This window comes from Rattus norvegicus, chromosome 16 (assembly GCF_036323735.1).
Source record: "Rattus norvegicus strain BN/NHsdMcwi chromosome 16, GRCr8, whole genome shotgun sequence".
In the NCBI taxonomy this organism is placed as follows: domain Eukaryota; kingdom Metazoa; phylum Chordata; class Mammalia; order Rodentia; family Muridae; genus Rattus; species Rattus norvegicus.
This window is the reverse complement of record NC_086034.1, coordinates 77046811-77169938: the sequence shown is the minus strand read 5'-3', so window position 1 is coordinate 77169938 and position 123128 is coordinate 77046811. Positions and strand designations below refer to the sequence as shown.

The window sequence follows — 123128 nt, the reverse complement described above, 5'->3', positions numbered from 1 at the left end:
CACTGGTGTGAGGTGAAATCTCAGGGTTGTTTTGATTTGCATTTCCCTTATGACTAAAGATGTTGAACATTTCTTTAGGTGTTTCTCAGCCATTTGGCATTCCTCAGCTGTGAATTCTTTGTTTAGCTCTGAACCCCATTTTTTAATAGGGTTATTTGTTTCCCTGCGGTCTAACTTCTTGAGTTCTTTGTATATTTTGGATATAAGGCCTCTATCTGTTGTAGGATTGGTAAAGATCTTTTCCCAATCTGTTGGTTGCCGTTTTGTCCTAACCACAGTGTCCTTTGCCTTACAGAAGCTTTGAAGTTTTATGAGATCCCATTTGTCGATTCTTGATCTTAGAGCATAAGCCATTGGTGTTTTGTTCAGGAAATTTTTTCCAGTGCCCATGTGTTCCAGATGCTTCCCTAGTTTTTCTTCTATTAGTTTGAGTGTGTCTGGTTTGATGTGGAGGTCCCTGATCCACTTGGACTTAAGCTTTGTACAGGGTGATAAGCATGGATCGATCTGCATTCTTCTACATGTTGACCTCCAGTTGAACCAGCACCATTTGCTGAAAATGCTATCTTTTTTCCATTTGATGGTTTTGGCTCCTTTGTCAAAAATCAAGTGACCATAGGTGTGTGGGTTCATTTCTGGGTCTTCAATTCTATTCCATTGGTCTATCTGTCTGTCTCTGTACCAATACCATGCAGTTTTTATCACTATTGCTCTGTAATACTGCTTGAGTTCAGGGATAGTGATTCCCCCTGAAGTCCTTTTATTGTTGAGGATAGCTTTAGCTACCCTGGGTTTTTTGTTATTCCAGATGAATTTGCAAATTTTTCTGTCTAACTCTTTGAAGAATTGGATTGGTATTTTGATGGGGATTGCATTGAATCTGTAGATTGCTTTTGGTAAAATGGCCATTTTTACTATATTAATCCTGCCAATCCATGAGCATGGGAGATCTTTCCATCTTCTGAGGTCTTCTTCAATTTCTTTCCTCAGTGTCTTGAAGTTCTTATTGTACAGATCTTTTACTTGCTTGGTTAAAGTCACACCGAGGTACTTTATATTATTTGGGTCTATTATGAAGGGTGTCGTTTCCCTAATTTCTTTCTCGGCTTGTTTCTCTTTTGTATAGAGGAAGGCAACTGATTTATTTGAGTTAATTTTATACCCAGCCACTTTGCTGAAGTTGTTTATCAGCTTTAGTAGTTCTCTGGTGGAACTTTTGGGATCACTTAAATATACTATCATGTCATCTGCAAATAGTGATATTTTGACCTCTTCTTTTCCGATCTGTATCCCCTTGATCTCCTTTTGTTGTCTGATTGCTCTGGCTAGAACTTCAAGAACTATACTGAATAAGTAGGGAGAGAGTGGGCAGCCTTGTCTAGTCCCTGATTTTAGTGGGATTGCTTCAAGTTTCTCTCCATTTAGTTTAATGTTAGCAACTGGTTTGCTGTATATGGCTTTTACTATGTTTAGGTATGGGCCTTGAATTCCTATTCTTTCCAGGACTTTTATCATGAAGGGGTGTTGAATTTTGTCAAATGCTTTCTCAGCATCTAATGAAATGATCATGTGGTTCTGTTCTTTCAGTTTGTTTATATAATGGATCACGTTGATGGTTTTCCGTATATTAAACCATCCCTGCATGCCTGGGATGAAGCCTACTTGATCATGGTGGATGATTGTTTTGATGTGCTCTTGAATTCGGTTTGCCAGAATTTTATTGAGTATTTTTGCGTCGATATTCATAAGGGAAATTGGTCTGAAGTTCTCTTTCTTTGTTGTGTCTTTGTGTGGTTTAGGTATAAGAGTAATTGTGGCTTCGTAGAAGGAATTCGGTAGGGCTCCATCTGTTTCAATTTTGTGGAATAGTTTGGATAATATTGGTATGAGGTCTTCTATGAAGGTTTGATAGAATTCTGCACTAAACCCGTCTGGACCTGGGCTCTTTTTGGTTGGGAGACCTTTAATGACTGCTTCTATTTCCTTAGGAGTTAAGGGGTTGTTTAACTGGTTTATCTGTTCCTGATTTAACTTCGATACCTGTATCTGTCTAGGAAATTGTCCATTTCCTGAAGATTTTCAAATTTTGTTGAATATAGGTTTTTATAGTAAGATCTGATGATTTTTTGAATTTCCTCTGAATCTGTAGTTATGTCTCCCTTTTCATTTCTGATTTTGTTAATTTGGACGCACTCTCTGTGTCCTCTCGTTAGTCTGGCTAAGGGTTTATCTATCTTGTTGATTTTCTCAAAGAACCAACTTTTGGTTCTGTTGATTCTTTCTATGGTCCTTTTTGTTTCTGCTTGGTTGATTTCAGCTCTGAGTTTGATTATTTCCTGCCTTCTACTCCTCCTGGGTGTATTTGCTTCTTTTTGTTCTAGAGCTTTTAGGTGTGCTGTCAAGCTGCTGACATATGCTCTTTCCTGTTTCTTTCTGCAGGCACTCAGCGCTATGAGTTTTCCTCTTAGCACAGCTTTCATTGTGTCCCATAAGTTTGAGTATGTTGTATCTTCATTTTCATTAAATTCTAAAAAGTTTTTAATTTCTTTCTTTATTTCTTCCTTGACCAGGTTATCATTGAGTAGAGCATTGTTCAATTTCCACGAATATGTGGGCATTCTTCCCTTATTGTTATTGAAGACCAGTTTTAGGCCGTGGTGGTCCGATAGCACGCATGGGATTATTTCTATCTTTCTGTACCTGTTGAGGCCCGTTTTTTGACCAATTATATGGTCAATTTTGGAGAAAGTACCATGAGGAGCTGAGAAGAAGGTATATCCTTTTGCTTTAGGATAGAATGTTCTATAAATATCCGTTAAGTCCATTTGGCTCATGACTTCTCTTAGTCTGTCGACATCACTGTTTAATTTCTGTTTCCATGATCTGTACATTGATGAGAGTGGGGTGTTGAAATCTCCCACTATTATTGTGTGAGGTGCAATGTGTGTTTTGAGCTTTAGTAAGGTTTCTTGTACGTATGTAGGTGCCCTTGTATTTGGGGCATAGATATTTAGGATTGAGAGTTCATCTTGGTGGATTTTTCCTTTGATGAATATGTAGTGTCCTTCCTTATCTTTTTTGATGACTTTTAGTTGGAAATTGATTTTATTTGATATTAGAATGGCTACTCCAGCTTGCTTCTTCTGACCATTTGCTTGGAAAGTTGTTTTCCAGCCTTTCACTCTGAGGTAGTGTCTGTCTTTGTCTCTGAGGTGTGTTTCCTGTAGGCAGCAGAATGCAGGGTCCTCGTTGCGTATCCAGTTTGTTAATCTATGTCTTTTTATTGGGGAGTTGAGGCCATTGATATTCAGAGATATTAAGGAATAGTGATTATTGCTTCCCTTTATATTCATATTTGGATGTGAGGTTATGTTTGTGTGCTTTCATTCTCTTTGTTTTGTTGCCAAGACGATTAGTTTCTTGCTTCTTCTAGGCTATAGCTTGCCTCCTTATGTTGGGCTTTACCATTTATTATCCTTTGTAGTGCTGGATTTGTAGAAAGATATTGTGTAAATTTGGTTTTGTCATGGAATATCTTGGTTTCTCCATCAATGTTAATTGAGAGTTTTGCTGGATACAGTAACCTGGGCTGGCATTTGTGTTCTCTTAGGGTCTGTATAACATCAGTCCAGGATCTTCTGGCCTTCATAGTTTCTGGCGAGAAGTCTGGTGTGATTCTGATAGGTCTGCCTTTATATGTTACTTGACCTTTTTCCCTTACTGCTTTTAATATTCTTTCTTTATTTTGTGCGTTTTGTGTTTTGACAATTATGTGACGGGAGGTGTTTCTTTTCTGGTCCAATCTATTTGGAGTTCTGTAGGCTTCTTGTATGCCTATGGGTATCTCTTTTTTTAGGTTAGGGAAGTTTTCTTCTATGATTTTGTTGAAGATATTTACTGGTCCTTTGAGCTGGGAGTCTTCACTCTCTTCTATACCTATTATCCTTAGGTTTGATCTTCTCATTGAGTCCTGGATTTCCTGTATGTTTTGGACCAGTAGCTTTTTCCGCTTTACATTATCTTTGACAGTTGAGTCAATGATTTCTATGGAATCTTCTGCTCCTGAGATTCTCTCTTCCATCTCTTGTATTCTGTTGGTGAAGCTTGTATCTACAGCTCCTTGTCTCTTCTTTTGGTTTTCTATATCCAGGGTTGTTTCCATGTGTTCTTTCTTGATTGCTTCTATTTCCATTTTTAATTCCTTCAACTGTTTGATTGTGTTTTCCTGGAATTCTTTCAGGGATTTTTGTGTCTCCTCTCTATGGGCTTCTACTTGTTTATTTATGTTTTCCTGGAATTCTTTCAGGGATTTTTGCGATTCTTTCAGGCATTTTTGCGATTCCTCTCTGTAGACTTCTACTTGTTCTCTAAGGGAGTTCTTCATGTCTTTCTTGAAGTCCTCCAGCATCATGATCAAATATGATTTTGAAACTAGATCTTGCTTTTCTGGTGTGTTTGGATATTCCATGTTTGTTTTGATGGGAGAATTGGGCTCGGATGGTGCCATGTAGTCTTGGTTTCTGTTGCTTGGGTTCCTGCGCTTGCCTCTCGCCATCAGATTATCTCTAGTGTTACTTTGTTCTGCTATTTCTGACAGTGGCTAGACTGTCCTATAAGCCTGTGTGTCAGGAGTGCTGTAGACCTGTTTTCCTCTCTTTCAGTCAGTTATGGGGACAGAGTGTTCTGCTTTCGGGCGTGTAGTTTTTCCTCTCTACAGGTCTTCAGCTGTTCCTGTGGGCCTGTGTCTTGAGTTCACCAGGCAGCTTTCTTGCAGCAGAAAATTTGGTCTTACCTGTGGTCCTGAGGCTCAAGTTCGCTCGTGGGGTGCTGCCCAGGGGCTCTCTGCAGCGGCAGCAACCAGGAAGACCTGTGCCGCCCCTTCCGGGAGCTTCAGTGCACCAGGGTTCCAGATGGTCTTTGGCTTTTTCCTCTGGCGTCCGAGATGTGTGTGCAGGGAGCAGTCTCTTCTGGTTTCCCAGGCTTGTCTGCCTCTCTGAAGGTTCAGTTAGCTCTCCCTCCCACGGGATTTGGGTGCAGAGAACTGTTTATCCGGTCTGTTTCTTTCAGGTTTTGCGGTGTCTCAGGCAGGGGTCCTGCCGCTCCTGGGCCCTCCCCCACGGGAGCCCAGAGGCCTTATACAGTTTCCTCTTGGGCCAGGGATGTGGGCAGGGGTGAGCAGAGTTGGTGGTCTCTTCCGCTCTGCAGCCTCAGGAGTGCCCACCTGACCAGGCGGTTGGGTCTCTCTCTCACCGGGTCTGGGAGCAGAGAGCTGCTGCGGGCCGGGATCCGCGGGTGTGATCTATGTCTTTTTATTGGGGAGTTGAGGCCATTGATATTGAGAGATATTAAGGAATAGTGATTATTGTTTCCCTTTATATTCATATTTGGATGTGAGGTTATGTTTGTGTGCTTTCATTCTCTTTGTTTTGTTGCCAAGACGATTCGTTTCTTGCTTCTTCTAGGGTATAGCTTGCCTCCTTATTATTATCCTTTGTAGTGCTGGATTTGTGGAAAGATATTGTGTAAATTTGGTTTTGTCATGGAATATCTTGGTTTCTCCATCAATGTTAATTGAGAGTTTTGCTGGATACAGTAACCTGGGCTGGCAGTTGTGTTCTCTTAGGGTCTGTATAACATCAGTCCAGATCTTCTGGCCTTCATAGTTTCTGGCGAGAAGTCTGGTGTGATTCTGATAGGTCTGCCTTTATATGTTACTTGACCTTTTTCCCTTACTGCTTTTAATATTCTTTCTTTATTTTGTGCGTTTTGTGTTTTGACAATTATGTGACGGGAGGTGTTTCTTTTCTGGTCCAATCTATTTGGAGTTCTGTAGGCTTCTTGTATGCCTATGGGTATCTCTTTTTTTAGGTTAGGGAAGTTTTCTTCTATGATTTTGTTGAAGATATTTACTGGTCCTTTGAGCTGGGAGTCTTCACTCTCTTCTATACCTATTATCCTTAGGTTTGATCTTCTCATTGAGTCCTGGATTTCCTGTATGTTTTGGACCAGTAGCTTTTTCCGCTTTACATTATCTTTGACAGTTGAGTCAATGATTTCTATGGAATCTTCTGCTCCTGAGATTCTCTCTTCCATCTCTTGTATTCTGTTGGTGAAGCTTGTATCTACAGCTCCTTGTCTCTTCTTTTGGTTTTCTATATCCAGGGTTGTTTCCATGTGTTCTTTCTTGATTGCTTCTATTTCCATTTTTAATTCCTTCAACTGTTTGATTGTGTTTTCCTGGAATTCTTTCAGGGATTTTTGTGTCTCCTCTCTATGGGCTTCTACTTGTTTATTTATGTTTTCCTGGAATTCTTTCAGGGATTTTTGCGATTCTTTCAGGCATTTTTGCGATTCCTCTCTGTAGACTTCTACTTGTTCTCTAAGGGAGTTCTTCATGTCTTTCTTGAAGTCCTCCAGCATCATGATCAAATATGATTTTGAAACTAGATCTTGCTTTTCTGGTGTGTTTGGATATTCCATGTTTGCTTTGGTGGGAGAATTGGGCTCCGATGATGCCATGTAGTCTTGGTTTCTGTTGCTTGTGTTCCTGCGCTTGCCTCTCGCCATCAGATTATCTCTAGTGTTACTTTGTTCTGCTATTTCTGACAGTGGCTAGACTGTCCTATAAGCCTGTGTGTCAGGAGTGCTGTAGACCTGTTTTCCTCTCTTTCAGTCAGTTATGGGGACAGAGTGTTCTGCTTTCGGGCGTGTAGTTTTTCCTCTCTACAGGTCTTCAGCTGTTCCTGTGGGCCTGTGTCTTTAGTTCACCAGGCAGCTTTCTTGCAGCAGAAAATTTGGTCTTACCTGTGGTCCTGAGGCTCAAGTTCGCTCGTGGGGTGCTGCCCATGGGCTCTCTGCAGCGGCAGCAACCAGGAAGACCTGTGCCGCCCCTTCCGGGAGCTTCAGTGCACCAGGGTTCCAGATGGTCTTTGGCTTTTTCCTCTGGCGTCCGAGATGTGTGTGCAGGGAGCAGTCTCTTCTGGTTTCCCAGGCTTGTCTGCCTCTCTGAAGGTTTAGCTCTCCCTCCCACGGGATTTGGGTGCAGAGAACTGTTTATCCGGTCTGTTTCTTTCAGGTTCCTGCGCTGTCTCAGGCAGGGGTCCTGTCGCTCCTGGGCCCTCCCCCACGGGAGCCCAGAGGCCTTATACAGTTTCCTCTTGGGCCAGGGATGTGGGCAGGGGTGAGCAGTGTTGGTGGTCTCTTCCGCTCTGCAGCCTCAGGAGTGCCCACCTGACCAGGCGGTTGGGTCTCATTGTTCCAGAATCTTAATGTGCATTAAATCGAGCCAAAAACCACAGTTCCAAAGTAGGTCAACAAGAAAGGAAGACCCTAACTAGAATGCCTGGAAAAAGAAACAAAATAGCCATTAAAGGAAGAGGGATGGAGTGAACTGGGTAGTAGAGGGAAGGAAATGGACCATGCTGGGTGGGGGGAGCGCAGGATCAGGTGTGTGAAGGATAAGATAGAGGCCTAGAGGGTCAGGAGAATTAATGAAAATCTACAAATGCTAGAGGTTCAGGGCAGGGGATTGGGGGTGGTCTCTAGGAAGTCCCAGAGAACTGAGATAGGTGAGTCTCCCAGGACTTGGGGTGATCTTAGCCAAGATGCCTAACAGTGGGGACACGGAATCAGAAGAGGTTACCTCCTATAGTCAAGCAAACCTGTCTACCCAAAAATTATCCTGTTTAAAAGAAATGCAGGGACAAAAATGGAGCAGAAACTGAAGGCATGGCCAAACAATAACCAACCGAACTTGAAACCCATCTCATGGGCAAGAACCAGTCCCTAAAACTATTAATCACATTCTGTTTTGTTTGCAGACAGGAGCCTAATTTAACTGTCCTCTGAGCGGTTCTACCAAGCACCTGACTGAAACATATTCAGATATTCACAGGCAAACATTGGATGGAGGTCAGGAACCCAAAAGGAAGAGTTTGGGGAAGGATGGAAAGCCCCGAAGGGGATGGAAACCTAACAGGAGGACAAAGAGAGTCAACTGATCTAGCCCCTGGGAGATCTCAGAGATTCAGCCACCAACCCAAGAGTGAATAATGGCTGAGCCATGGCCCTGGGCACATCTGTGGTAGACATACAGCTCAATCTCTTTGTGTTGTGGTAAAAATCAAAAAGGAACATTTTTCTAGCAGTTCCCAGAAGTTGCATCTACTCACTGTGGCTACTACTCTACCATGTAGTCCACAAAATGACCTCCCTTGACTGTCTCCCTTTTAGCCTCCTTGATGATCCTCAAGGCAGTAGTTACCAGGTATGGCAGGCAGACACACGCACACACAGAAACATCTTGTTCTGCAGGCCATCTTGTGTTCTCCCTCTAAGCAACAAAAGAACAAGATCAGCAAGCTCCAACTGCTTCTCAGCCTTTTTTTTGCCCACACTGTCCTCTTTAGCCTGGTAGAATCAAAGGCCCCAAAACTAAAACTTTAGCATTAGATTTACATGTTAAATTCTCAGTCCACAATTCCTCCACACAAAAAATTCACTGCCAATTGATACCGATATAAATCACCTACCTAGACAAGATAAAATCGATCTAGTTCACCTAAAACCAAACCATTCTCCTCCATAGACTCCATCTGGATCTCTCGATTCTCCTCCTCCTCCCTCCTTCCTAGACATTTGCTCTGCCTACCCTTCTTTCTCAACCAATGGTAAGCTTTGCCTTACCCTGGATGGAACTTGCTGCAAAATGACATAATCCTACATCCATGGCTGCCTTTTCTGGACTCAGTGGAAGATGATGTTCCTAATTCAGCTAAGATTTGATGCACCGGGTTTGGGGAATACTCATTTAAGTAGCCTGTGCTCTCAGAGGAGAATGGGAAGGTGAAGGACTCTGGGAGAAACAACCTGGAGTGGGAGAGCATGTGTGTGAAATGTTTGGGATGTAAATTAATTAATTAATGTTTAAGAAGCTTTGAAGGACACTTTAAGAAAGTCAGTGGAGTAATCTCAGCCACTGTGGTGTGCATGTCTGTTCCTGTGAGACAGGGTGTCAATAAATAGTTCTGTCTGATATGGCAAATGCTATTCTGTTGCTGGCTTCAGCCCAGGGCTGAAGTTACAGGCATATGCCACCAAGCCTGGCATGGGTCAATGAGACCTGTTTTGTGCCAGAAAACCCTGTGTCACATGGATTCAGGACAGAAGCTTCTTTTACACAGGCTCTAGAAGGTGTTTCTCAAAGGTATCAGCTTGAGTTCCAGCAGAGTGAAATCATTTTCCAACTCTGTAGCCATTCCTATAAATTACAGGGATGCATGTTAATGGAAGTGTGAGTTGTATTCTGAACATTTATGAATGTTCTAGGTGCATTATAAAAGCCACAGAATACACTGAGAGCAATCCACATGACTGTTGATAACTATTTAAGCAACTGGGGATCAAGGAAGCTTATTGTTTGCTTTTTCATTGCTTGTGAAATAGCTGTAGTCAGACAACAAATGGATGCAGCATTTGGTATAATCAGAAATCACAGATCAGAGAAACACCAGAGGATTCAGGAAGAATGAAAACACTAAAATCAAACTCTAATCCATAGAACTCATTTTCTTGTGTTCTACCGTTAAGTGACCATTAACAAACAAGAAAAGCATTTCTTCTGCTACCTACGAGAAGGCTCCTGCATGCCAGGGCCTTGAAGAAGACATTCAGTCCTGCGGGCCATGCTTCTCTTCACCCCATCTTTCCCCCCACAGTCCATCAAGTTTGATGGGTAAACACCTAGGAGCAGGCATTGAAATGCAATCTCCTGAAACCCCAGGTCTGTTTGTAAGTTTTTCTCAAAAGCTGTGGTGTTCTTCCATATTGAAAGTTCTATCTGCATGAACCTCTGTCCAAAAATCCAGAGTGTTCCAGAAAAGTTTCATGGAGAAGTGGACTGAGGTCCTGGCACTGATCATTATGTGTCTTGGCTGCTCTAAAGGTTCTTCTTTTCCCAGAGAGTCTTCAGAGGACACTCAGTGCAGGAGAGTTAGGCATCAAGCTCCAGTCTACTGCGCTCTAAAAATTACCACATTAACTCCAAAGCAGTCACTCCAAGAAAAGCAAAAGAGACCCTGTAAAAGAGGCTGGAATCTATAATGAAGGGATCTTCTGGGCATCAATGAGAATGTTTGTTCGCAAAAGCCAACACAGACCCTTGTTAGCACTTTTGGAATTTAGAAAGCTTGGAAATCTCCTTTTATTTTACTAGAGTTAAACTAGTATCTTAACGAGACTTAGCGGGGTGAGGGATAAATTCGGAAACATCCTCACATATGCCCCTTAAATTTGGTGGGTGTTTGCTAAGAACTGGGGGCTCAGGATCTTTCATTCCTTCTGCAGGCCACTAGGTTTGGTTCAGGCACCTGTTTCTTGTGTAGTGACTGAGATCAGTGTTCTCTGGGACCTGATCTGTCCTGCTGTAACTCTGTGTGTCACAGGGTATGCAGTCATTTAAAAGACAGTCACATTTTTCAACAGTTTAGCACCAATTGAGAAGTATAGATTAAGGTATCTTAAGATCATGAGATGCCTACACCTGGATATCTTAAGGCATAGATGAAACCCTGAGCACAAGCGCTCGCTCTCTCTCTCTCTCTCTCTCTCTCTCTCTCTCTCTCTCTCTCTCTCTCTGTCTCCCTCCCTCTCTCCCTTCCTCCCTCTCTCTGTTTCTGTTACTCTCTGTCTCTCTATCTCTCTGAATCCCTCTGTCTCTCTCTCTGTCTCTCTCTCTCTCTCTGTGTGTGTGTTTGTGTGTGTGTGTGTGTGTGTGTGTGTGTGTGTGTGTGTGTGTTTAAATGAAGGCCTACCTATATCAAATCCTGCTTCTCCACATATGCACAGATACTCTGGTGATGAGTATAACTGGCTGGAACTTCCTGCTTTCTTCTTGTCTTATAATTTCACTGCTGTGGACAGATACCATGACCAAAGCAAGTCTTATAAGGGCACCATTTGATTGGGTCTGGCTTACAGCTTCAGAGGTTCAGTCTGTTATCATCAAGGAAGGATCATGGCAATACCAAGGCAGGCATGGTACAGGATGAGATCAAGGCAGGCATGGTACAGGATGAGATCAGAGTTCTGCAGCTTCATTTGAAGGCTGCTAACAGAACTCTGACTTCCAGGCAGGTAGAATGTGGGTTCTTAAAGCCCACACCCACACTGACACACCTACTCCAACAAGGCCAAAACTCCTAAAAGTGCATGCCCTTGGCCGAGCATATGTAAACCATCACACTTCCTATTTAGTGCCTTTGCTGCTTACTGCTACTTGCAGTTGTGTTTGTAGAGCTGACACACACTCAGGGCTTCATGGGCACATACATGACCTTGGCTTGCCCTACTTGGCAAACCCTAACATTCAGAGTGAGAGATGGGTTTCATTGAAAAGTTAGGCCATTGTGACAATTTAAAAATGAAGATACCCATGCTGTCTACTTCCCACATGGCCAATGGCTTTGAGAGTGGCACTGATCTAAATGGGGTGGAGTTATGAGAGGAGAAATTAGGATGCCAACAACAGCATTGACCTTTCTTATTATCCATCAGAAGAATGTGTTAACCTGGACACTCCTATAGACCCATGCCGAGAATTTGTTTCTATCATTCTGGTACTTGTTTCTCAGTGTCTTGCTTGGAGACAATAATCAAGCACACAGACTGAGAACTTGTAAGAAATTTATTTGGATGTTATGGAAGAGAAAAAACTCAAGGACACAACATGGGACAAATAACAGTCTCTTTAAAAATCTATAGTTATATGACAAATACATTCTTCTTCTTCTTCGTGCTCAGCGGCAGCAGAGGGGGTAGGTGATGCCACCAGAATGACAGGACCCAGCGAGTCGTTCCCCAAATTAACAGCTGATTCTGCAATAGCAGGTCACACCTGACTTCACATCTGGGGAAATAGACATCATAGGAAGTACTTAGTGCCTCAGTCAGCAGGGCAGAAGAATCTTGGGCAATATATGTGCTGGGTGAAGTGTGATTGCTGCCTTGATTATTAGTGACAGCAGCATGAGCAATCATGATCAATATGAATAAATACACATGGTAAGCACAAAACTAAAGACCAATGCCCATTTGTCTTATGTTTGTTATCATTTTATATGCTCCTGACATTACCTAAATTTCTAAATATATAATAGACTCAATAAAATTGACAATGTCTAACCATTTAGATCTAGAAAAAACAACCAGTCACAAAGTCTTTATTTATAAAATCTTATGATATAAACAAATTTTCACAAAAAGAAATTGATCTATTTAGCTCTTGATGTTAAATGAGAAAAATTAAGAAGTAATAAAGTCTCCCAGAGACCGAATTTCAGAACTTATCTATCCCCCTTCTCTCCTCCAGGTCTCTAGTATGATGTCTCTCACTTGCATCATGAAGAGCAGTGCCTTTATCCCCTCCAAAGGATATGGAAATATCCTGGTCCTCCATGACCAGCTGCTTCTGGTCTGGAGCTTCCTTAGTGCTTCCTTGGGGAGATTCTGCCTGGGTGTGGAGGCCAGCAGGAGAAGGGCAGTGAGCAGAGTGAGCGTCCTCATGGCTGTGGGTTTCCTAAGGGATGAAAAAGACATCAGGAACGGTGTGTGTGTGTGTGTGTGTGTGTGTGTGTGTGTGTGTGTGTGTGTGTGTGTATGTCCTTGTTTGTGTGTTTGTGTGTGTGTCTTGTGTATGTGTCTGTATGTCTTGGTTTGTGACTTTTTGTGTGTGTTTTTTCCCTGTTTGTGTGTCTTTGTGTGTAGAGCTGTGTGTGTGTGGTCTATGTGTCTGTGTCTGTGTGTGTGACTTTTTGTGTCTCTGTGGTTTTTGCCTGTTTGTGTGTCTCTGTGTCTAGCTCTGTGTGTGTGTGTGTGTGTGTGTGTGTGTGTGTGTGTGTCTTTCTGTGTATATGGGGGTGTATGTTAAAGGAAATATTGGAGATTGGCCATGCAGGTAAAAAGAGTCTACACATTGATAAGGAAAGGTATTTGTCCTCAGTTTCTTCTTGATATTTTTGTTACCATAGCTTCGAGCCTGATAAGCCTTGGTTCATGTGTTTGTTGGCTGTCTTTGGTTTAAGCTGGCGAGGAAGAGAAAGACCCTGCTATTTTTTCCTGTTACTGCTTGGATTTTGTGTTTACACTAGAATGAGTATTTACTTTTTAATGTGAAAAAAAGAAGAAAAGAAACAGCATTTTCATACATTAAGTCTAAGGACCTCCATGTCTCTAAAGATGTATTTATTTATTTGTTATTTGCTATCTGAAGGTGTTGGCTCAGAGGTGACACCTGAATTCTGATGATGTAGAGAGTCAATGCTTGTTGACCACATTGACCTTATCAAACTTATCAAACTATGGACCAAATGAACTCCTGTGACTCTAGGCAAAGAATTGGTCTAAGGAGGACTACTATTCTTTCTACTCCTACACAAGTATGAATAGCAATTAAGACAGTAAGTACTGAAGCATACAGCACAACGTTTCATGCACAACTGGAACATACCTTGACTAAAATGGATTAAAGACCTGCACATGAGATGTAAAAGCATAAAACTACTAGAAGGAAACACAGAACTGGGTCTGGACAGTGACATATTGCATGACACCAAAGGTTCAGGGAAGAAGGCAGGTGGGAAAGTGGGGTTGTGGGACTGCATTGGCCCGTGCAGCTTCTGCTTAGGAGAAGAAATAAGCACTGGGGTGAGGTGACAAGAAAGAACATGGTGGAAAGGTTAGCAAAGCATACATCTGAAAAGAAACTAAAACCCAAAATATATAGACAACAAGTGAGATTCAGTAGCCAAAGCCAAGCAATACCAAGAGATATTTCTTTTTTTTTTTTTTTTGGTTCTTTTTTTTGGAGCTGGGGACCGAACCCAGGGCCTTGAGCTTCCTAGGCAAGCGCTCTACCACTGAGCTAAATCCCCAACCCCGAGATATTTCTTAAAATAGAAAGACAGTTTAAAGATCATATTCATATCCCTACTGGAATGACCAGGAAGACATTTGTGTTTTGGGAAAAGTTTAGGGAGTTTCCCCTTAACCAGTAATTATTATACTTCCCAGATACCAGAGGCCCAGACGGAAGAACCCAGGAAGGGGTTCTGATGATGTGGGCTCCTCCAGAGCAGTCTTGCCTTTAGGGAGTCCACTGCAGCTAAGCCTCAGTGACATATCCATACTTTGAAAATTGTTTTCATTACTTACAGATCCTTTGGGTATGTAGGGAGAGTAGAGCAGGAGAGACAGCACTCTTCTTTCCAGACTTGGGGATACAGGAGCAGCTTAAACATCTTGGGACAGACTTCCCCTATTTAAGGATCACTTGTGATGTCTTAATTTTGTGTGGTTAATTTCTATTGGATACCTCAAACACCTGTGGTGCAAGGGCAGTTAGGAAATTGGAAAAGCTGGGGCAAAACAGGGATTCACACAAGGACTTCTTATTTATCTTGTGTAGAACTGGATAACACCCATTTTTCCATCACTGCTCACTCCAAGGAGTTTGAGGCTTAATCACTGGTTTCAGAGAGTATGAAAGAGTACACAGGTAATGTGTGGCCTACAAATGAAGCTTATGCTTTGTGGAGAAGACTAGAATACACATTCAATGAACCTGTAAAGAAGCATTTGAAAACTAGTTCTTAGTGAACCTGCCTATGACCTAAGTTACAACTGTTGGAACTAGTTAAGCCACTCAGGAGAGTGCGAACATTTGCTGTATGGTGAGATTGTCCATTAGTTCTGCAGTGAGAATGGGCATTTTCTAATGGAGTCTCCAATGTTTTATATATATATACATATATACACACACACACACACATATATATATATATATATATATATATATATATATATATATATATATATATATATATATATATTCCCCCCAAAGTTTATCATTGACAATGCACTCTTCTGGCAGGGTATAGGGATCAAGGGCAGAGCCCCCAGGGATAGAGTAGTTCTTTTATAGAAGAGTCTAAGACAACCATTTTTTCCTTTTACCAGGTGCTGACATTTTCTGAAAATGTCCTTTATAAACCAGGAAATGGGTTATCACCAAAGAGTAAATCTTTTGACACTTTTATCTGAGACTTCATAGCTCCCCAAAACTGTAGGATTTGGTATCATCTGCTGTGTATAACATGATTATATGACTTGGTATGTGTTGTCCTGTTACACAAAACAAAATGGAGTAAGACACATAGGAAGCCATCTGACATACTTTCGGGGACTTTGAGTCTTTGGGGAACACTGAATCTTGTTGTGGAAAGCACATGGAAAAAAGGCCTCTTATAGTGGTAGAACAGAACTATTTATGTGCAGCTTCTTTGGGAAAATGTTTTGGTTTATAGTATTTACAAATATCCATAGTCAAAACCCACTCTGCTTCAGAAAGGTGGATGACAATGCTTCCCTCTGAACCAGGATGGGTGGTTGTACTCTGCACACCTGGTCTCAGTGCTCAGCCCATCATGAAAGACCCCCTCCCAGAAAGGGAATTGTACAAGCCCAAGGCCCTCAACTATAGAAGTAAAAAAGTAAGTTTTTAGATATGTGGGACAAGCTGACCCATCATTTAGACGAAACAGACCATAAAAGAAAACAAAATGCAGAAACCAGACTAAATTATGGGCACTGCTCCATGGGCCACCTGGCAGAAAAAAAGAAAAAGTCCCTGACCCCCCGGAAGCCCTGACCACCATGTACTTTTTTGCTAACTCACTGTTATGATTATAGCCAAAATAGGTAACATACACGTATGCCTCATTTACTCCACCAATCACATCCCTGTAACCATGCATCTGCTTCTGTAAGCCTGCTTCTGCTCCCAATACACTATAAAAACCCGTCCCTGGTTCTGCTAGGCGCGCCAGTCTTCCGAATTGACTGGGACGCCCACAGATACCTGTGTATCCTGATCAATAAAAATCCTCTTGCAGATTGCAGCCGGTGGACTCGGACTGGTCATTGGGGCTTGAGGATCTCCCTCCTGAGGGAAGATTCTCTCTGAGAGTCTTACATATGGGGGCTCGTCGGGATCGGAGATCTTCTGCCTAGAGACCACCGACCACCCACCGGGAGGTAAGCTGGCCAGCATTTGTCTTGTCCTGTCTTGTCTTGCTTTGTGACTTGTTCTGTAAATGCTTAGTTACTTGGCTTGGGTCTAGACTGTTTGTATTTGGGTGGGCCAGAGAAGGAGCTGACGATCTCGGACTTATCCCCCGCAGCCCTGGAAGACGTTCCAAGGGTGTTTGGAGCCCGGTTTTTCGGGGCTCAGCCTGTATCGGAAGGATATGTGGTTTTGGGTTGGAGGAGAGAGGAGAGAGCCAGATCCACTGAAGGATCCGGACCCTTGTCGCCTCTGAATTTTTGGTTTCAGTTTGACACCAAAGCCGCGCGGTGCGTCTGTCTGTCTGACTGTCGAAATTGTTTGTCTTCTTTGTGTCCTAAATTTCTTTGAACATCTGTGGAAATTGGTTATAGGATTCTTTGTCTTGGCCTTGTTTGTCTGGTTTGTTTTCTGTGGTATTGTCGAGTGTCTTTTTGACTTTTGTTTCATTTTTGGACTTTGGATAGACGACACTGTTTGAAATCATGAAACTGTTTGCTTTGTTTGTCAAGGAGTTTTACTTGGTCCTCTTGGTGCTTAACTTGGAAATAATTTGCTTGAGAAAAATTGTTTTATCTTTCTCTCTTAGTCTCCTCCCCAAGGAGAGATGCCACTCCTTTTGCTCCCCTTGTCCAATCTAGCTGCTGTTAACAGTTGTGTATGAAGAACTCCAGGTTAGTGAGTGACCCTGTCTGAAGCAGGTATTAACAAGAGCCTGAAAGCTTTACCTTAGATCCTGAAGAAAAATTCTCCCTGTTGCTTAAACATTCACAGCTTCTAAGGAAGGGACAACACAGAGTAGGAAAATGTAGGGGCTGAGGGTGACAAGCATACAGGCCTGCTAGCAAGCTGCAGGCTGCTCGTGGGCAGTGGCGCAGCTCAGGCCAAGTCAGCGTAAGAGGAATTTCAAGGTGATGAGGCCGGCCGGCTTTGACAACAAAAAGATAGCGTAGAGTTAGTGGTTGTTTTATGAGACTTTTGGCCCTGAAAAAAAAATAATTCCAGTTGCTGCCTTCAGTGACCAGACCTTCAACACTTGCTCACAGAAGGAGAGTGTTCATTAAGAGAAGTTCTTTAAGGGAGCCTGCCATATCTGCTGGCCCTATTCCAAGAGAGGAGTTGATCTCCAACATTAAGTAACCTTCCCTGTTAGTCATCATTGACATGGAGAGTGCCTTTGATCTTATCCCCACAGCAGCCAGTTCCTGCCCCTGTGGTCAAAATGCCCCAGGTTGGGGGACAGAGAAGCCCCTGAGATAGTTTCGGAGGGAATCTGCAACAAACTGTGAAGAACTTTGTTTTGCCAGTCAAAATTTAGAATTCAGGCTTTGGCTGTGGCCAAGGTCAGGATTAATGTTTTCTTTTCCATGGGCCTTTAGCCCACTGAGACAGTTTGGTAAAGGGCTGCTACTGAGGTCCTGAAAGTCCCAGGTGAATAGGTGTACAATTCTTTGTCAGCCACTTGGCATCTAGCACCCAGGTCCTAACCATCTCTCCATCCTTTTGTTATTAGTTCTTAAGTCCAGAGAGATAGTCGGTAACAGATCAGCTCCCTCTCTGCTTGCCATTCTGTTTCACAGACACAAAGCTTGTGCTTATTTTTACAATGGCCTTTTTGTCCCCAAAAGTCCTCCGGGCTTAGCTGTGTGACTAAATGCTATTTGTCCTCTTCAGTGGACCTCTATTCTCAAGATTCTCTTGTTTTCTCACCATCCCATTTGAGATGCTTGTTAGTAACTGTTACAGGTCTTCTTTACCACCGAGGAAAGACGGAATCCTACTGGAGGCCAGAAAGAATGTTCCAGACATGGATAGAAGACCCTCACTCCTGACTGTTGAATTTTAAAAGAGACCCTGACCAAATTGACCATGGAGACTGGCACAGACTGGGTGACACTCCTTCCCTCTTGTTCTCTTCAAAGCAAGAAATACCCCTTCCAGATTCAGCTTTACCCCCTTTGAGATCTTATATGGGGCCTCGGCTCCCCTGACTGTATTAGATGATGTTACTGAACCAACATGTCATAGTAATAATGATTTGTATGCCAGGCTAAAAGACCTACAGGTGATACAGAAAGAAATCTGCTCACAGCTGACAGCAGCCTATGCCCCGGAGACCCCTGAGACATGTCATCAGTTCCAGGTTAGAGACTACAGCTACACTGAGCCCAGACACTCGAGCCTCACTGGAAAGGACCGTACCTGGTGCTGCTGACCACCCTGACAGCCATCAAGTCTCAGCCCTCACCAGCAGCGTACTAGCTGTTGGGGCTGAGAGCTGGGACCTAGAGGGACACTCAGATCTTCAAAAAGCTCCCTAGACTTAAGTGATTGGGAGGTTGCTATAATGCTCACTTGAGGAGTGTGTTTTAGAAACAAGAATTTCATGTTTGCCTGTTTGCCCTGGGTTCCCTCGGAATAGGTGTAAGGATAGGCTTGATTTTTATTGCAAATGATGTAATATTACATATGTTAGTACTCCTAACACTTCTTGGGACTGTGCCTCAGGGATCACAATCTGTATAAGTTTAGAAGTTCTAAAAGACCTTGGTGTATAGGTTCAGATAGTGTCCAGATTAGAATCCTGATGCTAAAGACTTAATAAGACACAAAAGAGAGTTGAGAATTATTTAAGGCTATCTAGGTGCTACAAGGGCAGCACAAGGATATCTGCTGTTGCCCTATAATGCAAGGCTTATAGAGAATTCAGAACTGCCATTGACTCAGATATAAAAAGAGTAAAACAGACTTTTTAGCTGACCTCCAAGAACACCTAACCTCCCTCTCAGAGGTAGTCCTTCAAAATAGAAGATTAGACCTGATATTCCTTAAAGAAGGAGTCTGTGTGCTACACTAAAAGAAGAATGTTGTTTCTATGCAGATCAGACAGGAATAGTAAGAGATACAGACTTTCAGTCATTCAAACTTTTGTGCTGAGACAACAGTATCAGATGGTGAAACAATAAAAAACAGAGGTACCTTAACCAAGTTGAGTGGAAGATTCCACTCAAGGACAAAAAAAGAAAATGGGGGAATGAAAGACCCCCTCCCAGAAAGGGAATTGTACAAGCCCAAGGCCCTCAACTATAGAAGTAAAAAAGTAAGTTTTTAGATATGTGGGACAAGCTGACCCATCATTTAGACGAAACAGACCATAAAAGAAAACAAAATGCAGAAACCAGACTAAATTATGGGCACTGCTCCATGGGCCACCTGGCAGAAAAAAAGAAAAAGTCCCTGACCCCCCGGAAGCCCTGACCACCATGTACTTTTTTGCTAACTCACTGTTATGATTATAGCCAAAATAGGTAACATACACGTATGCCTCATTTACTCCACCAATCACATCCCTGTAACCATGCATCTGCTTCTGTAAGCCTGCTTCTGCTCCCAATACACTATAAAAACCCGTCCCTGGTTCTGCTAGGTGCGCCAGTCTTCCGAATTGACTGGGACGCCCACAGATACCTGTGTATCCTGATCAATAAAAATCCTCTTGCAGATTGCAGCCGGTGGACTCGGACTGGTCATTGGGGCTTGAGGATCTCCCTCCTGAGGGAAGATTCTCTCTGAGAGTCTTACAATCACAATCTCCCTCCTGACACCAGCACCAACTTGCTAACTATGCTGGAGAGTTTGTTTGCACTAATGTCTTCAAATCCCAGAGAGCCACTTAATTCTCTGCCCATAGCACTAACAAATGTTCAAATATAAATATGAGTTAGAACCCATGTGCATGTGTGTGTTGTTTGAAATCCATTTCTACTTGACCCGGAAAACACATCCTAAAAAAGAGATATAAAGTCCTGTTCTATTTTGGATACGTTGATGAACAACTTATTTTTAATTATTTATTAAGATTTCTGCAATGGGAATGTAGGATTAGTGTGCAACCCACGTAGGGTTCAGGTCTCTGTCCTTGGAGTGCTAGAACATGAGAAAAACTAGCAAGTGCTTTTTTCTAGGATTTCAAACTCTGAAACCTTTCTAGATTCCTTAGTTGAGAATTCTTTTTAACTCTGTACCCAATTTTAATAGGGTTATTTGATTCTCTGGTGTCTAACTTGTTGAGATATCTGTATATATTGGATATTAGCCCTCTATTGGATGTAGGATTAGGAAATACATTTCCCAATCTGTTGGTTGCCATTTTGACCTAGTAACAGTGTCTTTACCTTACAGAAGCTTTGCAGTTTTATGAGGTCTCATTTTTCGATTCTTGATATGAGAGTATAAGACATTGGTGTTTTGTGCAAGAAATTTTCCCCAGTGCCCATTTGATTAAGAATCTTCTTCTTCGATATCCGCACCTCCCCCTACCTGAAAGCCTTAAAAGCTGTAACATTCACCCCAAAAAAAGGAGACCTTGACAACAGAACTTTGCTTGGTCTCCTTCTTCTCTTCACCCCCATTTTGAACCACAGGTAGAAAGCCTCTTCGGGACCCTGAATAACTGGGTCCCCGCTAGCGGGGACAAGTGGCGCCCGAACACAGGGACCCCGAAGCAAGGCCGATTACAGGACGACGGAGATAAGAGAGCTGCAGCGGGAATCAAGGACTCTTCAGGCCGCATCGCTCGTGCGTCTCTGAGGAGGGAGCCAGCGCGTGAGGCCCTTGCAGGATCCCCGCCACAGAGAGAAACTGACTTTAAAAATTTTGGGGAAGTCCCACACCCGCAGATCCTGGCCCTCAGCAGCTCTCTGCTCCTAGACACCGTGGGAGAGAGACCCGACCGCCTGGTCAGGTGGGCACTCCTGAGGCTGCAGAGCGGAAGAGACCACCAACACTTCTCACCCCTGCCCACATCCCTGGCCCAAGAGGAAACTGTATAAGGCCTCTGGGCTCCCGTGGGGGAGGGCCCAGGAGTGGCAGGACCGCTGCCTCTGAGACACCTCCGGAACCTGAAGGAAACAGACCGGATAAACAGTTCTCTGCACCCAAATCCCATGGGAGGGAGAGCTAAACCCTCAGAGAGGCAGACACGCCTGGGAAACCAGAAGAGACTGCACTCTGCATACACATCTCGGACGCCAGAGGAAAACACCAAACGCCATCTGGAACCCTGGTGCACTGAAGCTCCCGGTGGCACAGATCTTCCTGGTTGCTGCTGCCGAGGAGAGCTCTTGGGCAGCACCCCGCGAGCAAACTTGAGCCTCGGAACCACAGGTAAGACCAACTTTTCTGCTGCAAGTGACCTGTCTGGTGAACTCAAGACACAGGCCCACAGGAACTGCTGAACACCTGTAGAGAGGGAAAACTACACGCCCGAAAGCAGAACACTCTGTCGCCATAACAGGCTGAAAGAAAACAGGAAAACAGGTCTACAGCACTCCTGACACACAGGCTTATAGGACAGTCTAGCCACTGTCGAAATAGCAGAACAAAGTAACACTAGAGATAATCTGATGGCGAGAGGCAAGCGCAGGAACACAAGCAACAGAAACCAAGACTACATGGCACCATCGGAGCCCAATTCTCCCACCAAAACAAACATGGAATATCCAAACACACCAGAAAAGCAAGATCTAGTTTCAAAATCATATTTGATCATGATGCTGGAGGACTTCAAGAAAGACGTGAAGAACTCCCTTAGAGAACAAGTAGAAGCCTACAGAGAGGAATCACAAAAATGCCTGAAAGAATTCCAGGAAAACATAATTAAACAAGTAGAAGCCCATAGAGAGGAGTCACAAAAATCCCTGAAAGAATTCCAGGAAATCATAAATAAACAAGTAGAAGCCCATAGAGAGGAGTCACAAAAATCCCTGAAAGAATTCCAGGAAAACACAATCAAACAGTTGAAGGAATTAAAAATGGAAATAGAAGCAATCAAGAAAGAACACATGGAAACAACCCTGGATATAGAAAACCAAAAGAAGAGACAAGGAGCTGTAGATACAAGCTTCACCAACAGAATACAGGAGATGGAAGAGAGAATCTCAGGAGCAGAAGATTCCATAGAAATCATTGACTCAACTGTCAAAGATAATGTAAAGTGGAAAAAGCTACTGGTCCAAAACATACAGGAAATCCAGGACTCAATGAGAAGATCAAACCTAAGGATAATAGGTATAGAAGAGAGTGAAGACTCCCAGCTCAAAGGACCAGTAAATATCTTCAACAAAATCATAGAAGAAAACTTCCCTAACCTAAAAAAAGAGATACCCATAGGCATACAAGAAGCCTACAGAACTCCAAATAGATTGGACCAGAAAAGAAACACCTCCCGTCACATAATAGTCAAAACACCAAACACACAAAATAAAGAAAGAATATTAAAAGCAGTAAGGGAAAAAGGTCAAGTAACATATAAAGGCAGACTTATCAGAATCACACCAGACTTTTTGCCAGAAACTATGAAGGCCAGAAGATCCTGGACAGATGTCATACAGACCCTAAGAGAACACAAATGCCAGCCCAGGTTACTGTATCCTGCAAAACTCTCAATTAACATAGATGGAGAAACCAAGATATTCCATGACAAAAACAAATTTACACAATATCTTTCTACAAATCCAGCACTACAAAGGATAATAAATGGTAAAGCCCAACATAAGGAGGCAAGCTATACCCTAGAAGAAGCAAGAAACTAATCGTCTTGGCAACAAAACAAAGAGAAGAAAAGCACACAAACATAACCTCACATCCAAATATGAATACGACAGGAAGCAATAATCACTATCCCTTAATATCTCTCAACATCAATGGCCTCAACTCCCCAATAAAGAGACATAGATTAACAAACTGGATACGCAACGAGGACCCTGCATTCTGCTGCCTACAGGAAACACACCTCAGAGACAAAGACAGACACTACCTCAGAGTGAAAGGCTGGAAAACAACTTTCCAAGCAAATGGTCGGAAGAAGCAAGCTGGAGTTGCCATTCTAATATCAGATAAAATCAATTTTCAACTGAAAGTCATCAAAAAAGATAAGGAAGGACACTTCATATTCATCAAAGGAAAAATCCACCAAGATGAACTCTCAATTCTAAATATCTATGCCCCAAATACAAGGGCACCTACATACGTAAAAGAAACCTTACTAAAGCTCAAAACACACATTGTACCTCATACAATAATAGTGGGAGATTTCAACACCCCACTCTCATCAATGGACAGATCATGGAAACAGAAATTGAAATGAGACGTAGACAGACTAAGAGAAGTCATGAGCCAAATGGACTTAACGGATATTTATAGAACATTCTATCCTAAAGCAAAAGGATATACCTTCTTTTCAACTCCTCATGGTACTTTCTCCAAAATTGACCATATAATTGGTCAAAAAACGGGCCTCAACAGGTACAGAAAGATAGAAATAATCCCATGCGTGCTATCGGACCACCACGGCCTAAAACTGGTCTTCAATAACAATAAGGGAAGAATGCCCACATATTCGTGGAAATTGAACAATGCTCTACTCAATGATAACCTGGTCAAGGAAGAAATAAAGAAAGAAATTAAAGACTTTTTAGAATTTAATGAAAATGAAGGTACAACATACCCAAACTTATGGGACACAATGAAAGCTGTGCTAAGAGGAAAATTCATAGTGCTGAGTGCCTGCAGAAAGAAACAGGAAAGAGCATATGTCAGCAGCTTGACAGCACACCTAAAAGCTCTAGAACAAAAAGAAGCAAATACACTCAGGAGGAGTAGAAGGCAGGAAATAATCAAACTCAGGGCTGAAATCAACCAAGTAGAAACAAAAAGGACCATAGAAAGAATCAACAGAACCAAAAGTTGGTTCTTTGAGAAAATCAACAAGATAGATAAACCCTTAGCCAGACTAATGAGAGGACACAGAGAGTGTGTCCAAATTAATAAAATCAGAAATGAAAAGGGAAGAGACCTCACCGCCTGATCAGGTGGGCACTCCTGAGGCTGCAGAGCGGAGGAGACCACCAACACTGCCCACCCCTGCCCACATCCCTGGCCCAAGAGGCAACTGTATAAGGCCTCTGGGTTCCCGTAGGGGAGGGCCCGGGAGCGGCAGGACCCCTGCGCCTGAGACACCGCCGGAACCTGAAGGAAACAGACCGGATAAACAGTTCTCTGCACCCAAATCCCGTGGGAGGGAGAGCTAAACCTTCAGAGAGGCAGACACGCCTGGGAAACCAGAAGAGACTGCACTCTGTGCACATCCAGACGCCAGGGGAAAACACCAAACGCCATCTGGAACCCTGGTGCACGGAGGCTCCCGGAAAGAGCGGCGCAGATCTTCCCGGTTGCTGCCGCCGCGGAGAGGACTTAGGCAGTACCCCACGAGCAAACTTGAGCCTTGGAACCGCAGGTAGGACCAACTTTTCCCCTGCAAGAAACCTGCCTGGTGAACTCAGGACACACAGAGGCAAAATTGCTCTAGGACCGGGCACTTCCTGTGTTTACCGGAAGTCCCACACCCGCGGATCCCGGCCTGCAGCAGCTCTCTGCTCCCAAACCCCGTGGGAGAGAGACCTCACCGCCTAATCAGGTGGGCACTCCAGAGGCTGCAGAGCGGAGGAGACCACCAACACTGCCCACCCCTGCCCACATCCCTGGCCCAAGAGGCAACTGTATAAGACCTCTGGGTTCCCGTAGGGGAGGGCCCAGGGGCGGCAGGACCCCTGCGCCTGAGACACCGCCGGAACCTGAAGGAAACAGACCGGATAAACAGTTCTCTGCACCCAAATCCCGTGGGAGGGAGAGCTAAACCTTCAGAGAGGCAGACACGCCTGGGAAACCAGAAGAGACTGCACTCTGTGCACATCCAGACGCCAGAGGAAAACACCAAACGTCATCTGGAACCCTGGTGCACGGAGGCTCCCGGAAAGAGCAGCGCAGATCTTCCCGGTTGCTGCCGCCGCGGAGAGGACTTAGGCAGTACCCCACAAGCAAACTTGAGCCTTGGAACCACAGGTAGGACCAACTTTTCCCCTGCAAGAAACCTGCCTGGTGAACTCAAGACACAGGCCCACAGGAACAGCTGAAGACCTGTAGAGAGGAAAAACTACACGCCCGAAAACAGAACACTCTGTCCCCATAACTGGCTGAAAGAAAACAGGAAAACAGGTCTACAGCACTCCTGACACACAGGCTTATAGGACAGTCTAGCCACTATCAGAAATAGCAGAACAAAGTAACACTAGAGATAATCTGATGGCGAGAGGCAAGCGCAGGAACACAAGCAACAGAAACCAAGACTACATGGCATCATCGGAGCCCAATTTTCCCACCAAAGCAAACACTGAATATCCAAACACACCAGAAAAGCAAGATCTAGTTTCAAAATCATATCTGATCATGATGCTGGAGGACTTCAAGAAAGACATAAAGAACTCCCTTAGAGAACAAGTAGAAGCCTACAGAGAGGAATCGCAAAAATCCCTGAAAGAATTCCAGGAAAACACAATCAAACATTCGAAGGAATTAAAAATGGAAATAGAAGCAATCAAGAAAGAACACATGGAAACAACCCTGGACATAGAAAATCAAAAGAAAAGACAAGGAGCTGTAGATACAAGCTTCACCAACAGAATACAAGAGATGGAAGAGAGAATCTCGGGAGCAGAAGATTCCATAGAAATCATTGACTCAACTGTCAAAGATAATGTAAAGTGGAAAAAGCTACTGGTCCAAAACATACAGGAAATCCAGGACTCAATGAGAAGATCAAACCTAAGGATAATAGGTATAGAAGAGAGTGAAGACTCCCAGCTCAAAGGACCAGTAAATATCTTCAACAAAATCATAGAAGAAAACTTCCCTAACCTAAAAAAAGAGATACCCATAGGCATACAAGAAGCCTACAGAACTCCAAATAGATTGGACCAGAAAAGAAACACCTCCCGTCACATAATAGTCAAAACACCAAACGCACAAAATAAAGAAAGAATATTAAAAGCAGTAAGGGAAAAAGGTCAAGTAACATATAAAGGCAGACCTATCAGAATCACACCAGACTTTTCGCCAGAAACTATGAAGGCCAGAAGATCCTGGACAGATGTCATACAGACCCTAAGAGAACACAAATGCCAGCCCAGGTTACTGTATCCTGCAAAACTCTCAATTAATATAGATGGAGAAACCAAGAAATTCCATGAAAAAACCAAATTTACACAATATCTTTCTACAAATCCAGCACTACAAAGGATAATAAATGGTAAAGCCCAACATAAGGAGGCAAGCTATACCCTAGAAGAAGCAAGAAACTAATCGTCTTGGCAACAAAACAAAGAGAAGAAAAGCACACAAACATAACCTCACATCCAAATATGAATATAACAGGAAGCAATAATCACTATTCCTTAATATCTCTCAACATCAATGGCCTCAACTCCCCAATAAAAAGACATAGATTAACAAACTGGATACGCAATGAGGACCCTGCATTCTGCTGCCTACAGGAAACACACCTCAGAGACAAAGACAGACACTACCTCAGAGTGAAAGGCTGGAAAACAACTTTCCAAGCAAATGGTCAGAAGAAGCAAGCTGGAGTAGCCATTCTAATATCAAATAAAATCAATTTTCAATTAAAAGTCATCAAAAAAGATAAGGAAGGACACTTCATATTCATCAAAGGAAAAATCCACCAAGATGAACTCTCAATCCTCATCTTCGATTGGTTTATATACAAGTGTGCAATTTCTTGGCTTGAAAGTAAAATGATGCTATCTGGTGCTGGATAGAGGAGCCTTATTTTTTATTATGGCAGCTTGCTATTTTTGTAACATGGTGATTTGGTTGAACACAATAAAGTACAGTAGTAACTGATCTCCCCCTCTTCCTGGATGAATGAGGAGATGATTAAATGTTGATGTCAGCATCCATGAGCATATTCAGATGAGCTTCTGCTTCTGTTGAAAAGGATGCTGTGTTTGATTGTGGTCCGAAGCTTTGAAGCACTACTTGGCATCTCCTTCCTTGGAGGTCTCACTGTTTAAACATAACAGATTTGATAGCTTGTTGGTAAGGTGAGGTCCAGCTTGTCTCCACTAGGTCATCTTCATGTGAATCCGGTGGTTATACGGTTTTGTTCTAGGGATATTTCATTTTTTTAATAACGGTTTTAGCTGACATTCATGGAGAGAATGAATCCTTAGAAGTGTGCCACTAGTGAAAGGAAATCCTGTCTAGAGTATGTTTCTTTACAAAGCTGTGTCACACCATCCTTTGGGCCCTCTGCTGGAAAAGTAGAATCAAGTCTCAAATAATGCCTTTTAAATTGTATCCTCTAGTATTATAGATGTAGGACAGTACTGTATCATACCTCTGTGGATGTAAAATAGCTTGTACCTGCTTTATGATACGTAGTAGTGACTGTGCTTTATCAGAGCTGTTTTTAATGATGTTGCTCAGAATGTTTTCTTTCCAGATGATGATTGAGAAGCTAATTTAAAAAAAATGGTGCCAGGTACCACAAGAGTAACAGAACTGTGCTGTTTTCTCGGGTTTTGTTTTTTTACTTTTTTTTTTTTAATGGAGTGTGCTGGATGTCTCTACAATTTTGTTCAGATGACTGCAGAACCTGGAAAAGCTGTTGCTGCTGTTGATGCATAACACACTGCTATTATTGGTCTTTTTATATAAATATAAATATATATATATACAGATATATAATTTGAATTTTTTGAAACTTTACCTGTGCTGTCAACTTTCGAAAAAAGTATCCCCGTTTACTGTGCTGAGTTGGCACTGTACAGAAATTAACAGCCATATTGGTCTAGAAATGTTGAACTTAAGTTTTTTCCATTTGTACAGGGGTAATACACTGTATTAAATATGTAAGGTCTTATATACGTGGGTTTGATTACAAAAACTAATAAAGTATTCTCTAAATTAAAAAAAAAGAAATGAAAAGGGAGACATAACTACAGATTCAGAGGAAATTCAAAAAATCATCAGATCTTACTATAAAAGCCTATATTCAACAAAACTTGAAAATCTGCAGGAAATGGACAATTTCCTAGACAGATACCAGGTACCGAAGTTAAATCAGGAACAGATAAACCAGTTAAACAACCCCATAACTCCTAAGGAAATAGAAGCAGTCATTAAAGGTCTCCCAACCAAAAAGAGCCCAGGTCCAGACGGGTTTAGTGCAGAATTCTATCAGACCTTCATAGAAGACCTCATACCAATATTATCCAAACTATTCCACAAAATTGAAACAGATGGAGCACTACCGAATTTCTTCTATGAAGCCACAATTACTCTTATACCTAAACCACACAAAGACACAACAAAGAAAGAGAACTTCAGACCAATTTCCCTTATGAATATCGACGCAAAGATACTCAATAAAATTCTGGCAAACCGAATCGAAGAGCACATCAAAACAATCATCCACCATGACCAAGTAGGCTTCATCCCAGGCATGCAGGGATGGTTTAACATACGGAAAACCATTAACGTGATCCATTATATAAACAAACTGAAAGAACAAAACCACATGATCATTTCATTAGATGCTGAGAAAGCATTTCACAAAATTCAACACCCCTTCATGATAAAAGTCCTGGAAAGAATAGGAATTCAAGGCCCATACCTAAACATAGCAAAAGCCATATACAGCAAACCAGTTGCTAACATTAAACTAAATGGAGAGAAACTTGAAGCAATCCCACTAAAATCAGGGACTAGACAAGGCTGCCCACTCTCTCCCTACTTATTCAATATAGTTCTTGAAGTTCTAGCCAGAGCAATCAGACAACAAAAGGAGGTCAAGGGGATACAGATCGGAAAAGAAGAAGTCAAAATATCACTATTTGCAGATGATATGATAGTATATTTAAGTGATCCCAAAAGTTCCACCAGAGAACTACTAAAGCTGATAAACAACTTCAGCAAAGTGGCTGGGTATAAAATTAACTCGAATAAATCAGTAGCCTTCCTCTACACAAAAGAGAAACAAGCCGAGAAAGAAATTAGGGAAACGACACCCTTCATAATAGACCCAAATAAAATAAAGTACCTCGGTGTGACCTTAACCAAGCAAGTAAAAGATCTGTACAATAAGAACTTCAAGACACTGAAGAAAGAAATTGAAGAAGACCTTAGAAGATGGAAAGATCTCCCATGCTCATGGATTGGCAGGATCAATATAGTAAAAATCGCCATTTTACCAAAAGCGATCTACAGATTCAATGCAATCCCCATCAAAATACCAATCCAATTCTTCAAAGAGTTAGACAGAACAATTTGCAAATTCATCTGGAATAACAAAAAACCCAGGATAGCTAAAACTATCCTCAACAATAAAAGGACTTCAGGGGGAATCACTATCCCTGAACTCAAGCAGTATTACAGAGCAATAGTGATAAAAACTGCATGGTATTGGTACAGAGACAGACAGATAGACCAATGGAATAGAATTGAAGACCCAGAAATGAACCCACACGCCTATGGTCACTTGATTTTTGACAAAGGAGCCAAAACCATCCAATGGAAAAAAGATAGCATTTTCAGCAAATGGTGCTGGTTCAACTGGAGGTCAATATATAGAAGAATGCAGATCGATCCATGCTTATCACCCTGTACAAAGCTTAAGTCCAAGTGGATCAAGGACCTCCACATCAAACCAGACACACTCAAACTAATAGAAGAAAAACTAGGGAAGCATCTGGAACACATGGGCACTGGAAAAAATTTCCTGAACAAAACAGCAATGGCTTATGCTCTAAGATCATGAATCAACAAATGGGATCTCATAAAACTGCAAAGCTTCTGTAAGGCAAAGGACACTGTGGTTAGGACAAAACGGCAACCAACAGATTGGGAAAAGATCTTTACCAATCCTACAACAGATAGGTATCCAAAAATATACAAAGATTATATCCAAAATATACAAAGAACTCAAGAAGTTAGACCGCAGGGAGACAAATAACCCTATTAAAAATGGGGTTCAGAGCTAAACAAACAATTCACAGCTGAGGAATGCCGAATGGCTGAGAAACACCTAAAGAAATGTTCAACATCTTTAGTCATAAGGGAAATGCAAATCAAAACAACCCTGAGATTTCACCTCACACCAGTGAGAATGGCTAAGATCAAAAACTCAGGTGACAGCAGATGCTGGCGAGGATGTGGAGAAAGAGGAACACTCCTCCATTGTTGGTGGGATTGCAGACTGGTACAACCATTCTGGAAATCAGTCTGGAGGTTCCTCAGAAAATTGGACATTGAACTGCCTGAGGATCCAGCTATATCTCTTTTGGGCATATACCCAAAAGATGCCCCAACATATAAAAAAGACACATGCTCCACTATGTTCATCACAGCCTTATTTATAATAGCCAGAAGCTGGAAAGAACCCAGATGCCCTTCAACAGAGGAATGGATACAGAAAATGTGGTACATCTACACAATGGAATATTACTCAGCTATCAAAAACAACGACTTTATGAAATTCGTAGGCAAATGGTTGGAACTGGAAAATATCATCCTGAGTGAGCTAACCCAATCACAGAAAGACATACATGGTATGCACTCAGGGATAAGTGGCTATTAGCCCAAGGGCTTGAATTACCCTAGATGCCTAGAACAAATGAAACTCAAGACGGATGATCAAAATGTGAATGCTTCACTCCTTCTTTAAAAGGGGAACAAGAATACCCTTGGCAGGGAAGAGAGAGACAAAGATTAAAACAGAGACTGAAGGAACACCCATTCAGAGCCTGCCCCACATGTGGCCCATACATGTACAGCCACCCAATTAGACAAGATGGATGAAGCAAAGAAGTGCAGACCGACAGGAGCAGGATGTAGATCGCTCCTGAGAGACACAGCCAGAATACAGCAAATACAGAGGCGAATGCCAGCAGCAAACCACTGAACTGAGAATAGGACCCCCGTTGAAGGAATCAGGGAAAGAACTGGAAGAGCTTGAATGGGCTCGAGACCCCATATGTACAACAATGCCAAGCAACCAGAGCTTCTAGGGACTAAGCCACTACCCAAAGACTATACATGGACTGACCCTGGGCTCCAACTGCACAGGTAGCAATGAATATCCTAGTAAGAGCACCAGTGGAAGGGGAAGCCCTGGGTCCTGCTAAGACTGAACCCCCAGTGAACTAGACTGTTGGGGGGAGGGCGGCAATGGGGGGAGGGTTGGGAGGGGAACACCCATAGGAAGGGGAGGGGGGAGGGGAATGTTTGCCCGGAAACCAGGAAAGGGAATAACATTCGAAATGTATATAAGAAATACTCAAGTTAATAAAAAAAAGAAAAAAAAGAAAAAAAGAATCTTCCTCTTCTTCTTCTTCTTCTTCTTCTTCTTCTTCTTCTTCTTCTTCTTCTTCTTCTTCTTCTTCTTCTTCTTCTTCTTCTTCTTCTACTTCCTCTTCTAATGGTTTGAGTGTGTCTGCTTTGGTGTGGAGGTCCTTGAATCACTTGGACTTGAGCTTTGTACAGGGTGATAAGAATGGATCGATTTGCATTCTTCTACATGCTGACCTCCAATTAAGCCATTACCATTTGTTGAACATTGTATCTTTTCTCTACTGGATGGTTTTAGCTCCTTTGTCAAAGATCAAGTGACCATAGGTGTGTGGTCTACTTGCCTGTCTCTGTACCAATACCATACAAATTTTATCATGATTGCTCTGTAATACAGCTTGAGGTCAGGGATGGTGGTTCCCCCAGAAGTTATTTTACTGTTGCTGATAGTTTTCACAAACTTGGGTTTATTGTTATTCCAAATGAATTTGCAAATTGATCTTTCTAACTCTATGAAGAAGTGAGTTAAAATTTTGATCGGGATTGCATTGGATTTTTAGATTGCTTTTGGCAAGATGGCCATTTTTACATATTAATACTGCCAATGCATGAGCCTGGCAGTATTCCCACCTTCTGAGATATTCCTCAATTTCTTTCTTCAGAGACATGAAGTTCTTGTCCTACAGATCTTTCCCTTGCTTGGTTAGACTCACACTGAGGTATTTTATGTTATTTGTGACTATTGTGAAGGGTATCATTTTCCCAATTTCTTTCTCAGTCTGATTATCCTTTGAGTAGAGGTAGGCAACTGATTTGTTGGAGTTATTTTATGTTTAGCCACTTTGCTGAAGTTGTTTAGTACGAGTTCTTTGGTGGAACGTTTTTGGGGTCACTTATGTATATTATCACATCATCTACAAATAGTGATATTTTTACTTCTTCCTTTCCAAGTTGTTTCCCTTTGACCTCCTTTTGTTTTCTGATTGCTCTGGCTAGGATTTAGAGTACTCTATTGAGTAGATAGAGAGAGACTGGGCAGCCTTGTCTAATCCCTGATTTTACTGAGATTGCTTTAAGTTTCACTCCATTTAGTTTGATGCTGGTTACTGATTTGCTCCATATTGCTTTTACTATGTTTAAGTATGAGCCTTGAATTGCTGATCTTTCCAAGACTTTTAATATGAAGGGGTGTTGAATTTTGTCAAATGCTTTCTCAGAACCTATTGGGATGATCGTGTGGTGTTTTTCTTTGAGTTTGTTTATATAGTGGATTACATTGATGCATTCCCATACACTGAACAGACCCTGCATTTCTGGGATGAAGACTGCTTAATCATAATGAATGATCATTTTGATGCATTCTTGGATTTGGTTTGTGAGAATTTTATTGAGTATTTTTGTGTCAATATTCATAAGGGAAATTGATCTGAAGTTCTCTTTTTTGTTGGGTCTTTGTCGGGTTTACGTATAAGAGTAATTGTTGCTTCATAGAAGGAATTGGGTAGTGTACCTTCTGTTTCTTTTTTGTCCAATAGTTTGGATGGTATTGCAAATATATTTTCTATGAAGGTCTGATCTCACATAGTGGAGCATGTGTTCTAGTTATATGTTGTTAGAGGCAGAATGATGTTTGTGTGGCTTTTGTCTTTTGGGTTTGTTGCAAGGAGATTACTTTCTTGCTTTTTCTAGGATGTAGTTTATTGCCTCAGAGTTCATAATAGCTACAGGAGGGAAACAATGTAATCTCCTTCAACAGAAAAAATAGAACATGAAAATCTGGAACTAATTTTTGAGGGTGACTCTAATCTAAAGGACAGAAGACTTGATAGACACAGAAGCAGCTGGCGCAGACCATCTTGTCTCTTTGGATCTAACCTCCTGCTCATCCTTGATATGACTGCTGAAATGTGACCAAGACTTCTTTTACAAAGGATTCACTGAAGATTTTGCTACATGGCTCAGGAGAGTCCTGTCTAAGCCACATAGAAAGCATCAAAAAAACATAAACAGGTTATTTGTCTGCAAGGGGTTTATTGGAGAAGGAAAAGCAGTCGAGTTGAAGCCCAAGAATGACAGATTGTGAGGTCCCAGTTCACGTGGTTATGTCCTCCCTGGTGTCCATTGTTGTATGCAGCAGATTTTGCGTTTTATAAATAGACCTGGACGACAGGACCCCTCGGCCTTTTCATAAGGTCTGCAGAATTTTCGGCAATGGCACTGCTTTAATGGCCATCCTATCTCTGAGGAAACAAGAAAGCATCAGGCATGAAGTAAGGAGGCCAGTAGTGTGTAACAGTGAACTACCCCATGAAGATGTCCTGTGCATGGTAGAGAGTAGGTTTGCTGTGTGGGTGACATCACAGCCAGCACAGTGATCAACCCCAAACACATGGAGATAAGATGTTTAACAAGTGTTAATCACATATAGGAATTTTCATCTACACCATATTCTAACAGTTTTTTTGTGTTTTCTTGACCCAACACCTTCATACACTGGCATTTGGGTACCAATCTAATTTTTAAAGTAAAACGGATATTTCTTCCTGTAATAAAATTATCACTCAGGTTTAAAGAACTAATCAATATGTTTTATATTTTAAAGGTTTTTCACAGATAAATTGTTAGACCGAAATCTTAGAAGGAAAAAGTCAAGCCCAATGGCTTGTCTCTCACTGTTATTTCTATGAATAAGACAGGGAAGTTCTGAAAGGATCAGTAGACAGCTACCTGAACCAGACTGTCCTTGACAGGACTCCAGGGCTAATCTACAACCCTCCATCAGGAGACTCCAGGCCTCCATCATTCTGTGCACAAGCACGCACCTAAATTTTGAAGAGCAGAGGCTTCTGGGCCTTCAAAGGAGACAGACATATCCTGGTCCTCATCTGCTGGCTGCTCCTCAGTTTTAGTCTCTTCTTCTGCCTCTTGAATGTGATCAGCCTGGACCTGGAATGCCAGCAGGACAAGGGCAGAGAGGAGGACAAGAGTCTTCATGGCTGGAAGTCACCTGGAGGATTGGTGAGCTGGAGACCAGTGTGTGGAGAGAGGAGCCAGCCTGCATTTATAGGGCAAAGAACATGCCCCACACTTAGAGAAGGCACTCATTGATGGCAACTGCTCCCAGCTGTTGTCCTCAGGATCCCTTTGATGTTCCTCTGTCCTCAAGGCTTCCTTCCTGATGCTCTGTGTGTTCACTGACACCCCTCCCCTCACGCACACTCCCACTGATAATGATGAACAGGCTTTGCTGTCCTCCCCTGTTTCCCATCTGCTTGAGTATTTACCTCTCAGTGGTCAGGAAAGAAAATAGCTGAACACTGCCTAATTTTATGAGCTCATAGAACAAACAATTTTTGTGTTTTCAAGTTAGAGCCTGCTATTCTCAGAAACTGTGGATCCGGGACCAGTCCTTGACCAGGTGGACTGGACACTCAATTTTTTTTTGCAAGTTTTTGTGTATTAGCAATTGTCCTCATCAAGGCAAACTTTGTGAATCACCTCCTTTGGGGCCATTATAAGGTATGATGGCTTTATGGTGCCCTCTAGTGAATTGAGTTCAAGTTTCTAGGATTTGTCAGAGTGAAGCTGTAGTGGGTTGTTCTGAAGAAGCCAAAGTCATGGAACACATCTGCCAAGAGTGAGCTCCAGGTGGCTCTTCATGCTCAGGACCCTCAAGCCATGGGGTGTTTCCCAGGTCTGAGATGCTGCAATGCTTTTACTTTTAGACAATGAGACCTGACCTACAGGAAAGGACATCCACAATGTAGAGAGGCTCAGAAGCTGCTACCCGGTCTCGAGAAGTGCCGCCATGTCATTCAGGAACACTCTTCAGTCTGTGTTTATCCCATGTCTCTCACCACACACACAGCAAAAGGTCCAGAGCATCCTGTTGTTTACAGTCAGTGTATGGAGTCCCACTGTCACAAGTGCCAGCTCCTATTTACATGTTAATAAATACTATTCATTGGCTACAATGTTTTTACTTACAGCTCTGTGTAAAAGCTAGTGAAGCAGCAAGAATATTATTTACATACATATTGAACATACATACTGAACATACATATATCTTTATATATTTAACATATATATCATTGTTAAATGGGATATGACCACATGAATCTCTCTGTAGGCTTAGAACTATCAGTCAAGAAGCACACCTTACATTTCAGACACATTATTGACTTTTCTGATTATCACAGAGTTGGTCTCAGGAGCACTTACTAAAATTTGCATGCCCAAGATTCCATGCCCATGTGAAGGTTTTCTATTTCAGGGTTTTCTCTTTCTGTCCTTCCTAATAGTGTCCAGTACAGAACTGGTCATGAAAGTCCAAAGCATGCAGAACCAGCACAATATGTCCATCCAGAAGAAAGCTCTTCTGAGGACAGCAATCAACTTTTCTTTTACACCATCATTTTCATTTTCTTCCTGCTTTATGTTCTCTTCTTCCTCTCTTCACCAACCCTGGTGACATCAGCTGTCTCTCTTGGGGAAAGGCACCAAGTTGTGGACACCAGAGACGGTAGAGACCAGAGTCCTCTGTCTGTGAACTTGCACCCAGTCATTTAGAGACTTTTGTGTTTATTGGGCCTTGGGGGAAAAACTTCTTTTTTTTTTTTTGAACATCTACTTACTTAATCCATGCTTATGAATACACTGCAGATGTGTTCAGAGACCAGCAGAGGGCATTGGAACCCCATTACAGATGATTGTAAGTCAGCATATGGTTCCTGGTAATTGAACTCAGGACCTCTGTCCTTAACTCGTACTGTAATATTTTTCTTATAGTCCTAGTCCCAATCTGATAGGACAAATTGAGATTTCAGTATTAGTAGTACATTTTTCTCATAAGGTGCCAAAGAAGTGTACAAGTGGGCTATTTCCCCTGGTACTGGAGTTCCAGAATGCTATGAGCTGCTATGTGGGTTCTAGAACTGAATCTGGGTCCTCTGCAACACTATCAAGCCATCCCTTCAGCCCCTCATTTTCTTTAATTCATCTTTAGCTGCCATTCATAAGTCTCAGAAATATTCTATTTGTAGTAAATGTTACAAATTTCTATACATATTATTGTTTTTCTTTTCCAGTTTTATTTGTTCTTACAAACAACCTACTATTTAATTTCCTTCAATGATATTTCTGAGTTTTCTTCCTTTAATTTAAGTTTGTAAAACTCGAGCCTGTGTGTTTTAGTGGCAGTAGAAAAATTCCTACCACCTCCTGGGTTTGAGACAGAGTTATCTTTCTTACCCTCTCACTTCCACAACTGAGGAATTTCGACCTTTTCATGGAGGGTGTTAAGGATTTTCAGTAGTCCAACATATGATATCACATGTGAATGCACAACAAGACATTAGGAAGTAGGGCTGTGGATGGAACAGGTGGACAAGAGACACGAAAGTGATGTTGGAAAATGGAGTTCTTTGTAGTTCATTGCTAATTCTCCTATTACTAAATCTTGTCCAACCTTCATCATATATTCAATCATGATCTCCAAAGTATGGAATTGGCCCTGAAATGTCCTCTGAAACCTCCAGTCTTGCACAGGACCCACATGTGCACATGGGAGGGTCTAGCTGTCTTCCTTCCTCACTGGGATTAAAACTCTGCTGGGTTAGATGGGTCACAGCTTGTGAACTCGTTTCTTCTCACGACCTCCTGCACTGCAACCTGGACTCTAAGACAGGTTGGATGATCTCTTCTGTACTTGTTTTGAGTCACAAGCTTGCATGCAAAATCTCAACAGGACGCCGTTCTCCTTAATAATTGAATCTACTTCTTTTGCCCTGATATTACATGTGTGTTAGTTCTTGTGATATCTGCCAAAAATAAAACCCCATTTCTTAAGATTATCCACAGAATACAAGTTATTTATTGGTTGCCTCATATCGAATCACAGAGTTGGGAATTAGCATGGGTAGGGACTGAGGAGAGGTTGTAGAAAGACCGTCTGTCAACAGATGTCTTTCAACCTTGATCTCCTAACAGGTTCTAGCAAGGAAAACAACTAATCCCAATGAATGACAGGATGTATCATTAGAAACGCAGAAGGTAGGTTGGAAGGTGGTGTGGCGGTAAAAACAGGAGACTTGGCCACAGCCCTATTGCCTAACCTTTAGTGTCTCTGAGTAAAGCAATTAACCTCTTGCATGTTCCATTACAAACCCACAACACATTGGTCAATAGAGTGGCTACTTTATTGGGTTATTGTGAAAACCTCAGATAGGAGGAGAAAAAAGACCTTATCAATTAGTCAGTATAAGCTAATATAATGTGCTGTACATGTTATCTATGTGGAGAATGCTGCCTGGCTTATCATGTGTTTCAAATGTCATGGTTTCTATGAAGCTATGACACAAGGCTGCCCTGGCTCTACAATACATGAAAATTTACCATTCTTACTTTACATAAGAGGTTGTCAGGATCAATAGCATTCAAATGTTTTTTCCAATAGCAAATGCTTGTATATATTAAACTAATGGGGAATGTATCTCCTAGTTTCAAATACCTCAAGAACTTTATGGCCATGTTAAAGAGACATCCCATAAAATAGGCAGTTTCCCAAACTAGAGTAAAAGGCATTCAATGTAAGGATAAATGAGACTTGGGAGAGCTGAGAACTGATATAGCACCTTCCAGATATTAAAGATGATGGGAAGAAGAAAAATAGTAAATGTCTGACAGAGTAATGTTTGGGTATTTCTGACCAGAAGACTACAAAATAAAGGTGGTTGATGGGAAGTGGGCTTATTTTCATGTTGGACTGAGGAATGTCCTAATACCATGGAGACAAATCTCCTTGTTTTAAAGATGCATGTTTAGTCACTAGTGATGTCTGGTGTAATTCTTATTATGAAGTCAGTACATGTTTTTTGTTTCCAGTCCCAATGCACACCTTTTCTCTGTGTTTCCATGCTCTCCTGAGAGGGTCCAGGGTCACAGTCAGAAGCTGTAACATGGGTCTGTCTCAGAGTTGGCTGGAATGAGCCAGAAGTATGTGTTGTTCGTTTGATTTTTCTGTGGTCAGTGGAATAATTTGAAAGATCTTGGTCATCTACAGGTTATTTTTGTTTCATGCAATCATAGATTGTTTACCAAAATTTCATTGATGTTCTCTGTAGTGAAAAGTGATGGCCTCTAGCCCATGAGGTGGAGCATGTTGACAATACCATGGTGATGGAGAGGATGTGATTTCAATAGAGATGCCTTCTGAGCACCACAACCTACAGTGATTCTCAGCTATTATATGACCTGGTCATTCTTCAATGTTTGTCCAAGGCTGTGTAAAATGAACCTTTTGAGATTCTTTGGGATTAGGCTAAACTAGGGGGATTTTTTTTGGACACAAGAATAATTTCTGTAACTAATCCTTGGGAAGTTTGTCTTTTAAAGGTTATCATTTACTTAAAATTTTATTTTTATATTTTATATTTATGTATTTTTATATTTTATATTTAATTACTACTTGTATGTATTGGGAGACTCATGTGCCACAGAACTCAGGTGGAGCTCAGAGGGCAGCTAATGGCAATCTGCTTGCTGTTGCCACTGTGTGGTTCCTGGGACTTGAACTCAGGTCAGCAGGTATGGTGACAGTGTGTCTCCCAATAAGCCCTCTTGACTCTTCCTTCTTATATTTCAGTTATTAATTGGCTTTCTTTGTGCACGGTTTGTTGTTGCTGTTTTTGTTTTTATTGTTGTTTTGATATTTTATCTCTTGAGTAGCCATTCTCTGATTTTTACTCTATTTCTCATTCCATGGACTCATTGCTCTTCCTTCTCCTTCTCTGAATGAGGCTGCTTCAGAAGAATATAAGACCTTATCATGGGAGATGCATTTGTGAATGTGCCCATCTCAATTAGGAGAAAAAATAAGAGTGTAGACCAGGACAGCAACATCATTTGAACTTCTTCCTTTTACTTTTTATCTGAAAACTGTGTTCATCTTTGCAATTGCTACTATCTGAAGTCAGGGTTTTGTTTAAGACAGTTTCATTTAAGTGTCTGACACTGTCATTCCAAAGACTCTTGCCTAAGCCTCACCGCATCAGGGTAAAGGCCATGTAACTTTCAGGTCTCAAGGTGAGAAGTAATTTTAATTTTTCTTCATTCTTGGTGCACTGAATGAGCAACATGTATCACTTCTGATATATACCCAAAAGACTCGAGTCAGTCAAGTGAACGCTAGGACTATTCCCACAAGGGCCTGACAAGTCTTGGCTGTGCCTGGAGATGCACAGTGGGCATAAGGCATTGAATAAAGGGATCACAGTGAGTAACATCTAGGAATGAAACTGAGGAATCAACGGTGTTTGTCATACTGGTTTCATGACAGTCAACAGCATGATTGACTGTCACAAGTACACTGTTCCAAATTATTTCAAAACAAAACCAAGATCACTGTTGCTTTTAAGCTCTATGGGATATTTATATGTATTTTATGCCCGTGTCCATATAATGATAAACACTGGTGTTTTCCTAATTATTAAAAAAGTGCAAAAATCACTACATTCTACCAATTGGAAGAGGACTTCAATTTTTTAACATAGACTCAGAGATTGCAAATGCAAAGAATAATTTAAAGCAAGAGAAAAATTTGATACGGTTGTTCATTGTTTCTTAATTCATGTCACCTAAAAGTAAAAAGTACATGATCTAATCCAAGAGCAACAGCACAGCACTGGATGGTTCCCAAGTGGGAAGTATTCTGTCACAATGGCTTCTCCAAAACAACGCAGTCTACCTTCACTCTGAAAACCTGTCTCTTCAACTCAATTCACTGGAGACAAGGAAAGGTGATTTTAATTCCTTAGCCCCAAAGGAAAAGATTCATAAGGTCTTCTTTCATGAGAGTATTGGATAATACCCGGAATTCTGTGCAGAATTGACTGTCAAGTCCACCTGAATTTATATTTGTTCCAGGGTCCACACTTCTGAGAAGAGCAGGCTCCTAGTTCAAAACACAAAGACACTTTGTTCCATGAGATTGTTGAGTTAGGCAGTGTTTAGCTATTTCCTTTCTTGACCACTGAGAGGTAAATACTCAACCAGATGGGAAACAGGGGAAGGTAGCAAGGCCCTGACATCATTATCAGTGGGGGACGGGTGTCACTGAGCACACAGAGCAACATCAGGATGGCAGCCTTGAGGACAGAGGAACAGCAAAGGGATCCCGAGGACAATGGCCTCTCCCAGTCCACATCAGTGAGTGCCTTGTCTAAGTGAGGGGTCTGTCTGTGCCCCATTAATGCTGGCTGCCTCCTCACTCTCCATACAGCGAGCTCAGGCTCAGCAGTCCTCCAGGTGACTCCTGGCCATGAAGACACTTCTCTTCCTCTCTGCCCTTGTCCTGCTGGCCTTCCAGATCCAGGCTGATCCTATGCAAGGGGCAGATGAAGAATAAAATGGAGTGGCAGCCAGAGAGAGGTCACAGATATGTCTGTCTCCTTTGGAGGCCCAGAAGGCTCTGCTTTTTAAGATGCAGATAAGTGCTGGTGTTGGAGGCTTGGACTCTCCTGACGGAGGATTTATGATGACCTCCAGAAACCTGTGGAGAGTAATATGGCTCACTTGGTAACTCTACTTCATTTTATTTCCTTTTCATAGCTGTAACAGTGAGGGTGAAGTAACTCTCATTGAATTTCTTTCTCATAAGGCTTTTACTATAAAAAGTACACATAAGAAGATCACCGGAATATAGAGGAATCCAATGTACTGAGTTGATGAGTATAGAAGAGAAAGAGTAGTCTATGGTATTAGGAGAAAATTTACATTTGTGTAAAGAACTTTGAATCAAATTAGGAGTACACTCAAGTGTCTGCATGGTGACAAAAGGAACACAAAAATTAAACACAGATCGGAATGGCCCTCAAGTGCATGCTGAACACCCATAAAGTACATTATTTGTTGAGATGACTACGCTAATGGTTGTAATGTGACCAACAATGCCGACTCATGGTGTATCACACATTCTCATAGGATTACCTACTATTCCATTCTGCCTGATTCTTTTTGTGTCTTCCATTGCAAGAAATCAGAAATGCTACTATAGAGCAAGATCCTGCAGAAACAGAGAAGGCATTATAAGGACCTGCAACAAAAGACACGAAAGCCTTATCCTCTGTTGCCGCTGAGCATGGAGACCAGAGATAGCAAAGCTGCTATGTGCTCTGAGGCCACTGATGCTCATGACCTCTCCGCTTCAACTTCTTTATCTTCAATAAATTAATTGCACTATGCTTCCTGTTAGAACCTTCAAGGAAATCTTTGCAGTTGAAAAGAATAACTTAGTGTTTGCTTGCAAAATACTTGCTCCAAAAACTAACAACTTAAGGATGACTCTGGGTTCAGACACAAGACGTAAAGAAAGCCCATCATGCAAATGATCCTGCCACATGCCTCTTCTAACATGACTCTGTCTTCCTGCAGACTTGACTCACTCAGAAAGACATTGCCTTTATGTTAAGAAAAACTACCACGCTGTCCTTCAGGTTTATGCACTTCTAAATTTTATTTCCTTAGGGAACTACTGTATCCTTAAAAAGTGTTGAAGTTTCAATGAAACGGGCCTGCATTGTGCCTCTGGTTTCTAAGCTATGGGTTATTTTTGGCTCTATGGAAACACTTTTAGCAATATTAGAGAAAGTCAGAGAGAGAATAAGTAGCATGAGAAGCAGGGCATCCCACACTAGGATATGCACATTATCTGCAGTGTCTACAGTCATATGAGACAAAATATATTCTCTATAAAGAAATCTTCATATACAGGAAGTGGGCATGTCCAATGGCTGCAGTGTGCTCTACAAGGTACACTTCAGTGAATTACCTTATAGCTTTTTAGAGTTGAATGCAGCTTGGAAGAGATAACCAGGATAAAAAGGAAGTCAGACAGTTCTCCTTACAGCCTGATACTCTTGTAATGCTACAGGGTGCTAAGAGTTAGACACTAAATCATCACCCACTCCTTAAGGGAAAACCATGTATGGATGAAAGGACAGCAGTGGTGGCGACCTTGTAGATTGCAGCTTCCAGTAGCACAGATGGTGTGGTTTCCCAACAGACATTCTTATGGATGGGACATTCATTCAATAGGGATGGGACCATGCTGTTACAATTGAATATGCCCATCACACTGTGAGGAAGAAAGAAGGCTAGAAGCATATTACATGGTAGTTGTTATAGCAACCATGACAGATACCAACTCCACTGAATGAGCCAGTAAGGAAAGTCTAACTCTAACCAGTATAAATAACCCTTTCAGCTTCAAATATTACAGAATACTGATTAGTGGATTGCAGGCATGATAGGCTGCTTCCACATTCCTTCGGGACACTTCAGTCTTTAAATTTGTCCTTTAAATTTGTCCTTTGTGAAATACACTTAATAATTAAGTCAAATGTGGGCCATCCTTCTGAAATGTAATTATCTAACGGCATAGATTCTCAGTTTCCAGGAACAGATAGAATAACTCTGGAAAATGTCAATCAGCAAACACATGACACAATCACATTGATCAACATCCCTACTTATGTTCTCCAAGGCCTGTCCACTATCTCACAAAGATAACAGCCTCTCTTGTCTTTGTCTCCAGAGAGATTATTCCACCATCTCTCCCTGTTGCAAATTCTTCACCCTGGATACAATAAGCTCATGAAGTCTTCCTTCCCTCCTTTGCAGTAGAGGGTAAAATTTTCTTGTAAAATTTGAGAGTTCATTCTTTTTAAATTGACCTATTCTAGTGGTAAACTTCTAGGTGCATAATGGTAAGTTATCATTCATGTATGAGCACATTGTGAAGTGATTAAGTTGAGGAATTAGCATATCTGTCACCTCAATTACTTATAATTTTGTTATGGTGAAACACTAAAATTCTACTGTACGGTTTTGTAATACATGATCCGTTATTATTCACAACCATGCTGTTATGTAATAGTCCACCACAACTCATTGCTCCTCTGTAAATGTAATTCTGTACCCACTGATCAACCTCCTCCCAGCATTCCACGCCCTTTATAGTCTCTAGTAGCAAGTATTCTATTTTCAGCTGCCATTACATTGCTCTTTATCTTGGCTATGTGAGAACATGTTGTCCTTCACTTGTGTGTCTGGAGTTTACACAGAAAGTATCCTCCAGTGCCATCTCAGCTATTGAAAATTCCACATTTTCATGGTTAAATGGTGTTCCACTACGTACAAATACACACACACACACACACACACACACACACACACGCAGAGAGAGAGAGAGAGAGAGAGAGAGAGAGAGAGAGAGAGAGAGAGAGTATGTGCACCACATTCTCTTTACTTACTCGGCAATAATGTACACTGCACAGAGATACAATACACAAAGTTATTACTCCAGCATAAAGAGTTCATTTCTATTTGAAAGTTTGGTTTTCTGAACTCTTTCTATGACCAGAAACAACATATAAGGGATTAAGAGACCATATTTTTTCTGTGCTTTACCAACCTTCCTTTGCTACTCAAGGTTCCTCAGATCATTTAAGACACTTGCAGATTAGAGGAAAACACTCTCCCATTCAATGTGGCCCAGATGTTCACCTTCCCAACTTTTTAATACTTGTCCTCTTAGGTCACAATGACCCTCTCCTCACACTCTTCAGCCCTCCAGCCAATGACTCATGCCTAACACATGCCCTTTGCTAAATTCTCCCATGTTTGGGTACTAATCTAAAACTCCAAGAGTGTACCTATCTTTCTGCCTTCCTGCCCACTCATGTGGATGACCCTGCTTCTTTGATAGCATCTCTCAATAAAGCTGTCCCTAACAGTCAGCTGGGACCTCTGATGCCAAGTGTGTACCCAGCACAGTTGTACCTAGTTCTTACAAGTCAGTTGTTCTGTGTTAGGACTGATCATACTTTCCACCTGTGTTAATTTGTAGTCTTAGATTGACAGTTCAAGAACTACCCCCGACTCAGAATTTTCACTCAAATTCTTGAGAACCATAAGAGATTATAAAAACTGGTTGGTTCAAGAAATAAAAGTGTTGCCCTGGCTTTTCTTTATCTCTCCTTTTCTGATGGCTCTTATATGATGGCAGAGAGAATGAAGGGTAGATCTGGAAAGGTTTCATAGTTTGAAATCCTAGAAAAAAAGCACTTGCTAGTTTTTCTCCTGTTCGAGCACACCAAGGACAGAGACCTGAACCCTACATGGGTTGCACACTGATCCTACATTCCCATTGCAGAAATCTTAATAAACAATTAAAAATAAGTTATTCATCAATATATGCAAAATAGAACAGGACTTTATATCACTTTTTTAGGGTGTGTTTTCTGGGTCATTCTTGAGATAGTAGGTGAAAAGATGAAGTTTCATTTCATCAACCTTTGACAAAGCAAAGGTTGATATTAAAACTAATACAAACAAGTCCCAACTTCTCTCATTGTGTATGTACAATAGCATGCTCTGCTCTCCTGTTGTTGTATTTCATTACAAGTAGGAATGGATTTCAAAAGACACACACATGCACATGGGTTCTAACTCATATTTAATATTTGAACATTCGTCAGTGCCATGGGCAGAGAAATGAGTGGCTCTCTGGGATTTGAAGACATTAGTGCAAACAAACTCTCCAGCATGGTTAGCAAGTTGGTGCTGGCGTCAGGAGGGAGATTGTGATGGGCTGAGCACTGAGACCAGGTGTGCAGAATACAACCGCCCATCATGGTTCAGAGGGAAGCATCGTCATCCATCTTTCTGAAGCAGACTAGGTTTTGACCATGGATATTTGTAAATACAATAAACCAAAACATTTTCCCAAAGAATCTGCACATAAATAGTTCTGGTCTACCACTATAAGGGGCCTTTTTTTCCAAGACTCAAAGTTCCCCAAAGTATGCCAGATGAGTTCCGATATGTCTTACTCCATTTTGTCTTGTGTAACAGGACAACACATACCAAGTCATATAATCATGTTATACACTGCAGATGATACCAAATCCTACAGTTTTGGGGAGCTATGAAGTCTCAGATAAAAGTGTCAAAAGATTTACTCTGTGGTAATAACCCATTTCCTGGTTTATAGAGGACATTTTCAGAAAATATCAGCACCTGGTAAAAGGAAAAAAAATGGTTCTCTTAGACTCTTTAATAAAAGAACTACTCTATCCCTGGGGGCTATGCCCTTTGACCCCAATACCCTGCCAGAAGAATGCATTGTCAATGATAATCTTTGGGAAAGAAATATATATATATATATATATATATATATATATATATATATATATATATATATATATATAATTGGAGACTCCATTAGAAAATGCCCATTCTCACTGCAGAACTAATGGACAATCTCACCATACAGCAAATGTTCGCACTCTCCTGAATGGCTTAACTAGTTCCAACAGTTGTAACTTAGGTCCTAGGCAGATTCACTAAGAACTAGTTTTCAAATGCTTCTTTACATGTTCATTGAATGTGTATTCTAGTCTTCTCCACAAAGCATAGGCTTCATTTATAGGCCACACAGTACCTGTGTACTCTCTTATACCCTCTAAAACCAGTGATTAAGCCTCAAACTCCTTGGAGTGAGCAGTGATGGAAAAATGGGTGTTATCCAGTTCTACACAAGATAAATAAGAAGTCTTTGTGTGAATTCCTGTTTTGCCCCATCTTTTCCAATTTCCTAACTGCCCTTGCACCACAGGTGTTTGAGGTATCCAGTAGAAATTAATCACAAAAAATTAAGACATCACAAGTGACCCTTAAATAGGGGAAGTCTGTTCCAAGATGTTTAAGCTGCTCTTGTATCCCCAGGTCTTAAAAGAAGATTGCTGTCTCTCCTGCTCTACTCTCCCTACATACCCAAAGAGTCTGTAAGTAATGAAAACAATTTTCAAAGTATGGATATGTCACTGAGGCTTAGCTGCAATGGACTCCCTAAAGGCAAGACTGCTCTGGAGGAGCCCACATCATCAGACCCCCTTCCTGGGTTCTTCTGTCTGGGCCTCTGGTATCTGCGAAGGACATTAATTACTGGTTAAGGGGAAACTCACAAAACTTTTCCCAAAACACAAATGTCTTTCTGGTCATTCCAGTAGGGATATTAATATGATCTTTAAACTGTCTTTCTGTTTTAAGAAATATCTCTTGCTATTGCTTGGCTTTGGCTACTGAGTCCCACTTGTTGTCTATATATTTTGGGTTTTAGTTTCTTTTCAGATGTATGCTTTGCTAACCTTTCCACCATGTTCTTTCTTGTCACTTCACCCCAGTGCTTATTTCTTCTCCTAAGCAGAAGCTGCACGGGCCAATACAGTCCCACAACCCCACTTTCCCACCTGCCTTCTTCCCTGAACCTTTGGTGTCATGCAATATGTCACTGTCCAGACCCAGTTCTGTGTTTCCTTCTAGTAGTTTTATGCTTTTACATCTCATGTCCAGGTCTTTAATCCATTTTACTTGAGGTAAGTTCCAGTTGTACATGAAACAGTTGCGCTGTATGCTTCAGTACTTACTGTCTTAATTGCTATTCATACTTGTGTAGGAGTATAAAGAATAGTAGTCCTCCTTAGACCAATTCTTTGCCTAGAGTCACAGGAGTTCATTTGGTCCATAGTTTGATTAGTTTGATAAGGACGATGTGGTTTTAAGCACTGACTCTCTACATCATCAGGGTTCAGGTGTCACCCCTGAGCCAACACCTTCAGATAGCAAATAACAATACATCTTTAGAGACATGGAGGTCCTTAGACTTAATGTATGAAAATGCTGTTTCTTTTCTTCTTTTTTTCACATTAAAAAGTAAATACTCATTCTAGTGTAAACACAAAATCCAAGCAGTTACAGGAAAAATACCAGGGTCTTATTCTTCCTCGCCAGCTTAAAAGAAAGACAGCCACCAGACACATGGACCAAGGCTTATCAGGATCGAAGCTGTGATAACAAAAATATCAAGAAGACGCTGACGGCAAATCGCTTTCCTCATTAATGTAGACACTTTCTACCTGCAGGGCCTATCTCCGATTCTTCCTTTAACATACACCCCCATATACATAGAAACACACACACACACACACACACACACACACACACACACACACACACCGTTCCTGATGTCTTTTTCATCCCTTAGGAAACCCACAGCCATGAGGACGCTCACTCTGCTCACCACCCTTCTCCTGCTGGCCTCCACACCCAGGCAGAATCTCCCCAAGGAAGCAGAAGCACTGAGGAGGCTCTAGATCAGGAGCAGCTGGTCATGGAGGACCAGGATATTTCCATATCCTTTGGAGGGGATAAAGGCACTGCTCTCCAAGATGCAGGTGAGAGACATCATACTAGAGACCTGGAGGAGAGAAGGGGGATAGATAAGTTCTGAAATTCGGTCTCTGGGAGACTTTATTACTTCTTAATTTTTCTCATTTAACATCAAGAGCTAAATAGATCAATTTCTTTTTGTGCAAATTCGTTTATATCACAAGGTTTAATACATCAAGTCTTTGTGACTGGTTGTTTTTTCTAGATCTAAATAGTTAGACTTTGTCTATTTTATTGTGTCTATTATATGTTTAAAAATTTAGGTAATGTCAGGAGCACATAAAATATCAAAATTAAGACAAACAGCATTAGTTTCCGTTTTGTGCTTACCATGTATATTTATTCATATTGATCATGATTGCTCATGCTGCTGTCACTAATACTCAAGGCAGCAATCACACTTCACCCATCACATATATTGCCTAAGATTCTTCCGCCCTGCTGACTGAGGCACTAAGAACTTCCTATGATGTCTATTTCCCCAGATGTGAAGTCAGGCGTGACCTGCTATTGCAGACTCCTCAGCTGTCAATTTGGGGAACGACTCGCTGGGTCCTGCCGTTCTGGTGGCGTCACCTACCCCCTCTGCTGCCACTGAGCAATAAGAAGAAGAAGAATGTATTTTCATATAACTAGAGATTTTTAAAGAGACTGTTATTTGTCCCACGTTGTGTCCTTGAGTTTTCTCTTCCATAACATCCAAAGAAAGTCCTTACAACAAGTTCTCAGTCTGTGTGCTTGATTATTGTCTCCAAGCAACACACTGAGAACCAAGTACCAGAATGATAGAAAGAAATTCTCGGCATGGGTCTATAGGAGTGTCAAGGTTAACACATTCTTCTGATGGATAATAAGAAAGGTCAATGCTGTTGTTGGCATCCTAATTTCTCCTCTCATAGCTCCACCCCATTTAGATCAGTGGTACTCTCAAAGCCATTGGCCATGTGGGAAGTAGACAGCATGGGTATCTTCATTTTTAATTGTCACAATGACCTAACTTTCCACCAAAACCCATCTCTCACTCTAAATGTTAGGATTTGACAAGTAGGGCAAGCCAAGGTCATGTATGTGCCCATGAAGCCCGGATTGTGTGTCAGCTCTACAGACACAACTGCAAGTAGCAGTAAGGAGCAAAGGCACTAAATAGGAAGTGTGATGGTTTATATATGCTCGGCCAAGGGCATGCACTTTTAGGAGGTTTGGCCTTGTTGGAGTAGGTGTGTCAGTGTGGGTGTGGGCTTTAAGAACCTCATTCTACCTGCCTGGAAGTCAGAGTTCTGTTAGCAGCCTTCAAATGAAGCTGCAGAACTCTGATCTCATCCTGTACCATGCCTGCCTTGGTATTGCCATGATCCTTCCTTGATGATAACAGACTGAACCTCTGAAGCTGTAAGCCAGACCCAATCAAATGGTGCCCTTATAAGACTTGCTTTGGTCATGGTATCTGTCCACAGCAGTGACATTATAAGACAAGAAGAAAGCAGGAAGTTCCAGCCAGTTATACTCATCACCAGAGTATCTGTGCATATGTGGAGAAGCAGGATTTGATATAGGTAGGCCTTCATTTAAACACACACACACACACACACACACACACACACACACACACAGAGAGAGAGAGAGACAGAGAGAGACAGAGAGAGACAGAGGGATTCAGAGAGATAGAGAGACAGAGAGTGACAGAAACAGAGAGAGGGAGGAAGGGAGGGAGGGAGACAGAGAGAGAGAGAGAGAGAGAGAGAGAGAGAGGGAGAGAGAGAGAGAGAGAGAGAGAGAGAGCGCTTGTGCTCAGAGTTTCATCTATGCCTTAAGATATCCAGGTGTAGGCATCTCATGATCTTAAGATACCTTAATCTATACTTCTCAATTGGTGCTAAACTGTTGAAAAATGTGACTGTCTTTTAAATGACTGCATACCCTGTGACACACAGAGTTACAGCAGGACAAATCAGGTGCCAGAGAACACTGATCTCAGTCACTACACAAGATACAGGTGCCTGAACCAAACCTAGTGGCCTGCAGAAGGAATGAAAGATCCTGAGCCCCCAGTTCTTAGCAAACACCCACCAAATTTAAGAGGCATATATGAGGATGTTTCCAAGTTTATTCCTCACCCCCCTAAGTCACGTGAAAATACTAGTTTAACTCTAGTAAAAAAAAAGAGGAGACTCCCAAGCTTTCCAAACTCCAGAAGTGCTAACAAGGGTCTGTGTTAGCTTTTGTGAACTCACATTCTCATTGATGCCCAGAAGATCCCTTCATTCATAAATTCCAGCCTCTTTTATAGGATCTCTTTTGCTTTTCTTGGAGTGACTGCTTTGGAGCTAATGTGATAATGTTTAGAGCTCAGTAGACTGGAGCTTGATGCCCATCTCTCCTGCACTGAGTGTCCTCTGAAGGTTCTCTGGGAAAAGAAGAACCTTCAGGGCAGCCAAAACACATAATGATCAGTGCCAGGCCCTCTGGCCACTTCTCCATGGAACTTTTCTGGAATATTCTGGACTCTTGGACAGAGGCTCATGCAGAAAGAACTTTTTTTTCCCTCCATTTTCATTAGCTTGGGTATGTTTCATTTACATTTCGATTGTTATTCGCTTTCCTGGTTTCCGGGTCAACATCCCCCAACACATCCCCCTCCTCTTCCCTCTGAGTGTTCCCCTTCCCATCCTCCCCCCCATTACCGCCCTCCCCCCAATAATCACATTCATTGGGGGTTCAGTCTTGGCAGGACCAAGGGTTTCGCCTTCCACTGGTGCTCTTACTAGGATATTCATTGCTACCTATGAGGTCAGAGTCCAGGGTCAGTCCATGTATAGTCTTTGGGTAGTGGCTTAGTCCCTGGAAGCTCTAGTTGGTTGGCATTATGGTTCATATGGGGTCTCAAGCCCCTTCAAGCTCATTCAGTCCTTTCTCTGATTCCTTCAACGGGGCTCCCGTTCTCAGTTCAGTGGTTTAATGATGGCATTCACCAATGTATTTGCTGTATTCTGGCTGTGTCTCTCAGGAGAGATCTACATCCAGTTCCTGTCGGCCTGCCCTTCTTTGCTTCATCCATCTTATCTAGTTTGGTGGCTGTATATGTACCGGCCACATGTGGGGCAGGCTCTGAATGGGTGTTCCTTCTGCCTCTGTTCTACACTTTGCCTCCCTATTCCTTCCCAAGGGTATTCTTATTCCCCTTTTAAGGAAGTAGTGAAGCATTCACATCCTTCTTGATTTTTGTGTGTTCTGTGCATCTAGGGTAATTCAAGCATTTGAGCTAATATCCACTTATCAATGAGTGCATACCATGTGTGTTTTTCTGTGATTGGGTTACCTCACTCAGGATGATATTTTCCAGTTCCATCCATCTGCCTATTAATTTCATAAAGTCATTGTTTTTGACAGCTGAGTAATATTCCATTGTGTAGATGTACCACATTTTCTGTATCCATTCCTCTGTTGAAGGGCATCTGGGTTCTTTCCAGCTCCTGGCTAAATAAATAAGGCTGCTATGAGCATAGTGGAGCATGTTTCTTTGTTATATGTTGGGGCATCTTTTGGGTATATGCCCAAGAGAGGTATAGCTAGGTCCTCAGGTAGTTCAATGCCCAATTTTCGGAGGAACCTCCAGACTGATTTCTAGAATGGTTGTGTAAGTCTGCAATCCCAACAACAATGGAAGAGTGTTCCTCTTTCTCCACATCCTTGCCAGCATTTGTTGTCACCTGAGTTTTTGATCTTAGCCATTCTCACTGGTGTGAGGTGAAATCTCAGGGTTGTTTTGATTTGCATTTCCCTTATGACTAAAGATGTTGAACATTTCTTTAGGTGTTTCTCAGCCATTCGGCATTCCTCAGCTGTGAATTCTTTGTTTAGCTCTGAACCCCATTTTTAATAGGGTTACTTGTCTCCCTGCAGTCTAACTTCTTGAGTTCTAAGAAAGAACTTTTAATAAGGAAGAACACCACAGCTTTTGAGAAAAACTTACAAAACAGACCTGGGGTTTCAGCAGATTGCATTTCAGTACCTGCCCCTAGGTGTTTACCCATCAAACTTGATGGACTGTGGGTGGAAAGATGGGGTGAAGAGAGAAAGACAGATCAGAGGAGTTTGGCCCTCAGGACTGAGTGTCATCTTCAAGGCCCTGGGATGCAAGAGCCTTCTCCTAGGAATCAGAAGAGATGCTTACCTTGTTCGTTAATGGTCACTTAAAGGTAGAACACAGAAAAATGAGCTCTATGAATTAGGGTTAGACTTTTGTGTTTTCATATGTGTAAGGGGAAGGGAAGGACATAGAAATATGGGCGGGTCACAAAAGTTCCCTCCTTCTTCCTGAACGCTTTGGTGGTTCTCTGATCTGCCATATTTCTTTATAACACATACTGCATCCATTTGACATCTAACTACGGCTACTTCGAGAGCAATGAAAAAGTAAACAATAAGCTTCCTTGATCCCCAGCTGCTTAGATAGTTATCAACAGTCACGCGGATTGTTCTCAGTGTAATCTATGGCTTTTATAATCCACCTAGAACATTCATAAACTTTCAGAATACACTCACACTTCCATTAACATGCATCCCTGTAATTTATAGGAATGGCTATAGAGTTGGAAAATGATTTCACTCTGCTGGAACGCAAGCTGATGCCTTTGAGAAACACCTTCTGGAGCCTGTACAAAAGAAGCTTCTGTCCTGAATCCATGTGACACAGTGTTTTCTGGCGCAAAACAAGTCTCACTGACCCATGCCAGGCTTGGTGGCATATGCCTGTAACTTCAGCCCTGGGCTGAAGCCAACAACAGGATGGCATTTGCCATATCAGACAGGACTATTTACTGACACCCTGTCTCATAGGAACAGACATGCACACCACGATGGCTGAGATCGCTCCACTGACTTTCTTCAAAGTGTCCTTCAAAGCTTCTTAAACATTAATTAATTAATTTACATCCCAAACATTTCACACACATGCTCTCCCACTCCAGGTTGTTTCTCCCAGAGTCCTTCATCTTCCCATTCTCCTCTGAGAGCACAGGCTACTTTAATGAGTATTCCCCAAACCTGGTGCATCAAGTCTTAGCTGAATTAGGAACATCATCTTCCACTGAGTCCAGAAAAGGCAGCCATGGATGTAGGATTATGTCATTTTGCAGCAAGTTCCGTCCAGGGTAAGACAAAGCTTATCATTGGTTGAGAAAGAAGGGTAGGCAGAGCAAATGTCTAGGAAGGAGGGGGGAGGAGGAGAATGGAGAGATCGAGATGGAGTCTATGAAGGAGAATGGATTGGTTTTAGGTGAACTAGATCGATTTTATCTTGTCTAGGTAGCTGATTTATATTGGTATCAATTGGCAGTGAATATTTTTGTGTGAATAAACTGTGGATTGAGAATTTAACATGTAAATCTAATGCTAAATATTTAGTTTTGGGGCCTTTGATTCTACCAGGCTAAAGAGGACAGTGTGGGCAAAAAAATGGCTGAGAGGCAGTCGGAGTTGCTGATCTTGTTCTGTTGTTGCTTAGAGTGAGAACGCAAGACGGCCTGCAGAACAAGATGTTTCTGTGTTTGTGTGTGTGTGTGTGTGTGTGTGTGTGTGTGTGTGTGTGTGTGTGCGCGTGTGTCTGCATGCCATACCTGGTAACTACTGCCTTGGGGACCACCAAGGAGGCTGAAAGGGAGACAGCCAAGAGAGGGCGGCTTTTGGATTACATTGTAGAGTAGCAGCCAGAGTGAGTGGATCCAGCTCCTGGGAACTGCTAGAAAATGTTCCTTTTTGATTTTTACCAAAAGACAAAGAGATTGAACTGTATGTCTGCCACATATGTGCCCAGGGCCATGACTCAGCTCTTGTTCACTCTTGGATTGGTGGCTCAATCTCTGAGAACTCCCAGGGGCTAGATTAGTTGACTCTCTTGGTCCTTCTGTTGGGTTCCCATCCCCTTCAGGGCTTCAATCCTTCCCCAAACTCTTCCTTTTGGGTTCCTGACCTCCATCCAATGTTTGCCTGTGAATATCTGAATATGTTTCAGTCAGTTGCTGAGTAGAACCGCTCAGAGGACAGTTATACTAGGCTCCTGTCTGCAAACAAAACAGAATGTGATTAATAGTTTTGGGAATGGTGCTTGCCCAAGAGATAGGTTTCAAGGTGGGCTGGTTATTGTTTGGCCATGCCTTCAGTCTCTGCTCCATTTTTACCTGCATTTCTTTTAAACAGGATAAATTTTGGGTTGAAAGATTTGTTTGACTATAGGAGGTAACCTCTTCAGATTCCGTATCCCCACTGTTAAGCATCTTGGCTAAGATAGACCCAATTGACTCCTGGGAGGCTCACCAATCCCAGTTCTCTGGGACTTCATAGAGATAGTACCCAATCCCCTGCCCTGAACCTCTAGCATTTGCAGATTTTCATTAATTCTCCTGACCCTCTAGGCCTCTATCTTATCTTTCCCACACCTGATCCTGCCCCCGCCCCCGCATCATCTGCTTCCTTCCCTCTACTACCCAGTTCACTCCATCCCTCTGCCTCTAATGACTATTTTGTTTCCCTTTCCAGGCATTCTAGTTTGGGTCTTCCTTTCTTGTTTAACTACTTTTGGTCTGTGGTTTTTGGCTCGATTAAATGCACATTAAGATTCTGGAACCATTATCAGGGCTTGAAGGATTTATTCTGAGATTTTTTTCTGATAGTAACTCACTTGCCTGAACTTGCCCAGTTCTTAGGCCTAGTTTCCTTAACTGCCAATTTGAAGTTTTTCATGGAATCACCGTAGCCTTCTCATGCAGTGCACTTCCTCCTCTCCTCTCTCTCTCTCTCTCTCTCTCTCTCTCTCTCTCTCTCTCTCTCACACACACACACACACACACACACACATACACACCACACATCAGAGACACACAAGCACACACATAGTACACACATACACAGTGAATAGTTTTTAATGGTTGCTTTGATCAGAAGAACAAATCTACTAAAAACTGTGATTCCTAAGACTAACATTTAATAAAGATAAAACTGTAACATACTAATCTTACAAAAGCTGCTAACTTGTCGTAAACAAGTTATGTAAATAAGTATATAAACAAATATTGTTTTTGAGAGACTGCTGGATTGTGAGTTGAGTTTATTGCTCCCAAGGAAGGAGGCTATGGAATTCACCATGGAGAACAAAGAGAGAGGGAAGGGGAAAGAGGAAGAGAGAAAGGCTATATCCAGAGAGAGAGAGAGAGAGGGGAGGAGGAGGAGAGAGGAGAGAGGAGAGAACAACTTGTCTGGAATTAAAGGGAAGAGACTCTGGGGAAAGAGCAGCCCCACAGACTCAGTGTCAACCTGTACCTCAGTAAGAATCAATGATTTGCTCCAATGTTCAAGAGCTCTGAAAGCAACCAAAGATTAAGACAATACTAGGAATTCCAGGAATGCAAGAGAACCCAGATGGTCCCTCATACCTGAAGAAACACCAAGAAAGAGCACTCTGCTCTTTGATAATTCAAGGGTCCTCCCCTTTTAGCTGGGCCTCAGTCTAAATTCAAACATGGGTACTCAGAACAGCTGCAGCTTGAAATGGAAGTTTGGGTAATTACAATTTAAATTGAGTCTATGGACTTTCAGTGTTGTCTGAGTCCATAACAGTGGGCGCTAGGATTTTGTTAACATGGTTTTGAAATAATAAGATTCTTTTTTTTTTTGGTTCTTTTTTTCGGAGCTGGGGACCGAACCCAGGGCCTTGTGCTTCCTAGGCAAGCGCCCTACCACTGAGCTAAATCCCCAACCCCTAAGATTCTTATTCTTGAATCCAAGTGTCTTCATAAAGGCACATACCAAATCTTAGTTGAAAAGCTAATTCCTAAACAGATACACCTAGTCAGGACAGTTCCTGTGAAAGGGGTCCTTTACTGGGAGGGGGAAGAAATGAGGAAGAGAAAGATTGGTCACAGTCTCTGTCTGTTATCTGGGATTAATGTAAGTGACCCAGGTAATGACACATCCTTGTCCTTGAGACTGCATGAGAAGTCTGAATCCTTTATTGTTGAAGTAAAGCTGATTATCAGGCATTGTGAGTCATAATTCACGAATATGACCATTATTTAGTAAATGGTCATGGTCTGAATAGGAAATGGTTGCTAGAGTTCTGTTGACTTCCACCCTGGTCTATGGCACAAAACAAGGACAGGAACAATTGACTCATCCGAGACTCTGGGATGCAGAGAGTTAGGAGAAGACAAAGTATTGAAACTGAGTCCTGACTTGTGGCTCAGGACTGTGCAGGCTGTGGAAGCACAAAAGCCTATGTCCAGTAGGCCATGCCCTCTGATCCTACAAATAAGCAACAAGCTTGCTGAAGTCCAATTTTCTTTATTCCCCACACCGACACAGCCTCTCCCACTCACAGGAGATGTGGAGCAAGAAGGAGAAAGAAAAAACCTTAAGTGACCATGAGTTGTACATTAAAATATAAAATATGTCTTAGACATTAGGGAGGGAATAATCCTGATATTCAAAAATAACACTGAAAAATATACATGTAATCAAGGCATTCTAATTATTAAGAAATAAATGAGCAATACTTGCAAGAACAATGGAAATAGTTGTTTGTCTATATGTTGAATTAAGAATCGAATGATAGGTAAGGAGTAAGGAAATTTTTGTGAGCAATATCACGGAAAGAAATTGTGGAGGTGGTGAGATGGCTGAGCAGGAGGCCAGACCTGAGGGCAGCTGCTGCTCCTACAGGGCTTCTGGGCCTCTCTTTAGGGTGTATCTGTAAATTCTCTCCTTCCTGTCTCACAACCTCTCCTTAGGACATCTCTGTTAATTCCTTCCTTTGGGTTTAGCTGCATCCCCTAAAAGTATATCTACAAATTCTCTCTTCTGGTGTTTGCTGTGAATTCAGTGGAAACTGACTTTTATGTACTCTCTAGAATTAGGTAAAATAATTCTTGCCATACAACAGCACCCTATTGTCCTGTGAAAGTTGAGCAAGGAAGATTCTACCTTAAGAAATGCGGATGGAACCTAACTCAAAGGTGTTTTTGGAGCTATTTTGTTATTTCCTGTTACTTGCTTGGGCAATTCATGGGAGAGAGGTTGGGACAGGCTTTCTCTGTGTAGCCCTGCCTGTCCTAGAACTCACATCATAGACAGAGCAAACTGACCTCAAGTGTGCAGCCTCCATTTCTCAACTGCTGGGATTACGGACTGTGCCACCACTGCCAGACTTGGCATTTTCTCTTTGACCTTACTGTTCTTCTGCTTCCATAAATAGTTTCCAATCTTGTGGGTTTTGTGGGTATTGTGTGTTTGTGTGTCTGCATGTTCTCCTGCCCTTTTTTGTTGTTGTTTCTGTTTGGTGGTTTTGTTTTATAGCTTCTTTGAGAGTGGGAGTGGGAGTGGGGGTGGAGGGTGGGGCATGGTGTTGCCTTGGTGAAGACAGTTTGGAGAAGATGTGAACAGGGAAACAGTGATCAGAGTATATTGTATGAAAAAGAATATTTTGAATAAAACTAGAAAAAAAGGAAGAAATGTTGGTGTGCATATACACAGTGAGTGGGAGAAGAAAGGAGCACTGAAGACCATGGCCCTATCTTGGGGTCCAGCACTGTATGAGAATACAGTCAGAACTGTACGGAAGCATAGAAAAATGATGGCATGTAGAGCACACAAATCAGTCAGGTTCAAGGTTAGAGTTAACGGTTCAGGATCAACGCTGAGTTTCCTTCTATGATAGGAGTGTTGTGTGAGGAATATTGCCTTCAGCGGGCAGAAGGAGAAAAGGAAGAATAGCACAGGAAAAATGTCCCAGGTGTCAGCAAAATCACTTGGCTATCTCTTACTCAGTGTCGCCCTCTCCTGTCCTACTTCCTGTGCACTTGCAGGGCAAATGCACTAAGTGTTATGTCAGAATGACAAGGGTCATGAGAACCATGCTTGGACAGAAAGACCTTGACTCAGCCACCTGTAACAGATGGCATGTATTTATGCCAGTAAATCGCTTACACCAAAAGTCCAAGGTTTACAAAAGACAGTGGGAATAAAGAAGTCTTTTAAACTATGGAGTTAATGACAGAAAATTATAAACTTTCAAAAATATTGTAAAACATAGGCAACAGTGCTAACTTACTATATTTATGAAGAGCAATGTACTATCCCATCTTAAATTATAATTGTTCCATGTATAACCGCATGCACATATTTTTTTTCTCTTTTACTGGATTTTTAAAAATTATTTACATTTCAAATGTTATTCCCTTTCTCGATTTCCCATGGAAAATACCCCTATCTATCTCCCCTCCCTCTTCTTCTATGAGGGTGTTCCCCTTCTCCAACCACCCACCCCTTCCAGGCTCGCTTCCCTGACATTCCTCTACACTGTGGGGGTGTAGATGAGGGTCGAGCCATTGCAAGACCAAGGGATTCTCCTCCCATTGGTGCCCAACAAGACCATCCTCTTCTACATATGCAATTGGAGCCATGGGTCTGTCCATGTGTACACTTAGGATGGTGGTTGAGTAACTGGGAGCTCTGGTTGGGTGGTATTGTTGTTCTTTTGGGGTTGTTAAATCCTTCAGCTCCTTCAATCCTTATTCTAACTCCTCCAATGGGCACCCCATTCTCAGTTCAATGGTTTATGGCTGGCATTCGCCTATGTATTTGTCATGCTCTAGCTGAGCCTCTCAGGAGGCAGCTATATCAGGCTCCTATCAGCACCTCTTGGCATCCCCAGTAGTGACTGGGTTTGTTGGCTCTAGGTACATAGGCCATATCCCCAGGTGGGGCAGGTTCTGAAAGGCCATTCCTTCAGTCTCTCCTCCAAACCTTGATTCCATCTCTCCTCTATAAATATTTTTGTTCCCCCTTGTAAGGAGGAATGAATCATCTGCATTTTGTCAGCCTTCTTCTTGAGCTTCATGTGGTCTGTGGATTGCACCTTGGGTAATTCAAGCTTTTGGCTAATAGCCACTTATCCATGAGTGCATATCATGTGTGTTTTATTGTTTTTTTTGCCATTGGGTTACCTCACTCAGGATGTTATTTTCTAGTTCTATCCATTTGCCTATGAATTTCATGAAGTCATTATTTTTGATAGATGAACAGTACTCCATTGTGTAGATGTACCACATTTTTTGTATTCATTCCTCTCTCGAAAGACATCTCAGTTCTTTCCAGCTTCTGGCTATTATAAATAAGGCTGCTATGAACATAGTTTAGTATGTGTCCTTGTTACATGTTGCTTCATCTTTTGGGTATATGCCCTGGAGTGGTATAGCTGGGTGCTCAGGTTGTACTACGTCCAATTTTCTGAGGAAACTCCAGACTGATTTCCAGAGTGGTTGTCTCAGTGTGCAATCCCACCAACAATGGAAGAATATTCCTCTTTTTCCACATCCTCACCAGCATCTACTGTCACATGGGTTTTTGACCTTAGCTGTTCTGACTGATGTGAGGTGGAATCTCAGGGTTGTTTTGATTTATATTTCCCTGATGACTAAGTATGTTGAACATTTCTTTAGGTGCTTCACAGCCATTCAATATTCCTTAGTTGAGAATTCTTGTTTAATTCTGTACCCAATTTTAAAAGGGTTATTGATTCTTGGGTGTCTAACTTCTTGAGATATCTGTATACATTGGATATTAGCCCTCTATTGGATGTAGGATTAGGAAATACCTTTCCCAATATGTTGGTTGCCATTTTGTCCTAGTAAGAGTGTCTTTACCTTACAGAAACTTTGCAGTTTTATTAGGTCCCATTTTTTGATTTTTGATCTGAGTGCATAAGCCATTGGTGTTTTGTGCAGGAAATTTTCCCCAGTGCCTATTTGATTGAGACTTCTTTAGGTGATAAGAATGCATCGATTTGCATTCTTCTACATGCTGACCTCCAGTTGAACCATCGCAATTTGTTGAAAATGGTATCATTTTCCACTGGATGGTTTTAGCTCCTTTGTCAAAGATCAAGTGACCATGATGTGTGGTCTACTTGCCTGTCTCTGTCCCAATACCATACAGTTTTTATCATGATTGCTCTGTAATACATTTGAGGTCAGGGATGGTGATTCCCCCAGAAGTTCTTTTACTGTTGCTGATATTTTTCACTAACTTGGGTTTATTGTTATTCCAAATGAATTTGCAAATTTCTCTTTCTATCTCTATGAAGAATTGAGTTAAGATTTTTATGGGGATTGCATTGAATCTGTAGATTGTTTTTGGCAAGATGGCCATTTTTACAATATTAATACTGCCAATCCTTGAGCATGGCAGACATTCCCAACTTCTGAGATATTCTTCAATTTCGTTCTTTAGAGACATGAAGTTCTTGTCATACAGATCTTTCGCTTGCTTGGTTAGAGTCACACTGAGGTATTTTATGTTATTTGTGACTATTGTGAAGGGTATCATTTTCCCAATTCTTTCTCAGTCTGTTTATCCTTGGAGTAGAAGGAGGCAACTGATTTGGTTGAGTTATTTTTATGTTCAGCCACTTTGTTGAAGTTGTTTATTACATGTTCTTTGGTGGAATTTTTGGGGGTCACTTATATCTAAATATCACATTATCTACAAATAGTGATATTTTTACTTCTTCCTTTCCAAGTTGTATCCCTTTGACCTCCTTTTGCTCTGGCTAGGACTTACAGTACTATATTGAGTAGATAAAGAGAGAATGGAAAGCCTTGTCTAATCCCTGATTTTAGTGAGATTGCTTTAAGTTTCACTCCATTTAATTTGATGTTGGCTACTGATTTGCTCCATATTGTTTTTACTATGTTTAAGTATGGGCATTGAATTTCTGATCTTTCCAAGACTTTTAACATGAAGGGGTGTTGAATTTTGTCAAATGCTTTCTCAGTACCTATTGAGATGATCATGTGGTGTTTTTCTTTGAGTTTGTTTATATAGTGGATTACATTGATGCATTCCCATATATTGAACAGACCCTGCATTTCTGGGATGAAGACTGCTTAATCATAATGAATGATCATTTTGATGTGTTCTTGGATTTGGTTTGTGAGAATTTTATTGGGTATTTTTGTGTCAATATTCATAAGGGAAATTGTTCTGAAGTTCTTTTTCTTTGTAGGGTCTTTGTCAGGTTTAGGTATAAGAGTGATTGTGGCTTCATAAAAGGAATTGAGTAGCGTACCTTCTGTTTCTATTTTGTTGAGTAGTTTGGATGGTATTGGAAATATATTTCCGTGAAGGTCTGACAGAATTCTCACATGGTGGAGCTTGTGTTCTTGTTATATGTTGTTAGAGGTAGAATTATGTTTGTGTGACTTTTGTCTGTTGGGTTTGTTGCAAGGAGATCACTTTCTTGCTTTTTCTAGCATGTAGTTTATTGCCTCAGAGTTCACAATAGCTACAGGAGGGAAACAGTGTAACGTCCTTCAACTGAAAAAAATATAGAACATGAAAATGTGGGAATAATTTTTGATGGTGACTCTAATCTAAAGGAAAGCAGACTTGATAGACAAAGAAGCAGCTGGCGCAGACCATCTTGTCTCTTTGTATCTAACCTCCTGCTCATCCTTGATATGACTGCTGAAATGTGACCTTTACAAAGGATTCACTGAAGATTCAGCTACATGGCTCAGGAGAGTTCTGTCTAAGCCACATAGAAAGCATCAAATAAACATATACCGATTATTTGTCTGCAAGGAGTTTATTGGAGAAGGAAAAGCAGTTGAGGTCAAGCACAATAATGACAGATTGTGAGGTCCCAGAGCACGTGGTTATCTCAGACTTGGGATCCATTTTCATGTGCAGCAGAATTTGAACTGTTTAAATGGACCTTGAGCACAGAACGCAGTGGCATATTCTTTAGGTCCGCAGTTTGCTCTGCAACGGCACCTCCTCACTGGCCTTCCTATCTCTGAGGAAACAAGAAAGCATCAAGCATGAAGTAAGGAGGCCAGCAGTGTGTGACAGTGAACTACCCTATGAAGATGTCCTGTGCATGGTAGAGAGTAGGTTTGCTCTGTGGGTGACATCACAGCCAGCACCATGATCAACCCCAAACACATGGAGATAAGACATTTTAAAAAGTGTTAATCGCATAAAGGAATTGTCATCTACACAACATTCTATCACCATTTTTGGTTTTTCCTTACCCAACAGCTTCATACACTGGCATTTGGGTCCCAAATCTAATTTTTAAAGTAGAACGAATATTTCTTCTTATAACAAAATTATCAATCAGGTCTAAAAGAACTAATCAATATGTTTTATATTTTAAAGGTTTTCCACAGATAAATTGTTAGATCAAAAATCTTAAAAGGAAAAAAGTCAAGCCCAATGGTTAATCTCTCTCCGTTACTTCTATGAATAAGACAAGGAAGATGTAAAGGGACCAAGAGACAGCTACCTGAACCAGATAGTTCTTGACAGGATTCCAGGTCTAATCTACAACCCTCCATCAGGAGACTCCAAGCCTCCATCATTCTGTGCACAAGCACTCACCAAAATCTTGAAGAGCAGAGGCTTCTGGGCCTTCAAAGGAGACAGACACATCCTGGTCCTCATCTGATGGTTGCTCTTCAGTTTTAGTCTCTTCTTCTGCCCCTTGAATGGGATCAGCCTGGACCTGGTAGGCCACCAGGACAAGGGCAGAGAGGAGGACAAGTGTCTTCATGGCTGGAAGTCACCTGGAGGATTGGTGAGCTGGAGACCAGTGTGTGGAGAGAGAGGAGCCAGCCTGCATTTATAGGGCAAAGAACATGCCCCACACTTAGAGACGGCGCTCACTGATGGCAACTTCTCCCAGCTGTTGTCCTCAGGATCCCTTTGATGTTCCTCTGTCCTCAAGGCTTCCTTCCTGATGTTGCCCTGTGTATGCAATGACACCCCTTCCCTCACGCACACACCCAGTGATAATGATGAAGAGGCCTTGCTATCTTCCCCTGTTTCCCATCTGCTTGAGTATTTACCTCTCAGTGGTCAGGAAAGAAAATAGCTGGGCACTGCCTAATTTAAGGAGCACATGGAAAAAATAGTTTTTGTGGTTAGAAGTTGGAGCCTGCTCTTCTCAGAAACTGTGGACCCTGGACCAGTCCTTGACCAGGTGGTCAAGTTTCATGGTATTAGCAATGATCCTCATCAAGGCAAACTTTGTGAATCACCTCCTTTGGGGCTGTTTTAGAGAACGTAAGATGGATTTATTGTGCCCTCCAGTGAATTGAGTTCAAGTTTCTAGAATTTGTCAGAGTGAAGCTGTAGTGGGTTGTTCTGAAGAAGCCAAAGTGATGGAACACATCTGACAAGAGTGTACTCCAGGTGGCTCTTCACCTGCGGGATCCTCAAGCCATGGTGCAATTCCCAGGTCTGAGATGCATCAATGACTTTACTTTTAGACAATGAAAACTGACCTACGGGAAAGGACATCCACAATGTAGAGAGGGTCAGAAGCTGCTAATCAGTCTCAAGAAGTGCCGCCATGTCATACACTTCAGTCTGTTTTTATCCCATGTCTCTCACTACACACACAGCAAAAGGTCCAGAGCTTCCTGATGTTTTCAGTCAGTGTATGGATTCCCACTGTCACAGGTGCCAGCTCCTATTTACATGTTAATAAATAATATTTATTGGCTACACTGTTTTTACTTACAACTCTGTGCAAAAGTTTTTGAAGATAGAAGAATACTATTTTACACACATATTGAATATATATGTATATATATGTGTGTGTATATATATATGTATATATATATAATTATTGTTTAATGGGACATGACCACTTGAATCTCTCTGTAGATATAGATCTCTGATTCAAGAAACACACCTTACATTTCAGACACATTATTGTCTTTTCTGATTATCACAGAGTTGGTCTCAGGAACACTTACTAAAATTTGCATGCTCAAAAGGCTCCATGCCCATGTGAATGTTTTTTATTTCTGTGTTTTCTCTTTCTGTCCTTCCTAACAGTGTTCAGTACAGAACTGGTCATGAAGGTCCAAAGAATGCAGAACCAGCACAATCTGTCCATCCAGAAGAAAGGTCTGAGTAGAGTAATCAAGTTTTCTTTTACACCGTCATTTTTATTTTCTTATTGCTTTAAGTACTCTTTTTTGTCTCTTCACCAATCTGGTAACATCAGCTGTCTCGCTTGGGGAAAGACATGTACTTGTGGACACCAAAGAAGGTGGAGACCAGAGTCCTCTGTCTGTGAACATGCACCCAGTCATTTACAGACATTTATGTTCATTGGGCCTTGGGGGAAAAGAGTTTTCTTTTTTTTAACAATTATTTGCTTAATCCATGCTTATGAATACACTGCAGATGTCTTCAGAGATCAGCAGTGGGCATTGGATCCCCATTACAGATGAATGTAAGCCACCATGTGGTTCCTGGGAATTGAACTCAGGATCTCTGGAAGAGCACCCAGTGTCTTTAACATGTGCTAAAATATTTTTCTTATATTCCTAGTCCCAATCTGATAGGTCAAATTGAGATTTCAGTATCAATAGTACATTTTTCTCATAAGTAGCCAAGGGAAGTGCACAAGATGGCCAATTACTCTAGTACTGGAGTTCCAGAATGCTATGATTGGCTATGTGGGTTCTAGAACTAAACCTGGGTCCTCTACAACACTATCAAGTGCTCTGAGTAAACCCTTCTACCTCACATTTTCTTTAATTCATCTTTAGCTGCCATTCATAAATCTCAGAATATTCTATTTGTATTAAATATTACAAATTTTTATAAATATCATTATTTTTATTTCCAGTTTTATTTGCTCTTACAAACAATCTAGTATTTAATTTCCTTCAATGATATTTCTGAGTTTTCTTCCTTTAATTTATATTTGTAAAACTCAAGCCTGTGTGTTTTAGTGGCATTAGAAAAATTTCTACAATATCCCGTGTTTGAGACAGAGTTATCTTTCTTACCCTCTCACTTCCACAACTGAGGAATTTTGACATTTTCATGGAGGGTGTTCAGGATTTTTAGTAGTCCAACATATGATATCACATGTGAATGCACAACAAGACATTAGGAAGTAGGGCTGTGGATGGAACAGGTGGACAAGAGACACGAAAGTGATGTTGGAAAATGGAGTTCTTTGTAGTTCATTGCTAATTCTCCTATTACTAAATCTTGTCCAACCTTCATCATATATTCAATCATGGTCTCCAAAGTATGGAATTGGCCCTGAAATGTCCTCTGAAACCTCTTGCACAGGACGCACATGTGCACTTGAGAGGGTCTAGCTGTCTTCCTTCCTCACTGGGATTAAAACTCTGCTGGGTGAGATGGGTCACAGCTTGAGAACTTGTTTCTTCTCATGACCTCTTGCACTGCAACCTGGACTCTAAGACAGGTGAGGTGATCTCTTTTGTACTTGTTTTGAGTCACAAGTTTGCATGCAAAATCTCAACAGGACACCGTTCTCCTTAATAATTGAATCTCCTTCTTACGCCCTATTCTTACATGTGTGTTAGTTCTTGTTATATCTGCCAAAAAAAACCCATTTCTTAGGATGTATCCACAGAATACAAGTTATTTATTGGTTGCCTCATATCGAATCACAGAGTTGGGAATTAGCATGGGTAGAGACTGAGGAGAAGTTGTAGAAAGACCGTCTGTCAACAGATGTCTTTCAACCTTGATCTCCTATCAGGTTCTAGCAAGGAAAACAACTAATCCCAATGAATGACAGGATGTATCATTAGAAACGCAGAAGGTAGGTTGGAAGGTGGTGTGGTGGTAAAAACAGGAGACTTGGCCACAGCCCTATTGCCTAACCTTTAGTGTCTCTGAGTAAAGCAATTAACCTCTTGCACCTTCCATTACAAACCCACAACACATTGGTCAATAGAGTGGCTACTTTATTGGGTTATTGTGAAAACCTCAGATAGGAGGAGAAAAAAGACCTTAGCAATTAGTCAGTATAAGCTAATATAATGTGCTGTACATGTTATCTATGTGGAGAATGCTGCCTGGCTTATCATGTGTTTCAAATGTCATGGTTTCTATGAAGCTATGACACAAGGCTGCCCTGGCTCTACAATACATGAAAATTTACTATTCTTACTTTACATAAGAGGTTGTCAGGATCAATAGCATTCAAATGTTTTCTCCAATAGCGAATGCTTATGTATGTTAAACTAATGGGGAATGTGTCTCCTAGTTTCAAATACCTCAAGAACTTTATGGCATTAATCATCTCCTTGTTAAAGAGACATCACAGAAAATAGGCATTTTCCCAAACTAGAGTACAAGGCATTCAATGTAAGGATAAATGAGACTTTGGAGAGCTGAGAACTGATATAACACCTTTCAGATATTAAAGATGATGGGAAGAAGAAAAATAGTAAATGTCGGACAGAGTAATGAGTGGGTATTTCTGACCAGAAGACTATGATATAAAGGTGGTTGATGGGAAATGGGCTGAGCTTCATATTGGACTGAGGAATGTCCTAAGACCATGGAGACAAATCTCCTTGTTTTAAAGATGCAGGTTTAATCACTAGTGATGTCTGGTGAAATTCTAATTATGAAGTCAGTATAGGTCTTTTGGTTCTGGTCCCAATGCACACACCTTTTCTCTGTGTTTCCATGCTCTCCTCAGAGTGTCCAGGGTCACAGTCAGAAGCTGTAACATGGGTCTGTCTCAGAGTTGGCTGGAATGAGCCAGAAGTATGTGTTGTTCATTTGATGTTTCTGTGGTCATTGGAATATTTTGAAAGATCTTGGTCATCTTCAAGTTGTTCTTTTCCTGCAATCTAAGTTGTTTACCGAAATTTCATCGATGTTCTCTGTAGTGATAAGTGATGGCCTCTGGCCCATGAGGTGCAGTGTGTTGACAATACCATGGTGATGGAGGGGATGTGAGTTCAATAGAGACGTCTTCTGAGCACTGCAACCTACAGCGATTCTCAGTTCTTATACGACCTGGCCGTTCCTCAATGTTCGTCCAAGGCCAAATGAACTGTTTGAGATTCTACAGGATTAGGCTAAGCTAGGGGAGTTTTTTTTGGACAAAAGGATGCTTTCTGTAACTAATCCTTGGGAAGTCTGTCTTTTGAAAGTTATCATTTACTTAAAATTTGTTTTATATTTAATTACTACTTGTATGTATTGGGAGACTCATGTGCCACAGAACTCAGGTGGAGCTCAGAGGGCAGCTAATGGCAATCTGCTTGCTGTTGCCACTGTGTGGTTCCTGGGACTTGAACTCAGGTCAGCAGGTATGGTGACAGTGTGTCTCCCAGTAAGCCCTCTTGGCTCTTCCTTCTTATATTTCAGTTATTAATTGGCTTTCTTTGTGCACGGTTTGTTGTTGCTGTTCTTGTTTTTATTGTTGTTTTGATATTTTGTCTCTTGAGTAGCCATTCTCTGATTTTTACTCTCTTTCTCATTCCATGGACTCATTGCTCTTCCTTCTCCTTCTCTGAATGAGGCTGCTTCAGAAGAATATAAGACCTTATCATGGGAGATGCATTTGTGAATGTGCCCATCTCAATTAGGAGAAAAAATAAGAGTGTAGACCAGGACAGCAACATCATTTGAACTTCTTCCTTTTACTTTTTATCTGAAAACTGTGCTCATCTTTGCAATTGCTACTGTCTGAAGTCGGGGTTTTGTTTAAGTCAGTTTCATTTAAGAGTCTGACACTGGCATTCCAACGATTCTTGACTAAATCTGTTGCAGTGGCAACAGGCATAAAGGCCATGTAACTTTCAGGTATCCAGGTGAGAAGTAATTATAATTTTTCTTCATTCTTTGTGCACTGAATGGGCAACATGTATCACCCCTTATATATTCCCAAAAGACTCAAGTCAGTCCAGTGAACTGTAGGACTATTCCCACAATGGCCTGACAAGTCTTGGCTGTGCCTGGAGATGCACAGTGAGCATATGACATTGAATAAAGGGATCACAGTGAGTAACATCTAGGAATGAAACTGAGGAATCAACGGTGTTTGCCATACTGCTTTCATGACAGCAGCATGATCAACTGTCACAAGTACATTGTTCCAGGTTATTTCAAAATAAAAGCAAGATCACCATTGTTTTTAAGCTCTGTGGGATATATATATATATCCATGTCAATACAATGATAAACACTGGTGTTTTCCTAATTATTAAAAAAGTGCAAAAATCACTACATTCTACCAATTGGAAGAGGACTTCAATTTTTTAACATAGACTCAGAGATTGCAAACAAAAAGAATAATTTAAAATGAGAAAAAATTTGCTATGGTTGTTCATTTTTCCTTAATTCACATCACCTAAAAGTAAAAAGTACATGATCTCATACAAGAGCCACAGCACAGCACTGGAAATTTCCCAAGTGTGAAGTATTCTGTCACAATGGCTTCTTCAGAACAACCCACTCTAGCTTCACTCTGAAAACCTGTCTCCTGAACTCAATTCACTGGAGACAAGGAAAGGTGATTTTACTTCCTAAGCCCCAAAGGAAAAGATTCATAAGTCTTCCTTCATGAGGGTATTTGATAATACCCGGAATCATGCAAAGAATTGACTGTCAAGTCCACCTGAATTTCTATCTGTTCCAGGGACCGCACTTCAGAGAAGAGCAGGCTCCTAGTTCCAAACACAAAGACACTTTGTTCCATGAGATTGTTGAATTAGGCAGTGTTTAGCTATTTTATTTCTTGACCACTGAGAGGTAAATACTCAACCAGATGGGAAACAGGGGAAGGTAGCAAGGCCCCGTCATCATTATCAGTGGGGGACGGGTGTCACTGAGCACACAGAGCAACATCAGGATGGAAGCCTTGAGGACAGAGGAACAGCAAAGGGATCCTGAGGACAATGGCCTCTCCCAGTCCACATCAGTGAGTGCCTTGTCTAAGTGAGGGGTCTGTCTGTGCCCCATTAATGCTGGCTGCCTCCTCACTCTCCATACAGCGAGCTCAGGCTCAGCAGTCCTCCAGGTGACTCCTGGCCATGAAGACACTTCTCTTCCTCTCTGCCCTTGTCCTGCTGGCCTTCCAGGTCCAGGCTGATCCTACCCAAGAGGCAGATGAAGAGACTAAAACAGAGTAGCAACCAGAATAAGAAGACCCAGATGTGTCTGTCTCCTTCGGGGGCCCAGAAGGCTCTGCTCGTCAAGGTTCAGATGAGTTCTGGTATTTTAGGCTTGGAGTCTCCTGAGGGAGGATTGATGTTGACCTCCAAAAACATGTGGAGAGTAATATGACTCACTTGGTAACTCTATTTTACTTCATTTTATTTCCTTTTCATAGCTGTAACAGTGAGGGTGAAGTACTCTTGTTGAATTTCTTTCTAATAAAGCTTTTACTATAAAAAGGTCACCGGAATACAGAGGAATCCAATGTACTGAGTAGATGGTTATTGAACAGAAGGAGTAGTCTTCGGTATTAGGAGAAAATTTACATTTGTGTAAAGAACTTTGAATCAATTTAGGAGTACACTCAAATATCTGCACATTGACAAATGGAACACAAAATTAAGCACACATCGAAATGACTCTCAAGTGCATGGCCAACAGCCCTAAAGTACCTTATAGCTTTGGAGAGCTTAATGCAGCTTGGAAGAGATAACCAAGATAAATAGGAAATCAGACAGTTCTCCTTGCAGCCTGATTCTCTGGTAATGATACAGGGTGCTAAAAGTCAGACTCTAAATCATCACCCACTCCTTAAGGGAAAACGATATACTGATGAAAGGACAGCAGTGGTGGTGACCTTGTAGATTGCAGCTTCCAGTAGCACAGATGGTGTGGGTTCCCAGCAGACATTCTTGTGGATGGGGCGTTCACTCAATATGGATGGGACCATGTTGTTATAATTGAATATACCCATCATACTGTGAGGAAGAAACGATGCTAGAAGCATCTTACATGGTAGTTAGCAACTTTGACAGATACCAACTCCACTGAATGAGCCAGTAAAAAAAGTCTAACTCTAATGAGTATAACCCTTTTAGCTTCAAGTATTACAGAATACTGATGAGTGGATTGCAAGCATGATAGGCTGCTTCCACATTCCTTCAGGACATTGCAGTGTTTAAATTTGTCCTTTGTGAAATACATTTAATAATTAAGTCAAATGTGGGTCTTTGTGAAATACATTTAATAATTAAGTCAAATGTGGGTCTTTGTGAAATACATTTAATAATTAAGTCAAATGTAATTATCTAACAGCATAGATTCTCAGTTTCCAGGAACAGATAGAATAACTCCAGAAAATGTCAATCAGCAAACACATGATACAATCACACTGATCAACTCCCCTACTAACGTTCTCCAAGGCCTGTCCACTATCTCACAAAGATAACAGCTTCTCTTGTCTTTGTCTCCAGAGAGATTATTCCACCATCTCTCCCTGTTGCAAATTCTTCTCTGGGATGCAACAAGCTCATGTAGTCTTCCTTCCTTCTTTTGCAGTTTAGGGTAAAATTTTCTTGTAAAATGCAAGAGTTCATTCTTTTTAAATTGACCTATTCTAGTGGTAAAATTCTAGGTGCATAATGGTAATTTACCATTCATGTATGAGCACACTGTGAAGTGATTAAGTTGGGGAATTAGCATATCTGTCACCTCAGGTATTTATAATTTTGTCATGGTGAAACACTAAAATTCTACTGTACTGTTTTGAAATACATAATCCGTTATTACTCACAACCATGCTCTTATGTAATAGTCCACCACACCTCATTGCTCCTCTGTAAATGTAATTCTGTACCCACTGATCAACCTCCTCACAGCATCCCTTTCCCTTTCTATTCTCAGCTGCCAATACGTTGCTCTTTATCTTGGCTATGTGAGAACATGTTGTCCTTCACTTGTGTGTCTGGAGCTTATACAGCAAGTATCCTCCAGTACCATCTCAGCTACTGAAAATTCCACATATTCATGGTTGAATGGTGTTCCACTCTGTACAAATACACACACACACACACACACACACACACACAGAGAGAGAGAGAGAGAGAGAGAGAGAGAGAGAGAGAGAGAGAGAGAGAGAGTATGTGCACCACATTCTCTTTATTTACTCGGCAATGATGTACACTGCACAGAGATACAATACTCAAAGTTATTACTCCAGCATAAAGAGTTCATTTCTATTTGAAAGTTTGGTTTTCTGAACTCTTTCTATGACCAGAAACAACATATAAGGGATTAAGAGACCATATTTTTTCTGTGCTTTACCAACCTTCCTTTGCTACTCAAGGTTCCTCAGATCATTTAAGACACTTGCAGATTAGAGGAAAACACTCTCCCATTCAATGTGGCCCAGATGTTCACCTTCCCAACTTTTTAATACTTGTCCTCTTAGGTCACAATGACCCTCTCCTCACACTCTTCAGCCCTCCAGCCAATGACTCATGCCTAACACATGCCCTTTGCTAAATTCTCCCATGTTTGGGTACTAATCTAAAACTCCAAGAGTGTACCTATCTTTCTGCCTTCCTGCCCTCTCATGTGGATGACCCTGCTTCTTTGATAGCATCTCTCAATAAAGCTGTCCCTAACAGTCAGCTGGGACCTCTGATGTCCAGTGTGTACCCAGCACAGCTGTACCTAGTTCTTACAAGTCAGTTGTTCTGTGTTAGGACTGATCATACTTTCCACCTGTGTTAATTTTTAGTCTTAGATTGACAGTTCAAGAACTACCCCCGACTCAGAATTTTCACTCAAATTCTTGAGAACCATAAGAGATTATAAAAACTGGTTGGTTCAAGAAATAAAAGTGTTGCCCTGTCTTTTCTTTATCTCTCCTTTTCTGATGGCTCTCATATGATGGCAGAGACAATGAAGGGCAGATCTAGAAAGGTTTCATAGTTTGAAATCCTAGAAAAAAGCACTTGCTAGTTTTTCTCCTGTTCGAGCACACCAAGGACAGAGACCTGAACCCTACATGGGTTGCACACTAATCCTACATTCCCATTGCAGAAATCTTAATAAATAATTAAAAATAGGTTGTTCATCAATATATCCAAAATAGAACAGGACTTTATATCACTTTTTTAGGATGTGTTTTCTGGGTCATTCTTGAGATAGTAGGTGAAAAGATGAAGTTTCACTTCATCAACCTGGGACAAAGCAAAGATTGATATTAAAACTAATACAGACAAGTCCCACCTTCTCTCATTGTGCATGTACATGAACGTGCTCTGTTCTCCTGTTGTTGCATATCATTACAAGTAGGAATGGATTTCAAACGACCCACACATGCACATGGGTTCTAACTCATATTTAATATTTGAACATTTGTCAGTGCCATGGGCAGAGAATTGAGTGGCTCTCTGGGATTTGAAGACATTAGTGCAAACAAATTGTCCAGCATGGTTAGTAACTTGGTGCTGGTGTCAGGAGGGAGATTGTGATGGACTGAGCGCTGAGACCAGGTGTGCAGAGTACAACCACATATCCTGACTCAGAGGGAAACATCGTCATCCACCAGTCTGAAGCAGAGTGGGTTTTGACAATTTGTAAATACTATAAACCAAAACATTTTCCCAAGGAAGCTGCACATATATAGTTCTGGTCTACCACTATAAGAGGCCTTTTTTCCCATGTGCTTTCCACAACAAGATTCAATGTTCCCCAAAGACTCAAAGTTCCCGAAAGTATGTCAGATGGCTTCTGATGTGTCTTACTTCATTTTGTCTTGTGTCACAGGACAACACATACCAAGTCATATAATCATGTTATACACAGCTGATGATACCAGATCCTACAGTTTTGGGGAGCTATGAAGTCTCAGATAAAAGTGTCAAAAGATTTACTCTTTGGTGATAACCCATTTCCTGGTTTATACAAGACATTTTCATAAAATATCACCACCTGGTAAAAGGAAAAAAATGGTTCTCTTAGACTCTTTTATAAAAGAACTACTTTATCCCTGTGGGCTCTGCCTTTTGACCCCAAAACCCTGCAATAAGAATCCATTTTCAATGTTGTCAATGTCATAACCTTTGGGAATATACACACACACACACACACACACACACACACACACACACACATATATATATATATATATATATATATATATACATAAAACATGGGAGATTGCATTAGAAAATGCTGATTGTCACAGGAGAACTAATGTACAATCTCATCATACAGCAATATTCACACTCTCCTGAATGACTTAACTAGTTCCAACGGTTGTAACTTAGGTCCTAGGCAGGTTCACTAAGAACTAGTTTCTCAATGCTTTTTACATGTTCTTTGAATGTGTTCTAGTCTTCTCCACAAAGCATAAGATTCATTTGTAGGCCACACATTACCTGTGTACTCTCTCATACTCTCTGAAACTAGTGATTAAGCCTCAAACTCCTTGGAGTGAACAGCGATGGAAAAAATGGATGTTATCCATTTCTACAAAAGACAAATAAGAAGTCCTTCTGTGAATCCCTGTTTTGCCCCAACTTTTCCAATTTCCTAACTGCCCTTGTACAACAGGTGTTTGAGGTATCCAATAGAAATTAACCACAAAAATTAAGACATCACAAGTGACCCTTAAATAGGGGAAGTCTGTACCAAGATGTTTAAGCTGCTCTTGTATCCCCAGGTCTGGAAAGAAGATTGCTGTCCTTCTTGCTCTACTCTCCCTGCATACCCCAAGGGTCTGTAAGTAATGAAAATAATTTCAAAGCATGGATATGTCACTGAGGCCTAGCTGCAATGGACTCCCTAAAGGCAAGACTGCTCTGGAGGAGCCCACATCATCAGACACCCTTCCAGGGTTCTTCTGTCTGGGCCTCTAGTATCTGGGAAGGATAATAATTACTGGTTAAGGGGAAACTCCCTAAACTTACACCAAAACAGAAATGTCTTCCAGGTCATTCCAGTAGGGATATTAATATGATCTTTAAACTGTCTTTCTATTTTAAGAAATATCTCTTGGTATTGCTTGGCTTTGGCTACTGAGTCGTACATGTTGTCTATATATTTTGGGTTTTAGTCTCTTTTCTTTTTTTAACATTTATTTATGTATTTATGTATGCATTCATTTATTTACTTACTTATAAGTACACTGTTGCTGTCTTCAGACAACACAGAAGAGGGCATCAGATTCCATTACAGATGGTTGTGAGCCACAATGTAGTTGCTGGGATTTGAACTCAAGACTTCTGGAAGAGCAGTCAGTGCTCTTAACCACTGAGCCATCTCTCCAGCCCCAAATGTGTAGCCCAGGCTGGCCTTGAACTCGTGATCCTCCTGCCTCTGCCTCCTTTAGCAAATCCTACTGGCATGCACCACCACAACGGGCTAGTTTCTTTTCAGCTGTATGCTTTGCTAATCTTTTCACCATGTCCTATCTTGTCACCTCACCCCAGTGCTTATTTTGTCTCCTAAGCAGAAGCTGTACAGTCCAATGCAGTCCCACAACCACACTTACCCACCTGCCTTCTTCCCTGAATGTTTGGTGTCATGCAATATGTCACTGTCCAGACCCAGTTCTGTGTTTCCTTCTAGTAGTTTTATGCTTTTACATCTCATGTGCAGGTCTTTATAATCCATTTTACTTGAGGTAAGTTCCAGTTGTGCATGAAACAGTTGTGCTGTATGCTTCAGTACTTACTGTCTTAATTGCTATTCATACTTGTGTAGGAGTAGAAAGAATAGTAGTCCTCCTTAGAACAATTCTTTGCCTAGAGTCACAGGTGTTCATTTTGTCCATAGTTTGATTAGTTTGATAAGGTCAAAGTGGTCAAGAAGCACTGACTCTCTACATCATCAGAGTTCAGGTGTCACCCCTGAGTCAACACCTTCAGATAGCAAATAACTATACATTTTTAGAGACATGGAGGTCCTTAGGCTTAATGTATGAAAATGCTGTTTCTTTTCTTCTTTTTTCACATTAAAAAGTAAATACTCATTCTAGTGTAAACACAAAATCCAAGCAGTAACGGGAAAAAATAGCAGGGTCCTTCTCTTCCTTGCCACCTTAAACCAAAGACAGCCACCAAACACATGAACCAAGGTTTATCAGGATCGACGCTGTGGTAACAAAAATATCAAGAAGACGCTGAGGACAAATCCCTTTCCTTATCAATGTAGACACTTTCTAACTGCAGGGCCTATCTCAGAATCTTCCTTTAACATACATCCCCATATACATAGACAGACAGACAGACAGACAGACAGACAGACAGACACACACACACACACACACACACACACACACACACACATACAGATCTACACACACTCACTGTTCCTGATGTCTTTTTCATCCCTTAGGAAACCCAGAGCCATGAGGACACTCACTCTGCTCACTGCCCTTCTACTGCTGGCCCTCCACACCCAGGCAGAATCTCCCCAAGGAAGAGCTGAGGAGGCTCCAGATCTGGAGTAGCTGGTCATGAAGGACCAGGATATTTCCATATCCTTTGGAGGGGATAAAGGCACTGCTCTCCAAAATGCAGGTGAGAGACATCATCATAGTAGAGACATGGATGAGAGAAGGGAGAGAGATAAGTTCTGAAATTGGGTCACTGGGAGACTTTATTACTTCTTTATTTTTCTCATTTAACATCAAGAGCTAAATAGATCAATTTCTTTCTGCGAAAACTTGTTTATATCACAAGGTTTAATAAATAAAGGTTTTGTGACTAGTTGTATTTTCTAGATCTAAATGGCTAGACTTTGTCTATTTTATTGTGTCTTTTATATGTTAGAAATTGGAGATGTGTGTTTAGATATTTATGTAATGGCAGGAGCACATAAAATAACAAAATTAAGACAAACAGCATTAGTTTTAGTTTTGTGCTTACCATGTATATTTATTCATATTGATCATGATTGCTCATGGTGCTGTCACTAATAATCAAGGTAGCAATCACACTTCACCCAGCACATATATTGCCCAAGATTATTCTGCCCTGCAGACTCAGGCACTAAGTACTTCCTATGATGTCTATTTCCCCAGATGTGAAGTCAGGCGTGACCTGCTATTGCAGAATCAGTTGTCAATTTGGGGAACGACTCTCTGGGTCCTGCCGTTCCGGTGGCGTCACCTACCCCCTCTGCTGCCGCTGAGCACTAAGAAGAAGAAGAATGTATTTGTCATATAACTAGAGATTTTTAAAGAGACTGTTATTTGTCCCATGTTGTGTCCTTGAGTTTTTTTTCTTCCATAACATCCAAATAAATTTCTTACAAGTTCTCAGTTTGTGTGCTTGATTATTATCTCCAAGCAACACATTGAGAACCAAGTACCAGAATGATAGAAAGAAATTCTTGGCATAGGCCTATAGGAGTGTCCAGGTTAACACATTCTTCTGATGGATAATAAGAAAGGTCAATGCTGTTGTTGGCATCCTATTCTCTCATCTCATAACTCCACCCCATTTAGATCAGTGGCACTCTCAAAGCCATTGGCTATGTGGGAAGTAGACAGCATGGGTATCTTCATTTTTAAATTGTCACAATGGCCTAACTTTTCAATGAAACCCATCTCTCACTCTAAATGTTAGGATTTGACAATTAGGGCAAGCCAAGGTCATGTATGTGCCCATGAAGCCCTGAGTGTGTGTCAGCTCTACAGACACGACTGCAAGTAGCAGTAAGCAGCAAAGACACTAAATAAGAAGTGTGATGGTTTATATGTGCTCGGCCAAGGGCATGCACTTTTAGGAGGTTTGGCCTTGTTGGAGTAGGTGTGTCAGTATGGGTATGGGCTTTCTACCTGCCTGGAAGTCAGTGTTCTGTTAGCAGCTTTCAAATGAAGCTGCAGAACTCTGAGCTCATCCTCTACCATGCCTGGTTTGGTGTTGCCACATTCCTTCCTTGATAACGGACTGAACTTCTGAAGCTGTAAGCCAGAGCCATTCAAATGTTGCCCTTTTAAGACTTGCCTTGGTCATGGTATCTGTTCACAGCAGTAAAAGTATAAGACAAGAAGCAAAGCGGGAAGGTCCACCCAGTTATACTCATCAGCAGAGTATCTGTGCATATGTGGAGAAGCAGGATTTGATATAGGTAGGCCTTCATTTAAACACACACACACACACACACACACACACACACACACAAAGAGAGAGAGAGAGAGAGAGAGAGAGAGAGAGAGAGAGAGAGAGAGAGAGAGAAGGAGCATGTGCTCAGGGTTTCATCTATGCCTTAAGATATCCAGGTGTTGGCATCTCAAGATCTTAAGGTACCTTATTCTACACTTCTCAATTGGTGCTAAGCTGTTGAAAAATGTGACTGTCATTTAAATGACTACATATTCTTTGACACACAGAGATACAGCAGGAAGGATCAGGTCCGAGAGAACAGTGTCCTCAGTCACTACACAAGATACAGCTGCCTGAACCAAATCTAGTGGCCTGCAGAAGGAACGAAAGATCCTGAGCCCCCAGTTCTTAGCAAACACCCACCAAATTTAAGGGGCATATATGAGGATGTTTCCAAATTTATCCCTCAACCCCCTAAGTCACGTAAAGATACTAGTTTAACTCTAGTAAAAAAAGAGGAGACTCCCAAGCTTTCCAAACTCCAGAAGTGCTAACAAGGGTCTGTGTTAGCTTTTGTGAACTCACATTCTCATTGATGCCCAGAAGATCCCTTCATTCATACATTCCAGCCTCTTTTACAGGGTCTCTTTTGCTTTTCTTGGAATGACTGCTTTGGAGCCAATATGGTAATGTTTAGAGCTCAGTAGACTAGAGCTTGATGCCCATCTCTCCTGCCCTGAGAGTCCTCTGAAGACTCTCTGGGAAAAGAAGAACCTTTAGGGCGGCCAAGATACATAATGATCAGTGCCAGGCCCTCTGTCCACTTCTCCACGGAACTTTTCTGGAACACTCTGGACTCTTGGACAGAGTCTCATGAAGAAAGACCTTTTAATATCGAAGAACACCACAGCTTTTGAGAAAAACTTACAAACAGACCTGGGGTTTCTGCAGATTGCACTTCAGTGCATGCTCCTAGGTGTTTACCCATCAAACTTGATGGACTGTGGGTGTAAAGATTGGGTGAAGAGAGAAAGACAGATCAGAGAAGCATGGCCCTTAGGACTGAGTGTCATCTTCTAGGCCCTGGGATGCAGGAGCCTTCTCCTAGGAAACAGGAGAGATGGCTTAGCTTGTTTGTTAATGGTCACTTAAAGGTGGTTACAGAACAATGAACCCTTTGAATTAGGGTTAGATTTTAGTGTTTTCATATTTTTAAGGGGAAGGGAAGGACATGGAAATATGGATGGGCCACACAAAGTTCCCTCATTCTCCCTGAACCCTTTGGTGTTCTTTTACTCTGGGATTTCTACTCAAAGACCCCCAGAGTGGGGAGACCCTCACTCAAATCTCGGGATGACATGACCCCCCAAGAACTCATGGAAGACTGTCCTTGCTGTAATTTACAGAGGTTTATTGAGAGGAAACCGTGCACTGGGTCAAGACTTTTATCCCACGCAGGGGCAGAGGAGTTCGACCATGAGTGGCTGGGAGAAGAGGTATTTAAAGGAAGAAACCACAACTCAAGGGGGTAGGAAGAGAATCATTGGAAAGTGTCGAGAATACCAGTGAAAAATCACAACGAGGAGCTTCCTGTTTCTCAAGATTCTTTAACTTTATGGTCCATCAGTTCCTGGGAGAAGCTTCCTGCTTTTCAAGATTGTTCTCTAAGATTTTAATCTAACTTTATGGTCAGCTAGTTCCTGGAAGAGAGTTGCCGAACCAGCCGATGTAATTTCCCATTCTATGGTCCTAAGAGAAGCTTCCGGGAAGATACAATCCAGGGCCTAACCGGTTTTTATTTCTTCTACTCTGAACCTTTGTCTAGGGGTCAGGGAGGCAACCTTAAAACTTCCATCTTTCATTCCCCACTTCTTCTAGTGGCTAGTTCTAATCATAGAACTAAATTTCAGTATCTTTATAATATTGATTCTTTTGTCCTCCCAAAGCATGATATTGTTGGCATAACATCAAAATCTGAACAGCATTCACTCTTTCTCTAATGAAGGTAACTAGTTTCTTTAACACACATGGACCTTTAGTCAGAAGCAGAAGCAAAATTAAGAAGGGTCCCATAAGGGAAAATATCAGAGTTGTCATCCAAGGAGATCTACTAAACCAGCTCTCGAACCATCCCTGATGTGCTTCTCTGTCTCTGTCTTTTGTCTAATCTTTCTCTAAGTTTACCCATGGAGTCTTTAATTACTCCTGAATGGTCTACATAGAAGCAACATTCTTTCTTTAGTATAGTACACAGACCTCTTTCTTTAAGGTATATCAGGTCTAATCTTCTCTTATTCTGAAGGACTATCTCTGAGAGGGAGGTTAGGTATTCTTGGACTCTTTTTATATCTAAGTCAACTGCAGTTTGAATTCTCCATAAGCCTTGTGTTGCAGAGCAATAGCAGATGTCCTTGTAGCTGCCCTTGCAGTACCTAAACTCTTTAGTATTAGGATTCCAATCTGTACACTATCTGAACCTACACACAAAGGTCATGACTGCCTTTTAGAACTTCTAAACTTAACAGATTGTGATCACTGAGGCACAGTCCCAAGAAGTGTTAGGAGTACTAACATATGCATTGTTACGTCATTTGCAATAAAAATCAAGCCTACACCCATACCTATGATTGGGGGACCTATCTCGATGGAACCCAGGGCAAACATGAAATTCTTGTTTTTAAAGGACACTCCACAAGTGAGCATTATAGCAACCTCCCAGTCACATCTCTGATGTATTCACTTATCTGATGTGCAAGTCTAGGGAGCTTTCTGAAGATCTGAGTGTCCCTTTAGGTCCCAGCTCTCAGCCCCAGCTAGTATGCGGCTGGTGAGGATTGAGACTTGACTGCTGTCAGGGTGGTCAGCAGCACTAGGTACGGACGGTTCTTTCCAGCAAGACTTGAGTGTCTGGGCTCAGTGTCATTGTATGTAGTTGAGTCTCTGACTTGGAACTGATGAGATGTCTCAGGGGTCCCTGGGGCATAGGCTGCTGCCAGTTGTGACCAGATTTCTTTCTGTATCACCCATAGGTCTTTCAGCCTGGCATACAAATCATTATTACTATGACATGTTGTTTAATAACATAATCTAATACAGACAGAGGAGCTGAGGCCCCATATAAGATCTCAAAGGGGGTAAGGCTGAATTTGGAAGGGATATTTCTTGCTCTGAAGAGAGCAAGAGGGAAGGAGTGCCAACCAGTCTGCGCCAGTCTCCATGGTCAATTTGGTCAGGGTCTCTCTTAGAGTTTTATTTATTTACTCTACCTGTCCTGAATTTTGAGGTCTGTAATGTGGTGTAATTTCCAATCGACCTCTAAATACTTGGCTACACCCTGGCTTACCTTGGCAATGAAAGTAGGGCTGTTGTCTGACCAGATTACCTTGGGTACTCCAGACCTGGGGAAGATTTCTTCCAGTATCTTCTTGATGACTACCAAGGCCATCTCTTGCTTGGTGAGGAAAGCTTCTATCTATTCCTGAAAAGGTATCTACAAGCACTAGGAGACACTTGTGACCATATTTTCCTGGTTTTATCTCAGTGAAGTTCACTTCGACTGCCCACTAAACTCTCTAGGTCTCTTTGCCCTGTTTGCTTGCTAAGCATTCACTTGCTGACATACCTATACTTTTTCAATGCCTCTCTGACTAAAATCTTAGTCTATTACGTATACCTTAACTACTTGGACAAGTTTCTTACCTCCTAAATGAGTCCATTTGTGTATTTGGCAAAGTGAGTCTTTTATTTGTTTTCTGGGGAGTATAGCTTTTTCTAAAGTGTGCCATTGCCCTTCCTCTTCTAAGCAATGTGGGCCTTTTCTTCTGTTGTGCATTCTAATTGAGGCCATTCTTTAGTCTGATCCCAGTTCCCAGTGACTGTCTCTTGCAGGCCTGCAACCAGGATAGACTCCTGTATAGCCATTTCTCAAGCCACTTGATCTGCTTTGATATTGCCCCATGCCACTGAACCTCTTCCCTCCTGATGTCCTGGGCAATGAATAATACTCACAGTTGCTGGCTTCATCAGGGCATCCAAGAGATGGCAAAGGCGTCTGTGCTGATGTGCTGGGGGGTAGAGGTTCAGCCATCCCAGATGACATTTGTGTTGTCCACCATGGCAGCACCCACTCATCTCTGACCTTCATGAAGAGAAGTGTTCCTGTCTACAAACAAGGTAGCCTTGCCTTTCAGTAGGGGTAGATTGGTCAGTTGAAGAGGTCTTTCCTCCACCCATGGGCTTCTTCCAGTACTTGACACTTGTGCTGTGGTGGCTCCAGGTCAGGATTGGGCAGCAAGGTAACCAGATTGCCCCCCAACTTGTGGAGAATCTAGTCCATGTCAGCTGACCAGTGGTCCCATCCTCTGGGACATTCCGTTCAAAGGCAAAACATCAGCCACTCTACCACAGTTTAAGTTCTGGATTGGGTGATAATTGTTAGTGCCCAGCTGGCAGGATTGGTGTTTTCCAGGCAGAACAGCACTAAGCAACACATCTCCCAGCATTAGGTACTGGTACAATGAGACAGGTCTTAAGTTCCACATACACAGTCTACAGATATGCATACACATGGCCTCACCCGCCATTTCAGCCCACACAAGCTATTTTGGACAGTAAATTTCTCATGAGCAAGGGATAGGGGCAGTCAGGGATGACCATGAACTAGTGGGATACCTGGCCCATGCCAAGGTCCACTGTTCTTTGGGTAGCCCATAAGTATTGTTTGTTGCTGGTAGCCCCCTGTACCCAAAGTCTTTGATGGACATTGGCCCACTGGGGCATAGGAGCACAGAGTGTTGGGTTCCTGTATCCACAAAACACTGATTGGGTTTCCCCTCTATCCTGGGGCAGTCCCTGACCCAGTGACCCTTTTCCTTACAATAGGCACACTGATATTTAGCCAGGAATTCTCTTCTGTTGCCAGGTTCTGTCTTCTTAGTCTCTCTAACTACTGTGGCCAGTATAAGTTTTTTTTTTTTTTGGTTCTTTTTTTCGGAGCTGGGGACCGAACCCAGGGCCTTGTGCTTCCTAGGTAAGCGCTCTACCACTGAGCAAAATCCCCAGCCCCCAGTATAAGTTTTTATACTGTCTTTTGTCTCTCTTTAGCTCTTTAGCTTCCTCTTCTTCTTTTTTTTTTATTAACTTGAGTATTTCTTATATACATTTCGAGTGTTATTCCCTTTCCCGGTTTCCGGGCAAACATCCCCCTAATCCCTCCCCCTCCCCTTCTTTATGGGTGTTCCCCTCCCCATCCTCCCCCCATTGCCGCCCTCCCCCCAACAATCTAATTCACTGGGGGTTCAGTCTTAGCAGGACCCAGGGCTTCCCCTTCCACTGGTGCTCTTACTAGGATATTCATTGCTACCTATGAGGTCAGAGTCCACGGTCAGTCCATGTATAGTCTTTAGGTAGTGGCTTAGTCCCTGGAAGCTCTGGTTGCTTGGCATTGTTGTACATATGGGGTCTTGAGCCCCTTCATAGCTTCCTCTTCTTTATGTCTCTTTTTTTTCTCTAGCTTCTGGCTCTTTTTGCCTTCCTTTTTTTTTTTCCCCTGAACCGGACTTTAACCTTACTTTCTCTGTAACTTATACTAACTCTCTCAGTGACTTAGCTTAACCCTTTAAGTTTCTGCAACTTTTTTTTATATCTTTTTTACCTTAGCCAAATTGGTGGGGTGTTTTTCAGCCCCTCAGAGACCCACCATTGGAGTCTGACAGTAGACCTGTCTCTCCCTACCTTCAGGCATATTGAAGCCAACAGGCAGAAGTGAGGGCCTTCCATCTGTGTCTGGAACATTTTTTCTGGCCTCTAGTAGGATTCTGTACTTCCTGTAACAGCTACTAACAAGCATCTCAAGTGGGATGGTGAGAAAACAAGAAGAGAGTCCAGAAAATAGAGGTCTGCCAAAGAGGACAAATAGCATTCAGTCATACAGAAAGACAATCAAAAGATTAACAGACATAAAACAAGTACCAAAAGCAAAAAGCAAGCAGCTGCCATAAGATTACCACAAAACCGAACTGATTCAGATGGGAGCTTCCGTGAGTTCACCAAAGACAGATGAAGGGGAGCAGATTCCACATCACTCCTCCTTCCCAATGGGACAGATAAAGAGGAGCAGATTGAAAATAATGGTTAAGTCAAAGGTGCCCTCTGGAGGCCAGCTGACATCAAACACCGGCCACTCTGAGGAACAAAAAGTCTGCCACAGTCCCTTCTTAATCTCAACTGACACAACAAACACTGGCCACTCTGAGGAACAAAAAGTCTGCCACAGTCCCTTCTTAATCTCAACTGACAAGTTGTGTGCTCTAGCCCTAACTTCAGTCCAGTGGTAACACAAAACAAAGACCTAAGACACACAGACAAAGACCACTCTGGAAATACAGATGGCCAGAAGGGCGTGCAGATTTCTCCAATCCAGGAGAACTACCGTGTCCTCACCGGTACCCAGACAGGAATTTCCCAGGCATCTCTGGGGTTTCCCCAGACCTTCTGGGACGTCTCCCAGGGCAACACAGTCGGTGATCCCCTGGCACGTCTACTACTCACACCCGGCATCTCTCTTGAGATGCGAGCCTCCGACTCTACCCGAGACAAGAGTAACTGCAAAACCAGAACTCGCAAGCAAATACAGACCCAGAGTTTAGCCGGCGCAAAACACAAAGACACAGACAAAGACACAGATGCTATCTCACCTCCAAGTGGGTCTTCGGAGATGAGGGTGGTCGCCAATCCTGGAAGAGCCCCCAAATTAAAGACCCCCGGAGTGGGGAGACCCTCACTCAAGTCTTGGGATGACTCGACCCCCCAAGAACTCAAGTAAGACCGTCCTTATTGTAATTTACACGAGGTTAATTGAGAGGAACCAGTGCACTTGAGTCGAGACTCATATCCCATGCAGGGGCAGAGGAGTTCGACCATGAGTGGCTGGGAGAAGAGGTATTTAAAGGAAGAAACCACAACTCAAGGGGGTAGGAAGAGAATCATTGGAAAGTGTCGAGAATACCAGTGAAAAATCACAACGAGGAGCTTCCTGTTTCTCAAGATTCTTTAACTTTATGGTCCATCAGTTCCTGGGAGAAGCTTCCTGCTTTTCAAGATTGTTCTCTAAGATTTTAATCTAACTTTATGGTCAGCTAGTTCCTGGAAGAGAGTTGCCGAACCAGCCGATGTAATTTCCCATTCTATGGTCCTAAGAGAAGCTTCCGGGAAGATACAATCCAGGGCCTAACCGGTTTTTATTTCTTCTACTCTGAACCTTTGTCTAGGGTCAGGGAGGCAACCTTAAAACTTCTACCTTTCACTACTTATACCACATGCTGCATTCATTTAATGGCTGACTACGGCTACTTCACAACCAATCCAAAAGTAAATAATAAGCTTCTTTGATCCCCAGCTGCATAAATATTTATCAACAGTCATATGAATTGCTCTCTGCTCTAATCTATTGCTTTTAGATTGCATCAGGAACATCCAGCAATCCTCAAAATATACACATTCTCCTGTAATATATATCTCTTTACTTTAAAGAAATGCCTCTAGGAATAACTATGGAGTTTGAAAATGTTTTGACTCTGCAGGAATGTGAGCCAAGGCCTTTGAGAAACAGTTTCTATGTGCTGTGCAGAAGAAGCTTCTGTTCTGAATTCTTGTGGCACAGTTATCTTGTGTTTTCTGGCTCAAAACAAGTCTTATTCAAGCACCACCAAGGCCAGGCCTGGTGGCATAAGACTGTAATTCCAGCATTAGAACGAAGCCTGCAACAGGACAGCAATACCCATGCCAGACTGGACTACATACGGAGACCTCGTTTCACAGGGAACACCATAGTTGTGATCACTTCACTGACTTTCTTCAATGTGTTCTCCAATGCTTTTAAATGTTAGATAATTAATTTATACCCCAAATATTACACACACACACACACACACACACACACACACACACACACACCATGCTCCTGGTCCCTCCTCACAGAATTCCCCCCCCTCCTCTTCTCCTCTAAGAGAGTAGGCCATTCTCATGCTTATTGCCACACCATGGTGCATCAAGTCTCTGCAGGATTATGGGATTAGGTATATCCTCTTCCTCTGAGGCCCAAAAAGGCTGCCATGGAGATGGAGCTGCTTATCTGCCACATATCTGCCCAGGATCATGTTTCAGCCTCTGTTTGCTCTTTGGTTGGCAGGTCAATCTTTGAGAACTCCCAGGGGCCATGTTTGTTGACTCTCTTGGTCTTCTATGGGGTTTCCATCCCCTTCAGGGCTTTCAATTCTTCCCCCAACTCTTCCTTATGGGTTAGCAACCTCCACCCAAAGTTTGCCTGTGAATGTCTGAATGTGTTCCAGTCAGCTGCTGGGTAGAACCTCCCAGAGGACAGTTATGCTAGGTTCCTGTCTCCAAACATAACAGAATATCATTAATAGTGTTAGGGTCTGGTACTTGCCCATGGGATGGGTTTCAAGTTGGGCTGGTTGTTGGTTGGCCATTCCTTCAATTTCTGCTCCACCTTGTCCCTGCATTTCTTTTAGACAAATTTTGGATCGAAAGGTTTGTGGGTGGTGTCCTTATCCCTCCACTGTGGGTCCTGCTACAGAAGGGAGCCTCTTTAGTTTCCATGCCCCACTGTTAGGCATCTTGCCTAATATCACCCCAATTGACTCCTGGGAGCCTCACCCATCCCAGTTCTCTGAGACTTCCTGGAGATTCCCCTCCCTGCCCTGCTATCCCTGGCAGCTGCAGATTTCCATTAATTCTCCTGGCCTCTAGCCTCTCTCTGCCCTATCCCTCACCTGATACTGCCCCCCCATTTCCCTCTTCCTTCCCACTACTGCCCAGTTTGCTCCCTTCCTCTGCCTCCTATTACTATTTTATTTCCCCTTCTAAGTGTGATTCAAGCTTCCTGGTTTGGGTCTTCCTTCTGGTTTAGCTTCTTTGGGTCTTCAGGTTGTGGCTCTATTTAAAGCACATTGGAATTCTAGAACCATTATCGGTGTGTAAAGGCTGGACCCTGGATTTTGTTTTGTTTTTTTATATTAGTAATTAACTTACCTAGAGGTCCCCAGTTCTTAGGTCTAGTCTCTTTACTGCCAATTTGATTTTGATCATGGATTCAGCCTAGTTCCCTCCTTCTTTCTTCCCAGACACACACACACACATACACACACACACACACACACACACCTGTTCTTCCCTCCCCTTCTCTTCTTAACACACACACACACAAACCACACACACACACACACACACACACACACACGTTCTTCCCTCCCCTTCTCTTCTTAACTTCGGGTTGTATTGGAGTCTATAGCATCTGTATCTAATCCAGTCCTCTCTTACTTACTTAGTGCCTTTGTACACAAGAATCTAGAATTTGTCCTCAAGCACAAGTCAGTATCCTAAATACCCCTACCCCAACAATGCCAACCCCATATTTTATGGTAGGGTATCTTCTTAAAGATTGTTTACATCGTGAAGAAGGCAAACTGATACTTGAAGGATTGATAACCTCTTGAGTCATCTGACACTTCAGTGGAAATAGGTGTTGAGGGTAGAATCTGAATATTTAATCAATAGCTTTTAATTGTTGGTTTGATCAGAAAAACAAATTTACTAAAAAAATTGTGATTCTTAAGGCTAAAAATTTAACAGATATAAACCTGTAAAATACTAATCTTATAAAAGCTGCTAACTTGTCATAAACAAGTTATATAAATAAATTATAAACAAGTATATAAACAAGCATTATTATTGGGAAACTGCTCTAGGGCTTAGTTGAGTTTACTGGTGCCAAGGAAGAAGGTAAGGGAAGTCGCCAAAGGGAACAAAGACAGAGGGAGGAAGAAGAAAAAGAGAGAAAGCCTGCATGCAGACAGAGAAGAGGAGAGAGGAGAGAACAACATGTCTGGATTATATAAGAAAAAGCCTCTGAAAGAAGGGCAGCTCTACAGACTCAGTGTCAACCTGTACCTAAGTATGAGTCAATGGTTTGCTTCATGTGTTCTATAGGTAATAGGGAATATGATGGTTAAAGAAACTATTTTAGGTCTGAGGCCAGCTCTGAAAGCAACCAGAAACTAAGACAATACTAGGAATTCCAGGAATGCAAGAGACCCCAGATGTTCTCTCACACCTAAGGAAACTCCAAGAAAGAGCACCAGGGTCTTTCATACTTAAAGAGCCCTCCCCTTTTAGCTGGGTCTCAGTTTCAAATCCAACCATGGGAACTGAGGACAGCTGCAGCTTGAAATAAATATTCAGTTAATTACAACTTAAATTGAGTCTATGGTCTTTCAGTGATTTCTGAGTCCATAACACTGGCAGCTGGAATTTTTTTAAAAGGGCTTTGAAATAAGTTCCTGATTGTTGAATCCGAGAGTCTTTAGAAAGTTGTACACCAAATGTTAATGAAGTACACATGGTAAGGATTTTCTAGAGGGGACTGAAGTGAAAACTTAAGGGTTCTTGTGAGAGATAAAGTTTTAAACTGAAAGAGCATACCCCAAAACGGGGAGCCGCGTCTCTTGCTCCGATCACGGGGTGGGGTGCCCCCAGGAATCACGAGTAGCCATTCTTGATGTAACAGCAAGAGGTAGCTTTTATTAACGAGATCCCTATTAGCGGGATCCCGGGTCGATACGTATCCCACACAGGAGACAGAGGAATCGACCCCGAGCTTCCAAACTCGGGGGTTTATATAGGGGAGGTTAGGGGCATTCGCACGGTTACACATGATTGGTCATTTCAAATGGTGCACAGTTACTTTCGGCGTGAAATTACATCAGCAAGGAGTACGTGCTCTCTAGCAGCTCGGCAGGCAGGTAGGGTGGCTCATCTCACTCAGGGGGGTGAAGGAAGGAGAGGGGGTGGCTACAGATGGTCAATGTCCTTGGGGCTGATAGCTGGTTTGGCAAGTCCTATCTCTGGCTCTCCCTCAGGCACGTCCGGCCCTGCACATCCGGACTCTGACAATGAGTAACCTTTTTAAAACTCTAGTTCTACAAAACTAGCTCAAAACTCAGCAACAGGATCTGACTCAGGAAGACAGATGGTTAAAAATGCAGGAGGACTGGTGCCGACTCACTGACCCTCCGAAAGTCACCGGACATGAATAAATGAGTAATGGGTTCTATTCTGCTCCTGTGATGTTTTTTCAAGCCCCCATTGTGCCCTACAGATAATGTTCCAGCCTTGTGTCCTGCAGATAGTATTCCAGGAAACCAGGGCCGAAGCCTAACCAGGTGTATATCAGATGCAGATGCTTTGTCAACTCTGACAAACATTTACCCTAAAGGACAGGAGGAATCAAGATCTGTTCTCAGGAGAATGAGGGCTTGACCTTTCCCTTGATTTAAACCCTAGAGTCTTAAGAACAATCCTGTGACTTTGAGAGTTTCTCCTTGTGACATTTTTGGTATTTCCTTTTGACATACCCTCATCTCCTGGGGCTTGTGACTTTTTCCTTTAAATAGCCCTTCTCCCAGCCACTCAGGGTCAACACCTCTGTCTCCTGCGTGGGATCTGTGTCGACCCAGAGCTCTCCGTAATAAACCTCACCACTGTGTATTGCATCAAGATTGGCCTCTCGTGTGTCTGGGGTGTGAGACTTCCCGAGACTTGAGTAAGGGTCTCCCTTCGGGGATCTTTCACTTGGAAAGTCAGTTGTGTTGGATGGTGTTTTGCTGGGGCAAACATGTGAATGAACATTTAGCTGAAGTGGACAGATGGAAAGGACTAAGGCAGACTCGTGAAGAAACATTTTCCTTAAGCAGACACAGGAGGAAGGATGTCCTGGTAAAGTGAGGATGTGAAAGGACACACGATAAAGAATTCTTTGCTAACAACACACATGTACTGGTCCACCTCACATTGTGTTGTTGAACTCTATTTATTGGGACTCCATAGAGGGAAATGCACCAAAAAAAAAAAAAAAAAAACTTCTGGTGGTGTATTGTGGCTATTCTGCCAACTGGGGATGATTGGCAAAGTGATGTCAGCTGAGACAGGTACTCATGCTGAGGCAAGAAATGTGCTGAGGCAAGACTAGTGGAGAACACATGCTGTTTGGAGGGTATAAAAATGACCCAACAGACAGTAATGGAGTCTGAGCTAGGCTTGCTTGTAGAGCTAGCTGTGCAACTCTTGTTGGACTGGAGTCTTCACTGATCTTCAATTTGCTGAGAGAGGCCCAGTTGAGAACTTGTCCTGGAGTTCTTGCTGGTCCCTCCTGCTGACTCCTGCCAAGCTGAGGCCTGGCTCTCTCTACAAGGAAGCACTACCACTGCTGATTCATGTCTGCTCTCCAGACTTTATCAAACTGTACTGATGGTCTCTCCACGAAGTGTTTGCAAGTGGATGGAGCTGCCACTGTTCACCTTGTGAACTGAACTGCTGGTTTCCAGACAACATAGATGGGAGTTGCTCCAAAGAACCATTTCTAAATAGGTCCAATGTCCCTGTGTCCTTTCTTTTCTACTAACTCCAGTGGGTGCTGGGCTTAGAAGGAAGTTAATGCATTTAAGAACGATCATTAAAAATAAGGGTTGAAAAAATTAAAGTTACAGGGGACTTTGAGAAGAAAACAAATTGAAGACTTGGTATCAATGATCCCTGCGTAATAAGAAAGCAGATTAGGAGATTACAATTTTCATGCTTCCTTTACAAAATATAGAGATGAGCTTCATCCTGCAACACAAGCCTTTAAGTCAGTGTCTTCTGGTGGATACCTTTTTATGAAGAAATGTTCCAGTGTTGGACCCAGAGACATAAAGAGTATTAGACACTAAAATTAGACCTACTACGTGATAGCAGAGAATCTGAGAGAAGACCCATGCTGAGTTGTGTGGGTTTGCTATGCTAGCTACATCAGAGCAAGCAGCTTGAACAACCCTGCTGGTAGGAACTAAGATCCGTAGGACCTATTGTTCTTCCAGGATGTGAGGCTTTTTCTTACTGCCTTTTCTTGTAGGTGTTCTGGAAGCCACCCTCACCCACATGCTTATATACACATATGCTTCTCTAGTGTCTATGGTCTCTTCTAATAGGTAGAGTGAAATAAACTCTGTGATTAAACTTAAACATTCAAATATAATATTAACTACTCACAGTTTTTTCTCTTCTAACTTATAGTTAGTACATTTCAAACATATCTTGGAATCAGAAGTTTATGGCAGGAGGAAATCTCCTATACACAGTTGGTTCTCATGCTTAAACACGTAGATGAGAAAAAAATATGTATATATTGAAGACTTGGTATTAATGATCCCCGTGTAATAAGAAAGCAGATTAGGAGTTTACTGTTTTTATGTGGATGTAACCTAACTCAAAGGTATTTTTGGAGATATTTTTTATCTCCCATAACCTTGCTTGCGTGATTCATGGGATGGTTGAGACAGTATTTCTCTATGTAGCCCTGACTGTCCTGGGACTCACTTTTTAGACCAAGCAAGCTGGACTCAAATGTGCAGCCTCCATTTCTCAACTAATGGGATTAAGGATTGTGCTGCCACTGCCAGACTTGGCATTTTCTCTTTAACCTTACTATTCTTTTTCTTGTTTATTATGGTCTCCAATTTTGTGAGTTTCTGTATATGTTTGTGTGTTTGCTTGTGTATGAGTGATTCGTGCCCTTTGTTTATTTTATTATTGTTTATTTGTTTTGTTAACCTACGTGTGTGTGTGTGTGTGTGTGTGTGTGTGTGTGTGTGTGTGAGAGAGAGAGAGAGACAGACAGACAGACAGACAGACAGACAGACATGGAGTTGGAATGGTGAGGAGGTTTTGGGAGGAGATAATGGATGGGAAACTATAATCAGAATATATTGTATGAAAAAGAATATTTTCAATAAAAATTGAAAAAAAGGATGAAATATAGCTGTATGTATACATGGTGAGTGAGAGAAGAAAGAAGCAGTGAAGGCTATGGCCCCATCTTGGGATCCAGCACTGCAGTAGAGCATGGTCTATGACTGGATGAAGCAGAGGATAGAAGTTGGCAAACTGAATGCACAAATTAGTCAGGCTCAAGGTAGAAGTAAGTGTTTAGGATCAACTCTGGGTCTTTGATTAAAATATATGTGTTGTCTGAGGATGGAAAGGAGATTGTGTTCAGAAGGGCAGAGGTCAGAAAAGTAAGAATAGCACAGGAAAGATATCCTCAGTGTCAACAAAGTCACTTGGCCGTCTCTGACTCGGTGTCACCACCTGCTGTCCTACTTCTTGTGCACTTGCAGGGCAAATGTACTATTATTATATCAGAATGACAAGGATCATAAGAACCATACTTGGACAGAGAGACCTTGACTCAGGTACAGGTAACAGGAGGCTTGCATTTATGCTAGGAAATCGCTAACACAGAAAGTCCAAGGTTTACAAAAGACATAGGACTTATAAACTATGGGGTTGATGTCACAGAAAATTATGAGCTTCCAAAACTTTTTAAAACATGGGCAACACACTCTCTCCCTACTTATTCAATATAGTTCTTGAAGTTCTAGCCAGAGCAATCACACAACAAAAGGAGGTCAAGGGGATACAGATCGGAAAAGAAGAAGTCAAAATATCACTATTTGCAGATGATATGATAGTATATTTAAGTGATCCCAAAAGTTCCACCAGAGAACTACTAAAGCTGATAAACAACTTCAGCAAAGTGGCTGGGTATAAAATTAACTCAAATAAATCAGTTGCCTTCCTCTATACAAAAGAGAAACAAGCCGAGAAAGAAATTAGGGAAACGACACCCTTCATAATAGACCCAAATAATATAAAGTACCTCGGTGTGACTTTAACCAAGCAAGTAAAAGATTTGTACAATAAGAACTTCAAGACTCTGAAGAAAGAAATTGAAGCAGACCTCAGAAGATGGAAAGATCTCCCATGCTCATGGATTGGCAGGATTAATATAGTAAAAATGGCCATTTTACCAAAAGTGATCTACAGATTCAATGAAATCCCTGTCAAAATACCAATCCAAATCTTCAAAGAGTTAGACAGAACAATTTGCAAATTCATCTGGAATAACAAAAAACCCAGGATAGCTAAAACTATCCTCAACAATAAAAGGACTTCAGGGGGAATCACTATCCCTGAACTCAAGCAGTATTACTGAGCAATAGTGATAAAAACTGCATGGTATTGGTACAGAGACAGACAGATAGACCAATGGAACAGAATTGAAGACCCAGAAATGAACCCAAACAACTATGGGCACTTGATTTTTGACAAAGGAGCCAAAACCATCAAATGGAAAAAAGATAGCATTTTCAGCAAATGGTGCTGTTTCAACTGGAGGTCAACATGTAGAAGAATGCAGATCGATCCATGCTTATCACCCTGTACAAAGCTTAAGTCCAAGTGGATCAAGGACCTCCACATCAAACCAGATACACGCAAACTAATAGAAGAAAAACTAGGGAAGCATCTAGAACACATGGGCACTGGAAAAAATTTCCTGAACAAAACACCAATGGCTTATGCTCTAAGATCAAGAATCGACAAATGGGATCTCATAAAACTGCAAAGCTTCTGTAAGGCAAAGGACACTGTGGTTAGGACAAAACGGCAAGGAACAGACTTGGAAAAGATCTTTACCAATCCTACAACAGATAGAGGCCTTATATCCAAAATATACAAAGAACTCAAGAAGTTAGACTGCAGAGAGACAAATAACCCTATTAAAAAATGGGGTTCAGAGCTAAACAAAGAATTCACAGCTGAGGAATGCTGAATGGCCAAGAAACACCTAAAGAAATGTTCAACATCTTTAGTTATAAGGGAAATGCAAATCAAAACAACCCTGAGATTTCACCTCACACCAGTGAGAATGGCTAAGAACAAAAACTCAGGTGACAGCAGATGCTGGCGAGGATGCGGAGAAAGAGGAACACTCCTCCATTGTTGGTGGGATTGCAGACTGGTACAACCATTCTGGAAATCAGTCTGGAGGTTCCTCAGAAAATTGGACATTGAACTGCCTGAGGATCCAGCTATAACTCTCCTGGGCATATACCCAAAAGATACCCCAACATATAAAAAAGACACGTGCTCCACTATGTTCATTGCAGCCTTATTTATAATAGCCAGAAGCTGGAAAGAACCCAGATGCCCTTCAACAGAGGAATGGATACAGAAAATGTGGTACATCTACACAATGGAATATTACTCAGCTATCAAAAACAATGACTTTATGAAATTTGTAGGCAAATGGTTGGAACTGGAAAATATCATCCTGAGTGAGCTAACCCAATCACAGGAAAACACACATGGTATGCCCTCATTGATAAGTGGCTATTAGCCCAAATGCTTGAATTACCTTAGATGCCTAGAACAAATGAAACTCAAGACGGATGATCAAAATGTGAATGCTTCACTCCTTCTTTAAAAGGGGAACAAGAATACCCTTGGCAGGGAATAGAGAGGCAAAGATTAAAACAGACACAGAAGGAACACCCATTCAGAGCCTGCCCCACATGTGGCCCATACATATACAGCCATCCAATTAGACAAGATGGACGAAGCAAAAGAAGTGCAGGCAGACAGGAGCCGGATGTAGATCGCTCCTGAGAGACACAGCCAGAATACAGCAAACGCAGAGGCGAATGCCAGCAGCAAACCACTGAACTGAGAATAGGACCCCCGTTGAAGGAATCAGAGAAAGAACTGGAAGAGCTTGAAGGAGCTCGAGACCCCTTATGAACAACAATGCCAAGCAACCAGAGCTTCCAGGGACTAAGCCACTACCTAAAGACTATACATGGACTGACCCTGGACTCTAACCTCATAGGTAGCAATGAATATACTAGTAAGAGCACCAGTGGAAGGGGAAGCCCTGGGTTCTGCTAAGACTGAACCCCCAGTGAACTAGATTGTTGTGGGGAGGGCGGCAATGGGGGGAGGATGGGGAGGGGAGCACCCATAAAGAAGGGGAGGGAGGGGGGAGGGGAATGTTTGCCCGGAAACCGGGAAAGGGAATAACACTCGAAATGTATACAAGAAATACTCAAGTTAATAAAAAAAACCAAACAAACAAACAAACAAACAAAAAAAAACATGGGCAACAGTGCTAACTTAATATATTTATGAAGAGCCACATACTAGGTCATCTGAAATTGTAATTATTACATGTATATACACATGCATATAATATTTTAATGCATGCATGGGCACACATATATCTATAAGAGAGTCTATTTAACATTGCTCATGTGTCTACGTGTCTAGAGCTAACCATTTGGGATTTAGACCTATAACTGACAATAGGACCTTATAGAACTAAAAACCTTCCATATGGCAAAGGAAATTCTCAGTCAAGTAAAGAGGAAGCTCATGGTGTGGTAACGACCCTTTGCAAGCAATATACCTGCTATGGGTTATTATGCAAAATATAAAGAACTAGGAAAGTAAATTAAGAAAGCTAATAAAACAACCCAATAAAAACTCACATATGGATCTGAACAGAGAATTTTAATAAAATAAAAATAAAAAAGACAGAGATGAGATCAGGAATGTTCGAGATGCCATGGCTACAGTGTGCAAGCCCAAGTCAAACCAAATTCCTGCATGGAGCTGGGAGTTGGATAAAATACTCCACCCTTTGCACTGGATGTATTGCCAATTGTTAGCTGCTGGGTGGGAGAGACAGTTCTTTCTGAGTGAATCTCCTGGTGAATTGACCGTGTGCCAGTGGAAAAGCTAGCAATATATGGGCGGCACAAATTGATCCAGGATTTTTTAAACAGGAAAACAAAAAAACAGTAATGAATTTGGGTGGGTAGGGAAGGAGGTATTTATGGGAAGAGTTTGCACAGTGAAGAGTATTATTGAAATAGGTCAGACAGTTGTTGGAAACGTTCAAAGAACTCCTCAAAATAGCTAAGAGGTATATTATAAAGTATTTAACATTCTTATCAGAGAAATGGAAATGAAAAGTTCTCAGAGATTTCATCTAACCATAGTCAGAATCACTAAGATGAGGAAACAATCGTCGACAAGCGGGGGTGAGGGTCTAGGGAAAGCAGAATCCTCAGACACTTTGGTGGGATTGCAAGCTGGGGCAGGAACTAAGGAAGTTGGTGTGAAGAATTCCCACAAGATTGTAGGGAAATCTCATGGCACAGCTGGACCATTCCTTGGCAAACACCCAAGCACTCAGGGTCCTCCCTCACAGATACTTGCTCAACCTTCTTCATTACCTCTGAGGTCACAATAGCTACAGGAAGGAAACAACATAACATCCTTCAACTGAAAAAAAATGGAACATGAAAACGTGGGACTCATTTTTGAGGGTGACTCTAATCTAAAGGACAGAAGATTTGATAGACAGAGAAGCAGCTAGAACATCTTGTCTCTTTGTATCCAACCTCCTGCTCATCCTTCTTATGACTGCTAAAATGTAGCCAAGGATTAATGTAAATGTTACAAAGGATTCACTGAAGGTTCTGTTACGTGGCTCAGAAGAGTCCCGTCTAAGCCACATAGAAAAAGCATCAAAGAAACAAAAACACAGATTCTTTATCTGCAAGGAGTTTATTGGAGAAGGAAAAACAGTCGAGGCCAAGCACAAGGGTAATGACCGACTGTGAGGCCCCAGGGCATGTGGTTATCTCATCCTTGGGGTCCATGTTCAGCTGCAGCAGAATTTATGATGCATATGTGGACCTTGATAGCCGAATGCAGCTACACGTATTTCTGCAGACTCTTCTGCAACTGCACTGCAAGGTCCTTCTTACGCCTGAGGAAAGAAGAAAGCATCAGGCATGAAGTAAGGAGGCCAGCAGTGTGTGGTAGTGAACAACCCTATGAAGATATCCTGTGCATGGTAGAGAGTAGGTTTGCTGTGTGGGTGACATCATGGCCAGCACCAGGGTCAACCCCAAACACATGGAGATAAGATGTTTAACAAGTGTTAATCACATATAGGAGTTGACATCTACACCACATTCTATCAGCATTTTTGTGTTTTCCTGACCCAACACCTTCATACACTGGCATTTGGGTCCCAAATCTAATTTTCAAAGCAGAACGAATATCTCTTCCTATAACAAAATTATCAATCGGATCTAAAATGTCTAATCAATATGTTCTATATTTTAAAGCCTTTTCATAGATAAATTGTTGGATCAAAAACCTTAAAAGGAAGAAAATCAAGCCCAGTGGCTTGACTCTCACTGTTACTTGTATGAATGAGACAGGGAAGATCCGATGGCTCTCAAGACTGTACCTGACAGGACTACAGGGCTCATCTACAACCCTTCCCGCCTCAGGAGACTCCAAGCCTCAAACATTCTGTGTACCAGAACTCACGTAAATCTTGAACAGCAGAGGCTTCTGGGCCTTCAAAGGAGACAGACACATCCTGGTCCTCATCTGCTGGCTGCTCCTCAGTTTTAGTCTCTTCCTCTGCCTCTTGAATGGGATCAGCCTGGACCTGCAAGGCCAGCAGGACAAGAGCAGAGAGGAGGATAAGAGTCTTCATGGCTGGAAGTCACCTGGAGGATTGGTGAGCTGGAGACCAGTGTGTGGAGAGAGAGGAGGCAGCCTGCATTTATAGGGCAAAGAACATGCCCCACACTTAGAGAAGGCACTCATTGATGGCAACTGCTCCCAGCTGTTGCCCTCAGGATCCCTTTGATGTTCCTCTGTCCCTAAGGCTTCCATCATCATATAGGTCTGTGTGTTCAGAAACACCCCCCCACACACACACCAACTGATAATGATGAAGGGGCCTTGCTGTCCTCCCCTGTTTCCCACCTGCTTAGTATTTACCTCTCAGTGGTCAGGAAAGAAAATAGCTGGGCACTGCCTAATTTAATGAACTCATGGAACAAAGGTTTTTGTGTTTTGAACTTGGAACCTGCTCTTCTCAGAAAGTCTGGACCCTGGACCATTCCTTAACCAGGTGGACTGGACACTCAGTTTTTTTGCCAGTTTCGGATTATTAGCAATGATCCTCATCAAGGCAAACTTTGTGAATCCCCTCCTTTGGGGCCATTTTAGAGAAAGTAAGATGGCTTTATGGTGCCCTCTAGTGAATTGAGTTCAAGTTTCTAGAATTTGTCCGAGTGAAGCTGTAGTGGGTGGTTCTGAAGAAGCCAAAGTCATGGAACACATCTGCCAAGAGTGAGCTCCAGGTGGCTCTTCACGCTCGGGACCCTCAAACCATGGGGTGTTTCCCAGGTCTGAGATGCTGCAATGCTTATACACTTAGACAATGAAACCTGACCTACAAGAAAGGACATCCACAATGTAGAGAGGCTCAGAAGCTGCTACCCAGGCTCAAGAAGTGCCGCCATGTCATGCATGAACACTCTTCAGTCTGTGTTTATCCCATGTCTCTCACCACACACACAGCAAAAGGTCTAGAGCATCCTGTTGTTTACAGTCAGTTTATGGAGTCCCACTGTCACAGGTGCCAGCTCCTATCTACATGTTAATAAATAATATTTATTGGCTACACTGTTTTTACTTACAACTCTGTGCAAAAGTTAGCGAAGCAGCAAGAATATTATTTTATATACCTATTTAACATACACACATATATATATTATTGTTTAATGGGACATGACCACTTGAATCTCTCTGTAGGCTTAGATCTATGAGTCAAGAAGGACACCTTACATTTCAGACACATTATTGTCTTTCCTAATCATCACAGAGTTGGTCTCAGGTGCACTTACTAAAATTTGCATGCCCCAGACTCCATGCCCATGTGAAGGTTTTATATTTCTGTGTTTTCTCTTTCTGTCCTTCCTACCAGTGTCCATTATAAAACTGGTCATTGAAGGCTCAGAGAATGCCAAACCAGTACAATAGGTCCATCCAGAAAAAAGCCCTTCTAAGTAGGGCAACCAAGTTTGGGTTTGCAGCGTCATTTTCATTTTCTTGTTGCTTTATGTTCTCTTCTTTGTCTCTTCGCCAACCCTGGTAACATCAACCGTCTCACTTGGGGAAAGACACCTACTCATGGACATCAGGAGAGACCAGAATCCTCTGTCTATCTATGAGCTTGCACCCAGTCATTAACAGATTTCTAGTTTTATTGAGCCTTGATGGAATAGCAGTTCTTTACTTTGTGAATTTACAGTCAGCTGGAATTTAATGGTTTTTGTGCAGGTTGATAGGGGTACTATGGTGCTTTTTTTTAAAATATATTTCTCACCCCAATCTGATATGCAAAGTCACGATTTCAGCATTATGCTAATACGTTTTTCTCATGACTTGACAGCAGAAGTACACAAGTGCGTGCACGTGTGTTGGGTCAAATGCTCTACTGAAAGAGCTGTCCCCACATTTATTTTACATTTTTAAATTAAACAATTTATTTATTTTTGTTTTATAATTGGTTTGCCTGAATGTATATAGGTGTGTGCTTGTTGTCTGTGGAGACCAGAGTAGAGAGCCAAATTCCCTAGAATTGGAGTTCCAGAATGCTATGAGCTGCTACCTGGGTGCTAGAGTCAAACCTGTATCCTCTACAAGAGCATCAAGTGCTCATAACCACTGAACCATCCCTTCAGCCCCACATTTTCTTTAATTTTTATCTGCCCTTCATAAAGTCTGAAAATCTTCTATTTGTAACATATGTTACAAATCTCCCGAAATATTAACATTTTTTCTTTGTCCAGTTTTGTTTGTGGTTCCAAACAGACTGGTATGTAATTTTCTTGAATAAAATTTCTGACTTTTTTCTCTTTCAATTTAAACTTAGAAAACTCAAGCCTGTGCATTTTAGCAGCATTAGCAAAACCCTACCATGAGTATGATCTACTCATGGAGGGTATTCAGGATCTTTAATATTCCAACATATGATATCACATGTGAATGCCCAACAAGATGTTAGGAAATAGGTCTGTGGATGGAACAGGTGGACCAGAGACACTGAAGTGATGTTGGAAAAATGGAATTCTTTGTAGTTCATTGCTATTTCTCCTTGTACTAAATCTTTTTTTTTCTTTTCTTTTCTTTTCTGGATATATTCTTCATTTACATTTCAAATGTTTCCCCTCGGGAAACTCCCTATACCCCTGCTTCTATAAGGGTGCTCACCCACCCACACACCCACTCCTGACTCCCTGCCCTGGCGTGCCCCTGGGGTATGGAACATTGACAGGACCAAGGGCTTTTCCTCTCATTGGTACCCAACAAGGCCATCCTTTGCTACATATGCAGCTGGTGCCATAGGTCCCTCCATGTGTACTGTTTGGTTGGCGGTTTAGTCCCTGGGAGCTCTAGTTGGTTGATATTGTTGTTCCTCCTATGGTGTCCCAAACTTCTTGAGCTCCTTCAATTGTTTCTCTAACTCTTCCATTAGGCACCCCTTTTCAGTTCAGTGGTTGGCTGTGAGCATCCACCTCTGTATTTGTCATGCTCTGGCAGAGCCTCTTAGACAACTGCTATGTCAGGGTTCTGTCAGCTTGCACTTCTTGGCATCAGCAATATTGTCTGTGTTTGGTGGCTGGATAGGCTGGATCCCCAGGTGGGGCAGGCTCTGGATGGCCTTTCCTTCAGTCTCTGCTCCAAGCTTTGTCTCCATATTTCGTCCTGTGATTATTTTTGTTCCCCCTTCTAAGGAAGACTGAAGCATCGTACTTTGGTCTTCCTTCTTCTTGAGCTACATGTGTTCTGTGGATTGTATCTTGGGTATTCCTAACTTATGGCCTAATATTCATTTATCAGTGAGTGCATACCATGTTTGTGTGTGTGTGTGTGTGTGTGTGTGTGTGTGTGTGTGTGTGTGTGTGTGTGTGTTTGGGATACCTCACTCAGGATAATATTTTCAACTTCAATCCATTTGCCTATGAATTTCATGAAGTCATTTTAGTACTCCATTGTGTGAAGGTACACATATTTTCTGTATCCATTCCTCTATTGAAGGACATCTGAGTTCTTTCCAGCTTGGGCTATTATAAATAAGACTTCTATGAATATAGTGGAGCATGTGTCCTTGTTATATGTTGGAGCATCTTTTAGGTATAAGCCCAGGAGTAGTATAGCTGTCCAATTTTCTGAGGAACCACCAGACTGATTTCCAGAGTGGTTGTATCAGTTTGCAATCCCACCAACAATGGAAGAGTGTTCCTCTTTCTCCACATTCTCAACAGCATCTATTGTCACTTGAGTTTTTGATCTTAGCCATTCTGACTGGTGCGAGATGGAATCTCAGGGTTCTTTTAATTTGCGTTTCCCTGGTAACTAAGGATATGAATATTTCTTTAGGCACTTCTCAGACATTCAATATTCTTCAGCTGAGAATTCTTTGTTTAGCTCTGTAACTCATTCTTAAATAGGGTTATTTGCTTCTCTGGTGTCTAACTTTTTGAGATCTTTGTATATATTGGATATTACCCCTCTATCAGATGTAGGATTGGAGAAGATCTTTCCCCAATCTATTGGTTGCAGTTTTGTCCTAATGACAGTGTCCTTTGCCTTACAGAGGCTTTGCAAATTCTGTGAAGTCCCATTTGTCAATTCTTGATCTTAGAGCATGAGCTATTTGTGTTCTGTTCAGGAAATTTTCTCCTGTGCCCAATAGTTTGAGTGTATCTGGTTTTATGTGGGAGTCCTTGATCAATTTGAACTTGAGCTTATAAGGAGGATATAAGAATGGATCAATTTGCATTCTTACACATGCTAAACACCAGTTGAACCAGCACAATTTGTTGAAAATGCTCTCATTTTTTCTCTGGATAGCTTTAGTTCCTTTGACAAAGATCAAGTGACCACAAATGTATGCATTCATTTCTGGGTCTTCGATTCTATTCCATTGATCTACCTGCCTGTTTCTGTACCAATACCATACAGTTTTTATTATTATTGCTCTGTAATACTGCTTGAGGTCACAGATGGGGATTGCCCCAGAACATCTTTTATTGTTGAGGATAGTTATCACTATCCTGGGATTTTTGTTACCCCAAATGAATTTGCAAATTGCTCTTTCTAACTTTATAAAGAATTGATTTGGAATTTTGATAGAGATTGCATTGAATCTGTAGATTGCTTTGGTCAAGATGGCCATTTTTACTATATTAATCCTGCCAATTTGTGGGCATGGGATATCTTTCCATCTTCTGAGATCTATTTCTTTCTTCAAAGACTTGAAATTCTTGTCCTATAGATCTTTCACTTTCTTGGTTAGAGTAATACCAGGATATTTTATATTATTTGTGACCATTGTGGAAGGTCACAAATAATCCTTTAAGTAGAGGAAGGCTACTGATTTGTTTGAGTTAATTTTATATCCAGCTACTTTCCTGAGGTTGTTCATCAGCTGTACAAGTTCTCTGGTGGAATTTCTGGGGTGCTTAAATGTACTATCATATCATCTGAAAATAGTGATTATTTTGACTTCTTTCCAATTTGTAACCCTTTGACCTCTTTGTTGTCTAATTCCTCTGGCTACAACTTCTAGTACTATACTGACTAGGTAGGGAGAGACTGGGCATCCTTGTCTCATCCCTGATTTCAGTAGGATTGCTTCAAGTTTCTCTCCATTTAGTTTGATGTTGGTTATTGGTTTGCTGTATATTGCTTTTACTGTTTTTAGGTATGGACCTTGAATTCCTGATCTTTCCAAGACTTCTACCATGAAGACATGTTAAATTTTGTCAAATGCTTCCTCAGCATCTAATGAAATGATCATGAAGTTTTTTTTTCCCTTTCAGTTTGTTTATATAGTGAATTACTTTGATATTGAACCATCCCTGCATGCCTGGGGTTAGGCCTACTTCATCATGATGGATGATCATTTTGATGTGTTCTTGAATTCAGTTTGTGATAATTTTATTGAGTATTTTTGCATTGATATTTATAAGTGAAATTGGTCTGAAGTTCTATTTCTTTGTAGTATCTTTCTGGTTTAGATATAAGGGTAATTGTGGCTTTATAGAATGAATTGGGTAGTGTTCCTTCTGTTTCTATTTTGTGGAATATTTTGAAGAATATTGGTATTAGGTCTTCTATAAAGGTCTGATAGAATTCTATACTAAACCCATCTGGTCCTGCCCCCCCCCCCTTTTATGGTTGGGAGATTTTAATGACTGCTTCTATTTCTTTAGGGTTATGGGACTGTTTAGATGGTTCATCTGATCCTGATTTCACTTGGGTACCTGGTATCTGTTTAGAAAATTGTCTGTTTCCTCCAGATTTTCCTGTTTTGTTGAGTATAGGCTTTTGTAGTAGAATCTGATGATATTTTTAGTTTCTTCCGATTCTGTTGCTATGTCTCCCTTTTCATTACTGATTTTGTTAATTCAGATACTGTCTCTGTGCCCTCTGGTTAGTCTGGCTAAGGGTTTATCTATCTTGTTGACTTTCCCATGTGATGGAAGGAGTTTCTTTTCTGATCCATTGTATTTGGAGTTTGGTAGGCTTCTTGTATGTTCCTGAGCATCTTCTTTAGGTTAGGAAAGTTTTCTTCTATGATTTCTTGAAGATATTTACTGCCCCTTTAAGTTGGGAATCTTCTCTCTCTTCTATACCTACTAACCTTAGGTTTGGTCTTCTTGCTGTGTCCTGGATTTTTCTGGATGTTTTGGGTTAGAAACTTTTTGCATTTTTCATATTTTTTTTACTGTATGCCAATGTTTTCTATGGTTTCTTCTGCCCCTAAGATCTTGCTTCTATCTCTTGTATTCTGCTGGTGATGCCTGCATCTATGACTCCTGATATCTTTCCTAGGTTTTCTCTCCCTAGGGTTGTCTCCCTTTGTAATTTCTTCATTGTTTCTATTTCCATTTTAAGATCCTGGATAGTTTTGTTCAATTCCTTCACCTGTTTGTGTTTTACTGTAATTCTTTAAGGGATTTTTGTGTTTCCTCTTTCAGGACTTTTACCTGTTTACCTGTCTTCCCCTGTATTTCTTTAAGTTATTTATGTTCTTCCTAAAGTCTTCTATCATCATCATGAGATGTGATTTTAAATCCAAATCTTGCTTTTCTGGTGTGATGTGGTATCCAGAACTTGCTGTAGTGGGAGAGCTGGGTTCTGATGATGCCAAGTAGCTATGGTTTCTTTTGCTATGTTCTTGAGCTTGCCTCTCACCATCTGCTTATCTCTAGTGCTACTTGCCCTTGCTGTCTCTGACTGGAGCCTGTCCCTCCTGTGATTCTGGTTGTGTTGGAACTCCTCAGAGTCCAGCTGTCTTTGTGGTCCTGTGACTCTGGGATCCTGGGTGTTTCAGAGCTCTTGAGAGGCAAGCTCTCTCAGGGTGTTACAGGTGTAGGTGAAGAGCCAGAGCCCTAGGTTTGCTCTGGGCACAGGTACAAGTTGGAAGGAAACCTTGCCTCTGCCTGTGTGAGGTTTTGTGTTGCCCTGGTTTCTGTGAAAGTCCCCATTACACTGGGTGTTGAAAAAGATGTTGTGGCCTCAACTGTGATCTTGAGTGTGTCAGACCTCCAGTGTTCCTGGGTGGGTCCAATCTCCTGGGAGTAGAACTGCCTCTGTGGTCCTGTGATCTAGTGATCCAGTGATCCTAGGCATTTCAGAGCATCTGGGAATCTGCCTCCCTCTTCAGTGGTGTAAGAATGGATGCAAAGCAAGCAGCACAGTTGCACTCTGGGAGCAGGTTCAGACCAGAAAGAACTTGTGCCGCTAGTTGGCCGGGGTTCTTACAATCCTGGATCCTGGGAGACCCACTTATTTCAGGTGTTGGTGCACTTAGTTGTTGTGGCCTGCTCACCTGTGATCTTGTGTGGTGGAGCAACTGGGAGTTGTGCTTCCTCTGGGTGTTGTGATCTCCTTGTACTAAATCTTGTACAGGCATCATCATATATAAAAACATAGCCTCCAAAGTATGGAAGTTAACCTCCAGTGGCCTCTGAAACCACAAACCTTGCACAGGATCCATTTGTGTACATGAGAAAGCTAGCCCTCTTCCTTCCTCACAGGGATTAGAATTCTGATGGTCCACAGGAGGTGCTGGGTAAGATGGGTCACAACTTGAGAATTTGTTTCTTCCTTCCTTTCTTTCTTTCTTTCTTTCTTTCTTTCTTTCTTTCTTTTTATTAACTTGAGTATTTCTTATATACATTTCGAGTGTTATTCCCTTTCCTGGTTTCCGGGCAAACATCCCCCTAATCCCTCCCCCTCCCCTTCTTTATGGGTGTTCCCCTCCCCATCCTCCCCCCATTGCCGCTCTTCCCCCAACAATCTAGTTCACTGGGGGTTCAGTCTTAGCAGAACCCAGGGCTTCCCCTTCCACTGGTGCTCTTACTAGGATATTCATTGCTACCTATGAGGTCAGAGTCCAGGGTCAGTCCATGTATAGTCTTTAGGTAGTGGCTTAGTCCCTGGAAGCCCTGGTTGCTTGGCATTGTTGTACATATGGGGTCTCGAGCCCCTTCAAGCTCTTCCAGTTCTTTCTCTGATTCCTTCAACGGGGGTCCTATTCTCAGTTCAGTGGTTTGCTGCTGGCATTCGCCTCTGTATTTGCTGTATTCTGGCTGTGTCTCTCAGGAGTGATCTACATCCGGCTCCTGTCTGCCTGCACTTCTTTGCTTCGTCCATCTTGTCTAATTGGGTGGCTGTATATGTATGGGCCACATGTGGGGCAGGCTCTGAATGGGTGTTCCTTCTGTGTCTGTTTTAATCTTTGCCTCTCTATTCCCTGCCAAGGGTATTCTTGTTCCCCTTTTAAAGAAGGAGTGAAGCATTCACATTTTGATCATCCGTCTTGAGTTTCATTTGTTCTAGGCATCTAGGGTAATTCAAGCATTTGGGCTAATACCCACTTATCAATGAGTGCATACCATGTGTGTTTTTCTATGATTGGGTTATCTCACTCAGGATGATATTTTCCAGTTCCAACCATTTGCCTACGAATTTCATAAAGTCATTGTTTTTGATAGCTGAGTAATATTCCATTGTGTAGATGTACCACATTTTCTGTATCCATTCCTCTGTTGAAAGGCATCTGGGTTCTTTCCAGCTTCTGGCTATTATAAATAAGGCTGCTATGAACGTAGTGGAGCACGTATCTTTTTTATATGTTGGGGTATCTTTTGGGTATATGCCCAAGAGAGGTATAGCTGGATCCTCAGGCAGTTCAATGTCCAATTTTCTGAGGAACCTCCAGACTGATTTCCAGAATGGTTGTACCAGTCTGCAATCCCACCAACAATGGAGGAGTGTTAATCTTTCCCGCATCCTCGCCAGCATCTGCTGTCACCTGAGTTTTTGTTCTTAGCCATTCTCACTGGTGTGAGGTGAAATCTCAGGGTTGTTTTGATTTGCATTTCCCTTATGACTAAAGATGTTGAACATTTCTTTAGGTGTTTCTTGGCCATTCGGCATTCCTCAGCTGTGAATTCTTTGTTTAGCTCTGAACCCAATTTTTAATAGGGTTATTTGTCTCCCTGCAGTCTAACTTCTTGAGTTCTTTGTATATTTTGGATATAAGGCCTCTGTCTGTTGTAGGATTGGTAAAGATCTTTTCCAAGTCTGTTCCTTGCCGTTTTGTCCTAACCACAGTGTCCTTTGCCTTACAGAAGCTTTGCAGTTTTATGAGATCCCATTTGTCGATTCTTGATCTTAGAGCATAAGCCATTGGTGTTTTGTTCAGGAAATTTTTTCCAGTGCCCATGTGTTCCAGATGCTTCCCTAGTTTTTCTTCTATTAGTTTGAGTGTTATCTGGTTTGATGTGGAGGTCCTTGATCCACTTGGACTTAAGCTTTGTACAGGGTGATAAGCATGGATTGATCTGCATTCTTCTACATGTTGACCTCCAGTTGAACCAGCACCATTTGCTGAAAATGCTATCTTTTTTCCATTTGATGGTTTTGGCTCCTTTGTCAAAAATCAAGTGCCCATAGGTGTGTGGGTTCATTTCTGGGTCTTCAATTCTGTTCCGTTGGTCTATCTGTCTGTCTCTGTACCAATACCATGCAGTTTTTCATCACTATTGCTCAGTAATACTGCTTGAGTTCAGGGATAGTGATTCCCCCTGAAGTCCTTTTATTGTTGAGGACAGTTTTAGCTATCCTGGGTTTTTTTTTATTCCAGATGAATTTGCAAATTGTTCTGTCTAACTCTTTGAAGAATTGGATTGGTATTTTGACGGGGATTGCATTGAATCTGTAGATTGCTTTTGGTAAAATGGCCATTTTTACTATATTAATCCTGCCAATCCATGAGCATGGGAGATCTTTCCATCTTCTGAGGTCTTCTTCAATTTCTTTTTTCAGAGTCTTGAAGTTCTTATTGTACAAATCTTTTACTTGCTTGGTTAAAGTCACACTGAGGTACTTTATATTATTTGGGTCTATTATGAAGGGTGTCGTTTCCCTAATTTCTTTCTCGCCTTGTTTCTCTTTTGTGTAGAGGAAGGCTACTGATTTATTTGAGTTAATTTTATACCCAGCCACTTTGCTGAAGTAGTTTATCAGCTTTAGTAGTTCTTTGGTGGAACTTTTGGGATCACTTAAATATACTATCATATCATCTGCAAATAGTGATATTTTGACTTCTTCTTCTTTTCCTATCTGTATCCCCTTGACCTCCTTTTGTTGTCTAATTGCTCTGGCTAGAACTTCAAGAACTATATTGAATAAGTAGGGAGAGAGTAGGAAGCTTTGTCTAGTTCCTGATTTTAGTGGGATTGCTTCAAGTTTCTCTCCATTTAGTTTAATGTTAGCAACTGGTTTGCCGTATATGGCTTTTTTTTTTTTTTCTGTCAAGATGGAATTCTGGTCCTATTTCTTTTTTTTTTTTTATTATCTTGAGTATTTCTTATATACATTTCAAGTGTTATTCCCTTTCCCGGTTTCCAGACAGACATCACCCTCCCCCCTCCCCTTCCTTGTGGGTGTTCCCCTCCCAAACCTCCCCCCATTGCCACCCTCCCCGCATAGTCTAGTTCACTGGGGGTTCAGTCTTAGCAGGACCCAGGGCTTCCCCTTCCACTGGTGCTCTTACTAGGATATTCATTGCTACCTATGGGGACAGAGTCCAGGGTCAGTCCATGTATAGTCTTTAGGTAGTGGCTTAGTCCCTGGAAGCTCTGGTTGCTTGACATTGTTGTACTTTTGGGGTCTCGAGCACCTTCAAGCTCTTCCTGTTCTTTCTCTGATTCCTTCAACGGGGGACCTATTCTCAGTTCAGTGGTTTGCTGCTGGCATTCGCCTCTGTATTTGCTGTATTCTGGCTGTGTCTCTCAGGAGCGATCTACATCCGGCTCCTGTCGGTCTGCACTTCTTTGCTTCATCCATCTTGTCTAATTGGGTGGCTGTATATGTATGGGCCACCTGTGGGGCAGGCTCTGAATGGGTGTTCCTTCAGTCTCTGTTTTAATCTTTGCCTCTCCCTTCCCTGCCAAGGGTATTCTTTTTCCTCATTTAAAGAAGGAGTGAAGCATTCACATTTTGATCATCCGTCTTGAGTTTCCTTTGTTCTAGGGATCTAGGGTAATTCAAGCATTTGGGCTAATAGCCACTTATCAATGAGTGCATACCATGTATGTCTTTCTGTGAGTGGGTTAGCTCACTCAGGATGATATTTTCCAGTTCCAACCATTTGCCTACGAATTTCATAAACTCGTTGTTTTTGATAGCTGAGTAATATTCCATTGTGTAGATGTACCACATTTTCTGTATCCATTCCTCTGTTGAAGGGCATCTGGGTTCTTTCCAGTTTCTGGCTATTATAAATAAGGCTGCGATGAACATAGTGGAGCACGTGTCTCTTTTATATGTTGAGGCATCTTTTGGGTATATGCCCAAGAGAGGTATAGCTGGATCCTCAGGCAGTTCAATGTCCAATTTTCTGAGGAACCTCCAGACTGATTTCCAGAATGGTTTTACCAGTCTGCAGTCCCACCAACAATGGAGGAGTGTTCCTCTTTCTCCACATCCTCGTCAGCATCTGCTGTCACCTGAGTTTTTGATCTTAGCCATTCTCACTGGTGTGAGGTGAAATCTCAGGGTTGTTTTGATTTGCATTTCCCTTATGACTAAAGATGTTGAACATTTCTTTAGGTGTTTCTCAGCCATTCGGCATTCCTCAGCTGTGAATTCTTTGTTCAGCTCTGAACCCCATTTTTTAATAGGGTTATTTGTTTCCCTGCGGTCTAACTTCTTGAGTTCTTTGTATATTTTGGATATAAGGCCTCTATCTGTTATAGGATTGGTAAAGATCTTTTCCCAATCTGTTGGTTGTCGTTTTGTCCTAACCACAGTGTCCTTTGCCTTACAGAAGCTTTGCAGTTTTATGAGATCCCATTTGTCGATTCTTGATCTTAGAGCATAAGCCATTGGTGTTTTGTTCAGGAAATTATTTCCAGTGCCCATGTGTTCCAGATGCTTCCCTAGTTTTTCTTCTATTAGTTTGAGTGTGTCTGGTTTGATGTGGAGGTCCTTGATCCACTTGGACTTAAGCTTTGTACAGGGTGATAAGCATGGATCGATCTGCATTCTTCTACATGTTGCCCTCCAGTTGAACCAGCACCATTTGCTGAAAATGCTATCTTTTTTACATTGGATGGTTTTGGCTCCTTTGTCAAAAATCAAGTGACCATAGGTGTGTGGGTTCATTTCTGGGTCTTCAATTCTATTCCATTGGTCTATCTGTCTGTCTCTGTACCAATACCATGCAGTTTTTATCACTATTGCTCTGTAATACTGCTTGAGTTCAGGGATAGTGATTCCCCCTGAAGTCCTCTTATTGTTGAGGATAGCTTTAGCTATCCTGGGTTTTTTGTTATTCCAGATGAATTTGCAAATTGTTCTGTCTAACTCTTTGAAGAATTGGATTGGTATTTTGATGGGGATTGCATTGAATCTGTAGATTGCTTTTGGTAAAATGGCCATTTTTACTATATTAATCCTGCCAATCCATGAGCATGGGAGATCTTTCCATCTTCTGAGGTCTTCTTCAATTTCTTTCCTCAGTGTCTTGAAGTTCTTATTGTACAGATCTTTTACTTGCTTGGTTAAAGTCACACCGAGGTACTTTATATTATTTGGGTCTATTATGAAGGGTGTCGTTTCCCTAATTTCTTTCTCGGCTTGTTTCTCTTTTGTATAGAGGAAGGCAACTGATTTATTTGAGTTAATTTTATACCCAGCCACTTTGCTGAAGTTCTTTATCAGCTTTAGTAGTTCTCTGGTGGAACTTTTGGGATCACTTAAATATACTATCATGTCGTCTTCAAATAGTGGTATTTTGACCTCTTCTTTTCCGATCTGTATCCCCTTGATCTCCTTTTGTTGTCTGATTGCTCTGGCTAGAACTTCAAGAACTATATTGAATAAGTAGGGAGAGAGTGGGCAGCCTTGTCTAGTCCCTGATTTTAGTGGGATTGCTTCAAGTTTTTCTCCATTTAGTTTAATGTTAGCAACTGGTTTGCTGTATATGGCTTTTACTATGTTTAGGTATGGGCCTTGAATACCTATTCTTTCCAGGACTTTTATCATGAAGGGGTGTTGAATTTTGTCAAATGCTTTCTCAGCATCTAATGAAATGATCATGTGGTTCTGTTCTTTCAGTTTGTTTATATGATGGATCACGTTGATGGTTTTCCTTATATTAAACCATCCCTGCATGCCTGGGATGAAGCCTACTTGATCATGGTGGATGATTGTTTTGATGTGCTCTTGAATTCGGTTTGCCAGAATTTTATTGAGTATTTTTGCGTCGATATTCATAAGGGAAATTGGTCTGAAGTTCTCTTTCTTTGTTGGGTCTTTGTGTGGTTTAGGTATAAGAGTAATTGTGGCTTCATAGAAGGAATTCGGTAGGGCTCCATCTGTTTCAATTTTGTGGAATAGTTTGGATAATATTGGTATAAGGTCTTCTATGAAGGTTTGATAGAATTCTGCACTAAACCCGTCTGGACCTGGGCTCTTTTTGGTTGGGAGACCTTTAATGACTGCTTCTATTTCCTTAGGAGTTATGGGGTTGTTTAACTGGTTTATCTGTTCCTGATTTAACTTCGATACCTGGTATCTGTCTAGGAAATTGTCCATTTCATGAAGATTTTCAAGTTTTGTTGAATATAGGCTTTTATAGTAAGATCTGATGATTTTTTGAATTTCCTCTGAATCTGTAGTTATGTCTCCCTTTTCATTTCTGATTTTGTTAATTTGGACGCACTCTCTGTGTCCTCTCGTTAGTCTGGCTAAGGATTTATCTATCTTGTTGATTTTCTCAAAGAACCAACTTTTGGTTCTGTTGATTCTTTCTATGGTCCTTTTTGTTTCTACTTGGTTGATTTCAGCTCTGAGTTTGATTATTTCCTGCCTTCTACTCCTCCTGGGTGTATTTGCTTCTTTTTGTTCTAGAGCTTTTAGGTGTGCTGTCAAGCTGCTGACATATGCTCTTTCCTGTTTCTTTCTGCAGGCACTCAGCGCTATGAGTTTTCCTCTTAGCACAGCTTTCATTGTGTCCCATAAGTTTGGGTATGTTGTACCTTCATTTTCATTAAATTCTAAAAAGTTTTTAATTTCTTTCTTTATTTCTTCCTTGACCAGGTTATCATTGAGTAGAGCATTGTTCAATTTCCACGTATATGTGGGCATTCTTCCCTTATTGTTATTGAAGACCAGTTTTAGGCCGTGGTGGTCCGATAGCACGCATGGGATTATTTCTATCTTTCTGTACCTGTTGAGGCCCGTTTTTTGACCAATTATATGGTCAATTTTGGAGAAAGTACCATGAGGAGCTGAGAAGAAGGTATATCCTTTTGCTTTAGGATAGAATGTTCTATAAATATCCGTTAAGTCCATTTGGCTCATGACTTCTCTTAGTCTGTCTACATCTCTGTTTAATTTCTGTTTCCATGATCTGTCCATTGATGAGAGTGGGGTGTTGAAATCTCCCACTATTATTGTGTGAGGTGCAATGTGTGTTTTGAGCTTTAGTAAGGTTTCTTTTACATATGTAGGTGCCCTTGTATTTGGGGCATAGATATTTAGGATTGAGAGTTCATCTTGGTGGATTTTTCCTTTGATGAATATGAAGTGTCCTTCCTTATCTTTTTTGATGACTTTTAGTTGGAAATTGATTTTATTTGATATTAGAATGGCTACTCCAGCTTGCTTCTTCTGACCATTTGCTTGGAAAATTGTTTTCCAGCCTTTCACTCTGAGGTAATGTCTGTCTTTGTCTCTGAGGTGTGTTTCCTGTAGGCAGCAGAATGCAGGGTCCTCGTTGCGTATCCAGTTTGTTAATCTATGTCTTTTTATTGGGGAGTTGAGGCCATTGATATTGAGAGATATTAAGGAATAGTGATTATTGCTTCCCGTTATATTCATATTTGGAAGTGAGGTTATGTTTGTGTGCTTTCATTCTCTTTGTTTTGTTGCCAAGATGATTAGTTTCTTGCTTCTAGGGTATAGCTTGCCTCCTTATGTTGGGCTTTACCCTTTATTATCCTTTGTAGTGCTGGACTTGTAGAAAGATATTGTGTAAATTTGGTTTTGTCATGGAATATCTTGGTTTCTCCATCTATGTTAATTGAGAGTTTTGCAGGATACAGTAACCTGGGCTGACATTTGTGTTCTCTTAGGGTCTGTATGACATCTGTCCAGGATCTTCTGGCCTTCATAGTTTCTGGCGAGAAGTCTGGTGTGATTCTGATAGGTCTGCCTTTATATGTTACTTGACCTTTTTCCCTTACTGCTTTTAATATTCTTTCTTTATTTTGTGCGTTTGGTGTTTTGACAATTATGTGACGGGAGGTGTTTCTTTTCTGGTCCAATCTATTTGGAGTTCTGTAGGCTTCTTGTATGCCTATGGGTATCTCTTTTTTTAGGTTAGGGAAGTTTTCTTCTATGATTTTGTTGAAGATATTTACTGGTCCTTTGAGCTGGGAGTCTTCACTCTCTTCTATACCTATTATCCTTAGGTTTGATCTTCTCATTGAGTCCTGGATTTCCTGTATGTTTTGGACCAGTAGCTTTTTCCACTTTACATTATCTTTGACAGTTGAGTCAATGATTTCTATGGAATCTTCTGCTCCCGAGATTCTCTCTTCCATCTCTTGAATTCTGTTGGTGAAGCTTGTATCTACAGCTCCTTGTCTTTTCTTTTGATTTTCTATGTCCAGGGTTGTTTCCATGTGTTCTTTCTTGATTGCTTCTATTTCCATTTTTAATTCCTTCAACTGTTTGATTGTGTTTTCCTGGAATTCTTTCAGGGATTTTTGCGATTCCTCTCTGTAGGCTTCTACTTGTTCTCTAAGGGAGTTCTTTATGTCTTTCTTGAAGTCCTCCAGCATCATGATCAAATATGATTTTGAAACTAGGTCTTGCTTTTCTGGTGTGTTTGGATATTCCGTGTTTGCTTTGGTGGGAGAATTGGGCTCCGATGATGCCATGTAGTCTTGGTTTCTGTTGCTTGGGTTCCTGCGCTTGCCTCTCGCCATCAGATTATCTCTAGTGTTACTTTGTTCTGCTATTTCTGACAGTGGCTAGACTGTCCTATAACCTGTGTGTCAGGAGTGCTGTAGACCTGTTTTCCTGTTTTCTTTCAGCCAGTTATGGGGACAGAGTGTTCTGCTTTCGGGCGTGTAGTTTTTCCTCTCTACAGGTCTTCAGCTGTTCCTGTGGGCCTGTGTCTTGAGTTCACCAGGCAGGTTTCTTGCAGGGGAAAAGTTGGTCCTACCTGTGGTTCCAAGGCTCAAGTTTGCTCGTGGGGTACTGCCTAAGTCCTCTCCGCTGTGGCAGCAACCGGGAAAATCTGTGCCGCTCCTTCCGGGAGCCTCCGTGCACCAGGGTTTCAGATGACGTTTGGTGTTTTCCTCTGGCGCCTGGATGTGCACAGAGTGCAGTCTCTTCTGGTTTCCCAGGCGTGTCCACCTGTCTGAAGGTTCAGCTCTCCCTCCCACGGGATTTGGTTGCAGAGAACTGTTTATCCGGTCTGTTTCCTTCAGGTTCCGGCAGTGTCTCAGACGCAGGGGTCCTGCCGCTCCCGGGCCCTCCCCTATGGGAACCCAGAGGCCTTATACAGTTGCCTCTTGGGCCAGGGATGTGGGCAGGGGTGGGCAGTGTTGGTGGTCTCCTCCGCTCTGCAGCCTCAGGAGTGCCCACTTGATCAGGCGGTGAGGTCTCTCTCCCACGGGGTTTGGGAGCAGAGAGCTGCTGCGGTCCGGGATCCGCCGGTCCATATTTGGCTTTTACTATGTTTAGGTATGGGCCTTGAATTCCGATTCTTTCCAGGACTTTTATCATGAAGGGGTGTTGAATTTTGTCAAATGCTTTCTCAGCATCTAATGAAATGATCATGTGGTTTTGTTCTTTCAGTTTGTTTATATAATGGATCACGTTGATGCTTTTCCATGTATTAAACCATCCCTGCATGCCTGGGATGAAGCCTACTTGATCATGGTGGATGATTGTTTTGATGTGCTCTTCGATTCGGTTTGCCAGAATTTTATTGAGTATTTTTGAGTCGATATTCATAAGGGAAATTGGTCTGAAGTTCTCTTTCTTTTTTTGGGTCTTTGTGTGGTTTAGGTATAAGAGTAATTGTGGCTTCATAGGAAGAATTTGGCAGTGCTCCATGTGTTTCAATTTTGTGGAATAGCTTGGATAATATTGGTATGAGGTCTTCTATGAGGGTCTGATAGAATTCTGCACTAAACCCGTCTGGACCTGGGTTCTTTTTGGTTGGGAGACCTTTAATGACTGCTTCTATTTCCTTAGGAGTTATGGGGTTTTTTAACTGGTTTATCTGTTCCTGATTTAACTTCAGTACCTGATATCTGTCTAGGAAATTGTCCATTTCCTGCAGATTTTCAAGTTTCGTTGAATATAGACTTTTATAGTAAGATCTGATGATTTTTTGAATTTCCTCTGAATCTGTAGTTATGTCTCCCTTTTCATTTCTGATTTTGTTAATTTGGACACACTCTCTGTGTCCTCTCGTTAGTCTGGCTAAGGGTTTATCTATCTTGTTGATTTTCTCAAAGAACCAACTTTTGGTTCTGTTGATTCTTTCTATGGTCCTTTCTTCTTATGACCTCCTGCACTGTGTCGTGGACTCTAAGACAGGTGGCGTGATCACGTCTGCACTTGTTTTAGGTCACAGGTCAGCATGCAAAAACTCAACAGAACTCAGTTACCCTTAATAATCAACTCTACTTCTTTGGCAGCAATCATACACGTGAGTGGTTATTTATAACTGGTAAAAAAAAAAAAAGGCCTGGGTTCGGTCCCCAGCTCCAAAAAAAAAGAAAAGAAAAAAAAGGAACCCTTTTCTTCAGATATTTCTAGAGAATACGGGTGGTCTCACATCAACTCTCAGAGGAGGGAATTAGCAGAGGAAGAGACCAAAGAGAAGTTGTAGAAAAACCATCTGTCAACAGATGCCTTTCAACCTTGATCTCCTATCAGGTTCTAAACAAGGAAAACAACTAATCCCAATAAATGATAGGAGGTATCATTAGAAACGCAGAAGTTAGGTTGGAATGTGGGGTAGTGGTAAAAACAGGAGATTTGGCCACAGCCCTGTTGCCTAACCTTTAGTGTCTCTGAGTAAGGCAATTAACCTCTTGCAAGTTCCATTACAAACCCACAACACATTGGTCAATAAAAGCGGCTACTTTATTGGGTTATTGTGAAAACCTCAGACAGGAGGAGAAAAAAGACCTTAGCAGTTAGTATGTATAATGTGCTGTACATGTTATCTATGTGGAGAATGCTACCTGGCTTATCATGTGTTTCAAAATGTCATGGTTTCTATGAAGTTGCCACACAAAGCTGCCTCAGCTTTACAATACATGAAAATTTAGTATTCTTACTTTACAAAGAAGTTGTCAAGATCAATAGCATTCAAATGTTTTCTCCAATAGCAAATGCTTATATATGTTAAACCAATGGGGAATGTATCTTCTGGTTTCAAATACCTTAAGAGCTTTATAGCATTAATAATCTCCTTGTTAAAGAGACATCACACAAAATAAGAGTTTTTCCAAACTAGGGTAAGAGACATTCAATATAAGGATAAATGAGACTTGGGTGAGCTGAGAACTGATATAACACCTTCCAGATATTAAAGGTGATGGAAAGAAGAAAATAGTAAATGTCCAACAGAGTAATGTGTGGGTATTTCTGACCAGAAGACTAAGATATAAGGGTGGTTGATGGGAAGTGGGATGAGCTTCATATTGGGCTGAGGAATATCCTAAGATCATGGAGACAGACCTCCTTGTTTTAAACATATGTGTTTAGGAACTAATGAAGTCTAGTGTAATTCTAATTATGAAGTCAGAATAGGACTTCTAATTCCAGTCCTAATGTACACACCTTTTCTCTGTGTTTCCATGCTCTCCACAGAGGGTCCAGAATCACAGTCAAAAGCAGTAACATGGGCCTGTCTCAGAGTTGGCTGGAATTAGACAGAAGCATGTGTTGTCCATTTGATGTTTCTGTCACTAAAATAGTTTGAAAAATCTTGGGCATCTATAGGGTATTTTTTCATGCTATCATAGATTGTTCACTGAAATTTCTTTAGAGTTTCTCTGTAGTGATGAGTGATGGCCTCTGGCCCATGTGGTGGAGCATGTTGACAACACCATGTTGATGAAGAAGATATAGTTTCAATAGAGACGTCTTCTGAGCATCTCAACCCACAGCAATTCTCAGTTATTATATGACCTGGCCATTCCTCAATGTTTGTCCTAGGCCAAGTGAAATGAACTGTTTGAGACTCTCTGGGATTAGATTAAACTAGGAGACTTTTTATGGACAAAAGCATGCTTTTTGTAAATAGACCTGGGGAAGTCGGTCTTATGAAGGGTATCATTTTCTTAAAATCTGTTTTATATTTAATTACTTACATGTAGAGGGAGACTCATGTGCCACAGAACTCATGAGGAGGTCAGAGGTCTGCTTGCTGCTGCCACTATATGGTTCCTGGGACGAACTCAGGTTGCCAGGAATGGTGGCAGCATCTCCCCCAGTAAGCCCTCTTGGCTCTTGCTTGTTTCATTTCAGTTATTAACTGGCTTTCTTTGTGCACAATTTGTTGCTGTTGTTGTTGCTGTTGCTGTTGTTGTTGTTGTTGTTGTTGTTGTTGTTGTTTTGATATTTTATCTCTTGAGTAGCCTTTCTCTTTGATTTTTTTCTCTTTCTCATTACATGGACTCATGCTCTTCCTTCTCGTTCTCTGAATGAGATTGCTTCAGAAGAATATATGGCCTTATCATATGAGAGATGCATTTGTGATTGTGTCCATCTAAATTAGGGACACAAATAAGAGAAGATTGTGGACCAGGGGTTTTGTTTAAGATAGTTTCATTAAGAGTCAGACACTAGCATTCCAAAGCCTCACAGTACCATGGGTAAATGCCACGTAACTTCCAGGTCTCAAGGTGAGCAGTTATTTTGACTTTTCTTCATTCTTGGTAGACAGAATGAGCAACATGTATCACCCTGTAGATAGACTCAGAGTCAGTCAAGTGAACTGTGGGACTATTCTCACAATGGCAGGACAAGCGTTGGTTAGGCTTTAAGGTTCACAGAAAGCGTAAGACATTGAATAAAGGAATTGATAGTGAGTGACATCTAGTAAAGATGCTTGAGGTATCAAGGATATTTGTCATATTGGCTTCATGGAAGCAGCATAACCAACTGTCACAAGTACACTCTGCATGTTTATTGCAAAATTACTGTTGCTTTCAAGCTCCATATAATGATGCACACTGGTGTTTTCCTACTTGTTAGAAAAGTGCAAAAATCACTAAATTCTACCCATTGAAGAGGACTTCAATTTTTTAAATAGACTCAGAGATAGCAAATACGAAGAATAACTGTTCCTTAATTCATGTCACCTAAAAATAAAAAGTACATGATCTCATACAAGAGCCACAGCACAGCACTGGATGGTTCCCAAGTGTGATGTATTCTGTCACAATGGCTTTTTCAGAGCAACCCACTCTAGCTTCACTCTGAAAACCTCAATTCACTGGATACATGATAAGGCAATTTTACATTCTTAGACCCAAAGGAGAAGATTCATAGGTCTTCCTTCATGAGGGTGATTGATAATACTGGTCCACCTGAATTCATATCTGTTCCAGGGTCTACACTTTCTGAGAAGAGCAGGCCCCCAGTTCAAAGCACAAAAAAACCTTTGTTCCATGAGATTATTAAATTAGGCAGTGCTCAGCTAATTTCTTTCCTGACCACTGAGAGGTAAATACTCAAGCAGATGGGAAACAGGGGAAGATAGCAAGGCCTCTTCATCATTATCAGTGTGTGTGTGTGTGTGTGTGTGTGTGAGGGGAGGGGTGTTATTGAACACACAGGGCAACATCAGGATGGAAGCCTTGAGGACAGAGGAACATCAAAGGGATCCTGAGGACAACAGCTGGGAGCAGTTGGCATCAGTGAGCGCCGTCTCTAAGTGTGGGGCATGTTCTTTGCCCTATAAATGCAGGCTGGCTCCTCTCTCTCCACACACTGGACTCCTGCTAACCAGTACTCCAAGTGACTTCCAGCCATGAAGACACTTGTCCTCCTTTCTGCCCTTGTCCTGCTGGCCCTACAGGTCCAAGCTGAACCTACCCCAAAAACAGATGAAGGGACTAAAACTGATGAGCAGCCAGGGAAAGAGGACCAGGTTGTTTCTGTCTCCATTGAAGGCCAAGGAGACCCTGCTTTTCAAGATGCAGGTGAGTGCTGATGCCCAGGATAATTGAGGCTTGGAGTCTCCTGAGGGAGGATTGATGATGACCTCCAGAATCCTATGGAGACTAATGCAGCTTCCTTGGCAACTATTTTACTCCCTTTTATTTCTTATTCATAGTGTAACTGTGAGAGTGAAGTAACTCAAATTGAATTTTTTTCCTCATAAGGCTTTTACTGTAAACACACACACACACACACACACACACACACACACACACACACACACACACACACACACACACGAGAAGGTCACCAGAATACAGGGTAATCCAATTTACTGAGTAGATGCTTAGAGAACAGAAGGAGTAGTCTTAGGTATTAGGAGAAATTTTTCTTTCTTTAGAGAATCTTTTAATCAATTTAAGAGTACACCCAACTTTCTGTATGGTGACAAAAGAAATGCAGAAATAAAAGAAACACCAGAATGGCTCCCAAGTGCATGGCCTCCTGAAGTACATTATTTGTTGAGATGACCATGCTGATGGCTGTAATGTGGCCCACACTGCACATTCATGCTGTATTACACATCCTCATACGATCACATACTATTTTGTGTGCCAACCTAGAAATTTAATCCCTGATTCATTTTGTGTCTCCAGTCTTAAGAGATCTGAAATGCTTCTGTCGAGCAAAATCCTGCAATTGGGGAGAAGGCATTATGGGGATCTGCAACAAGAGATACGGAAGCCTCATACTCTGTTGCCGCTGAGCACAGAGATCAGAGAGAGCAAAGCTACTATGAGTTCTGAGGCCACCGATGCTGATGTTGATGACTACTCTGCTTGAGCTTCTTTATCTTCAATAAATCGCTTGCACTAAACTTCCTGTGTGTTTGCATTCTTTCGATGTTTGCTACAAGGCTCAGTCAAGACTCTGGATATAAAGTATCAGAACCTTCAAGGAAACCTTTGCAGTTGATGAATAATTTAGTTTTTACTTGCAAAATACTGGCTCCAAATACTAGCAATTTAAGGATGACTCTGGGTTCAGACACAAAATGCAAAGAAAGCTCAGAATTCTCACAATCCTGCCATATGCCTCTTCTAACTTGACTCTGTCTTCCTGTAGACTTGACTCACTTAGAAAGGCATTGTCTGTATGTTAAGAAAAACTACCACTTTGGGCTTCAGGTTTATACACTTCTAAAATCTGTTAGGGGGCTGGAGAGATGGCTCAGCCATTAAAGATTAGGCTCACGACCAAAAATAAAATCTCGTTAGGGAGGTACTGTATTCTTAAAAACTGTGAAATTTCAATGAACCAGGCCTGCATTATCCCTATGCCTTCCAAGTTGTGGGTTATTTTTGACTATGGAGACAACTTTAAGCAATATTAGAGAAAGTTAGTCAGAGACATAATGGGTAGCATGAGAACCAGAGAACACTATGATGTCCACATTATCTGCAGTGTCTATAGTCATATGAGACAAAATATATTTTCTATACAGTAATCTTCATATACAAAAAGTGGGCACGTCTTATGACTGTAGTGTGCTCTACAAGGTACACTTCACTGAGTTACCTTATAGCTTTGGAGAGCTGAATGCAGCTTGGAAGAGATAACCAGGATAAATAGGAAGTCAGACAGTTCTCCTTACAGCCTGATTTCTCTGGTAACGCTACAGGGTGCTAAGAGTCAGACTCTAAATCATCACCCACTCCTTATGGGAGAACCATGCACTGATGAAAGGACAGCAGTGGTGGTGACCTTGTAGATTGCAGCTTCCAGTAGCACAGATGGTGTGGGTTCCCAGCAGACATTCTTGTGGTTGGGACATTCATTCAATAGGGTTGGGACCATGCTGTTAGAATTGAATATGCCCATCACACTGTGAGGAAGAAACGATGCTAGAAGCATCTTACATGGTAGTTGTTATAGCAACTATGACAGATACCAACTCCTCTGAATGAGCTAGTAGAGAAAAATCTAACTCTAGCCAGTATAACCCTTTCAGCTTCAAATGTTACAGAATACTGATGAGTGGATTGCAAACAGGATGGGCAAATTATTATTACAAAATTCCCTCAAAACTGTTCTGTCTTCAAATAAGTCACTTGTGTCCTGGGCAAAATAAATTTGATAATTTAAGCCAATTATGTGTTCATCCTTCTGAAATGTAATTATGTAATGGCATAAGTTCTCAGTTTCTAGGAACACTCTGGAATAGAATAACTCCAGAAAATGTCAATCAGCAAACACATGACACAATCACATTGATCAAACTCCCTACTAACGTTTTCCAAAGGCCTCTCCACTAGTTCACAGAGTTAAAGTCTCTCTTTGTCTCCAGAAAGATTATTCCAACACCTCTCCCCGTTGCAAATTCTTCACCCTGGATGCAATAAGCTCATGTATTCTTCCTTCCCCCTTTTGCAGTTTAGGGTAAAATTTTCTTGTAAAATGCAAGAGTTCATTCTTTTTAAGCTGACCTATTCTAGTGGTAAAAATTCTAGGTGCATAAATGTAAGTGTTCATTCGTGTATGAGCACATTTTGAAATGATTAAGTTGGGGAATTAGCATATCTATTACCTCAGGTATTCATAATTTTGTTATGGTGAAACCCAAAATTCTACTCTACTGTTTTGAAATACAAAAATCCGTTATTATTCACAACCCTGTTGTTGGGTAATAGTCCACCAGAACTCATTGCACCTACCTAAATGTAATTCTATGCCTATTGATCAACCTCCTCTCATATCCCTTGACCTTGCAAGCCTCTAGTAGCATGTATTCTATTATCACCTGCCATTACATTACTGTTTATGTTGGATATGTAAAAACATGTTGTCCTTCACTGTGAGTGTCTGGATATTTCACCGTAAGCATCCTCCAGTACAATCTCTGCCTTCATATAGACTTGACTCACTCAGAAAGGCATTCCCTGTATGTTAAGAAACACTACCACTTTGAGCTTCAGATTTACACACTTCTAAAGTCTTGTTAGGAAGGTACTGTAATCTTAAAAAGTGTTGAAATTTCAATGAACCAGGCCTACATTATGCCTATGGCTTCCAAGATGAAAATTTTATCTTTTTAAGGTTCAGTAGTGTTCCACTATGTAAAAAAAAACACACACACACACACAGAGAGAGAGAGAGAGAGAGAGAGAGAGAGAGAGAGAGAGAGAGAGAGAGGGAGAGAGAGAGAGAGGGAGAGAGAGAGAATGTATGTATCCCACATTCTGTTTAGCTACTCAACTACTGAGGAATATCTCTTGGCAATAATGTATAATGTACAGAGCTAAATACACAAAGTTATCACTCAAGCATAAATTCACTTGCTAGTTTTTCTCATGTTGTAGCAATCACTGAAGCTATAAAGCCCACCCCACTAAATCCCTCCCTAAGGACAAAGACCTGATCCCCAGTTGGGTGGCACACTAATCCTGCATCCTCATTGCAGAAATCTGGATAGGCAGTGAATAAGAAGTGGTTCATCAAAACATCTCAAATAATGAAAGACCCGATGCCACTTATAGGATGTTCTCTCTGGGTCATTCTTTAGATACTAAGTGAAAAGATGAAATACAACTTCATTAATGCATTGACAAAGCAAAGGTTGATATTCAAAGTGATCATCGCAAGTCCCACCTTCTCTCACTGTGTGTGTTGATGAACGTGCTCTGCTCTCCTACTGCTGTGTAAGACATCATAACAAGAAGAGGTGAATTTCAAACAACACGTACACATGGGTTCTACCTCATATTTATCATTTGGACATTGGTCAGTGCCATGGGCTCAGAGATGAGTGGTTCTCTAGGATTTGAAGTGTTTTGTGCAGAAGCACTCTCCAGCATTGTTGACAGGCAGGTAAGGGTGTCAGGAGGAAGAATAAGATGGGCTGTGAACTGAGACCAGGTGTGCAGCGTACAACCACCCATCCTGATTGTCACTAACCAGTGTGAAGCAGAGTGGGTCTTGATGGATATCTGTAAACATTATGAACCAAAACATTTTCCCCAAGAAAACCACCCATAAATAGTTCTGGTCTACCACTGTAAGAGACCTCAGTTCTTTCCATGTGGTTCCACCAAGATTCAGAGTTCCACAAAGTATGGTAGATGGGTTCCAGTGTGAATATCTGCTTTGGGCCATTTTGTCTTATGTAACAGGACAACACATACCAAGTCATATAATCATATTATATACAGCAGATGATACCAAATCCTACAGTTTTGGGGACTTTGAAGTCTCAGATAAAAATGTCAAAAGATTTACTCTGTGGTGATAGCCCATTTCCTGGTTTTTAAATGACATTTTCAGAAAATGTCAGCACCTGGTAAAAGAAACAAGGATGTTCCCTGAGCCTCTTTTCTAGGAGAAACATCCTATCTCTGAGGGCTCTGCCCTTTGATCCCAATCCCCTGTCAGAAGACTCCACTTGTCACTGTCATGACCTTTGGGAGTATGATTTCCATACATTAATTTTAGTAAAACTTGAGCATTCACCTAGTAAAGAGAAAATGAAATATTAACACTTTAAATCTTGGAGACAAACACAGCATGTTGACAAGTGTGAGATTTTGCTACTGGTCAAGAAATTATCAAGTTTATGCTCAAGAGGAGCTGGAACGAGTCTGCATTCTGACACAGTGTCAAAGGATTTGAAGTCATCTCAGAGCACAGTTTTTCCTCTTAAGGACTGTATGGTGGAAAGTCAGTGCATCTCCTGCATGGAATGTCAATGTTGAACATGCTGGGTCTAACATTGTCTTTCTACATGGCCAGTACTGGTTTATGCATAATGCCTCTGATCACACACCACTTGGTAAGACTAGCTAGTCCCAATCTCTCTGCTATCTGTCCAGCCAGTGGAACATTCAGAAGACAATATGTCTCAAGGAACAAGGGCATGAATGTTTTGCCCATGTGGCTCTAGAGAACTGTTTAGTCTTATTAGTGGCCAAGAAAGGTTGCAGCTGTTCTTTCAGACAATGAATATGTATATATGCATACATGTATGTATATATTTGTGTGTGTGTGTGTATTACAATCACATGGGAGACTCCATTAGAACATGCATAGTCTCACAGCAGAACTAATGTACAATCTCATCATACAGCAATGTTCTCACTCTGCTGAAAGACTTAACTAGTTCTAACACTTATATCTTAGGTCCTGGAGAGGTTCACTGAGAACTACTTTTCAAATGCTTCTTTATATGTGCATTGAATATGTATTCTAGTCATCTCCACAAAGCATAAGCTTCGTCTGTAGGCCACACATTTCTTGTGCTCTCTTTCATATTTTCTGACACCAGTGATCAAGCCTCAGTCACACAGCTATGCAACACAAGCACCCTGGAGTGAGCAGCGATGTGCAAATGGGTGTTATCTAGTCCTACACAAGATAAATAAGAAGTCCTACTGAGAAGCCATGCTTTGCCCACAGCTTTTCCAAATTGCTTAACTGTCCTTGCACCACAGGTGTTTGAGGTATCCAATAGAAATAAACCACAAAAAATTAAGACATCACAAGTGACCCTTAAATAGGGGATGTCTGTTCTGAGATGTTTAAGGTGCTCTTGTATCCCCAGGTCTGGACAGAAGAGTGCTGTCTCTCTTGCTCTGCTCTCCGTGATTACCCTCAAAGATCTGTAAGTAATGAAAATAATTTCAAAGTATGGATATGTCATTGAAGCCTGGCTGCAATGGACTCCCTAAAGGCAAGACTGCTCTGGAGGAGCCCACATCATCAGACACCCTTCCAGGGTTCTTCTATCTGGGCTTCTGGTATCTGCGAAGGACAGTATTTACTGGTTAAGGGGAAATTCACACAACTTTTGTCAAAATACAAATGTCTTCCTTGTCATTCCAGTAGCAGCAATAATATAGTCTTTAAAATATCTTTCTACTTTAAGAATATCCCTTGGTGTTGCTTGGTTTTGCCTACTGAGTTGCACATGGTTTCTATATATTTGGGTATTAGTTTCTTTGCTAACCTTTTCCACCATGCTCTAGCTTGTTGCCTCACTCCAATGCTTATTTCCTCGTTTATGCAGAAGCTGCACAGCCCAGTGCAAT

At 41.6% G+C, this 123128-nt stretch overlaps 5 protein-coding genes, 1 non-coding gene and 3 pseudogenes across 6 annotated transcripts in view; 5 read left to right on the top strand and 4 right to left on the bottom strand.

Moving 5' to 3' along the window:
* Positions 1-11677: 11677 nt before the first annotated feature.
* On the bottom strand, positions 11678-12561 carry Defa5-ps1 (defensin alpha 5, pseudogene 1; annotated as a pseudogene).
* Positions 12562-33326: 20765 nt separating this feature from the next.
* Defa8 (defensin alpha 8) lies at positions 33327-34360 on the bottom strand. The gene is made up of 2 exons (NM_001033077.2): positions 34144-34360; positions 33327-33561 (listed from the first exon to the last, which is right to left on the bottom strand). The coding sequence occupies exons 1-2, from the start codon at positions 34313-34315 to the stop codon at positions 33422-33424; spliced, it is 312 nt and encodes a 103-aa protein (NP_001028249.1). The 5' UTR covers positions 34316-34360; the 3' UTR covers positions 33327-33421.
* Positions 34361-36925: 2565 nt separating this feature from the next.
* Defa7 (defensin alpha 7) lies at positions 36926-48331 on the top strand. The gene is made up of 4 exons (NR_172012.2): positions 36926-37007; positions 46106-46164; positions 47424-47613; positions 48094-48331. It is a non-coding gene; the product is annotated as a defensin alpha 7, transcript variant 1, non-coding (transcript).
* Positions 48332-61243: 12912 nt separating this feature from the next.
* On the bottom strand, positions 61244-62258 carry Defa6 (defensin alpha 6). The gene is made up of 2 exons (NM_001033076.2): positions 62042-62258; positions 61244-61454 (listed from the first exon to the last, which is right to left on the bottom strand). Exons 1-2 carry the CDS (start codon positions 62211-62213, stop codon positions 61339-61341), a joined length of 288 nt encoding a protein of 95 aa, NP_001028248.1. The 5' UTR covers positions 62214-62258; the 3' UTR covers positions 61244-61338.
* A 6238-nt stretch (positions 62259-68496) lies between these two features.
* Defal1-ps1 (defensin alpha-like 1, pseudogene 1) lies at positions 68497-68703 on the top strand (annotated as a pseudogene).
* Positions 68704-74774: 6071 nt separating this feature from the next.
* Positions 74775-75698, top strand: Defa5-ps2 (defensin alpha 5, pseudogene 2; annotated as a pseudogene).
* A 19297-nt stretch (positions 75699-94995) lies between these two features.
* Defal1 (defensin alpha-like 1) lies at positions 94996-95985 on the bottom strand. The gene is made up of 2 exons (NM_001033073.2): positions 95788-95985; positions 94996-95215 (listed from the first exon to the last, which is right to left on the bottom strand). Exons 1-2 carry the CDS (start codon positions 95957-95959, stop codon positions 95124-95126), a joined length of 264 nt encoding a protein of 87 aa, NP_001028245.1. The 5' UTR covers positions 95960-95985; the 3' UTR covers positions 94996-95123.
* A 20907-nt stretch (positions 95986-116892) lies between these two features.
* Positions 116893-117925, top strand: Defa24 (defensin alpha 24). Its single transcript, NM_001013053.2, has 2 exons — positions 116893-117089; positions 117705-117925. Exons 1-2 carry the CDS (start codon positions 116918-116920, stop codon positions 117812-117814), a joined length of 282 nt encoding a protein of 93 aa, NP_001013071.2. The 5' UTR covers positions 116893-116917; the 3' UTR covers positions 117815-117925.
* A 4695-nt stretch (positions 117926-122620) lies between these two features.
* The window catches only part of Defa5 (defensin alpha 5), a 2325-nt gene continuing 1817 nt past the window's right edge, over positions 122621-123128 (top strand). The window contains exon 1 of the mRNA NM_173329.3: positions 122621-122701. The gene's annotated coding sequence lies outside the window, so the exon portion shown is untranslated. The remainder of the gene's footprint in view (positions 122702-123128) is intronic.

Excerpts from the sequence above, each read along its gene's own strand:
- Defa8 (NM_001033077.2), bottom strand. The coding sequence starts at position 34,315 with ATGAAGACTCTTGTCCTCCTCTCTGCCCTTGTCCTGCTGGCATTCCAG. Across the intron at positions 33,562-34,143 it reads CTCTGCTCTTCAAAATTTAG|AGATAGGATGGCCATTAAAG; the intron begins GTGCGTGCTTGT and ends TTGTTTCCTCAG.
- Defa6 (NM_001033076.2), bottom strand. The coding sequence starts at position 62,213 with ATGAAGACACTTGTCCTCCTCTCTGCCCTTGTCCTGGTGGCCTACCAG. Across the intron at positions 61,455-62,041 it reads CTCTGCTCTTCAAGATTTTG|AGATAGGAAGGCCAGTGAGG; the intron begins GTGAGTGCTTGT and ends TTGTTTCCTCAG.
- Defal1 (NM_001033073.2), bottom strand. The coding sequence starts at position 95,959 with ATGAAGACTCTTATCCTCCTCTCTGCTCTTGTCCTGCTGGCCTTGCAG. Across the intron at positions 95,216-95,787 it reads CTCTGCTGTTCAAGATTTAC|GCGTAAGAAGGACCTTGCAG; the intron begins GTGAGTTCTGGT and ends TTCTTTCCTCAG.
- Defa24 (NM_001013053.2), top strand. The coding sequence starts at position 116,918 with ATGAAGACACTTGTCCTCCTTTCTGCCCTTGTCCTGCTGGCCCTACAG. Across the intron at positions 117,090-117,704 it reads CCCTGCTTTTCAAGATGCAG|TCTTAAGAGATCTGAAATGC; the intron begins GTGAGTGCTGAT and ends TTGTGTCTCCAG.